Here is a 144,179-nt window from a genome sequence, read left to right on the forward strand (position 1 = left end):
AAACTCAAGACGTTACACAGAACATCACTGGTCAAAGCATGGACGAAATGCGGTATCGAAAACATGGCTTCACCAACACAGTGCAATTTCAAACAGCGAAATCAATTAGAGGGGGGTTGTACGCCCTAATCTGGTCTTGGAAGTGGCGAATTGCTTTATTCTATCGCTCTTTAACGTCTTATCAGCTGTCCAACACAGGTAAGTTTGGTACACCCTTATAGATCACTTTCAGTTATTAATATCACGTCTATTGCACTTACCTCAAAATATCGAATTATTATTTAGAATTAAATTTCTGCAGACTTACGCATTTCGTAATCATCGAAGTGTCACTTTTCCTTATTTGAGTGGTATTACGATTAATGTGCATTAAATAAATTGAGAAGAATAAATTCCGACAGGAAGATGCACTTACAAGTAATTCCAAGTACACGTAAGTTGTTAATCACTGCTTACTCTCGTTACTGAGAGAATAACAAAAAGATCAAAGATAATGTTTAAGTTCTGGCTGATTGGGAGTGTAAACAGAGTCAAAGTCGAACATATAGAGTAAGGACACTTCACCTCTTTTCTGTTGCCCACCGCGATTGCAGAGCGCAAGAACCGAAAAAGTGCTACTAAACAGCAGCAGACCTGACCTTTTACAGAAAGGCGTCGTATATTTGCTCAAAAACGTAAATTTTCTTCGCTTCACTTCCAGTCAAATGAGTGAATATGGAACGAAGGAAACCAGTATGGAATACAATATCTACATTATTTTATGTTGCGGACAGGCTAACACAACTGTAGCTGGAGAAAAATCCACACGGATGTGATAATGAAAGAAAAACAACATAAAACTATTTCCCAACACAGAAGAAACCAATTCCACAATTGTTGCCGCATCTGAGCCAGGCAAGAATCATCAACACATCCGCTTTTTCAAATAAAGTAATTACATTTACAAAGATATTTATGCATTAAAAAGTCGATGAAATGTAAGACTGTGGAAAACATTAGGTTCCATAAACAGTTGTTACGTATCAAGGAAAGTGTTTGGTATATTACGAACAGATAATAAAAATATTATTCTCATGCATGATGTGTGTTTGTATGGTCTTGTTCCCAGTGGAATAAGCTACAATTACACACTTATTCGAAAGTATTTCTGTATAATTATTGTGTAGCTTATGTCACTGAATCAAGGAGATTCGGTCGTTTTTACATGTACCTCATGATCATGATAATTTAATAATTATTTAGCTAATTAAACAGAAAAATGATTAAAAACCAACTATAATTTTACCTCTTCTTTGTTTCCTCGTCGGGCGCTAGAGTTACACAATCTTTCAGATGGCAACAACTTTCTCAGCAGTGAGTGTCGTGACTGTATATGTTAGACTGTGTTAGAGTGAAGCGTAAACTCATTATTTTCTCTTAACTAAACTTGTGGATTCAAATACGTGCCCATACCATCAGAATTTGCAACGCTGTCTATGAACCCAATTCAAATTACAAGCATGGCATAAGCTGACACTAGTAGCACGCCTAAGCAAAACAAACCATCGCTCCGCACATGTATGTCATTCGCCACGGCAGTACATCACAGCTCAAACCCGACGGGCGATATCGAAGTCTCAAGCTGAGCCAATTACTATGCTGTCGCATTGCCTGCATCCTATCATATCTACGCCAGATCATTGTACTAGTCAAGCTAAAGCGGAAATTCTGTAGCTTAGCACCGCAATGACTTTGATGACTGCTGCATGTCGACGGAAGGTTCTGTCCTGAAACAACCCCTATCCTTTGCAGTTCACGCAAATTTACTTTCAGACCGCTGTAGACAGATATCTCCCTTGTTTTTGATTGTTTGAAGATAAAGGGAAGCATGTGATGAGAACGATGTGTCCCGGTGAAATTAACAGGGCGGGCCGTACTATTTTGCCTTTCCCGTACTTATCGCTTCGATCTATATGTTGACGAATGGCTCTGTACGAATAATTTTGTTTCTGTTTTCAACTTACAACGCTTAACTCCGAATTTTTGAGCCTTTTTTCCATCATTTTGCTGTTTCTCCAACTATTTCTAGTGTTATCAACTACTAACAAAGAAGCAACGCCAGAAGATAATAACGATAAGGAGAATAACCTCCAGTGAACTAATGGACAGAGTAATCTCAGGATGTTGACAGCGAACGTGAATAAATGTAACATACTGTACATACATAGAAGAAGATATTACTACTGTACGCTTACACTCGAAACAGTGTGCTCTGTAGCGACGTTAAGTTGAATGACCACATAAAACAAACAGTGGGAGAAGGAAATGCCAGGTTCAGATTCATAGGAAGAATCTTAAGAAAATGTAATTCATCCACAAAGGAAGTAACTTATAAGCCGCTTGTTCGTCCGATTCTTGAGTACTGTTCATCTGTCTGGAGTCCCTAGATAGTAGGACCGATACAAGAGATAGACAAGATCCAAGATATTACCAGCGCTGGTTAAACCTTGACGAAACACACCGCTCTTCGTTGTATCTTGCTGCTTTGCTATTTTATTATAGACCATCGCATCATCTGCGAACAGCCTTAAAGAGAATCCAACGCTCTCTTATAGATCATTTATGTATACTGTAAACAGTAACGGTCCTATCACCCTTCCTTTGGGTACTCCTCGAATTACCTTACATCTGTCGATTTTGTTCCGTTAAGAGTGATATGTTGAGCTCTATCTGCTCCGATACTCGCTAAACTCTTATTTTTCCACCAAATGGCAGTGCGGGACGGTCTCAAATGCCTTCCTGAAGTCAAGGAACACGGCATTAACCTGAGCCACATTGTCTACGGCACTGTGGATCTCATGGGGGAACAAAGCGAGATAAGTTCTGCAGCAGCTCTGTTTCTGGAATCCAAGTATAAAACATGTTCTATTATTCTACAACATATTGACGTCAACGGTATGGTTATAAGGTTGTGTGGATCTGTCCTAAGCCCTTTCTTAAAAACGGGAATGACCTGCACTTTCTTCCAGTCGCTAGGCATCTTTCGATGCTCAAGCAATCTACCATAATTTACGGCTAGAAGCGGAATAAGTTCTTTCATATGATCTTTGTAGACTCTTATAGGTATCTCATCTGGTACCGACCCCTTAAGGCTACTAAGCGATTGTAGTTGATTTTGTATTTCGCAATCGATTACCTTAATATATGTCATTTCTAAGTTCCTACTACGATTGAAAGGAGGGATCGTTTTACTACCTTCCGCGGTGAAAAACTTCGAAAGACAAAATTCAGTATTTCTTCCTTTCCTCTGTTATCTTCCGTTTCGGTACCAGTATCGTCATTGAGTGAATGAATACATGATTCTAAGTGCGACCAAAACCTCTTAGTATTTTTATTCAGATGGTTTGACAAGGTTTTACTTTTAAAGTCACTGAACGCTTCTCTAATTGCTCTCCTTAAGCTCGTTTTTGCTTCATTCAGCTTTTGTTTTTCGGCTAGGTTTTTCCATCCCTTGAATATGAGATGAATCTCTCTTTGTTTGCGCAGCAGTTTTCTAACACGGCTATTAAATCATGGCGGGTCCGTCTCATCCCTTAGGACCTTACTCGAAGCATACTGTCTAGGGCATATTGCAGGATGCCTTTGAACTTTTTCCATTTGTTCTCCACATCTCCGTATTTATCATCGAATATTTTACCCTGACTGTTCAGGTTCTCTGAAATTTGTATTCTGTCTTTCTTGCTAAGCAAGAATATCTTCCTACCATCCGCCGAAATGAGCAGAGGATGCTCTCACCCAAAGGACCGTTTTGATATAGGGTTCATCGAACCTAAAGAAGCCCCATGTGCAGGCAGCACGTACTCTGCTGCCCTAGTAGCCCATTCCTGCGTGTGGTACACCCCTAAACTATTAAGGGGAAGCCTACAATTCTGCACCCAATAGCGGTGGTCGAGATCACGAACATCCCTGGATACGATGCTACAGATAGACAGCGTAGCCTGCAGCCTCTGTGGGACGCTAGATGCCACCTCCAAAACAGCCATCCGGCGAAAGCCATCCGACATGTGCCACTACATGCAGCCGGTTGCACCCAGTGCGCTCGAAAGCTGCCGGCAGGACCTCCTTTAGATCTCCGTCGTGGCTCACTAGCAAACATATCGAGTTCAAACTGACGTTCTTTCCCACCTTGCTTGCTATTTACCTGAGGGGCTCTCAAAAATGGTTCAAATGGCTCTGAGCACTATGGGACTCAACATCGCAGGTCATAAGTCCCCTACAACTTAGAACTACTTAAACCTAACTAACCTAAGGACATCACACACACATGCCCGAGGCAGGATTCGAACCTGCGACCGTAGTGAGGGGCTCTATCACCCGCCAAACACTGGAGCTCCAAATCACAAGCAGAGCTACCCAATGCATTGGTCGCTGGCCCAACATGAGAAGTACCCCGTGATGGCTCAGAGTTGTCATCAACACTGGGCAGCACCTCGTACCCATTGCTGAGGCATTGAGAGGCAGCCAAGCGACCTACTCTCTCCTTCGCCTTCCGTCCAGCTAACGAAAAACCGTCTGCCAACCGCCCTCGAATGAGGACGGACTGGTCAGATGTTGCGCAGCGGAAGATGCAGCGACATCCAGGTCAGCAGGAGGGTCGGACGGCACCAAAGGTCTCGCAGGTCTCGTCACCAGCGCTCCGATGTCGCCGCAACTTTGAGCGTCAGCCAGAAGCACGACGACGGTGGTCAACGCAGCTTGCAGCTGTTTACGGACAGGAGCCAATTTTCCTTGTGTCCGCTCACAACAGTCACATTAACTAACCATACCGCATTGTGTAAAAAATAGATATAAGAACTCAAATGGGTCTGCTGAGTGTGGAATATACACTCCTGGAAATGGAAAAAAGAACACATTGACACCGGTGTGTCAGTCCCACCATACTTGCTCCGGACACTGCGAGAGGGCTGTACAAGCAATGATCACACGCACGGCACAGCGGACACACCAGGAACCGCGGTGTTGGCCGTCGAATGGCGCTAGCTGCGCAGCATTTGTGCACCGCCGCCGTCAGTGTCAGCCAGTTTGCCGTGGCATACGGAGCTCCATCGCAGTCTTTTAACACTGGTAGCATGCCGCGACAGCGTGGACGTGAACCGTATGTGCAGTTGACGGACTTTGAGCGAGGGCGTATAGTGGGCATGCGGGAGGCCAGGTGGACGTACCGCCGAATTGCTCAACACGTGGGGCGTGAGGTCTCCACAGTACATCGATGTTGTCGCCAGTGGTCGGCGGAAGGTGCACGTGCCCGTCGACCTGGGACCGGACCGCAGCGACGCACGGATGCACGCCAAGACCGTAGGATCCTACGCAGTGCCGTAGGGGACCGCACCGCCACTTCCCAGCAAATTAGGGACACTGTTGCTCCTGGGGTATCGGCGAGGACCATTCGCAACCGTCTCCATGAAGCTGGGCTACGGTCCCGCACACCGTTAGGCCGTCTTCCGCTCACGCCCCAACATCGTGCAGCCCGCCTCCAGTGGCGTGAATGGAGGGACGACTGGAGACGTATCGTCTTCAGCGATGAGAGTCGCTTCTGCCTTGGTGCCAATGATGGTCGTATGCGTGTTTGGCGCCGTGCAGGTGAGCGCCACAATCAGGACTGCATACGACCGGGGCACACAGGGCCAAGACCCGGCATCATGGTGTGGGGAGCGATCTCCTACACTGGCCGTACACCACTGGTGATCGTCAAGGGGACACTGAATAGTGCACGGTACATCCAAACCGTCATCGAACCCATCGTTCTACCATTCCTAGACCGGCAAGGGAACTTGCTGTTCCAACAGGACAATGCACGTCCGCATGTATCCCGTGCCACCCAACGTGCTCTAGAAGGTGTAAGTCAACTACCCTGGCCAGCAAGATCTCCGGATCTGTCCCCCATTGAGCATGTTTGGGACTGGATGAAGCGTCGTCTCACGCGGTCTGCACGTCCAGCACGAACGCTGGTCCAACTGAGGCGCCAGGTGGAAATGGCATGGCAAGCCGTTCCACAGGGCTACATCCAGCATCTCTACGATCGTCTCCATGGGAGAATAGCAGCCTGCATTGCTGCGAAAGGTGGATATACACTGTACTGGTGCCGACATTGTGCATGCTCTGTTGCCTGTGTCTATGTGCCTGTGGTTCTGTCAGTGTGATCATGTGATGTATCTGACCCTAGGAATGTGTCAATAAAGTTTCCCCTTCCTGGGACAATGAATTCACGGTGTTCTTATTTCAATTTCCAGGAGTGTATGTAAATAATGAAGAGGAGAATAAAGATCACTAAAAACTGCTCTGAAGATTTCTCGCTGCACCCTGAGACGGCAGCCACTTGAACAGAAAAAAATTTCTCTACTGAAGTGGACGTATCTACAGCTACCTGTTACTAGAAACTCTGCTTACCGATAAAGCTACTGCACGAAATACGTATGCTAACTAGAATGCAATGATCGAAACTGTTTGCCCTGTACCAGCACGAGATTTGAACTTAGTGGCGTGGCGTGGAGCTGGTGGCGGGGGGAAACGTACAGTAGTATGTCAGCTTACACAGGAATATGCACCAAGATTTACGCAAAAACAGAAACTTAAGTTAATTTGGAAACCACTAGTCCAAACAGTAAAATACACAGGTATAGATAACTGCATTACAGAAGTACGTGAAAAAAGAATAAATAAACTAAACTAAATTACTGTGTATCAGGCAAATGCTGCTGCTGCCATCGCTACTGGCGTCTCGCCGCGCAAGTACTTCCAAACGGTTCCAGTTGCTTCTCGCTTCGCACACCCATTTTTGTCGAATCGCAGTGTGTTATATGTGTATCATATTTCTCTGTTTTCTGTTCCCGTAAATACATCTGCATCAAGTGACTGATCCTAGAAGCACTTCAGCTGATAGGTCCCATATAGCATTTCATTCCTTAAATTACATTTCCCATTTATGTAATTCTATGTACGAGATTTCAGTGTCTTGTCTTCACTCTGTCTGCCACTGGTACTGCAAAGAGCGGGGTCCCATTCTCGACTGCTGTCGTTAGTTACATGTTATATGCCTACAAACTGTATATCATCGATATAGACGCTTAGTAGTTTTGTAATTAACCGTGGTGAGATAGGATAGAATTTATCGGAAGATTAAAGTGAGGTAAAAGTAATAGAGAGCGTGCTGAAAAGCAGTGCTTGAGGATTTCTCATGGCAATATTCTTATACATTTTTAAATAAAACGTTATTAATATTTTACATATTTGTTCTTCATGTCTATACATTTATTTCTCAAATAGTCACCCTCATGACGAACACATTTCTCCCAAAGAGAGATCAGTTTTTTGATACCGTCACGGTAGCATGTTTTGTCTGTTCACCGAGTCACGTCACCTCTGCTTGCACCGCTTCGTCACTACACAAGTTGGGGATGTCGAAGGTTTTCTTTAAGTTATGGGAACAGATGAAAATCGGATGGGGCCAAGTGGGGACTGTATGCAGGATGATCGATGACAGGGAATCCAAGGCGTCAAACTGATGCAGAAGTCGCAGCGGTTGCGTTTGGTATGGCATTGCCATGCTGAAAGACAGGTTGCTCATGTTTCAACGAATTCGAAGTTCGATTACAGCCGGCTATTTCTCAGCACAGACGTAGTCCCTTCACACAGCGCCATTTAACTCGCTACAATATGGAGACCTCTAGTGGCAGAGGGTTGCAAATATGTATAAATGAAGAATAAAGACATAGAATGTTAATAACATTTGTTTTATTTAAAAAGCTCTAAGAGTTTTCACACTAACAATTCGGAGGCACCGTGTCCTTGTATTTAGAAGCCTGTACTTCATTTCTCGTTCACCAACTATTCGCATTCACTCATGCGGTTATTTACGTATATGGTGTCGTTTTAACCGTGTTATTCAACCAAGCAATTGAGAGAATTAGTAGTGAAGGATACTGCTGAGGTGTTTTATACTCTCGGACTGTTGTAATTGTTTTGTGACGAACTGAATCTGTAAAATTAGCACGGTGTCGTGTGTTTAATTATGTATCATTGAAATTAGTTAACTAACCAATACCGGGAATATTCTAAGTTAATATAATTATACTTATATATGTGACTTTTAACACTTGATTATTCACTCTATTTTTTATATTTTATACTACAGTTGAAGTATGGAAGATAATTTTGAACATCGCCAGGTAACATTCGTGCCACTGGCGTTCTGAGCCCACGTCTTCTGACCATTTGTCTGTTCTTTGGGTAACGCGGGAAATTCAAAGAAACTTGAACGAACCATGTGCCGCTACATCTATACTCCGTAAGCCACTTTATCGTGTGTAGCGGATGGCACTTTGTTCCATTCTCGAATAGTGCAAAGGGAAGAACGCCTTTCGGCAAACCTAATTACTCTAAATTTTTCGGATTTTTGTGACACTTCTACCTGAGAAAATATATGGCGCACGACTATTCTTCGAAGGTACGCTCTCAGAATTTCAACAAAAAACCTCTCTGTGATACACAACGACTCTTTTATAATGTCTGCCACCTCAGTTTGCTAAGTATTTCAGTTGAATCTCGCGCTTTCCAACAAAACGCGTTGCTCTTCACTGCATCTTCTTTCTCTTTTCTAGCCAGTGGTAGTGATCGAATATTGTTGGGCGGCCGCTGTAGTCGAGCGGTTCTAGGCGCTTCAGTCCGGAACCACGCGGCTGATACGGTCGCAGGTTCGAATCCTGCTTCGGGCATGGATGTCTGTGATGTCCTTAGGTTAGTTAGGTTTAAGAAGTTCTAATTCTAGGGGACTGTTGACCTCAGATGTCAAGTCCCAAAGTGCTTAGAGCCATTTCGAATATCGATGAGCGACACACAGGAAATGATCATTATAGTGTTTTGAAAGCCACTTCTTTCACTGACCTAACGTTATCTTCACGTTGCTCCAATAGACAGCTTGTCATCTGCTCGCTATTCTGAGGTATTTTCCATTTCTTCCGGTATCCAGTGATTTATCGCCTGTGGTGCAATAGAAAAGTAATGGATATCTGGAATTACGCATTACATTTCAGTGTGATCAGAGTCAGTTACACCAATCTTCAATCCTTTGCATGTCTTCCTCATTAATTAAAGTTTCCTGGTGTTGCAGCCTTTCCGTAGAAAACCAGCATCGTCTGCAAACAGCCTCGTAGAACTTTCGTCGTTATCGACTGCACCATTTATATACAGGGTGTAACAGGTGTAAGTCAAGATAATTTTATATGTGATACCTTAATATGTCCACACATTAACTTGTGAGTTGTTTTTTCTCTGCATCACACACTCTTTCCACTAAGACGTAACAAACTTTACAACCTGATGTCTTCTGCTTGCAGTAACTGCACCACCAAACGGACATCGACAGCCGTAACTCGTTTCGCGTCCATGCGTCCACACTTCAACACCTGACCTGCTTCCCAGGGGGAAATAGACATTAATGGCTCGCTCTTGCCATCTGTATTTGGCGGTACTAACCAGCCTCGAAACAAACAACTTGTAATATCAACGAGGAGCGTTCAGTAAGCAATGAAACACATTTTTTACAGCCGGTTTCCCTTGAAAATATGCAGAATTTATTGTGGTACATTGTGGAATATTACCACTTCCGCCCCTATAGTTTAGTGTACTTCCTAAAGGTTGCAGAGGTATAAGTAGCCATTAAAACAGTGGGCATAACGTAGGTATATTTCAAGCAGTAAACTGTCAGTGGGTTTCTTTCATTGGAATGTCAGGGCATTGCTTACAGATGTCTATGGAGACCTGTCAGTGAACAAAAGCGTGGTGAGTCGTTGGGCGTGTCGGTTGTCATCATCGCAACGATGTCACACAAGCCTGTCCGATCTCCCACTAGGCGGCTAGAAGCACACAGCCGTGACTCTTGCATTGCTGGCATGGGTGGATACTCTCATTCGAGGAGATTGACAGAGCACAATCAAACACCTCGCTACACAACTGGACGCCTCTGTTGGTAGTGCTGAAACTCTGATCCACCAGTTGGGATACTCGAAGGTGTGGCGCCACCAATTGCTTCGCTGCCAAACAGAAAGCCATAAAGATCAATGAAGACCATCTCTGCAGAACTGCTTGACCGTTGTGAGACTAACACAGGCGAATCTCCTTCCATTCGATACGGAAACAAACCAGGACTCCATTGGGGGGAAGAGGGGGGGGGCGATACATCACCTCTCCTCCGAAGAAAAAGTTCAAAGCAGCACCCGCAGTGGGTAAAGTCATGGCAAAGGTCTTCTGGCACTCTGAAGCGGTTATTCTGTTTGATGTCCTCCCTCATTTTGCAACGTTCAACTCTGAACTATATTGTGCTACCATCAGAAAAACTGGAGAAACAACTTCAGGATGTTCATCGCTACAAAACTGCAAACGATATTCTCCTTCTCCGTAACAATACAAAGACTCAAAATGGAAGCGCAACCAAGAGGAATTCACAACACCTTCATTGTTTCTTCTCATCCACCCTCCATCGCAGATCTTGTAACTTCCAAATTCCATCTGTTTGGCTCAATGTAGGATGCACTCTGGCACTCTGCGTGAAGCAGTATGTGGATGATGGGGGGAGGGGGGGGGGGGGGTTACTGATGCAGGAAGACGTTGGTTGTAGTACCATTTGTGTATATAGTCTCTTCCAATGAGTTGGCACGAGGCCACCATACTGAAAGAAATTATGTTGAACACTATGATTTTTGTAGCCAAAAGAGGGAAGAATAATATGGTGTATTGAGATCAAAAATAGAAAGACTGTTTTCAGACAGAAAGTATTGCATTACTTATTAAATGTCCCTTCTATAGTTATTATATAATTCACACATGTTTTTGGGATGATGTGATATGGTAATTTATAATACTGGGAGCTAAGATAGCTTGATTTGAAATAGTTTACTTCAAGACCAGTTTTTGACAGTACCCACCCGTCATCCTCCGAGCCTCAGATCCCCCAGAAACATAATTGCAAATCGTGTCATCGATATGCCGCGAAATTTCTCCAAATATAATAATAAAGCTATATACCGGTTTGCTCAATGTATTTTACAAACAAATGCGGAATTGTTATCGTAATTGAGCGTGTTCTCTGAACGTCAACTGAATCATGTATAATCATATTTCTGGGAGATATGAGAATCTCAGGATGACAGCTACTTATTGTCAAGTCTGGTGATGAAATAAACTATTTCACATCGAGAGATCTTGGCTTTTAGTATTATAAACTATAATCACTAGTCTGTAAATGATGTATGTACTGATGTAATGCCTTTCAGCACACCATTCACAGTCACCAATAGAATACCTGAATACTGTAAACAGTAAGCCGGCCGCGGTGGCCGTGCGGTTCTAGGCGCTACAGTCCGGAACCGCGGGACTGCTACGGTCGCAGGTTCGAATCCTGCCTCGGGCATGGATGTGTGTGATGTCCTTAGGTTAGTTAGGTTTAAGTAGTTCTAAGTTCTAGGGTACTGATGACCTAAGATGTTAAGCCCCATAGTACTCAGAGCCATTTGAACCATTTTTTGTAAACAGTAACGGCCCTATAGAGCTCCCTTGGACCTTAAGCTATACATTTGGAGCTATATCTGCTAGCACGTGCTGCAACCAGTCTTCAGGTCCGCTACTCGACAAGCTCTACATTATTCACTAAAGTACAGTGCTGGGCTGTACCGAAGGCGAGGTACATGGCGTTCACCTGGGCACCGCGTTCTTCGGCGCTCTGGATCTCACGGACTATCATAGCGAGATGAATGTCGCTGCATCTGTGTTTGCGGAATCCATATTGATATAGGCGTATAGTTATGTCTGTTTTCTTTAAAACCAGATTGACCTGCCCATTTTTCGGTCGAATAGTACCTTTCATTGCTCCAGCGACCTGCGAAAGGCTGCAGTTAGAAGAGGAACTATCGTCTGTACCTAACTCGTCGACTGAATGTGTTCCCGTGTGTGATTTCTGTTCTAGAAGTATTAAAAATTTGCATGCAGTAAAGATACCCTTGGTTCCTTCCGATATGTAAGTTTTCACCGCTCTGCGCGGTTGTAAGAAATTGGTCCAATGGGGAAACTTATATTGAAACAGAGCGATTATATAAAGCTAGAAAAGCTTTTACTTGTTAGTAAGTTGGTAACACTAGAAATGGTAGGAGAAACAGAAAAATGATGCAAAAAAGACTAAAAAATTCGGAGTTAAGCGTTGTACGTTGAATACAGAAACAAAATTATTCGTACAGAGCCTTTCGGCAACATGTAGATCTAAACGATAAGTACGGGAATGGCAAAACTGTACGGCCCGCCCTGTGAATTTCACCGGGACACATCGTTCTCATCACATGCTTCCATTTATCTTCAAACAATCAAAAGCAAGGGAGATATCTGTCTACAGCGGTCTGAAAGGAAAAAGTGCGTGAACTGTAAAGAATAGGGGTTGTTTCAGGACAGAACTTTCCGTCGACACGCAGCAGTCATCAAAGTCATTGCGGTGCTGAGCTACAGAATTTTCGCTTTAGTTTGACTAGTACAATAATTTGCCGTAGAAATGATAGGATGCAGGCAATGCGACAGCATAGTAATTGGCTCAGATTGAGACTTCGATATCGCCCGTCGGGTTTGAGCTGTGATGTACTGCCGTGGCGAATGACATACATGTGCGGAGCGATGGTTTGTTTTGCTTAGGCGTGCTACTAGTGTCAGCTTATGCCATGCTTGTAATTTGAATTGGGTTCATAGACAGCGCTGCAAATTCTGATGGTATGGGCACGTATTTGAATCTACAAGTTTAGTTAAGAGAAAATAATGAGTTTACGCTTCACTCTAACACAGTCTAACATATACAGTCACGACACTCACTGCTGAGAAAATTGTTACCATCTGAAAGTTTGTGCAACTCTAGCGCCCCAAGAGGAAACAAAGAAGCGTTAAAATTATAGTTCGCTTCTAATCATTTTTCTGGTTAATTAGCTAAATAATTATTAAATTATTATGATCATGAGATACGTGTAAAAACGACCAAATCTCCGTGATTCAGTGACATAAGCTACAACATAAATAAAAAGAAATACTTTCGAATATGTGTATAATTGTAGCTTACTCCACTGGAAACAAGAACATACAAACACACATCTCATGCACGAGAATAATTTTTTTTGTCTGTTCGTAATATGCTGACACTTTCCTTGACACGTAACAACTTTTTATGAAATCTAATTTTTAGCACAGTCTTACACTTCATCGACTTTTTAACATATAAATATCTTTTTAAATGTAATTATTTTAGTTTGAAAAGCGGTTGTGTTGATGATTCTTGCCTGGCTCAGATGCAGCAACAATTGTGGAATTGGTTTCTTCTGTGTTGGGAAATAGTTTTACTGTTATTTTTTCTTTTATTATCACATCCGTGTGGGTATTTTTCTCCAGCTACAGTTGCGATAGCTTGTCCGCTACATAAAATAATGTAGGTATAGCATTCCACACTGGTATCCTTCGTTCCATATTCACTGATTTGACTGGAAGTGGAGCGAAGAAAACTTACCTTTTTGAGCAAATATACGACGCCTTTCTGCAAAAGGTCAGGTCTGCTGCTGTTTACTAGCACTTTTTCGGTTCTTAAGGAACACCACATTCTCAAGTAAATATCTTTAGGTTAGGAGAAAGTCGTAAATAAACAGTTGTGTGACATAGCGATTCATTTCTACTAGGGTTGATAAGAAACCTAAAAAATGGTGAATATACTGCTTTCTTCTTATCGCTGCAATTTATTGCGGTGCAGACACTTCTGTTTGTAAAAACCATTCTACAGACCAATATAAACAGTTAAGATTAATCTTCGCTTTTACAAAATCTCGGCTCCTGGTCGCTTTGCGGGCTGCAATGGCGGTGGGCAACAGAAAAGAGGTGGAGTGTCGCGGCTGTATATGCTCGACTGTGACTCTGCTTACACACCCAATCAGCCAGAGCTTAAACATTATCTTTGATGTTATTATTATTATTTTATTAACGATAGTAAGCAATGATGAACAACATATGTTCATTGCAATTACTTGTAAATGCATCTTCCTGTCGGAATTTATTCTTCTCAATTTATTTAATGAACATTAATCGTAATACCACTTTGATACTTCGATGATTACGAAATGCGTACGTCTGATGAAATTTAATTCTAAATAATAATTGGCTATTTTAAGGTAAGTGTAAAACACGCGATATTTATAACTGAAAGTGATCTATAAGGGTGTACCAGACTTACCTGTGTTGGACAGCTGATAAGACGGTAAAGAGCGATAGAATAAAGTAATTCGTCATTTCCAAGTTATAGTATAATAAAATAATGGAATAGATGATAATAAAATGCGTGGCTTTTTAAAATGTATTGAATTAATGAGATTAATTTTTCGGCGTGAATGACAAGCACAATAAGCTGAGCTATGCCTGGAAATAAGTCCGTATTAGTTCATATTATTTTGCAGGGCGGAGTAGTTTCTTTCTCCGCTGTAGATTTGTGCTTACCATTCTTTATAATACTACGTTTGGTCGCCGCGTTCACCTTTGAAGTCTTGACCGTGTTCCTATTAAGCTTATCGGATCTTCGTAATTTTCCAAAGTACACAGGTGGGCATCAGTTATTGTAATTATTGTACTATTTGAAATAACAACTCACACGACCTTTCTGTTAATAAAACAATACTGTATTTTTCTAAACGGTGCACATATGAAATACACACTCCTAACTTATTCATAGCGACCCCAAAATGGCGGTCTACAATTACTCGCTAAAAAATTGACGTGCTTCTCACTCTTTCACTAGCTGAGCGCGAATCCCTCCTTCCTCCTACCGGTACCAGAAAAAATCCTCTGTTTTTAACAACTGAAAGTCAAAAAATTCATGACGGTAGGCATAGGCTCTATGATGGGCTACCGCTTCATCTTGTCTCTTTGCCTTTAAGGAAGACGAAAACATAAAGGAAATGCAAAAGGTTTATCACAAAGTCCAGATTAGGGCGTACAACTCACCTCTAATTAATTTTTCTGTTTGAAATTGCGCTGTGTTGGTGAATCCATGTTTTTAATACCGCGTTTTGTCCATTGCTTTGATCAGTGACGTTCTGTATGACGTCTTGAGTTTAGGACGCGAATGATGTGAGTGGTTTGGTCTTAGTGACTGGTGTAAACTGTATACGCTGTTTATTCCTAAGAAGAAGTCATGGATCAATGCCGACTGGTGGAATCAGACCATGCGCCAATCCCCAAATGTCTGGCTGTTTCTTTCCGTAATGTGGCACGTGTTCCGAAGGTAAGGCTAGGCGGAAAACGAAGGGCAGGGCCAAAATTGTTGGGAGAGAAACGGCTAGTGATGTTTTTTACCATGCTTCCCACAAATATTTAGTTGTTTTTTGAATTTGGCACGTTTGTCTATGGAGATGTTAGGTACGAACCTAGGAACACAGCTTAGATTGTTACGAGAGAAACAAGTAGTGATCTTATTTATAACCTTGATTCTTAAAGATTTTTTTTAATGTGACGTTGTGCAGACGTGACACATTCGAAATAGATAATTTTTGTAAGAGACGTGTTGTAGGCGGTTGATGGATCTTTGTGGTGTACGTTTAGGTTTGTGATTCGGTTTGTAGTGAAGGTGCAGTTGAATGAGAACGAATCTTTAGTAGTTATTGGTTCTCTAATTGTTTCTGGTTTTTGAACTGTTGCTTTTAGTTTACAATTTGGTATTCTAGAGTGAAAGTTGTGTATGTTGTGTGGAGTTTTGCCTTGGAGTTGTGTTTAAATAAATTGTTGTTTGAGTATGGTTGTGTTTGCGTGTGTGTGTGTTTTGGGGCCACTTTGATTATATATTATTGGAAGGTGACCATCAACGGCCGTCAAGTAATGTATAAAATCTTCGACTATGAGTTGCTTTTATTTTAAACCCATATATCTCGACTGGTTTCAGTCATCGACCATCTTCACGGATAAGGGTTACAGTGGTAAAACCCACAACGTAAGATTTGTCATTACTTAAATAATGATTACAACCTGTCAGGAATATCAAAATACGACACAGGACTTTCAGAAGCAAACATACTATTACCAAGTGTATACAGAGAAGTACTGGACTATGATTGGTAAGAAAGTTTTTATGACTTTTTTTGTTTAGTGTGAGATCGTAGTCTGTTTATGGAAAGGATATTTCTTTGAAGTGAGGTTCTTAGATTTGTGTTTGGTTAGTTTTATTTGAGGGGAGCGCGTATGGCGGGCGGGGGGGGGGGGGAGTTATTGAACCGATGTCTTCATTGGCGCTGTATAGATATAGAGAATTTCGTTATCCTTATTAGCTTTGTTGGTGGGGGATTGTCTGTATCACTGTTGTCGTTTCAGTTATGTATGTCAGGTGAAATTTCCAATACTGATCTTAATGAATTTCCTTCGGTGGTGTGGAGGGGGGGGGGGGGGTAGTATCACTGTATTCGTTTGAGCTACATAGGTCTAGAAATACATTGTATTCCAGTTGTATGTTTCTTATTCTTTATAGTTGAGTTTAAACTGGAAGAATTAGTGAGTGTTATTTTTCGATTATGTGACTCTTTTGGAGTGATGTTAATCTTATTGTAGTATGTTTAGTTTGCCTCGCCTAGAACTCCCTAATTACCATGGTTGTCTCGTTAGTTTCATTTCATTAAGTGACTGAAATATTTCGCATCTTTCTTATGTTCGTTTGCGACCATAATGGTCTATCTTGTGGTAGTAATCTTGAAGTACGCCAGAGGCCAGCTCTTAAACCTGAGGTTGTCATAATAAATAAAGTACGCTTTATATCCCCGATATAACGTCATAGGTCAACGTAGACGTGTGGAATCGGTACGTGCGGTAATCCCAAATGTTATCTTGTTACCGCGTTCCGTCAATTTCACCGTCATTTGGCCGTATGTATTCGTATCAATTTTTCGCTTTCTGTATTGGTATCACTTTCTGTTCTTTGTACTGGTGACTAGTTTTTCAGTTGAGTTATATTCGTCTACTGATGTTTCAGGAAAAGTTTAGAATTGGGCCAGTGCCGTACTTACGTGTTTCAAGCAGGAATGTTGCCAGTGCTTGCCGTGATGTACAACGAGAGCAGCAGAAGGCGTGTTAGCTGTCATGTTACACAGCCAATGAGAGACCAGCAGGCAGACAAAGTGTTTCGAAGTAATACTTTCGGAAGAAAGGGCGAAACATTACCGTAAAAGTGGATTATAGATTTATCTGCTCCTTATTTGAGTCGTAGCTCTTGAAACTGTGCTAGTATCTGCAAACCAAGGACAGCGTCACAACTCATGATATACAAGAAAATATAGTGAAATACAGGGTGATTCAAAAAGAATAACACAACTTTAAAAATGTGTATTTAATGAAAGAAACATAATATAACCTTCTGTTATACGTCATTACAAAAAGTATTTAAAAAGATTTTTTTTCACTCAAAAACAAGTTCAGAGATGTTCAATATGGCCCTCTCCAGACACTCGAGCAATATCAACCCGATACTCCAACTCGCTCCACACTCTCTGTAGCATATCAGGCGTAACAGTTTGGATAGCTGCTGTTATTTCTCGTTTCAAATCATTAATGATGGCTGGGAGAGGTGGCCGAAACACCATATCCTTAACATACCCCCATAAGAAAAAATTGCAGGGGGTAAGATCAGGGCTTCTTGGAGGCCAGTGATGAAGTGCTCTGTCACGGGCTGCCTGGCGGCCGATCCATAGCCTCGGGTAGTTGACGTTCAGGTAGTTACGGACAGATAAGTGCCAATGTGGTGGCGCTCCATCCTGCTGAAAAATGAATTGTTGTGCTTCTTGTTCGAGCTGAGGGAACAGCCAATTCTCTAACATCTCCAGATACTGTAGTCCAGTTACAGCAGCACCTTCGAAGAAAAAGGGACCAAAAACTTTATTGGCTGAAATGGCGATCAAATGTACAACTAAATGAAACTTTATAGCTCCATTAATTCGCCGACAGATAGTGCTTAGCTCTGCCTTTTGTCGTTGCAGAGTTTTAAATTCCTAAAGTTGTGGTATTCCTTTTGAATCACCCTGTATTTCTGTGCCTCCTATTGCTACGCGAACGATTTGTGTGAGAACACTCAGTAAGAGGATCAGTGTTTTTTAATTAAGTCATGGAAGGAACTGTGTAAATCAACGTTTTTCTTTCTTTTCTATTTTTCTTTTGGATCATGAAATGAAGTATTTTGATCAATATTGTTTAATTAGAATATGGGAAAAGGTACGTGGGTCAATTTTAATATATCGAACGTGCTACTCCCTTGTGATTAACATTGATCCACTTATCCACCGAGCTTGCGCAGGTCTATTGCATATTCATTTGCCCACCTCATTTGATATTTCCAATTTCCTGTGAGACGTGCACCAACTCATTACTTTCGGGGAAATGGAAAGAAAAAGTAAAAATGAGTCTCCTGCTAGAGGCCTTTCTTCTCTGACACTACTACAGTGCTCAAACCATAGGGGAAAGGGTACGTAATAAGAAGCGACTTCCGCGCTATAAGCGGTAATGGTCACGCACGCTCTGTGAATTGTGTATAGGTCTAACGGCCGAGCCATGCATTCGTAGCACAAATGCTTCGTTTACTTATTTGTAGTTGCATCAGTATGCTAACCAATTATTGTTTGCACGATGGAGTACAATGAAATGCAGCATCAGTTAGATTACAAAGAGTGCTTTAACTTATGTTTCCTTGTTGCAAATGCTATTTTATGACCAGTTGCTTAGTGTGGAAATGTACCTTCTATTTCGCACCCATATAGTTTTGCAGCAACGAGTATGGCGTCATTAACGAAAACAAACTAACCGAGTGCCGATAACAATGTATACTGACGACGCCAAATGTTGATTATGGTGTAGTTTCTGCATAGTTTAGGGTTATATTACATGTGGCGCACTGAGTTATTAAGTAACCGTCGGGATGACAGGTACTGACTTGTTATCCCTAGATGCAGAGATCTTTTAGTCACATTACTCTTTTGAGTGTTATTAGCCTGAATGAATTTGCTGATGAACTTACTTAGCAAATTTTGAACGGCAAGTTCTGTGGTTTCTAAATGTTGGTATTGTTGCAGCAATATTACAATAGCTCTTTAAAAAAAAATATTGCTCAAATGAATCTCTTATTCAATAAAGAAAAGATGTAGGAATTATTCCGATGTAACGTCCATCGAAGAAGAGGTGATAACAAACGGAGCTCGCATTGTGAAGAAAATCGTACGAGTCGAATTACGAGTGAAACATCCTTGCGGTTTCCTTAATCTACTTAAAGAAACCACCGAAACGATAGATGTTGATGGACGAATTATTGACTTTTACCTCTGTTAATCCAAATTCGAGGCCCCTGTGTTACCATAATGCCACCTCACTAGAACTAAAATAAATAACGAGACTATATTATCCCATTAAGCCGAAGTTTTATTGAATCTGCAACTTTGGTTTCAGGTGGTATTGGCCACGGTATCGTGGTCGAATATTTTAGCAGCCAGACGGCCTTCACGCGCCGGGTTGACGACGGCGCCCCCAACAGGCAGCGTAAGATTTGGTGGCTATGAAGAGCTGCATGGTGTGGAGTGTTGAGCCTCCGTGGGTAGACGGGGAGGACACTGGAGTGACCTGTCGACAAATTTAAATTTCATAATTAAAAACGTGATCCCATTACGGTGGATTGATATATCTAAGGAAAACTGCAAAATTATTGTAGGATCCGAGGCTAATATAGGGTCGATTTCTCTATCGATATTGTTGACACTGTAAAATAGACACGAAATGGAGTTACTAGTTTATAACTATTGGCACAAGTGTAGTAAAAGAGTGCAATAACAATATATTTTATAAAATGTTTTGTGTCCCAGATACGGGTATAGTGAAGGGATGTTTCTGTCTCCCCTAATCATCAACTCAAGGTTGCTAAGTATTATAAATAAGAATTTAAATGTGAGAACTACCAGAAATGACTGTTTGCCTCTATCCTGTTCCCTGAGTACAGTTCCTTCTGATCATTGTATCATGATGGCAGGTGGCAGTCACAGTTATGAGAATATTTCTACCTTTATACTGAACACTAGACTGAACTACGTTCTACGCAAAAAGCAACCAAGGCGACGGAGACTGTTGGTACATGCACTTATGCCAGAAACGTAGAGTTTCTTAAAACAAGTTCCCAAAATGTTGAATTGAAATTCTGATGGTGTCATGGATAATTACATGACAGAAAAGTAAACCTTGTTGCCGTATAATAGAACAGAACCAAAAGACAAGCATACGTTGATCAACGTGAAACTATACTGTAAACTTGATAACTCTTTCGTGGACGGGAGGAGATAAGAATGTGTTCTGAAACTCCCCCCATACTGTGAGGGTAGAAAAGTACATTGCTTGTTCATTCTTAAGATTACGTAGAACCTGGCAATAGTAGGGCGAAATAATAGGCTGTCGAAAAAGGCTGCCCATCCGCTCACAATTTAAAACCGTTATAGAAGAATAGTATTGCAAGCATCGTGATAACCACCCACAGCTCAGTACAACAGAATTTACGGTTCGACCATAGAATTTTGCATTTTTTAAGCTTGTCTCTGTACCTAAGCTGACAACATTTCAGTGATATTAAAAACGTACAATTGTAGAGTCGGAAAAATAACGCAAAGGCCGGTTACCATTCTGAAGGGAGTTGCGATGTGGCCATGAAACCAGAAATACACTTAGAAACTAAAATCTGCATATCAAAGTTACACTCACCGTAGCAGTGTGGCTTTCCTCTTCTCACTGCAGACGTCTCTGCAGTAGCTCCTCAAAAAACTCGTCCAGTGTAAACTGAAGCTCCTGTTGGAAAAGAACTTATTACTTTTCTGATATTCAACATGTGGAGTAATACTGAACATGTGCTAGATTCTAACATTTTGCTAGCTACATTTATTGATATTATTTATACAATGATCGTTTTTAATATTCAAGTATTATCACTACTCAGTCCTTGTCTGACCAACTAATAATACTAAACAAATACTAATGTCCCATGATATACAAGTTTTTTGTTTGCGCGATTCGTTATTGAAGTACTTTTGGGAGTTACGCCGAGTTGTCATTCCCTGACTAGGTGGAGTCCAGGGATCGAGTGCACGTAACGGCAAAGCTCGCTGCACTCCAGTCACGGTCATCGAAGCATTTTGCACAAATCCTAACAACTCGGCAAAACACCCGAAGCAGGGCACTAACTACTGTCACCTTCGTAAGAGAGTACTGATCTGAACATAAAACGAATAGTACACGTTGAAACCTAATGCCATTATTCCCTAAACTGAACTAATTTTCACTCACCGGAGCAGCACGGATTTCTTCCTCTTCCTGCAGCCGTTTCTGCAGCAGCTCGAGAAAGAACACGTCAAGTGTAAACTGACGCTCCTGTTGGAAAAGAATATATATTTGTTTTATCATAAAGAATACTTTTATAATTCAGATATAGCGATACTTCTTAATATGTACAGGTGTTACGAAGTGTAAAACTTATTAAGAATGTATGGGTCTGTAGATAGCGATAGTGAGTATACATTGTTTGGCTGTAATTGCTACCATTACGCTATGGGAGAACTGTTAAGCTGGAACGACAGAGGGCTACAGAGGAATTATTCAAGGTACAGCGTCGCCATTGACATTTTTATTCTCTGTTCTGGTGTGTTCTTTTTCTGGAAAGGAATTGAGTGGGACTGTGACAATTTTTACTGACAGTTCCCGTTTCTCTATTCTCTGACTCCTCCGAAAACAACATTAGGCTTCGAAGTCTGAAATTTAGGAATACATTTCCTCTGGTCATCAGGTATTAATCAAAGTTAGCGGGTAACTCGTAGAATAACCAGATGGTTTCCATTGTTGTCTTCAGTCAGTCACTTGTCTTGGATGCGGATTATGAGAAGCTCTGCCTTACAAGATATTTCAGCTTGATTCTCTACAATTTATTAGGGTCTTTTCCATTCTCAAGCACCTCCGTAACAGCATCATAGTCCAGGCATTCTTGATTAATGCCAGACAGAACTTCTCCGTTGGTCAGTGTTAATTTTAGTGGCCGTCAGTAGAGTTGTTTCAACCATTTAGTCGGCTTTCGGCTAGACTATAAACTTGGTCTTATCTAATGCCAGAAGTGGGGATATAACATGCTAGTAACATGAAGGCGAGAAGCAGGAGCCTGTGGGATGTGGCGAAAAGAGCAAGCATATCATGCAGCCAAGGAGGCCTGTGAGCAACCAACCCATCGAGACAACGTGCCATTATCCTGCAGGTGAGAAAAACATACGACTGTTGGAATAGGCGTGACTGCCCAATCACCAGACCAAGTCCTACCTTATATATATATCACTTTCACACACTGAAGTCACCCTGACTCCTATCTGAATATGCTACATTTCTAACTGATGTCTCATTTCTAACTAATGTCTTCATAGTCTGGTGAGAAGACAATTAAATATGTAATGGCTCATCATCATCATCATCATCATTTAAGACTGATTATGCCTTTCAGCGTTCAGTCTGGAGCATAGCCCCCCTTATACAGTTCCTCCATGACCCCTTATTCAGTGCTAACATTGGTGCCTCTTCTGATGTTAAACCTATTACTTCAAAATCATTCTTAACCGAATCCAGGTACCTGCTCCTCGGTCTGCCCCGACTCCTCCTACCCTCTACTGCTGAATCCATGAGTCTCTTGGGTAACCTTGCTTCTCCCATGCGTGTAACATGACCCCACCATCTAAGCCTGTTCGCCCTGACTGCTACATCTATAGAGTTCATTCCCAGTTTTCTTTGATTTCCTCATTGTGGACACCTTCCTGCCATTGTTCCCATCTACTAGTACCTGCAATCATCCTAGCTACTTTCATATCCGTAACCTCAACCTTGTTGATAAGGTAACCTGAATCCACCCAGCTTTCGCTCCCATACAACAAAGTTGGTCTGTAATGGCTGTGACGTAAAAATTCTTATACGCCATATTTTCTGTGCACGTTATCTTTTTCTCAGAAGGCAGAAATGAATTTAAGAGGAGGCCAGACATTTATTTTACTTGAAGTCGATATACGGTAAATTTTAAAAATTTTGTGTATCTCTGGAGACGAGGCCGAAGGCTTTGGTTTTTTGCTGAGTGACCAGCAAATTCCATTTCCCTCCAGTGATGAAGAAATCCATCCATTCGCCAGTGACGTTCATCTGTGGCTGTATTTTAGATATGGTCACGAAAACTGACAATGATCACTCGATATCTGCAGCCAGTGAAGCCTATCTGTTGACTGTGACGTGGAGGTCGGTCAGTACCGTTGGGCCTTCAGAGGCTCGTTATGACGTAATAAGTTTCTTAGTTGGTACTTTAGTTCATTCTACTAAACTAGTTAAACTCAATACCTTTTATTATCAGGTATCGAAATGGTATTAAAAATAATTTTTGTAATTATGTTGTGTGTGTGTGTGTGTGTGTGTGTGTGTGTGTGTGTGTGTGTCTAGTCGCACTTGCTTGCGTGTGTGTGCGCGTGTAAGTAAGGTTTTTAGACATTTTTTACATTTTAATTCTTTGTTGAATTTTTACTGTTTTAGCACATTGAACCTCACTCTTCCCATAAACGTACTGCTTTCTTGCACGGAAACTAACACACAATCGTCATAGTCAATTGTCTAATAGAGATTCCTGTCTTATGTGTATTATTCATAATGAATTATCACATGGGATGTTTATAGCGAACCGCAGAATCATTTACAGTGAATCGTGACAGTCTGTAATAACTATTGACCACCCTATCGACAATGAAGTAGCTCTAAAATTTTAGTGCTTTGCTTTTTATGATATCAGTAATGCAACGTGACGTGGCTCACCTCAAAGCTACCTCGAGCTGCGACCAAGGTCTTGTCCAGCCGCAGACCTTCTTTCACCCCTCCCAAACACCGGGAGAAAAACGCCTTGATGCTTCGGAACATTGCTGCAACGATAACAGGTAGCACGTTAGATACCACCACACCGTGTCCACTAGTAAATCTTATTTTGATGTTTCACAAGTGTATCGCAAGGAAAAACTTTAGATCGTGATGTCATGTCTTTAAATTTAATTTCTGTAATAATAAGAGCTGTCAGTGTTACAAAGTATCTGTAACATCCAGATTGATTAAATATCACTGATTTACTTGAAAAATATTATCCATTTATGACTGGTGAGGAATTCATTATTTTAATTCCCTTTTACTAACTCCTAACTGATGAATTAAAATAACACTAGTTCTTCGATGACAGCCAAAGATGTGTTCATTACGAGGTACATTTATTCTGCAATGAATAACTTTGTTTCGATAGCAGTTATTTAAGGCTATCACTATTAGACAGACAGACAGTACTATTAACACGACAGTGCATCGCTACACTAGTTTGAAACATACACGAAGTATAGTTATTTAACTTCGCATTTGGACAGACATTAGGCCGCGATTTGGTTACTACCATCCATTCGTTCAATATGGCACTGTGAGGCAGGATCGGTAATTTAATTAGTGAGTACTTAAAGGAACATCTTGCTGGTAATATGAAGTTACCAGTAAATAATCTATGCAACAGTGTGGTGGTTTAAATCCCAAATCTCTCCGCAGTGTCTGAGGAGATTACGATTTTTACAGATGCCCGTTGACTGAGTCAGCGTATTCTCACCGGGCTGCGCCTTTCCTTCTTTTTGGCAGAGTCCTCAACAACCTAAGTTCAACACTAAACCTAGAATTACTCTTCAGCGTCATGTGAAGTATTCAACAACACGTATGACGTAACAATCACATTTGCGATTGAAATTTAACCAGCGACATTTGAATGAAGAAAACGCCAGTACACCTTATAAACTCCCAACAGAATTAACATTTAACGATGTTCAAAAGTATTAACTTAAATTCTTTGTGTAACAGAAAGAGAAAATACTTTTGATATGGTGCCATGTCAACTCATAATGACTGCACGCAGCTGGAACTTGTTTACGTATTGCCTTCTTCTTCACAGAAGGTAGAATATAACAGATTTGGTGACAGAGATAGGATAGCCGCTCTCGTTGTGAAATCAAAGAATAAGTTTAAAAAATGTTCAAAAGTGTGTGAAATCTTATGGGACTTAACTGCTTAGGTCATCAGTCCCTAAGCTTACACACTACTTAACCTAAATGATCCTAAGGACAAACACACACACCCATGCCCGAGTGAGGACTCGAACGTACGCCGGGACGAGCCGCACAGTCCATAACTGCAGCGCCCGCGACCGCTCGGCTAATGCCGCGCGGTTTAAGTTAAAGAATAGACGATTCCAGCAAATAAGATTGTGAAAACTTCAGCAAAGAGATCTGTCCCTATAAGTCACGCTCTCTCGTAACCTTTGTAGCTGCATGACTTATTGAAACAATGTACTGGAATGTCAATGGAACTGCTTTTTTTTCATTCTACATACCACGAAATCACATCACACTACGTCGTAACGTTTCAGTGTTCCAGTACTTCGTCGCTACACATCCAGTCATTTATAAGCTTATAAGATATTAAAACTGCATCTGATTCTATACGGTAAGTAAACAGAAGACACCTAAATCAGTAGTTCATACCTCTCCCGGATACATTGCACCTCGCTACTCAAGCTGGGCTTTCGCTTCGTTCAAAGCTTCTGGAAGTCCTCAACAACTTTAAAATGTTTCGTTATTTGAACTCTAAACACAAAGTGTAACAATACAATATACGAATCAAAACTGGAGCCCTTTTAATTCAATAACTCATAGGACGATTTTTTATCTTTATTTCAAGTGCTCGGGTGAATACGGAAGTAATTGCTCGTCAACGGTTTCTACGGTTTAGGTAACATAGCATCGGTGTTAGCATATTCTGTGAACAACATTAAAAGAGCAACGCCGGTCGTTGCAGAGCTCTACACTGTTTAGCAACGTCGATAGGAATGGGTAAATTTTAAATAAATCATTGTATGTAACACAAAATAATGGTATTTTGCGACTGCGAGGTATCCAGCAGTATTTAATGAAAAGACCTGAACAGCTAATCAACTCCCAATGGATTTAACTGCTAACTACATTCCAAGATATTAATTCAATTTCCTGAAGCAACAGGGGACGAAAACTCTTTTGTTACAGGGCCAGCTCGACTAAATGTTACTCTACACAGCTGCCATTACATTCAAAAGCGTCTTCTTCTTCACAGATGGAATAAAGTACCAGCGGCACGACTGTGCAATGATCACAGCCAACATGTATGTACAACTGAGACGCAAGGAGGATGGTGACACTTATCATTGTGAAACTAAGTGATTAATCTGTGAAGGTATGACAAACGTAAGTGAACTCAGTAAAATGGTTCGTCTCTACAAGTCAGGCACCTAACTTATGAAACTGTATGAAAAATTAAGACAAAGTGATCTTTCACATGTTACGCTGTACTAATTACGTGTTCCGAAATCAAAACACGGTTCGTAACACTTCAACTTGCCAGTGCTTCTTCACTAAATTCGCAGTCATTTAAATGCTTGTACGATATTCTAACTGCAGATGGCTTTGTATGGTAAGTAAATAGGTTACATTTAAGTGAATGGCTCATACCTCTTGCGGGTACAATGCACCTCGGTTCTGAAGCTGGGCGTTAGCTCGCTTCAAAGCTTCTAAGACTCCGCAAGAACTTTAACAAGTTTCCTTAGTTGTTCTTGAAACACAAACTTCGGCGCTACAACACTTGAATCAAAGCTGTAGCTTCTTTTACTGAATAACTCTCAGAACGAATTCGTATAAGCACTTCTAGTACTCGAGAGAATACGGAAGTAATTGCTAGGCAACGGTCCTCGACGGTTTGGGTGACATAGCATTGTTGTTAGCATACCCTGTGATATCATCATTAAATAGCAACCCCACTAATAACAATCCCAGCAAATACAGAGAACATTATTTTATAGAAACGTCGATGTCAATAGATAAACAAGCACTGCAGTGAAGTTTTTAGTAATTTGAATATATGTCAGACGAAATAACCATGCCTTGCTATTGAAAGATATACAGCAGTGTCTAAAGGATGAAAACTACCGAATAACTAATAAATTGGCAAAGAATTTACCAATTAAACATACTCCAAGCTCTCAATTCCATTTCTTTAACCAATGAGAGAGCTATACTCCTTTGTTACGGTGAAAGGTCAGCTCAGTATGACACAAAACAGTTGGCATCAGTTTCCAAAATGTGTTCGTTTTCACAGACGGAAGCAAACTCCAGCAGCGTGACCCTGTTATGACTACAGACACTATGTATGTGTAATCAACAAGCGAGAAAGACCTCTGACATCGTCGTAGTTGTGAATCTCAGCAACTGAAACGAATAGAGCATGCTACAATTCTATCCGTCTGCTCTGACCCACGACTCATATTTGGAGTGAAGTGGATAGTTTACACGAGATACTACGACAACCACACATAACATTTAATGAGAGCCAAATGACATTCTTCAAGACCAATACAATCAAAACCAAACATAAAACATTTTGTGTAGGTGGTGCTGTACAGCTTTAATCAATGTTAAGAACTGCCATAAGGAGCACACAGCTGTAACGGCATATTTTATAACAGACGATCGATTTCGCTCTAGAAACAGAAAATCATCGGGTCCAAAAACCATCTCTCCTATGCGTTTGTTTAATTTGAACATCAGCTAGCAGATGTACAAAGTTCCATCATTGATATTATCTATGTATGCGGAATATTTGGAAAAACGTTGTCGATGTTAAATGGACGTAATGTTATGAAATGTACAGCTAGTGTCAATGACGGAACAATGTACAACTGAAACTGATTCCATTTACTCAGACGGATAGCTGAGACGGTTTTTGGACACGTTGATGGTCTGGTTCTAGACTGAAATCGATCGTTTCTGTTAAAATATACCGTTGTGTATTGTATAACGCACTTCTTAACAAACAAAAAACCATGGGAACTATTTGAATCACTATATGAAATGAAAATATCGTAACTATCTCAGGAATGGGAGAGTTGTGGATGGGGACATACTAAAAGGTTACTAAACCAAGGAACATTTAAGAACTTCTCTAGAATAAAACGAACGAAATATATAGTAAACACAAAACTGGATTCGAATAATTCGCTTGACCAATACAGATGAAATGAATACAGTGGTACTAGACACGTCGACAAAACAGCATAACTGGAAAATAGCACACACACACACTCTTCCGGAATGACGAAAACGAAAACATAAAAAAAACAACCCCAATCGCAGCTTACGCTGTGCCTATATAGCTTTAACAGACAGCGATAACAGATACCCTACAAATGTCTCTAACATAAACAGAAAAAACTGCAAAAATGGCAGAAATGGAATCGAATTCTTCACTTGTCCTGTAGCACAAAGGAAGACAGTGATATCACACACAGCTCCACAAAACGACATAATCGAAAAATATCGCATAGGAACTTTTCCGTGATAAACCTAAAAATATAAATAAAATAGCACACAAAAGGTATCGTAGTATATAAAAACAAGAAACCCCCCCCAAACACACACACACACGAACCTCATTATGCAAGGTTGACGTACATGAATCTCTCCAGAACAAAGCGAACAAAAGAAAAGACATACACATGGACAGTTGTTATCACATTTCGTGTGAACTCTATTCCTAAAAAGAGGACAGAGATACAAAACAACACCCACATAACATCAACTTAATCGAAAAATTATACACACAAATTCCTTTAGAATAAACCGAAAGAAAAGAAGTACAAAAAATTGGAATCACACTACAAAAGGAAATAATCAGCTCAAAAATCGAAACAAATAATCCACCAATAAATGCTAAAACCCCGATCCGATTCAGCTAAGCAAATACTACGAACCACAAAAAAAAAAAACAATTATGCAGCGCGAGAGTGAGCGACTGGTAAAAACAAATTGAGCCTCTTAGGAACAGTGAATTTCATAAGGGCAGCGTCTCAAAGTCACATTCGAAAAACGGCCAAATATTTGTAAATAAAAAAATTATCAATGACATTACCACCAGCAATGCATTTTCGTTAGGGCTAACCTCATTTTCGACGAATTTCCCACTTAAAAAGACAGCTAAATAACTATAAGAATCAAATAATAATGATAATCACTAATCGTTTCACTCACAAAATTTATTTTATGCTCTGAAGGTCCTGCCCCCCCTTACCCTGGGAAATATGCAGAAAGAAACAGACAAATATTTGTCAGAAAACAGAATACTGGTTTCTCCACGGCAGTTTAATCTGTGGTCTCAGGTTCCACAGAAACCAAACCCTCGCATGTCACGACGTATTTGGAATAACAGCATAGTTTACAGACACACAGATTACACTGGTAAGTAACACAACCACAGGCTACCTCTTAATAACAGTCTGCTTGCATCCAATTCAACGTACAGTCATGACGTCACATAGGATGTCATGGGTCAAAGCAAACGGGTGGAAAAGGCCAATGCGCTTGACACGTTTGCCATTGAGGAACTAAGAAATTAGTTTGACACACAGATTACACTGGTAAGTAACACAACCACAGGCTACCTCTTAATAACAGTCTGCTTGCATCCAATTCAAAGTACAGTCATGACGTCACATAGGATGTCATGGGTCAAAGCAAACGGGTGGAAAAGGCCAATGCGCTTGACACGTTTGCCATTGAGGAACTAAGAAATTAGTTTGAGAACACATAATGAAAGCGCATGAACTACGACATATAGAATGTATAGAAACCTGTCTGAAGAAGCAAGCACTTAATATTTGAATCTCCATGAAAATTTTTAACAAAATGGGGTTAGTAACATCAGGTTCTGTAATCACATCACACTCTACCACATGCTTCGACATGCTAGTATCTCCCCACTAAGTACACAGACAATTAAAAGCTTCTACGATATTCTAACTACAGATGATTTCGAAAGGTAAATAAATAATTGACATATACGCGAATAGCTCATACCTCTTGCAGGTAAAATGCTCCTCGGTTCTGAAGCTGGGTGTTCGCTTCGCTCAAAGCTTCTAAAGCTCCCCAAGAACTTTAAAATGTTTCGATAGTTGTTCTCGAAACACAAAGTTCACTCTACAACACTTGAATCAAAGCTTAAGCTTCTTTCACTCAATAACTGAAACAGCGAATTCGGATAGGCACTTCTAGTACTCGAGAGAATACGGAATTAATTGCTAGGCAACGGTTCTCGACCGTTTAGGTGACATAGCATTGTTGTTAGCATACCCTATACCCAACATAGGGGCCACAAGCACAAAATTTTGTAGGAACGACGACAGAAATGGTTAAACAACCACTGAAATAAAATTTTTAATAAGTTAAATATATGTCGCCGTTTTTTCAGATTATAGCATCGCTTCGAAGCGACGTCGCACGCTCGTGTCCTCGATCCCGCAGTCACGTAATATGTTTAAGTGTTTTCACACGCTCAAAAATTAATTCTCACAGCGCAGCGAACAGTCATCATTTTTCTATGTCCGTTTGTGTAATACCACAAACACATTTTCTGGTGTATTAACTTCCTATATCTTTCGCTGAATCTCTCCTTCATGAAAATGGAAGATTTGTCACCGAGACTGATCACATGAGCAATAGGTACTTTTATTCCGCATACACTGACGGAAAAAAGCTGAAACAACTCAGTAGCGCCACTATGAGAATGCAAATCATGTTTGTTTTAAATACACACTGAAAATTTCGTGAGCGACAGTTACCTTTGAGATTGAACGAGGTTAGTTGATGTTAGTCAAGAGACATTTATCAGCTCTACAACCAGTAAGAATGAGACAGTGTAGTACGGGTACGGAAAGCTGGACGTTCCTTCTGCGATATTACGGTCTGGGGTGCGATTTCGTATGATAGCACGAACACTCTTGTGGTCATCCCATGACCATTTATAAAATAAATAAAATAAAATAAAATAAAATATTAATTTTTCTATCTGTATGATAGTGATTGGTTGTAATTAATATTTGCTTCTCTGGAACGTGGACGTTTAATTATTTGGTATCAGACGCTTGACAATGGCTTTTTCGTAAATGCAATGTTATTCGTAGTTGACCGTGAAATAAGACTCAAATAATCGGACTTCGTATTTAAATCGTTTCCAAAGACTGCTGCGGTAGGTGCGGACTCAAATCTAAATCTCAACATTAGAGTAATTTTGCCAGCCATGTCAATACGTCGTACAGAGGTGACTGTCTACTAAACATAAAAAGTTTACACAGTTAGTTAAATCAGATATATTCAACCAATAAGCCTACAGTTAAATAATTCTACTTACTTTCATAAATATAAATTCTTTACAGAATCGAGTGCCTAGTAAGATTGCAACTCGCAGTGTTCTTATATAACATCAAATATGGCGGTGTGCCAGTCAGTGAAATATACGTGCTTCACGCACCACTTATCCAAGACCTCTCCTTCTTAATGAAACATAAGAGTATCGTAATTGTGTTTTTTGTTTTATCAGCGACATAGCGCTGCAGTTCTGTGCCATAGGCTTTATTTATTTGTCAGAGATTAATTATTTAATTAAGATTTCGCGTTTCCGAGGAAACTCACGCACGGCATGCAAATGTGCCTTTATATTGCCCCCTGAATTGCGAGGCGAAAGGACACACCTGCAGGCGAGCAATTCACCTAAAGGCACAAGAAAATCTAAGTTATCTACAACTATTTACATGACATACATTATACAGCATATTATATACAAAATTTGAATCGCGTTTACAAAGGTACGATGCATGATGAATGTCATTAACAGTTTCTTTCACATAGGTTTCTGCGTAGTTGCAGACTTAGTAATGTACGTTAATGTCCGTGAACAGTGGTTCACTACGCATTTTTTTAAGATTTTTTTTTTTTTTTTTTTTTTTTTTTGCACTCGTTATTGTTCAAATTTTCACATAGTAACAGTTACATTATGCATCAATTAAAAAAAAACATAAGTAATCATACATATACACGTCACATATTTTCTTAGCATAAACATAATACAGTTACACATAAACATGTTTACATCATCATTATATAGCTATAAATTATTACATTGTGTCACATTTGATTACATGAATTGCAGATATTTACGTCCTCTTTAACGGTTTTGCTGGGATTTTATCGATGTTTTTTGTGATTTCATCTGAAATTAAGATAGGTTAGACACAACATTCATTACATCAGTAGGCAAGACCAGGCGTTTTCACTACTCAATAAATATTCAAAATAATAAGAGACGGAAAACTGTTCGATTCCTCGCGTTTTGTGCGTGTGTGTATAGTGTCTGTGTGGCCTTGGCTACTGGTAGATGCTTTTCTTGCTGAGAGATGTGCGTCTAATCTATTTCTCGAAGTAAAAGATCGCTTCACAGATGATGTCTGTCGGTTCGTCAGGTGTCATACCAAGTCAGTGGTACCTACAGTCACAAATGTTCCGTGAAAAATTAATATATCATTCACTGCTACGTAATCATAAATTTTACTTTAATATTCAGTCTTCTCGGTGGTGCCGCGGCGTTGAAAGAAAAGTTCTTCTGTCTTCAACTGCGTCACTGGAACCGCTGAAATGAAAACTTTCTATACTACTTATTATCTGTGTTGTAGCAAACAGAGTTTTGCGAGTTGCTTAGCAATGTTTTCATGGGTATGACTTTGACATTATTTTGCATGAAATGCTCTAAGACCTCGGTGTGCGTATAGCTCAATAATTTTGTTAGTTCTAGGATGTTGTAACAGATACGCACCACGATGCGGTATGTTAACAATTATATAAGGTCCTTCATATAGCAGACGCCACTTAGCATTGCGTCGTTTGAGTGCTACAGATTTATGATGAGTACGAAGTAGTACGAGCATTCCTACCTTGAAATTTTGTTTTCTTTTTATTATGTTTGTGTGATGTTTGTTTCGTATCTGTGCGTGATGTGCCAGTGTAGTCAATACTTCTTTTATTTTCTGTTCAGGTGTGATTTCCTTGTCTGACAACTTAGGTAATGGTTCTATCCATTGATCGTTCTGTTTGCAACTGAACATGATCTCGTTAGGTGTGTAATTTGTATTGTAAATATTTAAGTTATTGTGTACGTCTTCGAAAAGACTTAGGTAGGACACCCAATTAGTATGTTTTGATGAAATATAGGTCCTCATGAATCGGTTTGGTTCTCGGAAAAGTCTTTCAGTCGCGTTACATTGTGGACTAAACTTTGAAATAAATATACTTTTAATGTTATTGTCCTTCAAGAAATTTCTCCATTTGTACCCAGAGTAGTATGCTGCATTATCTGACAGAATTGCTTTAGGTTTTCCCACGTGCGTCAGGTAATCACTTGAGAATCTTCGTATTATAGCATTTGCAGTGGCGGATTTTAAAGCATAAAGTTTTACATGTTTAGAAAATATATCGTAAAAAGCTAAGATATATTTGACACCTCCAGAGCTTGCTGGATGCGGTCCACTGATGTCAGTACATAGGATTTCCAGGGGTTTACTCGGTAAAATAGAATGTAAATCTGTTCTTGTGGATAAATTCTGAGGTTTTGATTTTTGACATATGACACATGTTTTCAGTTCCCTGTAAATTTTTCTTCTCATATTGCTAAAATAACAGTATGTGCTGAGCTTTGCCAAACACTTTTTCGTCCCATAATGACCCCAAACTAAGTGTGTGTGCCAAATCAGATTACGTTCAGACTCTTTGGGAATGCATACACACCAGTTAGTAGCATTTGGATGTCGGCGATAAAATAACACATCATTGTGTAACTTGTAATACCTAGTCAAAGGATGATTGTGTTTTTCTACCAGGAATGTTATTATCTTATACCAGTGAGGATCAGATTTTTGTAATTTAGCCATGTTTCTGCACATATCAATATAATATTGGTGATACTGTTTGTCTTGCATTAAGAGAATCTTGTAGTCATTTATATTTTCTAAGTCACTGTTGGTTTCATTCATACCTTGTGGAAGTCTAGACAAAGCGTCGGCAATGGTGTTGTCCTTACCTTTTATGTACTTAATTTCAAAAGAGTAGTTCTGAAGTGTAACTGCCCATCGTGATAGTCTAGGATGTACAAGTTTACAAGTTAACAAAAATGTCAGGGCCTGGTGATCGGTATAAATTACTGTATGTTTTCCAAATAAATAATAATTGAATTTCTTGAATGCCCAGACTATGGAAAGTGTTTCTAACTCAGTAGTGGAGTATGTACGCTCACATTCAGTTAGAGTATGACTTGCAAACCCAGTAATTCTTATCTGTTCCTTTTCTTTATTCTTTACAACTTGAAATAAGCAACAGCCCAAGCCAGTACGTGAAGCGTCACAAGTCATACAAAAATCTAAATTGAAATCTTGATGGCTCAATATGTTTGCATTCACTAAAGCATGTTTAATTGTATTAAAGTCATTCTGGCACTGTTCCGACCAGATCCAAACTTGATTCTTTCTGAGTAGATTTAGCAGATGTTTACTGTTCAGAAGTGGTTGTGGTAAAAAACGTCTGAAAAATGAACAGAGCCCAAGGAATGATTTTAACTGCTTTTTAGTTCGAGGGCTAGGAAAGTTCCTGATAGCATCTAATTTACTGGGATCAGGACGTATGCCCTGTGAATTAATGATATGTCCTAAATATTTTATCTCACTGCAACCAAATTTTGATTTTCTAAGATTGGCTGTGACTCCAGCTTGTGCAAATTTTTCTAAAATTCTTTGAAGTGTGTCAACGTGTTCATTCCAAGACTGTGTAGCTATCAGTATATCATCTACATAGTGTGTGACTGTCTCAACTAAATCATCGCCAAGCACGGTATCCAGGGCTGTAATGAATACCCCAGAACTGACATTCAATCCGAAGGGTAGAACACAAAACTGATAGGTTCGCCCCCCGAACATAAATGCAGTATATTTCCGAGAATCAGGAGTGATACCTACTTGCCAAAATGAATTAGCGAGATCTATTGTGGAAAAATATTTTGCATCTAGAAATTTCTGTAATTGCTCTTCGAAATTTTCGGGTTTTGTGTGAACCGGTAAAATTATTTCATTAATTGCTCGTGCGTCTAACACTAGCCTAATGCTACCATTTGATTTTTTGACAACAAGTAGAGGACTACAGTAAGGTGAGGTGGATGGTTCAATGACCTTCCAGTCTAACATTTGTTTTAATTCTTGCCACACAGCAGGTCGTTGAGCTAACGGTACGTTATATGTCTTGTGGTAGAAGATCTTGTGAGGCTTAACTTCAGTCTTGTACACATACGTGTTGATAACACCTAATCGTTTGGTAAAAACTTGTAAATATTTGGATAACACTTCCTGTAGTTTTATACGTTCATGTACACTGAGAGCTGTAGCTTCATTTATCTTATGATCAAGCGATGTTTTCAAGTCCATTAGCTCTGTGTCAGATGAGTGTGTGTGCGTGTCTTGAATGTCATTGTCAAGTACTAACTGAACCTTGTACCCTGTACAGTTTTTGTCATGCTTTAGAGTTCTCCTGTCCAAATCGACAATAATTACACTGCCTTTATCATTTAAAATGCATTTACCTTTGGAGAAGTCTATAATGCAGTCCTTCTCGCTCATAATATCTATTCCTAATATGCAATTTGTCACAAGGTTTTGTACAACCAGGAATGGCCATTGTACGGTTCCATATCCTATTTTAATGTTTACAAAAACTTGCTTCGTAACCCTACATGACTTATTACCTAGAGCAGTAGTTATTTTACAGTTTTGGGCAGGAAACTCAGGCACTGGCTCCAATTCACACATCTTTTTATAGAAATTAAAAGACAAAACGCTCACAGCTGCACCTGTATCTAAGATAATAGTAGTTGGAATCCCACCTACTACACCAGTAGTAGATGCTAAAACAATTTCATTTGTGTTTGAACGACATTGTGTACTGTCTTGCAAAAGTTCGTCTGATATATTGTCATTGCGGTTGTATCTTATAAATAAAACAGGTAGTTTTTGTTTAGAATTATTAGGCATATCAATATTTTGTTGTTCAATTGTGGTGTCAAATAACTGATTAACATTGAAGTCGCCCCCCAAGAATTCTTCAGCCACGACCCAGGGCATAGAAGTGACTGTTTCTAGTTTGTTGGATTAGCATTTGTGTTAGGTACTGACACAGATTGAGGTTGTCTATCAGTTGTCATTTCTATTATATTCACATTCGGATATTGCCTGTTGTGATCTCCAAACTTTTACGGTTGTTGTTGCTGTTGCGCATTATAACTTACCTGTCGGTCGTAAGGTATGCTCCAATTTTGTCCTGGTGGCTGCTGTGGTAAAGCAGTGTTTGAATGAAAGTATTGATCGCTACGAGCCTTGATGCTGTCTTGGCTCGTAGTTATTATTATTTCTATTTCTGTTTGTGTTTTTGTTGTTACATTTGTATCCGTTCTTACCGTTGTTGTTATTACCGCGGTGCCTTTTGTATGGATTGCCGCATGGAGTGTTATTACTGTTGTAACTGTTGTTCGTATTGGAATACGCGTGTTGATTTTGATTTCCGTATTGAGACGGCATGTGAGTTTGCTGTTTTTGCTGTACCGCGTATCCGACTGTGGGCGCGCCAGAATTGAGTTGGCAAGCCTGCATGTTTTGCATATCACTAGTATAAACATTGTGGCTGCTGTTTTGCCGCGCGAAGCGCTGATCTTCTAGTAACATGTCGACCGAATCTAAAGCTGTTAAAAAATAATCTGGATCGTCATCCGGAATATGTAAGGGTTTTTCTTTAATGTTGAAAGGCAATTAGGCCTTCAACGCACGGAGTATATCACGTGTTGCGACTGGTTCGTCTAAAAAATGTCCCATGTTCAAGTATTTTTCAAAATATCTGCGTAAGTTACCATTTTTACTGTTAAAAGTTTCAGGTTCTAAAATTTGTCTCCTGAGTCGCTCCTGGACGGATTGCGACCAGAATTTGTTCAGAAAGGCACGCTCAAACTCACTGTACGTGGTACATACGTCAGCTTGACTGTGTGCCCAGACAGCTGCATCGCCTTGGATGTAACCGATAATATATTAAATCTTTTTCCGGTCACTCCAAGTGCGTGGAAATGCGTTACTAAAAGATTTAAGAAAAATCACCGGATGAATGGTTCGTTTTTCTGGGATAAAAGCCTGAAATTGCCTGTGTTTTATTAAGCTTTCTTCTTCCTTTGCGTTATGATATGGATTTCTTCCACTGTAATTACTGCAATGTTCAGATGGCGAGTAATTACGATAATGTTGCTGTGGTTTACCATGATAATAGCTTGTGTTTGTGGTTGCACGTCGTGGTATGTGTTGTAGTCGTGGTGTGTTTTGTTCTTGTGTGTTTGTCGTGTGCGGTATGTGTGCGTCATACTCGAATGTATATTGGTTTCTGAACTGTACATTTTGACTGATTTCTTCGTTACATTCAGACTGTGGTTGATCGGTGAATTGTCTCATGGGTGCAGTGACAGATTGTACTGCGTCACTAATCAGCTGTTTGTTATTAGTGATGTATTCCGCTACGGAGTCGTGCACAATTGTTGGTAAATTTTCACGTATGCATCTATCAAAATGTTTGTCTTTGTTCTCTACCCAATCATGAAATTCTTTATTAATATTTTGAAAAAGGTTTTTTAATTGTGTCTGTAAAAGTGCTACGTCATTTGTAGTCTTTTCTTGTATCGTATTAAGCTTGGAAAATTTCGTACTGAGCTCAGTCATCTGTTTGGTCAGTGTGGCGTCTATAAGTTCTACACGTTTACATAAAGTGTCATTACCTGTCTTGATTGCTATGAGATCAGATTTAATTTCGTCATTTTGTGTCTTTAACTGTGTCTTTAAGGTTGCCATGTTTTCCGCGTTCTGTTTCATTAGCATTTGTAACATGTTGGCAATGTTTACTGTTTGCAAGGTCTCTGCCCCCGCCGCGTCATTAGACGTGACGTCATGTATTAACATGGGCTCTGACTGAGACTTTGAAATTTTTGTGGTGGACGGCCTATTGTCAAAATTTCCGTTAACACTTGCGTCAATATTTAATGAATCGTCACTACCGGTTGCTGTCGTAAAGTCATTTTCTAACACTTGTCTCTCGTCCGAGTCGGATTGCGTCTGAATAGTATGTCTTTGCTGTTCCATCTTCGCGTATTGTTTTCTAGTTATGACCATGCCACACGTGATATATGTTTCAAGAAAATAATGTTTGACACTGGTTTTAAAATAAAATGCAGTTGAGCATGAATCGCTCGTAGCAACAATGGCTGTTTGTTAATTTAGAAATGTAAACTGAATATGGGATTATTGTTAATGGCTGCTGTCCGTGTTACAACGTATCGTACAGAAGTCGGCCATATTGTACACTCGTGTATTGGTATTGTTGCAGAAGTTATTGTTTAAGGAAAAGTACTGAGAATGAAATTTATCACTGAAAACTGCTACGCGCGAAAGAAATACTACAGAATCTACTGAAGAGCTAATACACTGAATTATGCATCTGGTCAAGCCTGCCAATGCAAGGATGCTGCGTCTTACCTTATTTTGCTGGAAGCTTCATTGCGTCTTCCCGCAAAATTTTATAATTGGCAAATATCTTCAGATTTTTGTTATTTCTCATATAGTCAAGTCCAGGTCCAGAAAGTTGATTTTTCACATGAAACAAAGAGAACAATGTAACAAATGACAAAATAACAAGTCCGACACGCAGTCGCCAATATAAAATAAATAAAATAAAATAAAATATTAATTTTTCTATCTGTATGATAGTGATTGGTTGTAATTAATATTTGCTTATCTGGAACGTGGACGTTTAATTATTTGGTATCAGATGCTTGACAATGGCTTTTTCGTAAATGCAATGTTATTCGTAGTTGACCGTGAAATAAGACTCAAATAATCGGACTTCGTATTTAAATCGTTTCCAAAGACTGCTGCGGTAGGTGCGGACTCAAATCTAAATCTCAATATTGGAGTAATTTTACCAGCCATGTCAATACGTCGTACAGAGGTGACTGTCTACTAAACATAAAAAGTTTACACAGTTAGTTAAATCAGATATATTCAACCAATAAGCCTACAGTTAAATAATTCTACTTACTTTCATAAATATAAATTCTTTACAGAATCGAGTGCCTAGTAAGATTGCAACTCGCAGTGTTCTTATATAACATCAAATATGGCGGTGTGCCAGTCAATGAAATATACGTGCTTCACGCACCACTTATCCAAGACCTCTCCTTCTTAATGAAACATAAGAGTATCGTAATTGTGTTTTTTGTTTTATCAGCGACATAGCGCTGCAGTTCTGTGCCATAGGCTTTATTTATTTGTCAGAGATTAATTATTTAATTAAGATTTCGCGTTTCCGAGGAAACTCACGCACGGCATGAGTGCCACTATGAGAATGCAAATCATGTTTGTTTTAAATACACACTTAAAATTTCGTGAGCGACAGTTACCTTTGAGATTGAACGAGGCTAGTTGATGTTAGTCAAGAGACATTTATCAGCTCTACAACCAGTAAGAATGGGACAGTGTAGTACGGGTACGGAAAGCTGGATGTTCCTTCTGCGATATTACGGTCTGGGGTGCGATTTCGTATGATAGCACGAACACTCTTATGGTCATCCCATGACCATTGACTGCAATATTGTATGCCAGTCATGAACAGCATTCCGGCCTGTCTTATCCAACACGATAACGCTCTGCTGCATACCACTGTTGTAACCCAAAGTGCTCTACAAAATGTCGACATGTTGCTTTGGCCGGCTCGATCACCAGATCTGTCTCCAGTCGAGCAGTATGGAAACCATCGGGCGACAATTCCAGCCTCATTCCACAATCAGGATTAACCGTCTGTGTATTGGCCGACCAATAGCGACCAATACCAATAGCAGTAGCAACCGCCAGAAACTGAGAGATGCAACAAATGCACTTTTAGGAAAGATTAGTCATTTCAAATGGTGGGTCGCGTTGTGACAGTTTTCCGCTCTTTGTAGTAACTCATTTGACCACTGTCACAGCAGTTACAAATGCTTAACAGGGATATGTGAACTAGTGAGGGCATCACGCAAATATCTACTTCGACTGCTGCGGCAAATGTTATGCAAATGTTAAATGTAGACAATATGTACATAGATGTGTAGAGCTCTCCAACTGCAATGAGACGCCTGGCAAATATAACGAAGTAATCCTGAAAAGCCAACGAAAAGAAAAGGAATGTGTTTTCATCTGAAACACTGTGCGGAAATTACTAACTCCAAAGCAAATTCAGTTAAGTAAGGAAAGGTGGAAATAACTTAATGTAAGGCCCCTTTCTAAAGAACATCTAAAATGTGAATAGTCGATCATAGTCGCATTCACCCAACCTCAGCAGAATTACTGCTTCACCACGTAACGACGAATTTTCAACCTTTCAGTCTAAGAAATTATTAAAAATAGTAGTTCCCTACACAGTTGATACAAATCGTAACTATAACTGGATAAAAACAGAAAAGCCTACGTGCCTACCACAGTGGTATATAGCAAAATGTTACGGCTTTTCAAGCCCAAATTCTCTTGCTCCCTCACCATTGCGACCCTAAGCTTATCGTCCTATCTCCAGCTTATCCTTCCAAACCAGACGTTCTACTATCAATTTCCTGCAGTGAAGTGCTTCAATATCATCATAAAATACCTTCAATATTTCATTTTGAAAAACTCACAAGAGTTTTTACCTTTATTAATGTGCGACGGTCTGTTTCAATAACTAATAAAAGTGTAAATATTATGATTTCCAATTTGCTCGGCGGTACTGTGGATAAGTGTCAGATTACAAATCACGACTGTCCAAGTACGAATCCGGGATTAGTCCAAAGACTTTTTTTTTCACGTAACTGTTCTTTCACGTTCGACAACGATTTGTCGAAATACGACTCGGATTCCCTGTTAAACTACAGGGCCGCTCGCAACAGACTGGATAAATGAGTTGAGAAATTGCAGAAAGCAACGGGACCATGGTTAGAAAATTGCTGGGGAGTTCGAATCACTATTCAGGTTGATCACAGCTTTATCGTCATATGTGTACCTGGCATAGATTTCCTTTGTATCCTTGGGTAACATTATTAAATACTTTTGAGTGATAAACGAAATATATACTCCCAACAACCAACTCTTGCCCCTCAGAGCAAATGAATAAAATTACACTAAATAACTATACTTATTTTCTGAAAATACAGATAAAATTATATAACTGGGTTTTGCATTAGATAATACCCCAAAAATATATGAAAACTTAAGTGCATGTCCTGAGGCTTATACAGTACTAACCCACTTTTCCACTTGTTAAATTGTTAATAATATAACAGACAGATTATCGTTAACAAATAATAAAAATAAATTCATTATTGGCGTAAAATAGACAATTATTTTCACCAATACATTTATAATGAGGAGGAAAGATAAAGAGAAAAGTGACAAGTGAAAGATGTCAGTAAAACTACGAATATTAATTTGACGAAGATGGTCGTGTTTCACTCTGTTCTGTTACATTTTAACTGGTATCATTTTTATGATTTTACATGTTAAAGCCAGATAACATATTTCGTATTAAATCTTTTCCAAATAGAAATAAATTTCATTTAATCAAGAAAGTAAATAAAAAATACTGTTGTGCTTCTATAGTTACCGCACAACACATGCATATATTACTGAGAGGGGACTTTTTATCCATAAAGGACAGAGCAGTCACTGTAAGACTCAAAGTTTATTATCATGAAGCATCAACATATGTTTCACTGAGATAAGCAAGAGAACATTTAATGAAAGAACGAAGGATTGTTTTCTTGAAATCTATCATTGAGTCAGGTGAGTGGGCACAGTAAATGTATAATCACGAGAATAAGCCGTGGATACTGCAAGAATGGGATGTGATTAAAAGCAAGAAACCGGAAAAATAAGAATGAAGATTAGATTAGATTACATTAGATTTACTTTCATTCCAATTGATCTGTAGTAAGGAGGTCCTCCAGGATGTATAACATGTCAGAAAAACAACAATACATGACAAATGTTTACAAGTAAAACAAATAAGCTAATGTACCATTCCACAGGTCCCAGGTGGAATGATCATCATTTTTAATGAAAACAATATAAAGAGTCATTTTACAAATACTAGTGCACTGAATTTAAAATAGAAAAGTTTTTTTATATATTTATAATGTAATAAAAGTGTAATACAACTACTATAATACTTATTTATTTACAATGAACACATTACTGAACTGCACTTATATATATATATATATATGTATATATATATATATATATATATATATATATATATATATATATATACAAATCAGTTGGTTCTACTGAGAAATTCATCAGTGGAGTAGAAGGAGTTGGCCACCAATAAATTGTTTAGGCTTCTCTTAAACTGAATTTCATTGGTTGTTAAGCTTTTTATGCCTGCTGGAAAGTTATTGAAAATGTGTGTTCCAGAATAATGCACACCTTTTTGTACAAGACTAAGTGGCTTTAAATCCTTGTGAAGATTATTCTTATTTCTAGTAATGATTCCATGAATTGAGAAGATTGGTTTGAAAAAGTGATATATTTTTAATGACAAATTTCATTAAGGAATAAATATATTGGGAAGCAGTAGTTAGTATCCCTAGTTCCCTAAACAGGCTTCTGCAGGATGTTCTTGAGTTCACTCCACATATAACTCTTACTGCACGTTTTTGTGCCTGGAAAACTTTAGCTTGGCTTGATGAATTACCCCAAAAAATAATCCCATATGACATTATGGAATGAAAGTAAGCATAGTATGCCAGCTTTTTCATTTTTATGTCCCCTATGTCTGACACAATTCGCATTGCAAATAGAGATTTGTTAAGTCCTACAGCAGTTCTGTGGTGTGCTCCTCCCAGTTGAATTTATTATCAAGCTGTAATCCCAAGAATTTAACACTGTCCACTTCTTCTATCTGCTTGTCATCGTATGTTAGGTATATACTCGTGGGACACCCCTTACAAGTTCTGAACTGGATGTAGTGTGTTTTTTCAAAGTTCAGTGACAAAGAATTGGCTAGGAGCCAGTGATTAATGTCCACAAACATTTTATTAGCTGATCTTTCTAAGACTACTTTTGATTTGCTACTTATCACAAAGTTTATATGATCGGCAAACAAAACGAACTTGGCATCTGATGATGTTACTGATGAAAGGTCATTGATATACACAAGAAAAAGTAAGAGCCCCAAAATGGAACATTGTGGGATCCCACATATAATTAGTTCCCAGCTGGATGATGTCTGATAGCTTGATACATGTCTCTTTGCTAATAACACCCTTTGTTTCCTGCCAGAGATACAAGATTTGAACCATTTTGCAGCATTTCCTGTTACACTATAATATTCTAATTTATTTAAAAGGATATTGTGATTTACACAGTCAAATGCCTTGGACAGATCACAAAATATACCAGTTGCCTGCAATTTTTTGTCTAATGAATTAAGCACATTTTCACTGTAAGTGTAGATAGCCTTATCAATATCAGAACCCTTTAGAAATCCGAACTGTGACTTTGACAGTATGTTATTTGAGATACAATTTTGAGAATGCTGGCAACAGTGAAACTGGACGGAAATTTGATGCTAATTTCTTTATCTCCCTTCTTAAACAGTGGCTTAACTTGAGCATATTTCAACCATTCAGGAAATACTACACTGATAAATGACTGGTTACACAGATAGCTTAATATTTTACTTAGTTCAGAATCACATTCTTTAATCAACTTTGTTGATATTTCATCATACCCACTAGTTGTTTTTGATTTTAAAGATTTTATGATGGACATTATTTCTGCTGGTGTAGTGAGGGTCAAATTCATATATGGAAGTTACTTGAAATGTCTGGTCTGAGGTATTCCATAGCAGCATCTACCGAACCTGACAACCCCATATTTTTTTCAGTAACAGTTATAAAATGTTTCTTAAAAATTTCTGCAACACTACACACATCTGTCACCAATATATCATTTACTCTTAACGCTATAACGCTATTTGTTTCTCTTCATGTCTGGTTCTACCGGTCTCCTCCTTCACTACTTCCAATATTGTCTTTATTTTGTTATCTAATATGGCTATCTTTTCCTTGTAATATATTTGCTTTGATGTCCTTATTACAGTCTTTAATATTTTGCAGTATTTCGTATATTGTGCTACAGCATCAACATCAGAACTGTTTCGGATTGACAGATACAGTTTTCTTTTTGTTTTACAAGATACCCCTATTCCTTGAATAATCCATGGCTTCTTTGTAGACTTTGCTCTAACCTTGGTAAGTTTTGGGAGGGAAACAGTGTTTCAATAAGGTAAGCACTTTATTAGCAAAAGTGTTATATTTTTCATTCATGCCATGAGCACTGTAAACATCAGTCCAGTGAATGTCTCTGAGGAGCGTCCTAAAATAATCCATTTTTGGCTTATTGATTACCCTCTTGAGCTCAGATTTAACAGATTTTATATCCTGTTCAGCATTAACATTTAACAGAAGGAACTGCATGTCATGGTCTGAGAGGCCATTGACTATTGGTTTTGTAATATAATTTTGTTCATTGGACTTTTCTATAAAGATATCAATGGCTGTTTGTGAGCAATTGGCTACCCTAGTGCGGAACTTTACAGTGGGAATTAAGTTGAATGATAGTGTTACTAACTCAAATAAGTTCTTATTGGGAGAGTTTTTAAGAAAACGTACATTGAAATCACCAGCAACCATTATTTCTTTGTTTTTGGTTGTTAAATGGGCCAGTACAGCTTCAAGGTGGTTTATGAACAGATTAAAGTTACCTACAGGAGCTCGATATGCACTTAATATTATTAAGGATTTTTTGTGAAATACTACTTCTGTTGCACATGCTTCCATATGCTGTTCTAGGTAAAATTTATGAATGTCTATGATCTTAAATCTATGACAGTTCCTTTTGAATGTCGCAACTCCTCCTTTCTCCATTTCTGATCTACAAAAGTGAGATGTTAACCTAAACCCTGTAACACTTAAAAGTTCTATACCAGTGGTCACATGACGTTCAGAGAGGCAGATTATGTCAGCTGGGTTTGAAGACTCTAATTCATCTATCCAGATAGTTAATTCATTAATCTTATTTCTCAGTCCTCGAATATTTTGATGCAATAAAGATAGCTGACATTGTCAAATGAATTAAGCACATTTTCACTGTAAGTGTAGATAGCCTTATCAATATCAGAACTCTTTAGAAATCCGAACTGTGACTTTGACAGTATGTTATTTGAGATACAATTTTGAGAATGCTGGCAACAGTGAAACTGGACGGAAATTTGATGCTAATTTCTTTATCTCCCTTCTTAAACAGTGGCTTAACTTGAGCATATTTCAACCATTCAGGAAATACTCCACTGATAAATGACTGGTTACACAGATAGCTTAATATTTTACTTAGTTCAGAATCACATTCTTTAATCAACTTTGTTGATGTTTCATCATACCCACTAGTTGTTTTTGATTTTAAAGATTTTATGATGGACATTATTTCTGCTGGAGTAGTGAGGGTCAAATTCATATATGGAAGTTACTTGAAATGTCTGGTCTGAGGTATTCCATAGCAGCATCTACCGAACCTGACAACCCCATATTTTTTTCAGTAACAGTTATAAAATGTTTCTTAAAAATTTCTGCAACACTACACACATCTGTCACCAATATATCATATCTGCTGACTGTTGAATATTCTTAACCAATAGTTGTTTATGCTGATTTAATAAGCAAGAACATCAGCAGAATCATTAAAGTGCGTGACACAAGCAACTTTATGGCTGAGAATGTTAAAATTGTGCAGTTAGGCCCTCATGGAAGTTAACTATAATCAGCTTGGTGATTCTATTGAAAGCTCATTCTTACCACTCTCATACAGCATGAATTCAGTAGGCAGCAGTGGTAACAGTTGAGTATGGCTTGACCTCTGCAGTCGGAACTACAATGGAAACATCCATATGGGTGCAAGTGTTATCTGGCAGAAAGTACTTTCCTCTCAGTCGCCTGTCCACAAGTATTTATTCTTGATTCTGCTAGCAATAAGTGCGATCTATTTTAAACAAGTATTTATTCATCATTCCGCTAGCAATAAGTGTGATCTATTTTAACCCCATGTAACGTGCCTGTTTGTACAAGTGTAGGAAAATCGCTGCCAATTTGCAGCGGACGCTGCGAGTTCCGTTCAGTAATGGTTTTGTACTTAAGTTAAACAAACTCGTACTCCTGCAGATTTTATTATCATTAATCAATAATTCCTAGGTGTGGGGAGGAAGACACAAAACTTCTCCCAGTCCATGACAGGATTCTGAAGCTGACGAATTGATAGACTTACACGTAGGTACACACAACAAAGAACGTGCTCTCCAGTCAGAAAATTGGTTATAATTTTTTTAAACCAACATTCCTGCTTAGCACGTCTGCTGAGACAAACGATTGTACTAATGGTCTACCTTATCTGAAATCTGGAGCTGGCTTAGGTTTCAATCTTTCCTGAAAAGAATCCTCCCAGTGCCTCTAACAAGACTGACTTTTACGCAGATAGTCCCCCCCCCCTCCCCCCTCAGTCGCCCGTCGAGGGGAGTTGGGACCGCCGGCCGGAGTGGCCAAGTGGTTATAGGCGCTACAGTCTGGAACCGCGCGACCGCTATGACCGCAGGTTCGAATACTGTCTCGGCATGGATGTGTGTGCTGTCCTTAGGTTAGTTACATTTAAGTAGTTCTAAGTTCTAGGGGACTGATGACCTTAGATGTTAACTCCTATAGTGCTCAGAGCCATTTTTGAGTTGGGACCAAGCGAATTCTGCATTCTGTAACTGCTTTCAAGGGTAGTTTTTAGCACTGAACAAATTTATTACTCTCCTTGATCCTTCAAATAATCTCCCTACAAAATGCTCGCCATTACTGCAGAAAATGATGCCTTAACTGTTATGAAAGGAATGTAAGAGAAGAGTTAAATTAGCTGTGCAGTCACTGGCAATACTAAATATCATCTGCAGTTATTAGGCAGCATTAAGGGATCGACTACATTGACCATGAGGATGTGCATATGACATTAAACGCTTCGTAAGAGTTTAGGGATAAACTGCTTTGTAACATCACCTTCTCATTGTGAATAAAATGAATCCTGATGAAATTGTGCTGATGATTTTGATGTTCGGTTTGGGGGGCGCTCAGCTGTGCGGTCATCAGCGTCCTTACAAAGTACCAATTTTTACACAGTCCAATTCCTACACGATCCAAGCAAGCTTCTGTCACGAATGATGATGGTGACGATGGAATGATGAGGACAACACAAACACCCAGTCCTTAGGCAGAGAAAATCCCCAGTCCGGCCGGGAATCGATTCTGGGACCCGTAATCCAGAGGCAGCAATGCTTACCACCGCACCACGAGCAGCGGACAAATTGTGCTGAGCTTCACCTGCAGCACAAGTTCGTCAAGGACAATTTAACTGGGATGTGGGTATCATTTTGGCTTTTCGTTTGACGTACTCATCTTCTGATGAATATCATACCTTGGATTATAAGGGTGAAGTTCAATCCAAAGTAAACTACAAGAAAATACACAAGTGCACTTGTCCACAAGCCTCCTCACATTCGTTTTTATGTACTGGCGTACAGGTAAATTTATTTCGGGATACATATAATAATAAGAAGAACACCAGATGCACAATATTACACAGAATCTGAACATTCTGAGAATACTCATGAATGAAGGCAGTGCATTGATGGCCTCACATACATGGGTGGCTTGTTGTCACAATCCACAGATACTCAAATCCATCTACAATTAATTACTCCATTTACCGTCATCATATAGCAATAGCAAATCAATCACGCAGTTATAACCACAGCCATAGGTTGAACGACCTCCGAAGCATAACCTCGTGGTCTGACAGATGGTTGACACGAGGCTGTCGTAAATAGGTCGAGCAAGCCATAAGCATCTGCGGTGCAATGGGGTCTCAAGTCGAGTGGAGTGAGCTGCCACTCGTGGCAAAGAACTAGTCACTAAGGGGTGAGCTGCTACCTCAAGCAGCAGCAGGTGTTAGCCGACAGATACGTGGCTCTCTCCAGGCAGCTGTGGTGAGAACGGCGGTGTTTACTGGACAAAAGTCGCTCTGCGGGGTGCAGCCTCCAAGGTATGTCAGTCTGTCAAGGTCGCATCACTTTACTGGTCTCGAGTGTGCGTGCACACACAAACTCACCCACACATAGAACCACACAGACACAGTTCTCTGTTCAGAAAATCTACCTCATGTTTGCGTGCGGGTAGTGTGCCTCATATTACTTGTAAAACCCTGAAGCAGCAGTACTTGAGAACTTTGACAAATAAAATTTATGTAAAACCATTACATACAATTATCTTGTTTAATGCGACTACCAAATACAGCCCTTCTGCCTCATATTCAAAAATTAAGTGTCCATTACTCTACAAACGTGACTGAAATTAAGGGCCTTTAAAATTGAAACATCTAGCCTTAGCCTTCTGGACCTCATAAAAATTAAAGAAAACATTTAACGATCAAAATATAATACTGGCTTTATATTAATTAAACTATTATAACTCTTACCGATGAGTTCACTGGAAGAAAGATGAAAAATTAGGGGAGCTTTCTGAGGTATCCACGCATGCTAAAGGAATTTCGTGCACGTATTTTGTGCATTCAAGATATGTAAATTACTGGCGCCATACAGCTATGTACTGAGGTGGTAATTTGCGTTTACATACTACCTGTTTGTCATGATGGGTCTTCCTCTTTCTATCTCTCCCTCTCCTTCTCTCACTCTCTCTCGCTCACTCTCTCGCTCTCTCTCTCTCTCTCTCTGTCTCTCTCTCTCTCTTCTGATACTTTCTTTCGTTTATTGCCTTTGAGTAAAAGTAGTCTTTTGAATCGGCACCTCGTACCAGTTTTCTGAAACACACAAGGGTACATGAGCAGAACGTTGATACTATAAAACTGCATAAGGCTTTATCATGATATTCATTACAACTGCAAAATACACTCCTGGAAATGTAAAAAAGAACACATTGACACCGGTGTGTCAGACCCACCATACTTGCTCCGGACACTGCGAGAGGGCTGTACAAGCAATGATCACACGCACGGCACAGCGGACACACCAGGAACCGCGGTGTTGGCCGTCGAATGGCGCTAGCTGCGCAGCATTTGTGCACCGCCGCCGTCAGTGTCAGCCAGTTTGCCGTGGCATACGGAGCTCCATCGCAGTCTTTTAACACTGGTAGCATGCCGCGACAGCGTGGACGTGAACCGTATGTGCAGTTGACGGACTTTGAGCGAGGGCGTATAGTGGGCATGCGGGAGGCCAGGTGGACGTACCGCCGAATTGCTCAACACGTGGGGCGTGAGGTCTCCACAGTACATCGATGTTGTCGCCAGTGGTCGGCGGAAGGTGCACGTGCCCGTCGACCTGGGACCGGACCGCAGCGACGCACGGATGCACGCCAAGACCGTAGGATCCTACGCAGTGCCGTAGGGGACCGCACCGCCACTTCCCAGCAAATTAGGGACACTGTTGCTCCTGGGGTATCGGCGAGGACCATTCGCAACCGTCTCCATGAAGCTGGGCTACGGTCCCGCACACCGTTAGGCCGTCTTCCGCTCACGCCCCAACATCGTGCAGCCCGCCTCCAGTGGTGTCGCGACAGGCGTGAATGGAGGGACGAATGGAGACGTGTCGTCTTCAGCGATGAGAGTCGCTTCTGCCTTGGTGCCAATGATGGTCGTATGCGTGTTTGGCGCCGTGCAGGTGAGCGCCACAATCAGGACTGCATACGACCGAGGCACACAGGGCCAACACCCGGCATCATGGTGTGGGGAGTGATCTCCTACACTGGCCGTACACCATTGGTGATCGTCGATGGGACACTGAATAGTGCACGGTACATCCAAACCGTCATCGAACCCATCGTTCTACCATTCCTAGACCGGCAAGGGAACTTGCTGTTCCAACAGGACAATGCACGTCCGCATGTATCCCGTGCCACCCAACGTGCTCTAGAAGGTGTAAGTCAACTACCCTGGCCAGCAAGATCTCCGGATCTGTCCCCCATTGAGCATGTTTGGGACTGGATGAAGCGTCGTCTCACGCGGTCTGCACGTCCAGCACGAACGCTGGTCCAACTGAGGCGCCAGGTGGAAATGACATGGCAAGCCGTTCCACAGGACTACATCCAGCACGATCGTCTCCATGGGAGAATAGCAGCCTGCATTGCTGCGAAAGGTGGATATACACTGTACTAGTGCCGACATTGTGCATGCTCTGTTGCCTGTGTCTATGTGCCTGTGGTTCTGTCAGTGTGATCATGTGATGTATCTGACCCCAGTAATGTGTCAATAAAGTTTCCCCTTCCTGGGACAATGAATTCACGGTGTTCTTATTTCAATTTCCAGGAGTGTATTTCCTTTTTGTAGTTACTGTACCTGTATTTTTGAGCTCAAGTTACCTCCATTTTTCACATTATAGTGTTCCTCGCCAAACCATTGCATCCATAGTATTGCTGTAAAGCTGTTTTAACATCACAAAGGTGGGCTTCCATCGGATGACCAATGCATCCCATGTGAACAGTAGACACAAAATAGTGAAACCAGTTTTGTGTCTTCAGGTTCTTGATCTCACGTACCTTTACCTGAGGTGGCAAGTTATTACACAGCAGCTTGGTGCCTCAAACTACCGGTGTATTTTACACTAACAATCCACATTGGTTCAGCACTCAGTGCATCTCACTACTGGCATCGAATATTAACTACAACATGCAGATCATCATTGCAAGACAAACTCGTCCTACGTCTCAACCAATACACTCATTGTCTTTCAATTCTGCCTCAAAAGTTGAAAATCACGCACAAGTACTCCACATACATTGGTCTCCTCCTTCTTCCTTCTGCACCAGCCAAGAGTTACGAAAGTGGTTAACATCCATTAAACGAATGTCTTGAGGTGTTAGACGTGTAGTTGACCATTCGATCTGCGACTCCTGAGGGTCGCACTCTCATAACGTTATTATGAAAAATTTTCCTCACTCTGCATGCACTACAGTGCACGTAAAGAATTTTTATCTTACAAATTAGCATCAGGTCCGACATTTTAATGTATTATGCTTTAGTATCGGCTATTTGCAACACATTTATCAGAGTGTATCCATATATACCACTGAATGTACAGTCGCGCTCAAAACTATCCGAACGACCTGAATTGCATTTCGCCTCATTCGCATGCACCTCGCATAACGCAGCTTTCTAACAGATCCTCTAATCGCTCCTCGGTACAGTCATTTGGCTATTGAAAATGGTTCCAACAAGTCACTACTAGGAAACACTGCTCTGTATCGCAATAACTCAAGATGTAAAGTAATACCATGATATTACAAATATCAGGGAACACCTTATCACATATAAGACTGTCCTTAACGCTTGTAAGCTTTCATTTATTACAATAAATGACATACCTGAAATGTTACCACTCTCATTATACTTCAGATAGGTAATGCACCTACCAAGTTATTCATATCCATGATCTCCTCTTCAAAGTGACATACTGTACATATTATTTAACACAAAACGACATTAAAAATTTAAGTTATTGACGAGCACCTAGTTCAGAATATGTATGAACTTCAAATGACACGACGAACCGTCTCGTTCTGCATATTAATTCATCCCAGGTCAAGCAGATTAAGCAAAGATTTCGTGACTAACGGAAAATAGCATTCATTCCTGAGTAGGCATACAGAGAGTGATATACCTCGATTTTAGACAGTATCAGTTATCAAATATCAACTTTAAATTACATAACGTAAACATTTTCAACTGGCTCGAATTTCTACCGAGGATCTATTATTCCTGTTAACGAACTACGAGAGATGTTAAACGTTGCTTCTTCACAAGTAACTTACTTGAAATGCCGTGAGGTAAAGCTTTGTGTTGGACAAGGGATTCGAACCCAGAACCTAATCGGATTGTTATCGAAGCACAATCAACTGTGACATATTGGATTTTCTCGGCAGTATTTAACTGAAATGACGAGACGAAACATTAGTTTTTTCCTTCCGAGGACTAAAACCCGGCACCTATCGCTTTCATATTCTCGAGAAAACGATCGTTAAATATTGGTTTCTTACATCACCAGCCACATGTGAGCATGTTTGAACTAGAAATAATATGACAAAGAGTTCAGTGCTGACTGGGAATCGAACCCCACTCATATCGTTGTTGACTACACATAAAGATACATCAGCTACCGAATTTTTCTCCACCAGCAGCTCGGAATAACGTCCTTGAACTTACAGTGATCTCGCAATTAGTTCTGTGTCTCACTGGGAGTAAAAAACGTCAGATATCGTTAGTGTTGACAACGAATGAAAATACGTTAAAAATCAAAATTATTATCCACCAGCAGATAGGTATTCTCACGCTAGAGCTTGATAATACATAATGAAAACTTTAGTGCTGGGCCAGGATTCGAACCCATTCACGTGCAATATGTGGAGATGTTGAGTAATCTGTAGTTTTGAACAAACAACAAATTGTAGCTGTATTGTCACGAAGGGATCAAATTCCGCGTTAAGGGCGGTCTGAGTTGCATTCCCAGTCCAGAACCAATTTTATCGACATACAGAAGCCCAAATAAAAGATGGAATAAGTGTCCTGTGACCCTACATAGCAACTGTTTCGTCACTAGAAATAAATAACTAGTATAAGAAAGGTTACTGGTGATAGAGCTTCTACATATCTCCACTCCTGACTTTATATTGGTTCAACCTAATGTCTACTTGGTAGAGAAGGAATATCATGTTAATGTGAATTTCACACCAGAATGCCATTATACCTTCTTCACTTGGCGTAGCCAGAAGAGAACAGATTCTCTCTCCCCATCACAAGCCATCAGCAGAAGACGGAATCGAACTCACACCATAAGTATATGAACCTATCATCAATCCAACAGACCACCAAATCCTCTTATCTGTGACTCATTTTTTCTATCGTAACGACGTTGCGCCACACTGGATGAGAATTCTGACACACATGCTCCCTGTGGTGGTTTGCAGCATATTCAGTACATTCAATTACTTGATTGCCCAATCACCACGAACTAGCTGCCTCGGCTGCTCAGTGCATAGTGGTTTGCAGCATGTTCAGTACATTCATTTACTTGGTTGACCGAATCGCCATGAACTAGCTGCCTCGGCTGCCCAGTGCATACATTCGACTCTGCTTTTGTTATCACCGATATAAAATCACTTAACTGCCACCTACACAGAACTATCAACAGTTTAGGAATGCAGAAATTTAAATAGGAAGTGTTCCTTTCCACTTGAGCTACTCTACTGCGCTATCTGTTTGTTGAAAACATCGTGCAAAGCAAAAGAAAAGCTGTAACTGTCTGTCCCTCAGAAGTCTCGATCCAGCCATATGCATTATCTCACAGCACTGTGGAATGCGGAAGTTCTGGAGAACTTGTTGTTGACTTCTGGAGCTGCCGTAGCTATGTGTGAGCTAGTCGCATGTGGAAAAAGGGCTAACTTCTGCGAAATTTTGTTCATTGAGACGCCAACTATGGTCACTTCCCAGCTCGCTGTAGGAACACATCGGTTCGTCTTCTTCCTGCTGGCACTGTAAATGAGATTTGGCAACAAGGCGACGTATGTTTGGCAACTCTGTGATCGACGAGCTACTTCCTGGTGTGCACAGAATTAAGCCACAAAGTTCACTTGATTATTACTGTCCTTTCCATTGAATAATCTGAGTTATTATCACTTGAGGTGTAAAAAAAGAATGTAAATTTACGGTTGACAGCCCAGGTGGAAATAGCAACTAATATCAACCTTTAATTAGCAGTTTACGAGGTCTAGCCACTATTGGCCTCGTGAGAGGAAGCGAAGTCGCATACCTCTTTGGTATCTCCGTGGTAACGTGCTGACCTGTAAAAAGAGTTTGTTCTGAGAATGGTAACCTGTAAAAAGCGTCTGTTCTGATTTGCGGTTCCAGTCTCGCTGACTGCAACGTCTTTATCCCTTCTGTGAAAGAGCTACAAGCAGTTTGATCAAATGAATGATTCCTACTGCTAGGCTAACCCTGAATAGCCTGCACAGGACTCTTATAAGCTTTCCTCCTGCCTGTTGCAGGAGAGCTGGAAAAATTCCATCAGGGCCAGCTGACTTGAACCGTTGGAATGTTCCCACCGCCCACTGGATTTTGTTGAAGTTCACATACTCCATGGCCGATTTCCAGTTCTATCTTCGAGTCCCTGAGAACTGATTTCTCTCTGGAGTCACATACTGGTCTGTGTTGTCCAGCAGAGCATATTAAGGAAAGTGAGTTTTTAGGAGCAATTCCAGCGTCTGATGTGCTGTCTTTGTATATTCCCTATTCTCCTTCCTCAACGTACCTCCTTGATTGGTTGGTACCCTAGTGAGAATCTTGTGAAGTCTGGCTTGTGCAGCCGTGCCTTCCACTTCCTCACAGAATGTCTTCCAGGATGCCTCCTTTGCTTGTCTTATTGCAAGATTGTAATTGTCAAGGGCCCCACGATATTTAGCCCTCTGTCCTTTGCGTCTCGCAATATTAAACAGTCTCCATACCTGTTTTCTTTGCGTTTCCAGTTTGTTATTCCACCAAGGAACACACCTATTTGTGCACTTCCTGGTGATTGTGCAGCTGTCCTGATATGAGGTCACTATGGCAAAGGTAACAACCTCTGCTACTTCTTCAAATTCTACTGGATTCCTTATCGAGGTTTTAATTTCCAATAAGCCGAAGTCATGGTCCCTCTTATATGTCTCCCAGTCTGTTTTCCTGGGATTCCTATAGGCCATGGTCCGTCTGATTCCCATTTCAACCCTGAATTTGATGTACATGTGGTCCGATTAGGATGGTTCCAACATTACATGACATTGTGTGACATAGCTACCCATCATCATGGAACCAAAGGTTACATCAATTACTTCTGCTGTTCCTGAATGCGGGTTCATTGCCCCTATTCAGAACCTCTAAGTTGTTAGCTAAAAGAAATTCAAGAAGCTATTCAACTCTACTGTTGGTGTCCTCGCTGCCCCACACTAGATTGTGGGCATTGGCGTCACATCCCACTGGCTATCACCTTGCCGATGGCAAGTCTCTACCAGTATCCTCACCTCCAAGGGAGGAGGAGAGCTGTCTTCGTAAGGAAGGTATGCTGAGGCCAAAATAATTTCCCTCGTGATTCCTTCCTCACATTGCTGCATTTTAATGTTCACTTTGTCCCTAGAGCAGAAATCCATCACTGGCAAGAAAGAAATGCCATTTCTTACATACATGCACGTTCTGGAGTTTCTCACATTCCTAGCATAGATCAGCTCACCTCCAGTGCCACCGAGGCCTGATACACCCCCTTTGTATAAATACGGTTCTCGTATCAGGGCCACGTCCACTTCCTGTCTCCCCAGGCAGTGGCTCAGTGCAGCAGAGACCCCTTTACTGTGCTGCAGATTAATCTGCAGCTCCTCCAGGCTCCGACTTCCTTCCACCTTTGAGGTCTTTGAGAACCCTCACAGTGACCTGTGAGAACCCTAAAAACAGTTTCAGGTCCTGCTCCCGCTTCGCCTTCTAGCACTTCTCACCAACCTCCACCACCAGGGTTCGTCCTTCGGGAGAAAACGTCTGGTTAATCACTCTCCAGTCTTCTGTCGAGACCTTTGGGTCCTGGGCCCCTATTTTTCCGAATAGAGTCTTGGAAGAGACTTCCTTAAGGATCTTAGGTACCCATAATGATATCTTTGCGGTATTAAGAAGCTCCACTGCCGTCTTGACCAGCAGTTTCGCATCCTCCCATGGGGATATCATGGGTACCTTGTCCTTGAGCCATTCTACTGCGTGCACCCCCTCACAGCAAAAATGACTGCCTGATTCTGTAATCATTTGAGAAAAACAACGTGACCTTCCAGGGGGAGACATTTCGTCCTCCTTTTCCTTCTGTGAAATTTGTCAGTAAGCTTTCTGCCTTCCAAGCAACGAAATGCGGCAGAGTACGGCAGGTAAACGATTCACAAACCTCAATTTAGTGCCGTTAAGACGATTCCTTTATGCATTGTCGTAGCTAAACGAATTTAGTTTCTTCTTAAATCGTCTTATGCAGCAATGTTCACAGATATCTGAAATAGCAAAAGCTCTTTATCCAGGTACAAAGGTTGTAAAACAAACTTCCCACAGTTTGTGTCAGGTTGATCTTTTCGTTTGATAGCACTGCGTAAGTATTTTGTCTAAGAGGTATCACAAGTAGCGTTCCTGTAGCTGTGGGAATCATTGGTTGAAAACGAGTTTAACACCAATGGATACAGTACTGCTAAATATTCAAAATGATTATCAACCTACGTCTAAGTTCATCCACAAACTGAGGCGTATTTATAATATTGAAGCTAGACTGTGTATCATTGTCTTCCTTGAATGGGCATTGGAAGGCGTTTACACACACGTATACGATACTATGAATACTTCGAACGCTACCGTTAACGTTGCTCTCATGAACTAATTTTGTTCTTTTAATTCTTCTGGTCTTCAGTGTGCAGTATGTGTTGTAAATACAGTCTTAGACAAAAAATTGACCGCCTAGTCGTTCATGTAAGGTGGACAATACAGTCGTGATCCCCTCAGCATTCTATGTCCAGCAGTATGCTCGATCTGGCAACTTGTAGACTGTGATACTTCCCAGAGGAAGTCTTGACTGCAGTCTGAGTACATCACTCTTGACTACGACCTTAGTCTTGAGGTAAAACGCGAGACTAGCTAATACAAAGTCTGGCAACCCAAAGCACACGTCGACAAAACTTTTATCGCCCCTTTCCTCTCGGTGCTGAAGCTATGAGTGTAATTCAAGCTAATCTACAATATATTTCGCTTTCTGTCACATTGGTAATAACAGTTTCATTCAACAACATTTTAGCGAGAGATTTCTTGGCCGACCATCTACCTTTGTACACAGCATGCGTCTGAGTTATCTGGGACCCGTTTGCTGCCTACCGCCAGAGGCTGAAACACTGTGCTGCCTCGCCTTCTGCCAACAACGTCTGCTCCACTCCTCACTCTCGACGGTGTAAAATGCTTCAATGTTGTTGAGTGGCGACCCATAAAATCTGTCTACGATTTGTGTTTCACACTCTATAGCAACGGAGGCACAATACCGTTTTTATTTGATGAGTATTTTATTACACTAGTATGCAATACATCAATGTGGCACAGAATTAATTTCAGTGTTTCTGATCCAGTGCGCTGTAATTAAAGCGTCACATCCTGTTCTTTTTCCTTTCGCAGGAAATTCTTCAAATAATTTATTTTTGTCTGGAATTCATATGTGTTAGTCAAGGTACAGAGAGTAAATGCAGTGTAATGTGTTTGGTTTCTGTCTTTGATTTCCTATGGTAAATGGGTGTGAAACATTGTGTCAATTCCTTTCAGAACCTGCTCTGGAGCTACTCAGGCAAATTGCTTGTTTTTAGGTCCATGCATTAATTAATGGAGAAGTGAACACCGTTCAAAAGTCATATTTAAAATATTCAGTTGGATTTAATACTCTCAAAAATTTTTAATTCTCAAAAATTTTAGAAAAAGTAATGTACAATTGGCTTTATAACCATCTTATCTCAAATAACATACTGCCAAAGTTACAGTTCGGATTTCTAAAGGATTCTGATATTGAGAAGGCTATCTACACTTACAGTGAAAATGTGATTAATTCATTAGACAAAAAATTGCAGGCAACTGGTATATTTTGTGATCTGTCAAAGGCATTTGTGTAAATCACAATATCCTTTTAAATAAATTAGAATATTATAGTATAAGAGGAAATGCTGCAACATGGTTCAAATCTTATATCTCTGGCAGGAAACAAAGGGTGTTATTAGCAAAGAGACATGTATCAAGCTATCAGACATCATCCAACTTGGAACTGATTACATGTGGGGTCCCACAAGGTTCCATTTTGGGGCCCTTACTTTTTCTTGCGTATATCAATGACCTTTCATCAGTAACATTATCAGGTGCCAAGTTCGTTTTGTTTGCCGATGATACAAACTTTGCAATAAATAGCAAATCAAAAGTAGTCTTAGAAAGATCAGCTAATAAAATGTTTGTGGACATTAATCACTGGTTCCTAGCCAATTCTTTGTCACTAAACTTTGAAAAAACACACTACATCCAGTTCAGAACTTGTAAGGGGTGTCCCACGAGTATATACCTAACATACGATGACAAGCAGATAGAAGAAGTGGACAGTGTTAAATTCTTGGGATTACAGCTTGATAATAAATTCAACTGGGAGGAGCACACCACAGAACTGCTGAAGTGACTTAACAAATCTCTATTTGCAATGCGAATTGTGTCAGACATAGGGGATATAAAAATGAAAAAGCTGACATACTATGCTTACTTTCATTCCATAATGTCATATGGAATTATTTTTTGGGGTAATTCATCAAGCCAAGCTAAGGTTTTCCAGGCACAAAAACGTGCAGTAAGAGATATATGTGGTGTGAACTCAAGAACATCCTGCAGAAGCCTGTTTAGGGAACTAGGGATACTAACTACTGCTTCCCAATATATTTATTCCTTAATGAAATTTGTCATTAAAGATATATCACTTTTTCAAACCAAACTTCTCAATTCATGGAATCATTACTAGAAATAAGAATAATCTTCACAAGGATTTAAGGTCACTTAGTCTTGTACAAAAAGGTGTGCATTATTCAGGAACACACATTTTCAATAACTTTCCAGCAGCCATAAAAAGCTTAACAACCAATTAAATTCAGTTTAAGAGAAGCCTAAAGGATTTATTGGTGGCCAACTCCTTCTACTCCATTGATGAATTTCTCAGTAGAACCAACTGATTTGTATATATGCACAATTTTAGAGCAGTAATATGTTCATTGTAAATATATATATATATATATATATATATATATATATATATATATATATATATATATATATATGTGTGTGTGTGTGTGTGTGTGTGTGTGTGTGTTTGTGTGTGTGTAAGTACAATCTAACTTCTGCACCAGTTCAGTGCAGTAATGTGTTCATTGCAAAGCCAAGATCTATGACCATTAACACAACTTACTGAGTAGAGCTACCAAGGGGAGTTGATTTGTAAAGGTTTTCTTCCGATTTCGTTACAGATTTTTTTTTTCTTGGAATTTGCAGCTAGATAAAATAAATCAGAAAAAAATGCTAGCACATGCTGGCCCCTACCACGGTTAGAACTGACGACTCATTGACCTGTTGCGACATGAGACACGGGCAGTACCACAGGGCTACAGACACACTGCTGCCAGGGCGCCACTCTCATCACGGTATTGGTCACTCAGCCTCATAACGCATCGTGAAAGATAATAAAAGTTGTCACTTACGTGAAGAATAGCTTTTCTTCAGCCAAAAATTTGAATTTTCTGTCTCAGTGTCTTAGTTTACATGAGGATTATATAGCACAAGTCATTCAAATGTAAAGGTAATATCGAGTGAATTTGGCGAGTCAATTCAGTACCATAGACGAAAGTGATTGACCTGTCACAGTGTTGCCAAATGTTTGTAACGATGTTGTCAATTCTCAGCTATGCTAGGAACAACTCTGTAGCAGTATGCGAGGAGAATCCCATGCTTATGTCGTAGGAGGATACGGAGAGGAGGTGTGGGATTTGGTTAATATGCATCATTTTCTCTTACCAGTTGTGTCAAACATTCAGGTGTATAATCTTCCATCACAATTACAGTTTCCCACAAGATATATATGAATGAAACACTTACCTGCTTACTTTGTGACAAAAGATTATTTCAGTGTAATAAAAAATCTTTGGAAGTCAACTTTGCCCACCTGTCACGAAAAGTAAGATAACAAACACTTTGCACGAGAACGTAAAAAAATGTTGGTGCGAATGGAAGCTATAAGAAACACAGTTAACTAATTACTCTGTGCCATGTAATAATCAGTTCATTTGAAAAGTCTGAAGAGAAGAAACCAAAAATTATGCCCATTAAGAGAGAAACTAAAGTGCAGATGCGGGCACTGTACAGATCTGTGATTTTTCATCTTCAGTTCTATACAAATAACATATACTAACCAACGTATTCATTCCTTTCATAATGTTTCCCTCTTGTTTAGTCTTCTAATGATGAATCTGGATCCACATCCATGAGTCTGATTGTTCCTTTGTATCCTTCCATCTACTATCTTTGGGTGTTATTACTCACTGTTCAAAAAGCAAAGCACTATGCATGCTCACTAGAACGAGGTCGCGAGAAGGCTAACGAATTATAACCAATATACGCTGAGACGACAATTTGTCTGTCGGAAAGGTGTTAAGTCGACGGATATAGTTGGGTATTATTGCCTGAATGACCATCCCGTAGTCGTCTTCTGTTCCTGAGATTTTCATATTACCCTTAACACCTGACGCCGAGATAAATGTGTATATTCTCCGTGACGAAACATCCCACATTCCATTCATCCTCATCCATTTGTTACGTGCATCGGTAGCAATTAGTGATAGGAAAGCTGTTGTGAGGTGATGAATAACAATAACAATGGTAGTAATAACAAATCAGTAGTCAAGGATGTTTCCTGCATTACAGACAAGTGTTAGCGATTAACAAAATATCCAAGAAAGGCTTACCATTTTGTTACTGGATTCTGTTCTGGTTGTCTGCAGAGAGAAAATAAAGAATCCTGTAGCCATACCTACCGCTAGTACAACGAGATATTATCTATCAACTATCCTTGCTTTACATCACGAGACGCACATGGCGTCACCGAACCGATATTTGAAATATATTTCTGTCTTCTCTCTCTGTCTCTATCTCTCTCTTTATTTTTTGAGGAAAGCATCGACAAGGGCGAGTAATGAGCAAGTAGTCATATAATCTCTTTACAGTTATTTTCATCAGGAAACATAGTGATAAAGTACACATTTTAAGTGTATTATTGCGTAATTCAAATTATTGGTAGACTATTCGTGAGCTTGCTCGCATTCAGTGGGGTGAAACCTATCACAGAAGCAAGCAAAACACAAATATTTCTTGCACCATGCGCAACACACAAACAAAACCTCGCTACACTGACTTGTTGTCCGATATACTGTTCGGAAAACATATCTGATTCATCTTGCTAAATACAGCTCTATCAGATATCAGTTTGGAGGCGTACCAAGTGTGTGAAAGTATATCTTGAAATACATAGAAAGGCATATAGAGGTATTCGTCTGCAACATAGCCATGACCAAGATTGTAAATGGGGTCGAGAGCATCGTCGTCTACCACCTTGACGACTCGAACGGTGACAGTGCTCGGCCGGTTACTTATGTTTACTGGTATCAAAGCTACAGGATGAAAACCCAAAAATGTTAATAACCCGAAGATCATTAACTTTCGAACCCATAGTAAAGTAAAGCAGCTATCAGTTGGAAGACTGGTTTGAACGCCACAGTGCTTTAATAGGAATGGTCCTGTTGGAGGTGGTATGCAGTTGCTTCCCTCCGACGTTTGAGTTGACTTACCTAGCCAGTTAATAGGGGAACCTACAGTTTAACGTGTCTCACGGAGCACAGTGCAACTCGGATAGGTTAGTATGAATACCTTTCTGTTTATTGCAAAGGAAAATAATTGATTTTCTGAAAGATTGTCTGTCACACACAGCTTGAATCAGGTTACGTCGACCAAATCATATGGAAGAACTGACAGCGACGTAATAGGAAGGCAGTAAAACACCTTGGCTTTTGGTTTGGCAGTATTCGACAGCCATTTCTAGGAGCAAGTAAATGGAGAAAGGCTGTGCGTTTTTGTTACCAAGTAACGTCTCCATCAATTACTTTAGTTTTAATGTAATCTACGAATAATTTGTGATGTTTAATATTAACAAAAAAGTACGTCCGTAGACAGGGAATGAACCAGTTCTTGGGCAACTACTTCCAGAATGACCAAAAGGCATTAAATGATCTTCAGGCACATCTGTTCCAGCAGTTGTATGAAGAAAATGATAGTAATAGTGACAGTAATAATCGTATTATCCGGTAACTTCACACTTCACAGTGGGTTTTCTCAAACTAAGATATTTGCTGAATTAGTGAAAATTTCAAAATTTCAGCACACTAGTAGGGCTGGGAAATATAGCCACAATGATCTGGTGGAACAAACTATCACAGGTGCAATGCATCAGTTCAGGCATTCATTTTTAAGAGGCACAAACAGATTTACTTTACCTCTGGTAACCTCAAGAGAAAGACGATATAATCCAGAATCCGCATTATACATCATGTTCCTACATTACCAACTGGGCAGAGCCGGTTTACTTTGGGAAATGACATAAGTGGAAGTCATGGTAAACAGAAATACTGTCGCCAGTAAACTTACTTACATTAGAAAATTCTAGATTATTTGAGTGTACTCATAGCCATTTAAACGAACAGGGCTCTTATTTTACTTGTACTTGATTGAGATAGAGACTTTGAAAAATTTGATGCTGGACTGCGATTCCAGTTCGTATCTCCTCCTTCAAGTACTATGTGAATCTCTCGGAACAGTATAGTTCAATCATTTCGTTCCTTTTCCCAAGACTGCAATCTTCTCTAGGTCTCCTCCAAAGGTAAGTATGTGGGTCCGAATCCTGATCCAGAACAAAAATATTCATAATTCCATTTCAAGCCCTATCACGTGCACACTGGCCTGCTGGTGAAAATTACCGTGAGTCTGTTCATAAGTTGCCAACAATCGCAATAGGTGTCATTATTTCTGGCGAAACACACACACATCTTACTGTTGGTGAGTAAGCAATTGATACTGAAGCTATATTCGTGGATGATAAAGAAGGACGGTAGGTGCGCAGTTCGATTGTCGCTCAGGCACAAAAGTTTGTATCCTTATTTTAGATTCAACCACCTAGCAGCTGGTTTGAAAAACCGATAAGTAAAATATGAGTTTACTTAGTTAATAATCCGATTACGTGTTGGGTTCGTATTTGCGTCACAGAACTTCACATCATGTGCTTCATCTTTAAATGCATGCACACTTTGTTACTTCTGGATGGAAGTATTTCAGACATATTTCGTCGTTATTTAACAGGGACGAAAGGGTCTTGATAGGAGTCCTGGTTTATTACAAAAACTATCGCCTTTTATTTTCAAGTTTAGATCTTGTTACTCAAATAAGCGAAAACTTCGGTAACTCATGACTCTTCATGGCTAGTCAGCAATATGATTAGATTGGATTAGATTAATACTTGTTCCATAGATCATGAATACGACATTTCGTAATGATGTGGAACATGTCATTTTAATGAAAGATTTATTTACATACCATGATTCAATTTCTTTACAACAAATTTTTACCCTCTCTCTCTCATTCTTTTTTATATTTATCTCCCTCCCCTCCCCTTCTCTCGCTCTCTCTCTCTCTCTCTCTCTCTCTCTCTTCTCACACACACATACACACACACACACACATTCTTTTTTTTTTTTATTTGTTTGTTGTGCTCGACTATCGGGCAGGCACAAAAACGTCCGTGAATGAGTTTCATAGTTTTGAGTACACTTACGAAAGAAATATAAAAGCAGCTATGAGAGTAACCGATTTATGATGCTTAGTTTGCAGTCATTCTGAGTATTATTGGTAACTACGCTCCAGTCCCTAAACCTGGTTACAGAAATGCGAATCAGACGCATTACGTATTCCAGGCCGTGGCAGCCACGTCTTTGAGACGCCAGCTATGGTCACTTCCCAGCTCGCTGTAGGAACACATCGGTTCGTCTTCTTCCCGCTGGTACTGTAACTGAGATTTGGCAACAAGACAAGGTATGTTTGGCAACTCTGTGATCGACGAGTTACTTCCTAGTGTGGGCGGAATTAAGCCTCAAAGTTCACTTGATTTTTCCTGTCATTTCCATCGAATAATCTGAGTTATTATCGCTTGAGGTGTAACAAAAGATTGTACATTTACGGTTGACAGCCCAGGGAAGTCGTTGCACGTGGAAATAGCAACTAATCTCAACCTTTAAATAGCGGTTTACGAGTTCTAGCCACTATTGGCATACCTCTTCGGTAGCTCCGTGGTAACGTGCTGACCTGTAAAAAGAGTTTGTTCTGGTTTGGGTTTCCCGTCTCGCTGACTGCAACGTTCTTATCCCTTCTGTGAAAGGGCTACAAGCAGTCTGATCAAACATCGATAAGTAAATCGCAAGAAAATACTTTCGCCCCATAGTGCAATAGTGAAAAACTTACAATGATGCACAACAGGTAACGCCTCTTTCCGCTACTGACAAGCAAATTTTGGGTTTCTAGGAATACATAACTTTATTTATGAAATGCCCCATTTGCATACCTCTTGAGCATGACACAACACACCAATTAAACACAGACCCAATCGAAATCTACGTGAGTAGTATTTTACTAATTCGTGCCGATACAGGCACGCTTGTGTACAGATACTCAGTTTTATTAAACAGACTTTCGTCGTAAGGTTATCGTGAGTAGTTTTATTCCATTTCTTATAATACGGTGCAAAATGTTCGTAATGTTTCTTTTAGTGTTGTTAAAACAATAGTAAACACGAGAGAGGAATTAATCATCAACGATATATGGGAATTCTCTGATGTTATGTGTAACAGTTTGACAATGCACATGCAGTTTATTGATTACATGCACGTAGAAAAGATGTTCTGAGTTTAAGCTGTCAAACAAGGTTTGAATAACAATAAAATGCCCTTACCACACAACAGCTAATGTAGAAAATACTTTTCTGACTATTTTGGCACGATGCGCTCTCCCCATACATAATACAAAAGTTTCGAGATGCATCTGCTGCGTGGTCGTCTATTAAACCTGAAATGAACAAAATGTCGCAGAAGTTAGCCCTTTTTCCACATGCGACTATTGTGGGTTGAGAAGTGAAGGGAATTATGTCCAAAGTTCCTTTAGATTGATAACTTCAGCAGACAACAGAATTGCGTCTTAGAAAATGTTGCCATGAATGGACTCGAACTCGCAACGTTTATACTATGGTGCACGACGCTTACCGCTACCCTAATAGATCAGACGTACCTACAGCCGCTCCAGAAGTTAGCAACAAGTTCTCCAGAATTTCCGAATTCGACAGTGCTGTAAGATAATGCATATGGCTGCATCTAGACTTCTGAGAGACAGACAGTTACAGCTTTTCTTTTGCTTTGCACGACGTTTTCAACAAAGATAGCGCAATAGAGTAGCTCAAGTGGAAAGGAATACTTCCTATTTAAATTTCTGTATCCTATCCTACACGGTTGGCAGTTCTGTGTAGGTGGCATTTAAGTGATTTTATTTCGGTGATTACAAAACAGAGTCGAATGCATGCACTGGGTAGCCGAGGAAGCTAGTTCATGGCGCCTCGGTCAACCAAGTAAATGAATGTACTGAACATGCTGAAACCGCTACAGGGAGCATGTGTGTCATAATTCTGACCCAGTGTGGCGCAGTGGCGTTGAGATAGAAAAATGAGTCACACAGAAGAGGTTCTGGTCTGCTGGATTGATGATAGATTCCTATATTTATGGTGTGGGTTCGATTCCGAATTCTGCCGATGATTTTTGATAGGGAGAGACAGATTCTATTCTCTTCCGCCTACGCCAAATGAAGAAGGTATAATGGCATCGCGGTCTGAAATTCACATTAAACATGATATTCCTTCTCTACCAAGTAGACGTTAGGTTGAACCAAAATAAAGTCAGGAGTGGCGGCATGTAGAAACTCTATCACCAGTAATCTTTCTTATACTACTTATTTATCTGTAGTGACGAAACAGTTGCTATGAAGTGTCACAGGACACTTATTCAATCTTTTATTTGAGCTTCTGTGTGTCGACAAATTTGGTTGCATAGTGGAAATGCAACTCAGACCGCCCTTAACGCGAAATTTGATCCCTTCGTGACAATACAGCTCCACTACAATTTGTTGTTTGTTCAAAACTGGAGATTCCTCAACATCTCCACATATTGCACGTGAATGGATTCGAATTCTGGCCTGGCACTAAAGTTTTCATTATGTATTATCAAGCTCTAGCATGAGAACACCTATCTGCTGGTGGATGGCAATTTTGATTTTTAATGTATTTTCATTCGTTGTCAACACTAACGATATCTGACGTTTTTGACTCCCAGTGAGACAGAACTATTTGCGAGATCACTTAAAGTTCAAGGATGATATTCCGAGCTGCTGGTGGAGAAAAATTCGGTAGCTAATGGCTCTTTGTCTGTAGTCAACAACGAGTGGGGTTCGGTTCCCAGTCAGCACTGAACTCTTCGTCATATTATTTCTAGTTCAAACATGCTCACTATGTCACTGCTGGTGTAACAAATCATATTTAACGTTCGTTTTCTCTAGAATATAACAACGATAGGTGTCGGGTTGGAGTCTGGGAAGTAAAAAATTAATGTTTCGTCTAGTCATTTCAGTTAAAACATCCAGCTACTGCCTAGAAAATCCGATATGTCACAGTTGATTGTGCTACGATAACAATCCGATTAGGTTCTGGGTTCGAATCCCTGTCCAACACAAAGCTTTACCCCACGTCATTTCAAGTAAGTTGCTTGTGAAGAAGCAATATTTAACATCTCTCATAGTTCGTTAACAGGGACAATAGATGCTGGGTAGGAATTCCCGTCCATTAAAAATGTTTACATTGTCTAATTTAAAGTTGATATTTGTTAAAAATACTGTGTAAAATCGAGGCATATCACTCTCTGTATGCCTAATCAAGAATGACTGTTAGTTTCTGTCAGTCACGAAATCTTTGCTTAATCTGCATGACTTGGGTTTCAATCCATATGCAGAATGAGACGGTTCGTCGTGTCATTTGAATTTCATACATATTCTGAACTAGCTGCTCGTCAATAACTTAAATTTTTAATGTCGTTTTGTGTTAAATAATAGGTACAGTATGTCACTTTCAAGAGGAGATCATGGATATGACTAACTTGGTAGGTGCATTACCTATCTGAAGTATAATGAGAGTGGTAACATTTCAGGTATGTCATTTATTGTAATAAATGTGAGCTTACAAGCATTAAGGACAGTCTTATATAAAGGTGTTCCCTTATATTTGTAGTATCGTGGTATTACTTTCCATCTTGAGTTATTGCGATACAGAGCAGTGTTTCCTAGTGGTGACTTGCTGGAACCATTTTCAATAGTCAAACGACAGTACCGAGAAGCAATTAGAGGACCTGCTAGACAGCTGAGTTATTCGGGTTGCATGCTACTCTGGCGAAATGTAATTCAGGTCGTTCTGATACTTTTGAGAAAGACTGCACATATTTACTTCATTTGTGAGGGTTTCTCTGCTTTTGCATGTCATTTTCTTACCTTGTTTCTTTCCATTTTTTGTGTGGATTATGGTAGTGTATTGATTAAACACATGTGTTGCAGTGTTCACTATTACATTAAAGATAGTAGCCCAGAGCGTTTGGTGATGTACTTTACTGGGGGAAACTGTTGATTTTGACGGGTATGTGGGTACTCACTATGTTATCATATGCCACCCTCATTTCTTGATTACGAAAATTTGCAAACAAACGGTAACAAGGAAATTAAATCCAAGCAACATTCCCATTCTGCCACAGAATATCGAAAAATACAAATTGTTAACTGCTTAGAGCATTTCAGTAATCCATCAGGAAAAGAGACACGATTGTTTTATGTTTGATTATAATGATAAAATCGACAAATCTTACCTCAGGTATCTAGATGTTAATAGCCTATACAGTTGGGCGATGTTGCAGCATCTTCCAGTATTAAATCCATTAAGTGCGGAGATGCAACATATATTTTCGATTTACCAATTCGTTAAATTTGTTGATATGCTCCCTTGAAGAGTAAGCAACATCATACCTGAAATCTGTTGAATTCAAAATGACGCATTTTCCTAATGATTGAGAGGTCAATCTAATTAATCAGAAGGGTATTCCGCCACTTGAGCACATGAGCAATAAATCGATTCCGGTGGAACTCAAAAGGTTCAAAAGTTTATTAATGTGCAAAACGATAATGGACCCTGAGTACTAAAGAGTCTGCAGTATAAGGAAGGTACTGAAGTGCAAAACACTACCAGACTACTTCAATTTATATTTAAAAATTGACACTCTACTGCTTGTCAACATCTTCGAGAAGTTTCACAGACTTTGCTGTAAAACATATGGATTAGATCCTGAACATTATATTACCTCACCTGGATTGCCATGAGATGCCTTGCTTGAAATAAGTAGAGCAGAACTCCAACTTATATTATATATCGAATAACCCCTGTTTGTTGAACAGGGGGAGAATTGTTCATTAATCTAGCAGAAATGTAGGTGCCAACAACAGATTCATTGATGATTACAATTATAAAATCGATGGACCTTACACCATACATTTAGATATTAGTCTATGCAGCTGGTTAATGTTGCAGCAACTTCTGCTATCTGTTTCTGAATGCATTCTTCAAGAGAGTGTCAAAAGATTTGTGGTTGATATAACCATACTACTCGAACATAGGGAGTGTACTGGAAATTTATTGTGAATATCATGAAGGTATTCATGATTTACTTTCATATATGCCCCTACGCTCAGAAAAAATGGTGCCACCATATGCCGCTAAGCAACCAAAGGAACACTTTTCAACTTTGAATTACATGAAAACTACGCCATTCGTTACAGAAATGTTTGAAACTAAATTTGCAAAACCAGATGATTTTAAAAAAGATTCATTGAATCTTATCGTTTAGGCATGCTAACTGGATTAAGACATAAACTGATGTTGAGGCACACAACTGCAGAAGTGCAACAAATGAGTTCAAGATAACTTTTCCAAATTGATGAATAATCGTGTCTGGAAAAACCCTGAAAAGTGTGTTGCAGATGTGCGATAAGACTAGCAAAATCTTGGGAAGACAGCTTTTGTGGCTGCTGCATTAACTGCCAAAAAATGTTTCAAAGGAGAGTCATTTTTAATGAAAATTCAGTTTCGATTGAACTGAGAAGTCTTTGACAAATCAACTACAGTTTGAATGGCTATTGCCAGCCGGATTAGCCGAGCGGTTCTAGGCGCTGCAGTCTGGAACCGCTACGGGCGCAGGTTGGAATCCTGCCTCGTGCATGGATGTGTGTGGTATCCTTAGGATAGTTAGGTTTAAGTAGTTCTAAGTTCTAGGGGACTGATGACCTCAGACATTAAGTCCCTAATGCTCAGAGCCATTTGAACCATTTTTTTGAATGGCTATTACAAATATTTCCAAGATGGTTCCTTACAACTTCCACTATTGATTTGTATTTCAAAAACTTCTACCAATTCATGTAAAACTGTGGTATATAGGCACAAATAGCCTGATACACCACATTAAAACTGAACATTTTTGTGGATGTTAGGCATGATGCACATACAAATACAACAGTCCACTGGTCAATGGAAAGGTGGATGGGACAATGAAAGAAAACTAAATTGAGAACTTATTGCAAAACTTGTTGGCCTATGAGCAAAAATATATGCACTTGAGACTGAGTCTGGGTGCAAAATGTGCAGAGCAAAAGGCATAAAATAATCTCTTGTAAATGAATTAGCCATAGACGATTATAGGCAGTGCAACATGGGTATGTAAGTAAAAACAGCTGTGCAGTTTTTCTTTAAAATATTAAACATAAACTATGTTGGTGTGGTCAGAGTGACAAACATTTTATTCTTCCAGATAAACTAAATACACTGGAGTAGGGACACCATCACATCAGAAATTGATTGACTGTAAAGAACATAACATGTATGGTGAACTGTAGATTGTAATTGCAACTGGGACTGATGACCTCAGATGTTAAGTCCCGTAGTGCTCAGAGCCAGCCATTTGTAACTGCAACTCATAACTGAAATTGTTGTGTGTAACTTGAAGTTACTACCATATTTTGTAACTAAAGTGAGTACACATACTCTTTTCTGGCTGACAAGATAAAACTCCAGGAAAATATACTCTCACTATCTTGAGTTCACCTGATTCTATGTATGATGTGTGCTTTTTTATAAATCGAAAATTTGTGTAATAAGAATCAAGAAATGTTCATCATAATTGATCAGATAGTAAAAATCTAAAAATATTGTACAATATGAATTCTGATTATTACTTGTCATACTAAGAGTATATGCAACAGGCTGCATTGAATAGTGTACATAAATGTAGTCATCAAATGTTTATACCAACTTTCCTTTCGGAAATAAACTTTTTACATATAGAAAACTTCCTTGTATTGTGAAAAATACAAGTACTTTAAAAGTGTGAGGAATATAAATAATATTAAATTTACAAAGATAGTACATTTTTATTCTGAATATTCCTTGTCATAAGAAAATGAGCATATCATCAAGTGTGTACCTAACTTCCTTTGGAAAAATCTTGTTTTAATAATAAATTTTATAGCTGGAGTATTTTGTTGTTTTTGTTCATTTATCTCCCATTCTGTTTGTCAGGGCCAGCTTAAGGCACAAGAAACACAAGCCACCCCCTGGTATGCCAAGCTGTGAGGGGTGCCAGAGGCATCACAACTAAATCATTTCTATAAAGGATGCATCACAATTGGGCGGGGTTCCTTGGGCCATCAAGTAGAGAGGGATACCAGGGGCGCCAAAGTATGAGATTCATATACAGTGTGTATCACAATCAGTAGCTAAAACTGAAACAAGTTAAAACTTTTGAGGGAGATGGAGGTAAAGAGGGTCACAAAATGACAAGTCGCCAGTGTCTAAAAATATTCTCAGACCAGCCATATCCTCTGTAATGTAGCACCAAGACAGAGACCCAGTATTTGACTTAACAGAAAGGTATGAAATACAGTGATTTTGAGGTACTACAGTATTGTGGAACAAATATTAAAGGTGTATGACAACTCAGTGAGATGAAATTTACTACCAAGACAGCAAAGTATTTGTTGAACATATTAAGTATGAATCTACTGCCATGAATAATTGACAGTATAGTACAGTATTTCATGTAAATGTGTGTGTGTGTGTGTGTGTGTGTGTGTGTGTGTGTGTGTGTGTGTGTGTGTGTGTGTGTGTGTGTGTGTGTAGAAAGGAGAGGGGTACAAAGCATGCAAGTGGGCTAGTTCTGCCACTCTGGATTTTTTTACATTTATTTTGAATATCCCACCATGTATTTTTCTAATTTTCCACCAGTGTTATCTCCATTTTTTTAAATGTCCTTCCAACAAACGTTTGTTTCCCTCCATCTGCTGCCCTAGGTATTTGAATTTGCTGTCAGATTGAAACGTCAACTAGAAGTGGAAACATGAACTATGTGCCAGAATGCCCATAGTCCTACTACTGATGGTTATTTCAATCGAGCAATGAAACCTTGTTCAGTTGTAACATTTTTAATTGCTTTGAACATTACTGACAGTATTAAGTATTTCAGTCATCTTTGTTTGTTGTGAGAGATATAAAGCTCCTGGATCTTCCTTTGTCATGCGTTGACAGTAAATCACGAAGAATAATCATGGTTTAATGGAGGGGTCTATACAGTTGCTGTGTCGTCTTAATCGTGGCACCAGATAAATAAGAGGAAAAAGAGGAGGGAGGTTAGGATGTAGAGTGCGTAAATGCGGCGAGTCCTTGCGGACCGGTCACCGTAAGCAGAAATGCGGCCGCAGCGGCCGCATTCCGCTCACCTCGCCTGCCGTCGTCTCTGGGACTGCCGCCGGTCCCACTCCAATTCCACGCTAACACGTGTTACTGGCCTCGCCCGGCCGCGGCAGTCCGCAAACACTGTTCCAAGGAGACACTGCTGCATCTCTCTCTCTCTCTCTCTCTCTCTCTCGCTCGCTCTCTCGCTCGCTATCTGTACTTGTCAACTTGAATGAAATATACAATGCAGCTCGTTTATTTTCTTTTGTGAACTGCTTCCGTGTTTAACAATATGTCTAAGATAAAAGTGGCTTCTTGTCAATAATAAGCATGGCATCTTGACATGTCCGGTATTCTGCCAGATATCAGCGTTGTTCTTGGACGATATTTCGACAACGGAATTCGTTGTCTTCCTCAAGTGCCACGACATCAGCAGGTAGCACTTGATATAAATAACGGGTCATGTTGCCGAAATGTCGTGCAAGAACGACATCTCAAAAGTCAGCAGGTCGCCAGGAAAGAATGAAGAATTATAATAATAAGCATATTCAGTCATTGAAAGACTTTGCTCTGTTTATAGTCAGAAGTTAGTTTTAAAAATAACAACAATTTAAAAATTACACCATACACGGTTAGGTTACTCATCAGCAGCTCTGGGGTTTTCAGACGACAGCTCTGCGTAACTGCCAAGACATAGAGGAAACAGTCATATGTCAGTGGATAGAGATCTCAGCAAGGTTTTCAATCACATTTTCAGGTGCTCTATGTGAGTACTGTTTGTGAGGCGACAAGCATCATTATGGCAGTCGAACACTTGCCATACACGTCACATTAGCTGAAGGTCCATACATGTGGCCACATAAATTGTGGTTCCTCGCAGTTATTGTGTGAAGGCATGGACACACTATCTTTGACACAATCTCGTGAGAAAAAAAACACATGCAGTGATGTAAAGTGACTGTGTGGGTCTATAAAGAAAAGGAGAGTCATTATGAGAATTACTCCAGCACAACCCTGAGGCAGTTCGTAATTGTGGTAATCACAAATATCTGAAAGAAAATGTAATGGGACAAAATCCCTCTACTCACTTTCTTAAAATCAGTGAGACGCCACTATGAAGACGACACAACAATTCTCTCGCCCTGTGCGTCATTAACCACTGATTACTATTAGTGCCTTACTGTAGCTTTACATCAAAGAGAGAAATTTACGAGGTTTGCTCCACTGTAAACAGGAGTGAAATACACTCCTGGAAATGGAAAAAAGAACACATTGACACCGGTGTGTCAGACCCACCATACTTGCTCCGGACACTGCGAGAGGGCTGTACAAGCAATGATCACACGCACGGCACAGCGGACACACCAGGAACCGCGGTGTTGGCCGTCGAATGGCGCTAGCTGCGCAGCATTTGTGCACCGCCGCCGTTACTGTCAGCCAGTTTGCCGTGGCATACGGAGCTCCATCGCAGTCTTTAACACTGGTAGCATGCCGCGACAGCGTGGACGTGAACCGTATGTGCAGTTGACGGACTTTGAGCGAGGGCGTATAGTGGGCATGCGGGAGGCCGGGTGGACGTACCGCCGAATTGCTCAACACGTGGGGCGTGAGGTCTCCACAGTACATCGATGTTGTCGCCAGTGGTCGGCGGAAGGTGCACGTGCCCGTCGACCTGGACCGGACCGCAGCGACGCACGGATGCACGCCAAGACCGTAGGATCCTACGCAGTGCCGTAGGGGACCGCACCGCCACTTCCCAGCAAATTAGGGACACTGTTGCTCCTGGGGTATCGGCGAGGACCATTCGCAACCGTCTCCATGAAGCTGGGCTACGGTCCCGCACACCGTTAGGCCGTCTTCCGCTCACGCCCCAACATCGTGCAGCCCGCCTCCAGTGGTGTCGCGACAGGCGTGAATGGAGGGACGAATGGAGACGTGTCGTCTTCAGCGATGAGAGTCGCTTCTGCCTTGGTGCCAATGATGGTCGTATGCGTGTTTGGCGCCGTGCAGGTGAGCGCCACAATCAGGACTGCATACGACCGAGGCACACAGGGCCAACACCCGGCATCATGGTGTGGGGAGCGATCTCCTACACTGGCCGTACACCACTGGTGATCGTCGAGGGGACACTGAATAGTGCACGGTACATCCAAACCGTCATCGAACCCATCATTCTACCATTCCTAGACCGGCAAGGGAACTTGCTGTTCCAACAGGACAATGCACGTCCGCATGTATCCCGTGCCACCCAACGTGCTCTAGAAGGTGTAAGTCCACTACCCTGGCCAGCAAGATCTCCGGATCTGTCCCCCATTGAGCATGTTTGGGACTGGATGAAGCGTCGTCTCACGCGGTCTGCACGTCCAGCACGAACGCTGGTCCAACTGAGGCGCCAGGTGGAAATGGCATGGCAAGCCGTTCCACAGGACTACATCCAGCATCTCTACGATCGTCTCCATGGGAGAATAGCAGCCTGCATTGCTGCGAAAGGTGGATATACACTGTACTAGTGCCGACATTGTGCATGCTCTGTTGCCTGTGTCTATGTGCCTGTGGTTCTGTCAGTGTGATCATGTGATGTATCTGACCCCAGGAATGTGTCAATAAAGTTTCCCCTTCCTGGGACAATGAATTCACGGTGTTCTTATTTCAATTTCCAGGAGTGTATATGTTGGTATCAATAACGTCGAAAAACAGCAGAAATCCCTAAAACTGAACAGATCCCAAGGGCCCGATGGAATACCTATCATATTCTGAACCAAATTAGTGACTGACTTAGCTCCTTGTTTAATCACAATATAACTTCGATCCCTCGAATGAAGAACCATGCTAAGTGGTAGGAAGAAAGCACAGATGACACCTGTCTACAAGGAGGATAGCTGAAGTGATCCAAGAAATACTTGACATCGATCTGCTATAGGATCTTAGAACATATTCTGAACTCAAATGTAATGAAGTTCCTCCAATGAAATGACTGCCTCCAGGTCAACCAATATAGATTTCGAAAACACCGATTTGCGATCCCAACTTGCACTTTTGTCACAACACATCTTGAAAGCCACGGATGAACTTAGTCAGGAAGATGCTGTGTTTCTTGACTTCCGAAAAGCAGTTGGCTGAATAACACACCCACGCTTATTTTCTAAAGTACGAATGTACAGGTATCAAATGAAATTCTTGACTGTGCTGATGATTTCTTGATAGGGAAGGCTCAGCACGCTGTCTTGAACAGTATAAACAGAAGTACAGAAGATACAGAAGTAACTTCTGCTTTGCCCCAGAGAAGTGTGTTGGCACTCTTGCCTTTCCTGTTGAGTATTAATGGACATGCATTTAGAATTAACAGTAATCATAGACTTATCGCAGGGGATGAGGATACTTCTAATGAAGTACTGCTGGAAAGATCTGCACATATATTGAGTCAGGCGCTGATAAGATTGCATAGTGATCGAAAGATTGGCAGCTCGCTTTAAATGTCGAGAAATATGATTTTCTCCACTTCAGAAAACGAAAAATCTGCAGTATCCTGTGATTATAATACCAGTGGGTCACTGCCGAAATCGGTCAACTCATTCAGGTAGCTGGATGTAGAAGTTTGTAAAGATATGAAACGAATCATTCACGTAAGTTTAGTTGTACGTAAAGCAGGTGGCAGTGTGGGGCTCATTAGTAGGCTACTATGGAAATGCAATCATCTACAAAGGAGACTGCATACCAAACATTAGTGTGTAACATCCTAGAATATTGTTATAGTATGTGGTCCGGTACCAGACAGGACTAAGAGGAGATACTGAACGAATTTAAAGAAGGACAAGAGGAATTGTCAGATTGGCCTTGAGAGAGTCTCACAGAGATTCGGAAATAACTGGACTGGCTGAATTCTTGAAGAGAGAGCCACACCATGCTGTGAAGCCCTATTTAGAATGTTCCAGAACAAACTGTAATTGATGAGTCTATTTACATACTACCAAGCCCAACGTATCGCTCTCATAGGGGTCGTGAAAACATCGGAAGAATCACAGAGCCATTTTTTCCGCATTTCATCTCAATGGAAAAGGAAAAAAGCCATAATAACTGGTACACTGGTAAGTACCTTCCGCCTGCCACTTCGCATTACAGATGTAGATGTAGGTGTAGATGTCCTCAACTACTCGAACAAACAGAGCAAAAAAAACCATATACGGGTTCAATGACTTCTTTGTTAATACATATGTACAATTTTGATCTAGGAGCTTTGATTATACATTGTAGTAGTCTTACTGTAATAGATTTTGAATTTTCAATCATTCTTTCCAACTGCAATACAAACAAACAGTTTAATCTCATCTGCAAGACGAAGGTGCTTCCGATAGGTTGCACTGAGATATACTCTTCTTCGTTTAGAGATATAACAATTTCCCATAAAGCCGCTGAGAATAGTTTTGATGACATATACTGGAGCTCATTACAATAGCAAGACCATGATGGCCGCATGCAACAAACTTGAGACTGGCATGGAGTGTGCGACATGCTTGAGTAGGTAAGTCGTTAACATTTCAGCGCTACCACATAACGTATGTAAGAGTAACGCCATCTGCAGCCTCTATATAACAGGAGAGATTAAACAGCGCCTTTAGCATTCGGTTAATAAGCTCGGGATCACTGCTGTAGCTTGAAAATGAAGCAGAGAGACGCACTGAAAATGGTGCGCCTAGAAACCACACTGTACACAAGTGTGTCACCAGGTCGTCTTTGTAAACGAGTTCCAGTTCTCCGTAGAGCAACGCGACTGAAATATCCATGTGTGGGGACTCCAGGATGAATCTAGGTTCATAGATTGCATTCACCATCGTCATTCCAGCCCGGCACCTGGCGTGATGGGAGGTGATGACATTGGGTACAGAAGATCGCCTGTGGTTTCAATAGCGTACAATTTGAGCAGCAGCCGTTATATTTCTGACATGTTAAGGCCGGTGGGTGTGCCCAATCTTCTAGGTCTCCGTGACGCTGTCCTTGAACGCGCTGACGCAAGACTATCCATTGCACGTGCTGTGCTGACCTTCCTCCATGCAGTGGGAGTTCGACTGCCGCCCTGTCCATCGGTCTCTCCGGATGTCTCCCTCAGTGAAAACATCTCGTCTTGGGTAGTTGAGAGTCTAGCACGTTATGGCTCACCAGCTTCGACGGCTGGTGGGCCTGGCACAGAGCTGAAGCCGCGTTGAATGGTATACCCCTATCTGCCATCCAAGAACAGTTCGACCCGGCGCCCGTCTGTGCTAGAGCCGTTGTTGCTGCCGGGGACCACTTTTCTGAGTACTGAATTTCGCACTCTGTAAATACCCTCAACTCTCCCACAAATTTTATCATATATTCTTTCTACTATACATTTATGCACAATACGTGAATATGCCGATAAAAATGTGTGTCAGTAGTACAGCCCCCATTAGTGACAAATTCAGAATTGATTTAAAGGCTGGAAAAGGATATTCTACGCCGCTGGCTATCAAAATAGAAACACAAGTAAGGACAGCACCTTGCTGGTATTGCAGTTATGGTGGTTAGCAGTGTAAAATGTCCTTTCTCAACTCTTTCATCAATTCTGAATTTCCCACTAATGGATGCTATACTACTGATGCAGGGCTAAAAGTGAATCTGGACAAAACAGAGTTCATGCAATTAGGAAGAAGACAAGAGCAGGTAGAATTTCTTGAGACAGATGGCAAGAGAGAGGGTAGACCAGTTCAAATACTTGGGATCTTGGTTTACTACGGACAACAACATAAAAATGGACAACAAGGAAAGAATAGCAGTGGGAACGAAATGCATGCATTCCCTCAGAGGGATGTTTGGCTCTAAAACGATCCAGTGAACACTAAGATGAAAATCTACAACACAGTGATATGCCCATCAGTAATGTACGGTTCAGAAACATGGAGCATAACTAAGCGAGAAAGGGGAAAACTATTAATACTTGAAAGAAGAGTAATCAGGAAGATATGGGGACCAGTTTTAGATAACGGAGAATGGAGGAGGAGGAAAAATTAGGAAATCTACCTTCTGATGCGACAACCAACTATCCTACAGAAGATAGAGAGCAAAAGAATACAATGGGTGGGCCATGTAGCCCGTATGCCAGATGGAAGACAGGCGAAGATGGCACTAGCGGGGAAACCAAACACCAAACGCCCCATTGGACGACCAAGGCAGAGTTGGTGGACGACATGGAAAAGGACCTAGCAGCCATGGGAATTGAAGGCACCTGGAGGAACCGGGCACAAAACAGGAAGGAATGGAGGCAGTTCGTGGAAGCAGCGCGTGGTCTGCAGGGCCTGTGATCGCTGAATATCTATCTAACTACTGATGCACATTTTCCCTGGTCTATTTACATAAGTTTCTGTGCTGTCAGTATAGAATTTGTTGAAATTAAGTCATAAGCTTTCTCAAAATCTTATGAAGCTGAGATCTAATGGAAATTCACACTTGTGGCTTCACTCTATTCATATCTTGCAAAACTGAGTCTTTCTCCTTCATCGACAAATTGTTTCTTTACTAGGTCAAGACCCACTGTTTTTTTCTGTGCAATTAGCAACGATTTTAGTAAATATCTTGTACATCTTGCCATGGAGTGTGACACGTCTATAGTATTCTTATGTCCTGTCCATCTGCTTTCTTGTGGAGCAGAGCAAGAACAACCTTGTTCCAGTTTTGGCAAACTATTTTCATCGATATACGTTCTGTAAGCAAGCTTCTAATTCTCTTTTTATGTAATTTTTCTTCTATTTCTGCAGGAGTTCCGCCGTTTTCATATTCCTTTTCTTCATACTTCAAACGTCTATATACAACATGTTTGTTGTTACTTTCGGAATGTTTCCATTTTCATAATAATCAACTGACCATGTCTCTAAATCAGCTCTTCAACAATACTAAAATTTAAAGAATCCTTTCGACTGAATTTACAATTTCCTTTCGATCTTAACTGATTACATAAGATATCTGCCTACCATAATTTTGCTACTTTATTTCGTGGTACCCTGACTGTTTACAACTACTTCACTTATATCGTTTTCATTCTAATGTATGACATCCTCTCTAAAACAATTCAAAATAGTTTTGTTAACCTTCGCATTTTATGTCGTCTTTTTTAGGTTTCCAGCAACTAAACATCACTAGGTAATACCAAGCATAAATTTTAAATTAAAATTTGTTGAGCTTACTTATTCTGGAACTGTACCAGAATCCTTCCATGTTTGACCTAATCTAATTACTCTCATATAATGTACAACAAGGCCTACGAAACGTAGCAGTTATTGACAAATTTTTTCTAGTTATATAAAGTCTGTGAGATCATGATTAGTGCCTTTAGTTAATCGTCTCACAAATCGTAACGCTCTACTGCTGAGTTCCAATTGGTCCACTTACTTTTGATAAATTAAAAATAGTTCCGATCCTCCGGAACCTAACCAAGGTTTTCAGAGGTTTTGCTTTGTTATTATGCAGATGGCATAATAAGAAATCCCCTCACATATATTCGCGAACAGCCCCGAACTCAGCTGCTATGAACTGTATGGAGATAGCGTAATTATGAAGCAGGTCGCCCTGCTCTCACGAATAGGTAATGAAAGACGAAAAAGATACACCTCTGTACTTGGGTTCAGCGCAAAACGCTGACAGTTGATGAGACAGGTACAATTACTCACATACTGAGTAAATCGTCGACTTTACACTTTTAGGCATACAGACAGCTGCAAACACAGAAACATATTTCTGAGTGGAATAGTGTTATCCTAGTAGTAAATTAAAAATAGTTACAAGTCTCCTGTTCCACTCAAGCTTATCAGAAGGCATCTCTTGCTTGTACGATATGTGCCAGAACTGTAAATATCCTGCCAAATGTTCCCAATTGGAAACCCCTTATCCCAATGCAAGTTGGCCTACATCTGGCTGAAGAGGTCGTACTCTAAAATGTGGTACGAGATCTCAAACAGCTAATCGTCTCTGTTAGAGCAAGGAATGGAAATCGTACAGTGTACAGATGTCCAAAGAGTTGTCCTGAACACCGTATTGCCCTATTAGGCCTGATGTATTGAAGTGTGCTGTGCCCGCACCTTTCTCAATCTTTGAAATTAGTTAAATGGCCAGTTATTTTGAAATCTGAAGTTGAAAATGGATTCTGAATCAGGTTGCTACTTGGTGAGTGGTGCATCTCACCCTAACGATAGAGGTTCTCCCTTTATCCTATCTTTTACTTCGCTACCAAGCAACGTGTGTCTGTAGTACCCTGGATGACCTTCGTCGACGACCATGGTGGAAACGTGGGAAGAGATCCTATCCTTACAAAGTTTTGGCGATGTACAACGGTGTTTCCCCTGACGTCATGGCGTGAGAAAACGTCAAGTATGACTTCAGGTGGCGGCTGATAGTGACTGAGGGGACTCTGACGGCACGAACCACTTGTCGAACATCCCGCGACCTCGTGTGTTGCCTCTTGTGCGTCAGTACATCAGGAAAATGCTCGTCCACCCGAGGCACGTGTTTCTATGAACTGTCTGCATGATGTTGGGGTACTATGGCCAGCAAGTTCTGTAGACCTGTATGTGAGGGACAAGCTAGGACATCAGCTTCGTACCATTACCAGCATCCATTTCATCAAGGACCAGTTACAACCCGTATGGGCCAGCTTGCCTCAAGGCAGAATACAAAGGCGTTATAGCACCCTTCCCTAGCGAACCATCAGGTATATCAAGGCCAGAAGCGATGCAGCGTCGTACTGCTAAGTGGGCTCACACTGCCAAGTTGTTTGTAGATTTCGCTGGATTTTGTGATCACTGAAATAACGTCGCATATCCTCCCAACCACTGAAGTTCCGTGTCTTTTCCTCCTCGCATTTTTTGTCTCAGTTTATATACTACTGGCCATTAAAATTGCTACACCACGAAGATGACGTGCTACAGACTCGAAATTTAACCGACAGGTAGAAGATGCTGTGATATGCAAATGATTAGCTTTTCAGAGCATTCACACAAGGTTGGCGCCGGTGGCGAAACCTACAACATGCGAACATGAGGAAAGTTTCCAACCGAAAACAGCAGTTTACCGGCGTTGCCTGGTGAAACGTTGTTGTGATGTATGGTGTAAGGGGGAGAAATGCGTACCATCACGTTGCCGACTTCGATAAAGGCCGGATTGCAACCTATCGCGATTGCAGTTTAACGCATCGCGACATTGCTGTTCGCAATGGTCGAGATCGAATGACTGTTAGCAGAATATGGAATCGGTGGGTTCAGGAGGGTAATACGGAACGCCGTGCTGGATCCCAACGGCATCGTATCACTAGCAGTCAGGCATCTTATCTGCATGGCTGTAATGGATTGTGCAGCCACGTCTCGATCCCTGAGTCAACAGATTGGGATGTTTGCAAGACAACAACCATCTGCACGAACAGTTCGACGACGTTTGCAGCAGCATGGACTATCAGCTCGGAGACCATGGCTGCGGTTACCCTTGACGCTGCATCACAGACAGGAGCGCCTGCGATGGTGTACTCGACGACGAACGTGGGTGCACGAATGGCAAAACGTCATTTTCTCGGATGAATCCAGGTTTTGTTTACAGCATCATGATGGTCGCATCCGTGTTTGGCGACATCGCGGTGAACGCACATTGGAAGCGTGTATTCGTCATCGCCATACTGGCGTATCACCCGGCGAGATGGTATGGGGTTACACTGGTTACACGTCTCGGTCACCTCTTGTTCGCATTGACGGTTCTTTGAACGGTGGACGTTCCATGTGAGATGTGTTACGACCCGTGGCTCTACCCTTCATTCGATCCCTGCGAAACCCAACATTTCAGCAGGATAATGCACGACCGCATGTTGCAGGTCCTGCAGGACATTTCTGGACACACAAAATGTTCGGCTGCTGCCCTGGCCAGCACGTTCTCCAGATCTCTCACCAATTGAAAACATCTGGTCAACGGTGGCCGGGCAACTTGCTCGTCACAATACGCCAGTCAGTAGTCTTGATGAACTGTGGTATCGTGTTGAAGCTGAATGGGCAGCTGTACACTCCATCCAAGCTCTGTTTGACTCAATGCCCAGGCGTATCAAGTCCGTTATTACGGCCAGAGGTGGTTGTTCTGGGTACTGATTTCTCAGGATCTATGCACCCAAATTGCGTGAAGATGTAATCGCATGTCAGTTCTAGTATATTTGTCCAGTGAATACCCGTTTATTATGTGCATTTCTTCTTGGTGTAGCAATTTTAATGGCCAGTAGTGTAGACAGATAGAGAGTGTGAAAGGTGAAGGAGTGGAGTGTAACCGTCTGTAGTAGCCCCTGCCACTTTGATGATTTGATGATGGTGGTGATTCTTCAGGAAATAGATATTTCAGGACACTCGATATATTTGGTCACCCTGTGAACTCAAAACTATTCACGTCTCACGGGAGAGAGGGAAGGGGAGATCTGAGGCATTATACTCCTGTAGTTTGCATCCCAGTTATGATGAATTAAGATGAGTGTGAGAGCTATAGAGGTATGCGTAAGTTCACGACTGTTCATTGTGGCATTTTGTGCAGTTTGGCAATGACGGAGAGGTGTGCAGTCTTGTTGAACGTACAAATACACACTGCTGCTCTCTAAGTGAATGTGTCCTAACAAATGACAAGCAGGCTGGTCCATATGTCATCTCCCGTTAAGGTGTGATCACAGACGTACAATAGCAACACTTAATCCCCTGTGGATATTCTTCATACAAGATTAGCTAACGGCGCCCCTCTCTGCTATTCGAGAGGAATAGTCAGTGTACCGCCAGCGGGTGCCATCCTCTCTTTCCCCTCATCGTCATGCTGCTACACAAACGTAACACCGCAGTAATCACGCACTTATTACACTCCCCTACACTCTACAAATAAGCACGCGACCCAATACTCACATATTCTCAAGGAAAGGGGCCAACCTGCATGGAGGCAGAACACACTTTCGGACAGGCAGCAGAAACCATCCCTTCAGATTTCCCAGCTAACTATGACGTACGACATTTACATTAACGTTAGTAAACACAAAAGTGTACGGAAAGTTTACGGCACTCTTCAACAGTCATTCTTTATTAATGATAAGCTGTAATTTTCACTCTCCAAAAACTTGATAATTACAGAATCACTGACTCACCAATTTACGTTTACGAGTCATGTCAAGAAACAGTGGAGACAGTAGTACTGAAATGCCGCCTCCACAACCGTCGCAATGAAGACTAGAAGCCGCGCGGGGTAGCCGCGTGGTCTGGGGGGGACCTTGCCACGATTCGTGCGGCTCCCCCAGTCGGAGGTTCGAGTACTCCCTCGGGCTTGGGTGTGTGTTTTCCTTAGCATAAGTAAGTTAGTTTAACTTAGACCGAGAAGTGTGTAAACCTATGGACTGATGACCTCAACAGTTTGGTCCCATAGGAACTTACCACAAATAACCAATTTCCAAAAGCCTAGATGGAACTTTCGGGTTAGTCAGACTGTGCAGTAAATGCTGGTCATTCTAAACAAAAACATTTTATTATATTTCTTATGGTGCAACAACTATTTTCTCATGCTCTTAGCAAATAACATCGCTTGCAGCCGCTTGGTTGGCTCCTTCTTTCATCTGCTACACGTCTGCTTGAGATGTTACATTTGTCCTACAGAAGGGCTCCGTAAGAAACCTGGGGAAGTGTCTGCAGCTGCTGGCCACGTATTTGTCATGCGAGCTGTTTCGTTTCCTTATACTGACTTTCTCTGTGCGTGGCTGATGTGTCACAACTAAAATGAAAACATAAACAGTTATGGTACACCACTGACGCCTCGGCGTTAACTAGAATCGAACACTGCTGCGGTCGCAGGTTCGAATCCTGCCTCGGGCATGGATGTGTGTGATGTCCTTAGGTTAGTTAGGTTTAGGTAGTTCTAAGTTCTAGGGGACTGATGACCATAGATGTTAAGTCCCATAGTGCTCAGAGCCATTTGAACCACTTTAGAATCGAATATAGAGGCAGTATCATTGTACAGCAACAGTGATGATGGTTAAAAAATAGAAATATTTAGTCTTGTGCCTGTAAAAGTTTTATTCTTTTTGTTGATTCCAGTAACTTTGTCTTTTATCACTGGCTTCACGACTCAGGATTTCTGGATATTCGACATGCAGGTTGGTCATTATTAGAACTGAATCGTTTATATGTATCATCCTTGAGAGGTAGTCACAGATACATTTCACGAGACTATCACAGCTACGGAGATTCGATAGACAAATTCCACGAAATTGCAGAACTACCTCAGTTTAATTAGACTGAAAAAATTAAGAGGTGGTACGTATTCTCATATTCACATTCCTGGACACAGATAGGCAGTAGCTGAATTGAACTCCTGCCATTATAATGAAATAATGTCCGCCCCTGGTAGCTGAGTGGTCAGCGCCACAGAATGTCATACCTGGCGGCCCGGGTTCGATTCCCGGCGGGATCGGAGATTATCTCCGCTCAAGGACAGGGTGTTGTGTTGTCCTTATCATCATCATTTCATCACAATCGACACGCAAGTCGCCGAAGAGGCGTCAACTCGAAATAATTGCACCAGGCGACCGGTCTGCCGACGGGAGGCCCTAGCCAAACGGCATTTCCATTTAATGAAATAATTACACGTAGGCCATATGTACTACAGATATTTTGGCGATATCGGGAGGAAAGTAGATACGACCTACAACGGGAGATGTCCACTTGCTATTAAAAGTCGCAGTGCAGACAGTAAAAAATTTAAAAAAAATTGACGGGGCGAAAAAGAATGTGTAACAGTAGATCCCAGACGCTTTCAGAGTCGAAGTTTATTCCTTTCTTTCAATAGACATATCGCTTTTCCGCTACGAAGAACAAACGCTCTCAAAGATAAGACTGCCTGCAAACTTTTGAGAGCGGCACTGTCAGACTGCCAAAGTCCGACAGCGGACTGCAGTTATGGACTTCGTGGAGTTTTGTTTATCGTTTTCCCGGTGACAAACAGTTCTGGAGTTTTCCAGTTCCAGACGATCACGCATAAGAGCTTTGTAGAAGCGCTCTTCGGAGATGCAAGAGAATTTCACTCTCAGTTCAGCCGCTCTAAATGTAAAGAAACTATGTTGCTACTCACCAGACAATAACTCTCGCGTCCTTAGGAACAAATGTGATTCTACAAAAAATTGTGTCATAGTGAAATTGAAGAAAGGCCTACAATTTTTAAATCTTCACACATAATCAAGTTGAAATTGCGGAAACCATCGAAGCGGTGCATACACGCAGAAGATATATGCGACTGGGCAGAAACTACTTCCATTTGTAAAACATTGATCGTTTCTGATAACAATAAGGAAACAATATAAAGTCTCAAAGTGAGTACGTGTCTATGAGGTGAGTGCTATTATCATTTTGTTGACGCAATAAGTTAATTGATTCTCATTTGTCATCCTGTTTCTGACCATGTCGTTACATTTGCACACCTATCTTTTAAGCTCTTACTGCAGTGTACTTCTCCACGGCTGCTCTGCGCTGTTATTCTTACCTTTTTATATAGAACATTATTGTAGTGGTCCGTGGGGGAGTCGAAACCACGACCTTCGCATAATTAGCACGACGCTCTATTGACCTACTGTAGTAACGGCCCTCGGCAGACGCTTCGTTTCTACGCTACGGTAGAATTACGTTGCATATTACCATAGAGCATTTCTGTGGTAGCAGTCCAAAGGAGGAACAGCCTTTCTTATCTCTTTGTTCCAGTCCTGAAACTAATTTCACCGTGCGCCTGTTTGTCTCGACTATATTCCGCTAACGTTTGGATACTAGAGAGGAGAACGAGAAAAGTAGTTCGAATAATGGGCAAAATTGGACGCGGTATGCCTGGAAAGAATTCCATTCCCGTAACGGTAATAGAAACCGGACGTCCTGGGTAGAAATCAGGTTTCCTAGTCACGAGGCCACAGCAGTTATGCCCACTTATCTCAAGGTTTAGAAGCCGTCTATGCACATTAAGTGCCACATCTGGAATCTGCACCATTCTCTGCTTGCGAACATCTTTACACATACTGAATGCCAAGTCACAGAGCTCAACAATTCTCAGACAGTCGCTTTGGCATCAAGTGCCATTAGGGGAGGTGTTGAAACCTTGTGGACGAATAAGCTCTTTCCCTAGAAATAGCTAAGCCTGAATTCAGCTACCATCGAGAGCAAATTAAATGTATGGGATGAGGATTGTGAGACATACGCTCTGCCTACCTTGCTTCCTTCATTACCATCTGTTTCTTCGTCGTTACGCCGTCAATGGTTCTCTGGAGATGTCGCATGACACCTTTAAAATTCTATCGATGAGAACTTGACTCAATTATACACTACTGGCCATTAAAATTGCTACACCAAGAAGAAATGCAGATGATAAACAGGTATTCATTGGACAAATATATTATACTACAACTGACATGCGATTACATTTTCACGCAATTTGGGTGCATTGATCCTGAGAAATCAGTACCCAGAACAACCACCTCTGGCCGTAATAACGGCCTTGATAAGCCTGGATATTGAGTCAAACAGAGCTTGGATGGCGTGTACATGTACAGCTGCCCATGCAGCTTCAACACGATACCACAGTTCATCAAGAGTAGTGACTGGAGTATTGTGACGAGCCAGTTGCTCGGCCACCATTGACCAGACGTTTTCAATTGGTGAGAGATCTGGAGAATGTGCTGGCGATGGCAGCAGTCGAACATTTTCTGTATCCAGAAAGGCCCGTACAGGACTTGCAACATGCGGTCGTGCACTATCCTGCTGAAATGTAGGGTTTCGCTGGGATCGAATGAAGGGTAGAACCACGGGTCGTAACACACCTGAAATGTAACGTCCACTGTTCAAAGTGCCGTCAGTGCGAACAAGAGGTGCTATGGGGTGCCATTGGTTACACGTCTCGGTTACCTCTTGTTCGCATTGACGGTACTTTGAACAGTGAACGTTACATTTCAGATGTGTTACGACCTGTGACTCTACCCTTCATTCGATCCCTGTGAAACCCTACATTTCAGCAGGATAATGTACGACCTCATACTGCAGGTCCTGTACGGGCCTTTCAGGATAGAGAAAAGTTCGACTGCTGTCCTGGCCAGCACATTCTCCAGATCTTTCACCAACAGAAAACGTCTGCTCAATGGTGGCCGAGCAACTGGCGCGTCACAATACGCCAGTCAGTACTCTTGATGAACTGTGGTATTGTGTTGAAGCTGCATGGGCAGCTTACCTGTACACGCCATCCAAGCTCTGTTTGACTCAATGCCCAGGCGTATCAAGGCCGTTATTACGGCCAGAGGTGGTTGTTCTGGGTACTGATTTCTCAGGATCTATACACCCAAATTGCGTGAAAATATAATGACATGTCAGTTCTAGTATAATATATTTGTCCAATGAATGCCCGTTTATCATCTTCATTCTTCTTGGTGTAGCAATTTTAATGGCCAGTAGTGTATAAATTTAGAAACGGCGGCTAATGAAATTCTTACTGACATTAATAAGTGGTTCATAGAGAATTCACTGTCATTAAACTTTGAAAAGACCCACTATATGTAGTTCAGAATTTCAAGAGATTTCCTTCTGGTGTGTGTATAAAATATGATGACATGGAAATAGGAGAAGTTGAGAGTGTAAAATTCTTGGGATTACAACTTGATAATAAATTCAGTTGGGAGCAACATACTAACGAACTGCTAAAGCGCCTAAACAAGTTTGTGTTTGCAATGCGAATGATGTCAGACATAGGAGATATAAATATAAAAAACTGGCATATTTTGCTTATTTTCACTCCATTATGTCATATGGTATCATATTTTGGGGTAACTCCACAAACAGAAAAAGAACTTTTAGAGTTCAGAAGCGCATAATAAGACTAATGAGTAGTGTACATCCAAGAACATCAGTTCGAAACCTATTCAAAGAATTGGGCATATTAACCACAGCTTCTCAGTATATTTATTCCTTAATGAAGTTTGTTGTAAATAATACATCTCTTTTTTCCAACTAACTGCTTAGTACACAGTATCAATGCTAGGAATAATAACAATATGCATAAAGATTTAAAATCACTTACTCTTGCCCAGAAAGGAGTCCAGTATTCAGCAACGCATATTTTCAATAAGTTACCAGCAACCATTAAGAGTTTAGTTTCAGACAAGGCACAATTTAAACATAATTTAAAAGAATTTTTGGTGGTCAACTCCTTCTATTCCATCCATGAGTTTCTCAACAGGTGCAGTAGACCATTTTAATGAAAATTTATTATATTTAATTTTTGACAATACTTGGTTGTAACAGCCAAGTAACTACCTACTGTGTGAATGATGGATGTATGGAAAGCAGATTTAAGTCTTAAGTCTGTAAATTGTGGAAGTTTAATTTTAAATCTTGTGCATAATCCGACTGTTCTTAACTGAGGATCACTGAAATGAATAATTTACTTTAATTTTTGACAATACTTGGTTGTAATAGCCAAGAAACTAGCAAACGCCTGAATGATGGATTTCATGAAAGCAGATGTAAGTATTAAACCTGTAAATATTAGAAGTTTAAATTTAATTCATGTACATAATTTTACTGTTTATTGACTGAGGATCATTAAAATTAATGAAACTCAGGTTTTTCTAATTACCGTTTTGTAATGTGTTTATCTGACATGTTCCACACCCTCTTTTATGGGTTTATGGAATGAATAATTAATCTAATCTAATCTAATATAATAGCGCGCCAGCGTCAAAGCGAGATTTCTTGTGAGTGTGGCACGTTTGCTGCTTCTCACAGAGAATCACGCTATCCATGCTTGTAGGTCGTGGAGCTCAAACGCGTAATCCGCAGGGCAGCATTATCGCGAGAACTGCTAAACGATGTATCGGCTGGGAATCGAACCTAGGCCGCCCTGGTGGCAGGCGACCATTTCAGCAACGAACCACCTAAGCTCGGCTGCAGCAGCGCTTTTCATCCTTCCGGAGCAGCCATCTGCAGGGAGTGTGGAACCGGCGTCCAGCACCGCCGGATAGTCTCGAAAAAAGTGCCACAGACGCGGAGTCCTGCACCGCTCTGCATACTCTCTTCGCCATCCCCGGATACCCTTACGGCGCCGGCGACGACCCACGCCGAAAGACTCAGACGCTTCCCGAGTACGTTTGGAAGCGCTCGCCTACCTCGCAGTGAACCTGCAGCTACCGCTGCCGGCGGGCAGAAAGTCGAGATAGCGCTGCGTGAACATCTGTGCTTTGGCGGTGTACTTATCAGCATACTCAGTTGCCTCGCAAGCAGCCTATTCGGGTTCGATTCCCAGCCATCACAACATGTCACAACTTTTCCATATGAATATCTCTGCTACATTAACGTTCTTCACCTCCTTATCTCTTGCACACCAGCCTGTAGTGCATTCCTCTGTCTCACCTTTAGACTTTGTTCCGCTGACGCTTGTATTGGGTTGTCTCGTAAATATGTTCTCTTTTCGTTACAGTGCAATCACAAAGAACGCCTTGTAATATGCTTCCCCGTAGCACAGTTACAACAGATTGGTTACCGGCCTGTCTGCTTACACACTCAACACAAAGTCGTGCAGAATACACAGTAACTAACTGAGGCAGATCAGTATTGTAAACAAACTATTTATCTCCTGAAGTATACAACATTAACGTCGAAAATATATTGCCATTTCTCTGGAAGGTTATAAATGCCATTCTTCCACAATGTGGTGGTTTTCAGGTTGATGAAACCTTCGAGGCTCAGTCTTCAGTCCTCCAAGGAGGTGTGGCTTTTGACGTTCAGGAAATTCCACAGGGAACGGAATATATTAAAGTCGGAAGGCGGAATGTCTGGCGAATACGGTTATGGTAACACATCCCACTCAGCACAGCTTTTTCCGGGTCACCACAGAGATATGTGGTCTGGTGTTGTCGTGTTGAAAGACGACATCGTGTCCCAAAGCCAGTCGTTTCTCATCAGTGGCTGCCTTGAGACGATCCAACTGCGAACAGTATGTCTCAGAAGTGACAGTCTCATAGTTCGTAACACAGGATCCCTTTGCAGTCCCACCAGATGCATAGCAGATCCTTTCTCGGATGAAGCCCTGGTTTAGGAACCAATAGTGGTGGCTACCCTTTCTTGCACCACGATTTACTCCTCCGGGCGTTGTTGTACACGATCCACTTCTCTTATCCAGTTACCAGCCGTTCCCGAAAAGGAGCATTCTGACTGTGTATTAATAAGAAGTCACACTTGGACATGGGCTGAATAAAATTCGCTACACTCAGTTCATTTATGTAAGCTAGCTTCTTCAAGTTCCTGGCTACAGTAGTACGAGCGGCATGGAATTCCAATGCCAATGCCCATCTTCTCATTCGTGAACCGTTGACTATCAAGCAATTAAGCCATTCCACGTCCGTAACCGATTTCTGTCCAGATCGAGGTTAGTTTGTTATGGCGAAATTCCCAGTTTGAAATCGAGTAAAGCACTTTTGACATGCTCGAGTGGCCACTGGATCGTCCCCGTGTACAGCACAAATCTTCTGCCAGCATTATGAGGCGGTTTTCCACTTGCGATACTAAAACAGCATGAGATGTCTGAATCTTTCTTCTTGCTATCCATAGCTTGTAAACACACGTTCACGCCGTTGCAGCCAACGCCAGGCACAAACACACAGTATCATATGCAATGACGTGTCAGATTGTCGACCTCTACACCGTAGGGGCGGTTAGGCAACCGTCTTACACTGGTGGGCACGGCGGGTGCAAGGTTTGCAGGAGCTATAGACATAGCGCGCCTGCAAAACGAACGAGCTAACGAGACAACTCCAATAGTTCGACCTATGTCAAAGGCCAAGCACCAGAAACGACTGAGAGAGGTAAGGAGTGGCGAACCGACACACACACGACGCACTCCAACATTTCACTACGCTCCCACTGTGAGCCTTAACGTACCAAGAGGGAAACGTGGCTGTCTTCACTTAGCCGCTGCAGCTATGTAAGGCGGGTGACCTTGAACGAGCTTTGCCTGGCTGCCGCTAGGGCTCGGCGATCGCGCTTTAGTTCTAGCAAAGCGCGATCCGCTGTGAAAAATACTTCCGCTGCGGCCAACGCCCATCCGGCTGAATGGCTGCCGCGCATTCTTATCATGCAGTGGCGTCAGCCGCTGTGTCACATCCGGCATGGAGGGGCCCAGACTCTGCACTGAGGCTGCTGCACGCTCATTTGACTCGAGGCAACCACACAGTACAGACAGCCATGCTTCACTGTACCCGAAGATACAGAAGCACGTTTATGCTATTGTACATTTCTCTCCTTGTTGGGTTATCTTAGCTTGGGTTATATTTATTTCAATTTTGATTTTTAATACACAACTTCACATTGATCTTGCCAAGGGCGGAGAAGCGATTCTTCTTAGTGTTGTAGCTCCCTGGGACATTCTGGGATGCTCTCTGGGTACTCTGGGCACTCTGGGAATCTCTGGGTCTACTCCATTAATCTCTTCTTATAGAACCACGAAGCAGTCTGGAAAATTAATGACAAAAAATACTAAAATTAATACTGACAAGAGTACCCTGAGTTCCCATATGTTTTATTTATATAAAGGTCCTCCTGCCTCCATTCAGAGCCCTTCCATTCCGCCCGCCATAAATGTCTTCTATGGCCTGGCATCTATTCGCTATTATTGCGCTCTGTTTTTCCTGAAAGGGTGCTAACATCTTCAATCATCATCATCATCATCATTTAAGACTGATTATGCCTTTCAGCGTTCAGTCTGGAGCATAGCCCCCCTTATAAAATTCCTCCATGATCCCCTATTCAGTGCTAACATTGGTGCCTCTTCTGATGTTAAACCTATTACTTTAAAATCATTCTTAACCGAATCCAGGTACCTTCTCCTTGGTCTGCCCCGGCTCCTCCTACCCTCTACTGCTGAACCCATGAGTCTCTTGGGTAACCTTGCTTCTCCCATGCGTGTAACATGACCCCACCATCTAAGCCTGTTCGCCCTGACTGCTACATCTATAGAGTTCATTCCCAGTTTTTCTTTGATTTCCTCATTGTGGACACCCTCCTGCCATTGTTCCCATCTACTAGTACCTGCAATCATCCTAGCTACTTTCATATCCGTAACCTCAACCTTATTGATAAGGTAACCTGAATCCACCCAGCTTTCGCTCCCATACAACAAAGTTGGTCGAAAGATTGAACGGTGCACAGATAACTTAGTCTTGGTACTGACTTCCTTCTTGCAGAAGAGAGTAGATCGTAGCTGAGCACTCACTGCATTAGCCTTGCTACACCTCGCTTCCAGTTCTTTCACTATGTTGCCATCCTGTGAGAATATGCATCCTAAGTACTTGAAACCGTCCACCTGTTCTAACTTAGTTCCTCCTATTTGGCACTCAATCCGTTTATATTTCTTTCCCACTGACATTACTTTCGTTTTGGAGATGCTAATCTTCATACCATAGTCCTTACATTTCTGATCTAGCTCTGAAATATTACTCTGCAAACTTTCAATCGAATCTGCCATCACAACTAAGTCATCCGCATATGCAAGACTGCTTATTTTGTGTTCACATATCTTAATCTCACCCAGCCAGTCTATTGTTTTCAACATATGATCCATAAATAATATGAACAACAGTGGAGACAGGTTGCAGCCTTGTCTTACCCCTGAAACTACTCTGAACCATGAACTCAGTTTACCGTCAACTTTAACTGCTGCCTGACTATCCATGTAAAGACCTTTAATTGCTTGCAAAAGTTTGCCTCCTATTCCATACTCTCGTAGAACAGACAATAACTTCCTCCTAGGAACCGGGTCATATGCCTTTTCTAGATCTATAAAGCATAGATACAATTCCCTGTTCAACTCATAACACTTCTCCATTATTTGTCGTAAGCTAAAGATCTGGTCCTGACAACCTCTAAGAGGCCTAAACCCACACTGATTTTCATCCAATTGCTCCTCAACTAATACTCGCACTTTCCTTTCAACAATACCTGAGAAGATTTTACCCGCAACGCTGATCAAAGAGATACCTCTGTAGTTGTTACAATCTTTTCTGTTTCCATGTTTAAAGATTGGTGTGATTACTGCTTTTGTCCAGTCTGATGGAACCTGTCCCGACTCCCAGGTCATTTCAATTATCCTGTGTAGCCATTTAAGACCTGACATTCCACTGTACTTGATGAGTTCTGACTTAATTTCATCCACCCCAGCTGCTTTATTGCACTGCAATCTATTGACCATTTTCTCCACTTCCTCAAACGTGATCCTATTTCCATCATCATTCCTATCCCATTCTTCAATGTCAAACAAAAAATTCTCGCAGGAATAAAAATAATCATTGCTTTGCAAGCACCATCCAAAGGAAATTAAAAGTTCATAGTACATCTTTGTGACAAGCAAAATGTGGCTTAATGAGGTTGCAGCTTTGCTGTTTCAAGTAAATTGTCGCAGGTATCGACGCATTTGCAATCAGTGAACAGAACAGTTGTCCCAAACAAACTAAGTGTCTTAATAAAATTAGTAGATGTAAAGAAAAGTTCCTCTTCATTCGTGAGCATGAAGTTAATATCCCTGTCACTAACCTAAATTCACCGAACAGCGTTGACCACCTTATACTAAGTGGCCTTCACATGTGGTCAGTGGTAACGATTGGATATGTTCAGCCACTCTTCCTTGAATTGACGTTGCGAGGTCTGGACTTCGTGATTGCTCCTCGTAGGACTGCCGGTAATAGTCTCATAGCGCCTCACTGCCGTTTCTGTGCGTATCTCTATACATTCCTTGAGCATGTAGCTCTTTTGCACGAAGAAATGTCGTACGAATTCTAATAGGGTCATCAACGGATCGATTGCAGCTACCTATGAAGCCAATTGGTTCTTCCTGAAAAGTGCGGCTGAGGGACTGTTTGGATGCATTTCACACAAAGCCATTGTTCTGTCCACCAAGAGAACAGCGCATTTGGTCAACAGGTCGGTGAGTTCTAAATTTCGCCTTTCCTGTGATAGTATCCGTGCAGCGCGAGACGATTTAATGATCTCCAACCTCCAAAACCATCCAATAAACACCTTGCGCTAGGGTCCCGCTTAACTTCCTCGACACGTTCAAAATTTGTCTTGGAAACCACCCCTCTGACAGGACATTGATCAGCGTTGCCAGGGCTCTGAGTTCAGAAGCAAACGCCAAATGCAGGCTGCCGTTTTCTACAAGTTTGCTTGAGAAGAGACACCTCATATTTTTTATTGATCATTGATTTGGAACCACGGTCGTTCACTGTGGCGGCTAGAGATTCGCAAGGGGATCATAACCGTCTTAGGCCGATCGATGTAGGACACTGACGCTTGACTGTACTACTACGATATGGAATATATCGCTTCAATGTCCTCCCTGTTGCTAACAAATAAGCCGAGGTCATCTGCTTACGCAGTACATACCTCCAGGGCGGTACCAACCCTTACGCCCCGGCACAGGGAACTCAGTTTGCGCAGCAGAGGATCGGAAGAAGCACCATGTAAATTGGACAGCCCTGCTTTATTCAACGTTGGACCTTCACAAATTGCGACACCATTATCCAAATACTTTTGCTGAAACAAATTGGTAAATATCTGTGCTCTTCTAACAATATCGTAACCTGGGCACTAAGATGCTCTCCGTTTTCTCCTTGTAGTTCGTCCTGCCGCTATTCTTCGAGAGGGTGATCTTCCCCTCCATCTGCTGAACATGCGGTGGTTGTGAAAGACGTGCCGTAATACCTTGGACTATATCACTCTAATGGGGTTGTGACGTAGTTCTATCGACCACCGAGCTTTCCCGTAGCAGTTAGACAGGGCCGCCGCTCTTTGTTGGGACAGTCACCCCAAAGGTCGTCCACCGAATGACACATGCTGCATGTCTGTGGTTGTCCACTATATAATATGTACTCCCTACGTCTTCCGATGAACACGTACGACGGAATGTGTCTGCGTAAGTCGATTCGAATACACTGAACACCGCTGTCTACTTGGCATTAGTATGCAATGGACCATTTTTTATTTGTTAGATTAAGTGCATGTCCATCCTAACAATGAGCATTAGCTATTTCGTGGTTTGGATATTCGAAAGATACGTTAAAATCTCTTAACAGTTCGAATGCCTTAACCTGTGTATTGCTCAGTGACGTTACTGATGCTGCAATCAATCTGTGACGGAGCAAGCTGGGATCTTGTTACCTCCTGTCTTGTTTTGCCATCTGCCTCCTTAAAATTGGTTTTTTTCCATTTCCGACTAATTACCATTAACATACGTGAGTATAATCTCCATTTCATAAAAGAGAAAGGTTGACCCTCAATCTTAAAGAATATAGCACCAGATCTAATTTTGTGCTCAGTTTTGTGTATGTAATTGATTTCCTAATGTAGTTTGACTATTCCTAGTTAATATCTTTAATTATAGGATGAAATCGGTAATTGTTTCGTAACTTAAATTCCGTTGTTGACTTATAAACAAATATAAATTCTATAATAATTATAAACATTTGGAGGAACAATGAACAGTATTCTTAAAGGATCTATTTGGCTATGTTCGAAAACATGTTAGCAAAGCCAGCCCTTAATTAATTCCAAAGTAATTACCAGTTTTGTCAAAAGCATTGTTTGCTTAACTATATCTCTTAATTTCATCATTTAAATAAATAATTCGGCTTAACCCACGTGGTGGAAGAAACTGTTATTAAGAACAAATTTTTCGATGTATGCAGTTAATTTAATGAGTTATATTTTAACTGTAATTTCTGTAACTTTAACATCGAACTATGTACAGTTTCAGTACCTATCATTGTGATGATATATAAAGGCCCGATTTTTATGCTTGAGGCAGTCAGTCCACGACCGAGTTTCAGAAGATACTGGTATTGGTTACATCAACAACAATGCATCAACTTAATTGTGAAATAAGTGTAACACAAATAGGCCGTGACTTGAAACAATGACAGTGTCTGTTCAGTACGTACCATATTATTCGACAAGAGTTGTGAACTGTGTGGTTAGGTTTTTACTGCTCATAGATGTTCAACGGTAAACTATTGTAGCAGTCGCTGACGTATGCCTGCAAACTGTTAACGAGGCTTATCGAAAGTTAAATAACAGTGTACTGGTCATATTAGCTGTGTATATTGGAGACTTGTGCACAGTAAAAGTAAAGAACTCTGTAACACAACTGTGCAGCTGTCGGCTACATCATTTACAGCAGTCAGTGTTGAACTTCCACCCCCCATTTTTCAGCCAGTATAGTAATGCAGTACGTCGACACCGAGGACAATCAACGAGGAAATAATGCAGGCAAACGTCACAAATATGCTTGAATTTCCAGATTCCGTTATTTTCTTATACTAGCCTTTCACGAATACTGTGGTTTGCTAACTTGAGAAGACACGAATACAACGACGAATCTAGCAGCGTGCCTATTAATTCGTCTTTTGGCAGACTCAGAGTATCACGTACCCGTGTGTGGATTTTGAATCATTCAACCCACCGCGTGTTTGCATAAAAAGTGTGTTGTACCGTAAAACTTCAATATGTGTTTGCAGCCACTTCAGTCATCTAACTTCTGAAGAGTCACCAAATACTAACAAACGCAGCTGATGGTAGCGAAGTTGCCTCCATGAAGCCACAGCACAGCGGGCAGCGCCGACGTAAACATTGTCGTGCGGCCAGACTGCCAGACCTCGTAGCGCGGCCATGTAAGCAGGTGACTTTAGCCGGCCGGAGTGGCCGAGCGGTTCTAGGCGCTACAGTCTGGAACCGCGAGACCGCTACGGTCGCAGGTTCGAATCCTGCCTCGGGCATGGATGTGTGTGATGTCCTTAGGTTAGTCAGGTTTAAGTAGTTCTAAGTTCTAGGGGACTGATGACCTCAGTGGCTAAGTCCCATAGTGCTCAGAGCCATTTGGACCAGGCGACTTTTTTTCTCCATTAAATCAGAAGGGTGATCACCCGCTCGGTTTGGTTCACCACACCCATCCGCCTTGTAACATACCCAACCTAGGTCTACTCGTATTCGGGAGGACGACGGTTCAATCCCGCGTTCGGCCGTCCTGATTTAGGTTTTCCGTGATTTCCCTACATCGCTCCAGGCAAATGCCAGGATGGTTCCTTTGAAAGGGCACGGCCAACTTCCTTCCCCATCCTTCCCTAATCAGATGAGACCGATGACCACGCTGTCAGGTCTCCTTCCCCAAACAACCCAACCCAACCCCCTAGGTCTACTGGTCTCTTAGCCATCGTGTGTAGTCGCAAGTTTGGTAGCTTCTGGCGGCCCCCGATGTTGCCCTTCCATGTACTTGTGGAGGCGGGCCAGTTTTGTTTGGATCTTGTCTTCTTTGCTGAGTGTCATTACGTCGTTTTGTCGAAACTGAATACATTTTGACTACGATTTGGTTACGATTAAATTACACAAGATAAAATACTGGATAATGAAATTCAAGTTAGATAATTATACATTAGAAGGTATAATGATAGGAAAGGCAGAGAGCGAGAGAGATGGATACAGAGAGAGACTGCAGCTCTGAATCGCTACGATTTTTGTGTTAACGATCATACCATTGATACGGAGCTACCTAGTCTAGATTACTGCTACCTCGGTAAAATCCGATGTTTGAGTGTCTGCATTGTAATGGGGTTTAAGAAGTAATTAAACTCTACAACATACGTCTATAAGTACACTACTGACCATTAAAATTGCTACACCACGAAGATGACGTGTTACAGACGCGAAATTTAACCGACAGGAAGAAGATCTACTACATCTACATCCATACTCCGCAAGCCACCTGACGGTGTGTGGCGGAGGGTAAGATGCTGTGATATGCAAATGATTAGCTTTTCAGAGCATTCACACAAGACTGGCGCCGGTGGCGACACCTACAACGTGCTGACATGAGGAAAGTTTCCAAGCGATTTCTCATACACAAACAGCAGTTGACCGGCGTTGCCTGGTGAAACGTTGCTGTGATGCCTCGTGTAAGGAGGAGAAATGCGTACCATCACGCTTCCGACTTCGATAAAGGCCGGATTGTAGCCTATCGCGATTGCAGTTTATCGCATCGCGACATTGCTGTTCGCATTGGCCGAGATCGAATGACTGTTAGCAGAATATGGAATCGGTGGGTTCAGGAGGGTAATACGGAGCGCCGTGCTGGATCCCAATGGCCTCGTATCACTAGCAGTCGAGATGACAGGCATCTTATCCGCATGGCTGTAACGGATTGTGCAGCCACGTCTCGATCCCTGGGTCAACAGATGGGGACGTTCGCAAGACAACAACCATCTGTACGAACAGTTCGAAGACGTTTGCAGCAGCATGGACTATCAGCTCGGAGACCATGGCTGCGGTTACCCTTGACGCTGCATCACAGACAGGAGCGCCTGCGATGGTGTACTCAACGGCGAACCTGGGTGCACGAATGGCAAAACGTCATTTTTTCGGATGAATCTAGGTTTTGTTTACAGCATCATGATGGTCGTATCCGTGTTTCGCGACATCGCGGTGAACGCACATTGGAAGCGTGTATTCGTCATCGCCATACTGGCGTATCACCCGGCGTGATGATATGGGGTGACATTGGTTACACGTCTCGGTCACCTCTTGTTCGTATTGACGGCACTTTGAACAGTGGACGTTACATTTCAGATGTGTTACGACCCGTGGCTCTACCCTTCATTCGATCCCTGCGAGACCTTACATTTCAGCAGGATAATGCACGACCGCGTATTGTAGGTCCTGTACGGGCCTTTCTGGATACAGAAAATGTTCGACTGATGCCCTGGTCAGCACGTTCTCCAGATCTCTCACCAATTGAAAACGTTTGGTCAATGGTGGCTGAGTAACTGGCTCTTCACAATACGCCAGTCACTACTCTTGAAGAACTGTGGTATAGTATTGAAGCTGCTTGGGAAGCTGTAGCTGTACACGACATCCAAGCTCTGTCTGACTCAATGTCCAGGCGTATCAAGGCCGTTATTACGGCAAGAGGTGGTTGTTCTGGGTACTGATGTCCAGGATCTATGCACCCAAATTGCATGAAAATGCAATCACATATCAGTTCTAGTATAATATATTTGTCCAATGAATACCCGTTTATCTGCTGCATTTCTTCTTGGTGTAGCAATTTTAATGGCCATTAGTGTAGATATGCTCTACTACAGTGTGCAGTGTCCTTGCGGCATTTTAACTCGAGAATATTTTTGAGTATTATTTCTTCTTTTGTGTGACTGAATACATTGGGGTTACTGGTAACAATATTGTTACAAATATAGTTTGTAAATAAATACTAATGTGCGAAATAAAATGTATGTGACACAATATTATAAATTTGACCAGGTATAAAATATATGAGAGGAAATTTCAACAATGTATAAGAATATATGACAGGAAATACATAGAAAGGGAGAAATGTAAACTACTTTGAGGCTTAGTTTATAGATATAAAAAATGGTTAACATTGTCCTCCAAAGGTTCGTTCTCCTTTGTGTTATGTGGCTGCTGTTGTAAAGTGTAGTATGGCCGTGTCTTTTTGTATATGTTGTAGACTGTCTGTAAAACATCATCTGCGGCTCTGTTAAACGCCTCCCACTTGTCTTTGTCCTTGATCGCTAAAGTTAGGACTTTGTATGACTGTAGCTTCGCTGGTGTAGCTGTTTAATTTTTGTGATAACAGAAAACTGTGTTCTCGGGAGCTATGTTCCTCACATGTACAAGTGGCATTTTGGCAAAATGTGACGCTCTGTTAAGTGAATCAGGTGAGAGTCGTGTCCTGTCACGTATCCCATAACCCGCATGGGTTTAATATGCCTCATATTCAGTGTTCCCTGATGTCTGGGGAAAAAATTGGAGAATACGACAGCTTCATCACTTCCCTCTCACTCCTTTTGTCACATATACAACTACCATTTGATGAGTTGGCACTTCTCTGTGATGAACATTCCCCAAATGTCACTGAACAACGGACTATTTCTATCCACATACCTACCAATCTCTATTATATTGCTTTGTGTTTAATGTTATCCACTCATGTATTTTTTAATAAAACTTGTGTTACATTTCTTAGAAATTTAAGTCTTCCACTTTCATGATTCACCACCAGTTCCTTTTTTTTAAATTACTGATTCCAATATAATGTCAATTCACAAGGATATGGCAATGTTCTGAACTTCTTAGCGAGAGTGTTATCGTAGAACTGAATTTACACTAGTTAGTCATCAATCTACTGGAAGTATTATGAGTAATGATGTCTATTGGTTTCCCATTCTGACTTCTGACACCTCAACTGCTCAAAAGCATATGCAAGAGGTGATAGCTAGTCTGTTTGCTGGCCATGAACTCTTAATGGAGGGTTTCTGGAGTGTGGCTTTTAGTGCTCCACAAAATTTAAATTAAAAGTTTGGGAAACAGAGCAAAATTTGTTGGGACTCAGATGAAAGGCTTCCAATTAAGATTAGCAATTTAACTAGCCAATGTATCGTTAAACAGAAATCAGAAATTCTGTATCATACAGGATGACATGAGTTGGTGTTTATGATGGTGTCTGTACATGTTGGTTTGCAGTTAATACTAAATATGTGTTTATGATCTTTCCTAACAGTGTTAATAGTCAATACTATTACTTTGCACCATTTCTAAAGTGAACTGTATCTTTTGATGCCCGTTATTAAAGGAATCAGTAAACTGTGGTAATTCTCTCTCACTACATTCAAACAGTAAGAGCCATTCATCAGCGTATCTTTTGTAGCAAACAGTGTTTTGTTGCAGAGTGCTGCATTTCTGGAAAAATTTGCTTTCTAAATCATTGATGAAAATGTTAGCTAGTGTTCCAGCAGAGCTATTACCCATAGCAAGGCCTTCTTTCTCATGACATATTTTTCTGCTGAATTCAGAGTGGTTGTGGTAATGGAAGTTCAAGAAGTTCAATTAATTCTATAATTCCTGTGAACAGAGGTTTCTTGTTTTTATGAAATTTTGATTAATTGTTTGCTGGCATTCAGGTATTGGAGTATTCATGTCTAAATTAGTTATGTCATGATGGCATTATCTATCTATATTCTGAAGTTGATTTGGTAATTCAGTTTTTTATGTTAAATGTAATGTTAAAGGAAAACACTTTTTTTAATTTTCTATTTAATTCATGACTGTATGATATGTTGTTCACTATAGGATGTATTCCTTTGTTTTTCTCTGGACCTGATATATGGCAAGGTACATTACATAATTTTTGCTGCCTTTTTCTCTCTCTTGGTAAACAGAAAACGTATTTGATCTATCTTCTGTTTAAAAGAGTAGGTATGGAATTTCTTGATGAGATACCATTTTTCAAAAAGAAACCTATCATTATATCTATAAATTCTTTATTGCACATAGTCATTACAGAGCTGCCCTTATCTGCCTTAGTGACAACTTCTTGATTGTCATCTAGTTTTTTATTTAATGTATGAAGTATCTTATTACTTGTGGGTGGAGGTTTTTCCAAGCATATGTGTTGTTTCCAGGGCTCTCGGATGTCCAGCTGGATGCGATCGTTGAAGTCTCACAATATTTCCGCCATCATCAGGTGGTTCTGATGGAATGGTCTGTCTGCTGTGATTTCTACGATCGCATCCAGCTGGACACCTGAGAGCCCTGGAAACTATCTTATTACAGTCATTGTGAGAGAACTATCTTTTGGAATTTTTGGTAAGTTGTTTTTTAGTATTTAAGCTGTATTAACAGTCTGATATTTATTGAGTTTAGTGAGTCCAATAGCTATTTTAGTTTCATCTATAATTTCTCTAAGTTCGATTTATGTTGAGTTTGAAAATTATAATCCCTTTTGTAGTAAAGTCAATTTATCTTTCGTGAAAGTGATGTTGGCGAGATTAACAACTCTTTAATAAAATGGATAATTTATAATGGAATGATTATTTTTCAACACCATAAATTCTTGAAGTACACTCATGATTTTACTATCCTTCCTAGCTCGAAATGGCATGACATGATTATTAACATGATTTTCTAAGACACATTTCAATCTATCATACAAGTCTTGGGATAACATTGTCTTCAAGTTTGATTCAGTTTTCACTGTTCATCGTTAACAAGTCCTTATTTTTATAAGCATCACGAATTTGGAGTTTTATCCACAATTTTTGGTTTACACTGTTTGTTCTAATTTTTATATGTTGCCTATTTGTATTCTTGCATATTTCAGAGTCACTTTCAGGTCTAAAACGTTGTTGTTAAAATCTATCTGAAGCTTTCTGTTTCTTTCTGTATTACCTTACATAGTTGTGTAAGGGCTCCAGTCGCCTGAGTTGGAAGATTTATCATGTTTGTTGACATTTTCATCGTTTGAGACAAGAGATCTGTCGTTATTTTTATATTAAGAGTTGATAATCCTTGCAGCCAAGATCGTAAATAAAGTATTAGTTTGATTACTAGTGTCAGCTATACACATGTCATCTTCAGGTCTAAGATAGAAAATTGCACATAAGGATGTAGTAAGGTATCACAGCTTATATGGATCAAAATTACAGATCCAAAGAAGAAAACTGCGCACAAAATTATAGCAAGGTTCAAAAGCATATATAAAAAGTAATTACACAGTACATACCATAAAACACTCTTGACTGGCATGATTGTCACAATGGCTCAACACATCATTAACATCTTTTCAAAAAATGACCATATACAGACAAAATGATAGGTAAAACAGGTTTACATCATAAATAACCAACCCAGTAACAGGTTTACATCATACATAACCAACCCAGTAGAAACTAAGGTTATAAAACGAAAAATATGTATTATGATAAGGAAGAGGCACAGAAAATGAGAAAACTTATTTACACAAGTCAAAACTATCCACTAGAATGAATATATATGTAAAAGGTATCGTCTTGTCCAAACCTTAAATCATGTTATAATCAGCTAGAGTCCTCTTTCTTCAGTTATAAGATGAACTTTACTGATGCTAATAATTTAGTTACAAATAAACTTATGTTCTGTATTGGTTTTGGATTTTATTAGAATATCAGAATTTCATGTACATTACAAAGTCAACTGCTAGCGCCATTTAGTGATAACTGTGCCCAACAGCTTATCGAACTAAGCGACCGTGAGTCCTCTCTTCAGTAGAGTAATGGCTACATGTGTTGGCCTGACATGTATACACGATTTCAAATACTTTGTTTCTTGGTCGTTGTAATGGTCATCAACTGCGAAACTCTTCTCAGATACAACGTTGTAATATAATACCTATGATGATCTCTGCTATGAGATAATACGAATACTGATTGAACTGTGTCAGTTACTGGGTTTTAACAGCATAACGCCTTGTGTAAGACAATATATTATACACATACATTCATTCTAGTATATATTTTCTCATATTCACTTCCTTTTCCTTATCTTAATTTACATTTTTCAGTTTTATGACCTTTGTTCTATTTGATTGGTTATGAACGATCTAAAGCTAATTTTCCTTTACATTCTGTATGCATGTTGTTATTTTCGAAAAAAAAGATTTTAACGATGTGTTGAGCCTTTACAGCATTTACGCTAATCAAGAAATTTTTTTGATATGCATCCGATATATACATTTTATTATATAATTTTGAATCTTGGTATAATTTTACGTGTAGTTTCGTGTTTAGGATGGGTAGTTTTGACCCGTATAAGCTGTTGTACTGTGCTACATTTTAATGTGAAATTTTATATCTTAGATCTGAATATGGCTTGCATGTCGCTTAAACTACTGATCAAATTAAATATTTATTTACGATCTTGTCTTCTAGGAGTTTCGATCCTTAATATAAGAATTGTTGAATTAGTTGTTTCTGTGTTGAGAAACCGTTTTATTGCTTTTGATTTTATTATCACGTCTTCAGCTCCAATTGTGGTACTTCAGTTGGTTGTTTGGTACGTTAAATAATGTTAGTGCTGGATTCCTTGCAAGTTTCCCACGTTTCACATTCACTGATTTGACTGAAAGCGTGATGAGAAAAACTTCACGTTGTGAGTAGATATGCGACGTTTTTCTGCAAGAGGTCAGGTGTTCTGATGTTTGTTTGCCGTTTTATGTTCATAAAAGAAAACGACGTTCTTCATTAATTGCCAGGTTGTAGGTTACAGAAAAATCGTAAATAAACTCCGCTGTAATGTACCGTTTTATGCGTGTCAGTCTCCTCAGAAAGCTAAAGAAAGACAAATGTGGTGTAATTTTTTAGTTATTACCGAGTTTGATTGCACTTCATACGCTCCCTACCGAAGAAAGTATCTTGCAAATCAGTGTAAACGATAATATTTACACTCATCCTATGTCGCATTCAGAAGTGTAGCTTTCTGTCCGCTTGGAGTGCTACTGTAGCAGTGCATAACAAGAACGAGTAAGAGTGTCGGTGCTGTGATTTCACAGTCAGTTGGCCTTTGATCTTTCCGACTGACGTAACTGCTAGATTGAGCCTGCGGCGTCTGTGCGCTGTCGTCAGGAACTGCAGCAGCTGCTGCCGGTTTTCCACTATTTCCGCTGTTTCCCTGGGCATCTATTTATGCGGAGGTGGGGATAGACAACCCTAACGTACTCGTCCCAGATACTTCCCAGCGTAACATAGTCAGTGCCAACACCGGACCATGCTTTCTAATCTACAGCTGCTTCGTGATTTATACGAGGGTGAGTCAAATGAAAACCTTAAATTTGTAATAACAAATCGAAATTTCGCGCCGTTATCCTGTAAGTTGATAAGCGTGCTACAAACAGCGTGCAGAATGGCCTGTAGTTGGCAGCATAGTACAGATGCACACACACCGTCGCAGTATCAATATAAAGATGGCCGCCCCACTCGCGACTTGCACCAGAGAAGAACAGCGTTCTGTTATTCGGTTTTTGCGTAGTGAAGGTGTGAAACCTATTGAAATTCATCGACGAATGAAGTTTCAGTACGGTGATGCATGTTTGTCACAGCAGAAAGTCTACGAATGGAGTAGGAAGTTCGCAAGTGGTGTGACTTCAGTGGAAGATGCTCCTCGTCCAGGTCAGGCACAACGAGTTGTGACTTCACAGAACATTGCCGTAGTTGAAGCCATAGTGAAGGAAAACCGCCGAGTGACACTGAATGACATTGCAGCATGTTCTCAGATTAGTCATGGATCAGCACACTACATTGTGCATGATGTGCTCCAGTTTCACAAAGTGTCTGCAAGACGGGTGCCACGGCAGCTGACTCCTAAAATGAAAGAACGACGTGTTGATGCTTGTGAAGAACTTAGTTCAAAAAATGGTTCAAATGGCTCTGAGCACTATGGGACTTAACATCTATGGTCATCAGTCCCCTAGAACTTAGAACTACTTAAACCTAACTAACCTAAGGACAGCACACAACACCCAGTCATCACGAGGCAGAGAAAATCCCTGACCCCGCCGGGAATCGAAGCCGGAAACCCGGGCGTGGGAAGCGAGAACGCTACCGCACGACCACGAGCTGCGGACTGTGAAGAACTTCTTGGGCGCTTTGAACGAGGAGGTGATGGCTTCCTTGCAAGAATTGTTACTGAGGACGAAACCTGGGTTCACTTCCACCAACCGGAAACGAAGAGAGAGAGCGAGGAAAGGCCTCGTTCCTCATCACCAAAACCAAAGAAGTTTCGAACAGAACCATCGGCAGGAAATGTTATGACGACTCTCGTTTGGGACGAAAAAGGCGTCATTTTGGAGCATTACATGCCTAGAGGGACCACTGTCACCAGTGCATCGTACACAGATCTCTTTAAAAAATCATCTGCGGCCTGCAATAAAATCAAAGCGACGTGGATTGCTGTCAGCAGTTGTCCTTTTGCAATATGACAATGCAAGGCCCCACACTGCCCGTACAACAGTTGCAACAATCACAGACCTGCATTTTGAGTGTCTTCCTCATCCACCATACTCACCAGACCTTGCCCCAAGTGTTTTCCGTATGTTTGGACCACTCAAAGGCACAATGGAAGGAAAGGAGTTCCGTTCTGATGAACAAGTACGCCACGCGGTGCATGAGTGGTTGCTCGTACAGCTTTTGTACATGAATGCAGTCCCTAAACAGTACAAAACTGACCCATCGACAATGTTTTCCCGCAGGATAATCGTACAAACATAATGTCGTTTGACCATCGCACGGGCTCCCTTATGGAGGACATAACAATAGGCACTCCTGGCGTAGAAAAATAAACGGTAAGAGTTCTGATGGAATGCTAGATGTGTTTTACAAAGAGAACTCTACGACAATTTCCCCTTATTAAATTTCCATTTATCGTGAACGTATCACCTAGCGCAAATTCCCAAGCGATTGGAAAGAAGCACATATGGCGCCACCAAACAGGTATAAGAAACAATAAAAGAACGGACCCGCAAAATTACAGATGACTACCCTTTGCTGCAGAATCATTCAACATATTCTCAGTAAGCTTCTGTCCATGAATCAGCATGGTTCGCTCTTGCGAAACTCATCTTGCCCTTTCCTCACATGATACTCTGCGAACTACGCATGAAGGGAAACAGGCAGATATCTGTAGAGTTCCGAAAATCATTTGACACGGTGCCCCATTGCAGACAGTTAACGAAGGAGCGAGGATATAGAATGGGTTTCTAGTTATGGGATTCACTCAAAGACTTGTTAAATAACAGAGCCCAATACGTTGTCGTCTACGGCGAGTATTCATCAGAGACAATGGCATCTTGAGGAGTGCCCCAGGGAAATGTGACAAGACCGTTGTTGTTCTCTCTCTATATATAAATGATGTGACGGACAGGGTGGGGAGCAATCTGCAGTTGTATGCTGATGATGCTGTGGTGTACGGTAAGACACACAGTCACGTCGATTATACACCTAGTAACGCAACAAGGCAGTATGAAATGGAATGAGCATGTAAGGATTGTAGTAGAGAAGGCATATAGTCGAATTTGGTTTATTGGGAGACTTTTAGGAAAGTCCAGTACATCTTTAAGGGACGCCGCGTTTTGGACACCAGTATGACCCATTCTTGAGTACTGCTCGTGTGTTTGGGATCTGTACCAGGTCGGAATAAAGGAAAACATCAAAGCAGTTCAGAGGCGGGCTGCTAAAGTTGTTACCGGTAGGTTCGAACAGCACACAAGTTTTATGGAGACGGTTAGGGAACTCATATGGGAATCACTGGATGGAAAGCGACGCGTTCGAGGTACACTACTGAGAAAATTTGGGGAACCGACATCTGAAGCTGACTGGAGAACGATTCTACTGCCGCCAACGTACACTCCGCATAAGGACCACGAGCTTAAGATGATGCGACTCGTAGGAAGAAATATAGGCAGTCGTTTTATCCTCGCTCTATCTGCGACTAGAACAGAAAAGGAAATGGCAGGTAGTGGTACAGAGTACCCTCCGCCACACACAGTACAGTGGATCCGAAATATGTGAGTAGATGTAGTCACCTCATGTGGCGGTTAAAGAAATCGCTGTCGGTTCGGCGCTCGTCTGCAGGCGGTACACCGACTTCCCGCTTGGCAGCAGTGCCGCTGCGCCTGATTTGTGCTGCGCCCTGCGGCCAAGACCAGAACTACGACGTACGGTGCTTGTTGGCGTCAGCTGTTCAGCCTCCCATGACTAGATGTCAGTATCACTTTGCTTCATTGCTACGGCCACCATCTGCCAGTAGAGCGACTACCATACTCTCGCGAGAGCATGACAGTTTTCACAATCTACCAACTTCATTAACATTTAAACTTCCTGGCAGATTTAAACTGTGTGCCGGACCGAGACTCAAACTCGGGGCCTTTGTCTTTCGTCGACAAGTGGTCGCAGACCTTCTGTGAGGTTTGGAAGGTAGGAGAGGAGGTACTGGCCGAATTAAGGCTATGTGGACGGATCGTGAGTCGTGCTTGGGTAGCTCAGATGGCGCAGTTCCGTTTCAGGCGCGCTTGCGAGTGGACGTTGTTTACTGCTGTGCTGTTCCGTGTTTACATCGCTGTACTTGTGCTTCGCCGAGTGCTGTCCGTCCGTTAATCTCCGTGTTCGTTCATATTCCTTGTGATCTGATCGCTCCTTCTGGTCATGCTGCTGCTAATTGAAATTTCGGTTGTTTAACCAAAATTTCGTCGCTGGGTTAACCATAGCTACAAACCTCAGGAAGAATACTCTGGTAGTTGCTTTTGACAAACAATCCCATCCTGTTCAGCTGACATCCCTGGAAATAGGTGACTGGATTACACAGGTAACTGATCTCAATTCTGAAACCATCCATATCTGGCAACTGGATCGGGAGAAATACTCTGTTTTTGTCAAGTTACTGCGACTGTTGCTAAAGTGTTATGGAAGTGGGACTATGAAGTAGATTTTGTGCATAGATATGATTATAAAAGTAAGGTTTCCATCTTTAGAGCTGACATTGATTACAAAACCGTTAGTGTCTTGAATCTTCCCATTGAAATTGAAAATGATAATATTAAGAAAGCTCTTTCAAACCACAGGCACTTTAAATTAATTGCAAATGAAAGATGGTAGTCTCATTTGAAACTGCAATGTTTCAATGGGGTCCGCTGTGTAGAGACGGACGTTAAGACAAATATTCCATCTCACATAACTGTTTGTGGCTATAAGGCACAAATTGTTTATACAGGCCAGGAAGCTACATGACATGTGTAACAAAACCGGCCACTTCAGACAGGGATGTCCGCAGCGAACTGTTGTTCTTAGAAGTAATTTGATACAGCATCAAAAACTTACCTTAAATGATCTGTTACCAAAGAATAGCTCAGATCAACTGGTTGAGGATGTTAAAGCAGCGGACCAAGCTGATGTTCCCCTTCACGATAACAGTCAATTTCCCCTGTTAACAACAAAGGGAAACCCTGTTACCACTTCTCATGAAACTGAAATGAGACCGAAAAACGACCTCTGGAGACAACTGATAGTTGTTCAGAGGACGATCTGTCCTGTACAACTCCCTCAGTTTGCAAGCTAAAACAGTACAATGAGGAAGCAGAGGAACTGGAAGACAGAATGCGAGTGGAAACTGATGAACAGAAAGATAGTAAACATACTGTACCAGAAAATGAAGGTGGTGTAGTCAGTATCAACTTGAAAGAAACAACAGGTGAAGTAACTGATTGCAAAGATCAGCAGATATCTGTTAGTAAAAAAATTCAGGGAGAGGTTGCAAAACTGCGGTCTCTATTCATTTCCCTCAATAAGGAAGTTATATTAATAAAGAACATGGAAGTGGTGGCCAAAATGAAATCATGCTCGACGCCACAGGGCAGGCACCAGCAACAAAAATTGAGAAAGTGTCTGATGCTGCTCCAGATGAGCCATAAAGTAAAATTTAAAAAAATGTGAATGTAGCTCGTAACCAAGGGACGGGAAAATCCGGAAAGCGTGACCCAAGGCCAAAGAATGTTCGGTATGAAACGTTCCTACACGAATCACTAGAGGAAAAATCAGAAAGTTTACAAGGAAATCAGTCTGCTAGCAGTACAAGAGTAAAACTTCAGAAGTAGAAAAAGCCAGACAGTAACTAATAAACCGATTCAAGTGTTATTCCATGATCAGCCTTCTGAGAAAATTCTTAATAGTTTAACTGAACCCTGAAGCACAGGAAACTAAATTAGTTCATGAAAACAACCACATAGTGCAATGAAGCACTCTTATTCTGTTACCACAATAAACATAAATAAAATTACGTCCAGTTTGAATTTATCGGCACTTAAGAAATTTTGTTGCTAGAAGTTCTAATGTCGGATTTAGTAATTCCCAGTTACGTCAGTACATAAATGGGTCTAACGAAACAAGGGTTGGAATAGTTGTTTTGGTGAGGGAAGGGATTCCAGTAAGTGAGGTGGAACGACTGAAATCCGGAAGAGGAATAGGACTAAATGTCTGTGATGTGACTATCATCAACTTGTATGCCTCTTCAGGAAGTTATCACCAAGCTGACAGGGCACGTTTCTTCAAAGATGAACTGATGTACTTGTTAAGGAAATATCCTAGACAGTTATTACTTGGGGGTGACTTTAATTGTGTTTCAAATCAGAAAGATCAGTTACCTAATTTTAATTTCTCATGTGAACTAAATCAACTAGTTACTGGTTCAGAATTAAAGGATGTATGGGAAATCAAATACCCCTCCATCATTGAGTTCACTTATGTCACGGCAACATCTCGTAGCGGGATTGATAGATTATATATTTCTAAAAATCTTGAAACTTCTGTAACAAAAGTGGAACCCCCTATGTACTTTTCAGACCATTAAAGTGTTTTAGCTTGAACAAATCTAACAAGGCAGCCAGTTCGCCTATACAAAAAAATAAAAAAAATGTCATGTGACTAGGGCCTCCCATTGGGTAGACTATTCACTGGGTGCAAATCTTTCGCTTTGACGCCACTTCGGCGACTTGCGCTTCGATAGGGATGAAATAATGATGATTAGGACAACACAACACCCAGTCCCTGAGTGGAGAAAATCTCCGACCCACCCGGGAATCAAACCCGGGCCCTTTCGATTGACATTCTGTCGCACTGACCATTCAGCTACTGGGGGCGGACAGCCTATACAACAATCAGTGGAATTTGAACATTTCCTTGTTGGTAAATTATGATTTAGAAGACCTGATTAAAGAAGCATGGGCAATATGCCTGTGTGCTCGTAGTATATATGCCACTGCCATCGACTGGTAGGTTAAAATGGGGAAGCCAAAGTTGAGGAAGGTTGTTATTCAATACAGTGCCCAGAGCGCAGGAGAAATGAAATGCACTATAGAATATTACTATTCCTTTTTGAGAGTTCAATATGACCAAGTCTCAGCAGGTTCCTCACTTCGGATAGCAGATATCAAAAAAGTAAAAGCCAAGTTACTTAATATCAAGAGAAATCAAATGGAAGGGTTGAAAATAAAATCTAAGGCAAATTCGGTGTCAGAAGAAGTAACTCAAAAAAGGTACGGTTCTCAGAACCCAGCAGGATACCATGAACGAGTTTTATCGCTATTATTGCGAGCTAAATTCTGTAAATCAAAGTAGTGATGCATTCTTGGAAGAATTCCTTGACATCCTAGCTCCACAGCTGACAGAAGATGACAACGAAAATTTTCTCGAGGTAGTGAAGAGGATGTGTATGAGACTCTGTGTGCCTCACCACCAAAAAAATCCCCAGGACCAGATGGTCTGTCAGCAGAGTTTTACATCTGTTACTGGCCAATAGTGGGTGCGAAAATCACAGACATTCTAGATGAGGTTATCCAAGATACATTCTTTCCAGCTGAGATTAAGGAGAGTAAAATTGTTCTTGTGCCAAAATATAATGGAAACAAATATTTAAATAATTTTAGTCCAATTTCACTGCTGAATTCCAATTCTAAATTAATAGCTAGAATAGTAAACAAGAGAATTTCGTGCCTTACAGATAAAATTATTAGTAAACATCAGAACTGCATGCAAGGCAGAACCATTTTTCGAAATCTAACAGAATTAAGGGGTATCATTGCAATAACTTTTGTAACAAACATAAAGTGTGCTTTATTTTCTTTAGATTTTTATAAAGTCTTCGATGTAGTAAATCACGAACATCTTCTACAGACGTTGAAGAAAATAGGTTTCAATTATAGGGTCATACAGTTGCTAAAGAACATAGCAAATGGAATAAATGCAAAAATAACTGTGAATTGTCAACAATTCAGGCTGATAGAAATAAAACGAGGTGTTCCTCAAGGAAGTCCTCTGTCCATGTCGCCATTTCACTGGAACCTGTCCTCTGACATGTCCATGCTAGATTAAATGGCTTGACATCATCAGAAAATAAAACAGTTATCAGAGCCTATGCTTACGATATAGGTGTCATTATAACGAATAATGAAGAGGTAGCCACACTAGCAACAGTGATTGATACATAGTGTAGAGCATCACAGAGTTCAAGGTACACATGCTGTGTGAAAACCACAAAATTAGAAGGTAGGTATTCGAATCAAAAGAAAAAGTTCGGTTATAAGTTAAAAACTACATTTGAAAGAATGGTCATTGGTTAGTATAAAAAAATTGGACTGTATTGACAGTGATGTACTGTAATTACCTTAAGGATACTGCCGCCGTTGGATAAGCAGCTGAGCAGCAAGTCGTATACTCCTAGCTCACTCATTTGTTACATAGTTTAATTCTTAATTTCTTTACGTGTTTTTGGTACTTGCATTGTTTAATTCATAAATTTCGGGCGTATTATAGTATTTGAGAGTTGTAGCATCGCGTTTTAGTACCTGAATAGTGTAAATTCGCGTAGTCGTTTGTCTACTGTTTTTGTTTTGAACGGCCAGTGTCGGTTGGTCACAGTCAGTGTGCTCCCTGCCGCCGTTGGATAAGCAGCTGAGCAGCAAGTCGTATACTCCTAGCTCACTCGTTTGTTACATAGTTTAATTCTTAATTTCTTTGCGTGTTTTTGGTACTTGCATTGTTTAATTCATAAATTTCGGGCGTATTATAGTATTTGAGGGTTGTAGCATCGCGTTTTAGTACCTGAATAGTGTAAATTCGCGTAGTCGTTTGTCTACTGTTTTTGTTTTTGAACGGCCAGTGTCGGTTGGTCAGTCAGTGTGCTCCCTGCCGCCGTTGGATAAGCAGCTGAGCAGCAGGTCGTATACTCCTAGCTCACTCGTTTGTTACATAGTTTAATTCTTAATTTCTTTGCGTGTTTTTGGTACTTGCATTGTTTAATTCATAAATTTCGGGCGTATTATAGTATTTGAGAGTGTAGCATCGCGTTTTAGTACCTGAATAGTGTAATTTCGCTTAGTCTCCTTCCGCCGCCGAGCAGTGTCAGCAGTGCGCAAGTAGCAGCATTACTGCATTTACTAGGCAATCTTGTATTTTAATAACCGTGTAAATTTTGTCGATTTGTTTGCGCTCTCTGTAGATTAGTTCAGACGTTCTTTGCAAAACAGTTTTTAGCATAGATAGGGACTGCAACTGCTGTGTTCGGATGCAGGCTGAGTTGGCATCCCTTCGCTCCCAGCTTCAGGCAGTGTTGGCTTCGGTCACACAGCTTGAGGCTGTTGCCAATGGGCATCACTGTGGGGGTCCGGATGGGGGTTTGTCGGGGACGGCCAGCTCGTCCCACGCATCCCCTGATCGGACTACGACTGTGGTTGCCCGGGATACTGCCCGCATTGAGGCTGATCCCTCACCTGTGGTAGAGTGGGAGGTCGTTTCAAGGTGTGGCAGGGGGCGAAAGACATTCCAGAGGGCTGAACGGAAAGCCTCTCCAGTTTGTCTGACACACCGGTTTCAGGCTCTGTCTCAGGCTGATACTGATCTTCGGCCTGACATGGCTGCTTGTCCTGTTCCAGAGGTTGCCCCTCAGTCTGCAAGATCCGGGCAGTTGCAGAGGGTGGGCTTACTGGTAGTTGGGAGCTCCAACGTCAGGCGCGTAATGGGGCCCCTTAGGGAAATGGCAGCAAGAGAGGGGAAGAAAACCAATGTGCACTCCGTGTGCATACCGGGGGGAGTCATTCCAGATGTGGAAAGGGTCCTTCCGGATGCCATGAAGGGTACAGGGTGCACCCATCTGCAGGTGGTCGCTCATGTCGGCACCAATGATGTGTATCGCTATAGATCGGAGGAAATCCTCTCTGGCTTCCGGCGGCTATCTGATTTGGTGAAGACTGCCAGTCTCGCTAGCGGGATGAAAGCAGAGCTCACCATCTGCAGCATCGTCGACAGGACTGACTGCGGACCTTTGGTACAGAGCCGAGTGGAGGGTCTGAATCAGAGGCTGAGACGGTTCTGCGACCGTGTGGGCTGCAGATTCCTCGACTTGCGCCATAGGGTGGTGGGGTTTAGGGTTCCGCTGGATAGGTCAGGAGTCCACTACACGCAACAAGCGGCTACACGGGTAGCAGGGGTTGTGTGGCGTGGGCTGGGCGGTTTTTTAGGTTAGATGGCCTTGGGCAAGTACAGAAAGGGCAACAGCCTCAACGGCTGCGGGGCAAAGTCAGGACATGCGGGGACCAAGCAGCAATTGGTATTGTAATTGTCAACTGTCGAAGCTGCGTTGGTAAAGTACCGGAACTTCAAGCGCTGATAGAAAGCACCGAAGCTGAAATCGTTATAGGTACAGAAAGCTGGCTTAAGCCAGAGATAAATTCTGCCGAAATTTTTACAAAGGTACAGACGGTGTTTAGAAAGGATAGACTGCATGCAACCGGTGGTGGAGTGTTCGTCGCTGTTAGTAGTAGTTTATCCTGTAGTGAAGTAGAAGTGGATAGTTCCTGTGAATTATTATGGGTGGAGGTTACACTAAACAACCGAACTAGGTTAATAATTGGCTCCTTTTACCGACCTCCCGACTCAGCAGCATTAGTGGCAGAACAACTGAGAGAAAATTTGGAATACATTTCACATAAATTTTCTCTTAGGTGAAGATTTCAATTTGCCAGATATAGACGGACACTCAGATGTTTAGGACGGGTAGTAGGGACAGAGCATCGAGTGACATTATACTGAGTGCACTATCCGAAAATTACCTCAAGCAATTAAACAGAGAACCGACTCGTGGAGATAACATCTTGGACCTACTGATAACAAACAGACCCGAACTTTTCGACTGTGTATGTACAGAACAGGGAATCAGTGATCATAAGGCCGTTGCAGCATTCCTGAATATGGAAGTTAATAGGAATATAAAAAAAGGGAGGAAGGTTTATCTGTTTAGCAAGAGTAATAGAAGGCAGATTTCAGACTACCTAACAGATCAAAACCAAAATTTCTGTTCCGACACTGACAATGTTGAATGTTTATGGAAAAAGTTCAAGGCAATCGTAAAATGCGTTTTAGACAGGTACGTGCCGAGAAAAACTGTGAGGGACGGGAAAAACCCACCGTGGTACAACAACAAAGTTAGGAAACTACTGCGAAAGCAAAGAGAGCTCCACTCCAAGTTTAAACGCAGCCAAAACCTCTCAGACAAACAGAAGCTAAACGATGTCAAAGTTAGCGTAAGGAGGGCTATGCGTGAAGCGTTCATTGAATTCGAAAGTAAATTTCTATGTACCGACTTGACAGAAAATCCTAGGAAGTTCTGGTCTTACGTTAAATCAGTAAGTGGCTCGAAACAGCATATCCAGACACTACGGGATGATGATGGCATTGAAACAGAGGATGACACGCGTAAAGCTGAAATACTAAACACCTTTTTCCAAAGCTGTTTCACAGAGGAAGACCGCACTGCAGTTCCTTCTCTAAATCCTCGCACAAACGAAAAAATGGCTGACATCGAAATAAGTGTCCAAGGAATAGAAAAGCAACTGGAATCACTCAATAGAGGAAAGTCCACTGGACCTGACGGGATACCAATTCGATTCTACACAGAGTACGCGAAAGAACTTGCCCCCCTTCTAACAGCCGTGTACCGCAAGTCTCTAGAGGAACGGAGGGTTCCAAATGATTGGAAAAGAGCACAGATAGTCCCAGTCTTCAAGAAGGGTCGTCGAGCAGATGCGCAAAACTATAGACCTATATCTCTGACGTCGATCTCTTGTAGAATTTTAGAACATGTTTTTTGCTCGCGTATCATGTCATTTCTGGAAACCCAGAATCTACTATGTAGGAATCAACATGGATTCCGGAAACAGCGATCGTGTGAGACCCAACTCGCTTTATTTGTTCATGAGACCCAGAAAATATTAGATACAGGCTCCCAGGTAGATGCTATTTTCCTTGACTTCTGGAAGGCGTTCGATACAGTTCCGCACTGTCGCCTGATAAACAAAGTAAGAGCCTACGGAATATCAGAGCAGCTATGTGGCTGGATTGAAGAGTTTTTAGCAAACAGAACACAGCATGTTGTTATCAATGGAGAGACGTCTACAGACGTTAAAGTAACCTCTGGCGTGCCACAGGGGCGTGTTATGGGACCATTGCTTTTCACAATATATATAAATGACCTAGTAGATAGTGTCGGAAGTTCCATGCGGCTTTTTGCGGATGATGCTGTAGTATACAGAGAAGCTGCAGCATTAGAAAATTGTAGCGAAATGCAGGAAGATCTGCAGCGGATAGGCACTTGGTGCAGGGAGTGGCAACTGACCCTTAACATAGACAAATGTAATGTATTGCGAATACATAGAAAGAAGGATCCTTTATTGTATGATTATATGATAGCGGAACAAACACTGGTAGCAGTTACTTCTGTAAAATATCTGGGAGTATGCGTGCAGAACGATTTGAAGTGGAATGATCATATAAAATTAATTGTTGGTAAGGCGGGTACCAGGTTGAGATTCATTGGGAGAGTGCTTAGAAAATGTAGTCCATCAACAAAGGAGGTGGCTTACAAAACACTCGTTCGACCTATACTTGAGTATTGCTCATCAGTGTGGGATCTGTACCAGATCGGTCTGACGGAGGAGATAGAGAAGATCCAAAGAAGAGCGGCGCGTTTCGTCACAGGGTTATTTGGTAACCGTGATAGCGTTACGGAGATGTTTAATAAACTCAAGTGGCAGACTCTGCAAGAGAGGCGCTCTGCATCGCAGTGTAGCTTGCTGGCCAGGTTTCGAGAGGGTGCGTTTCTGGATGAGGTATCGAATATATTGCTTCCCCCTACTTATACCTCCCAAGGAGATCACGAATGTAAAATTAGAGAGATTAGAGCGCGCACGGAGGCTTTCCGCCAGTCGTTCTTCCCGCGAACCATACGCGACTGGAACAGGAAAGGGAGGTAATGACAGTGGCACGTAAAGTGCCCTCCGCCACACACCGTTGGGTGGCTTGCGGAGTATCAATGTAGATGTAGATGTAGATGAATTAAATTTTTACTGTAAATTTTTGGTGTGTGCTTTTTCTACTTCAGAAAGTAGTTTTTGACATTTTATAAGCTAATGTACAGAACTTATGTGACAGTCAGATTGTGTCTGATAGTGTGAAAACATAAAACATTAAAGCTGCATTATTGGTTTATAGTATAAATATGAAAATTGACAGTTTTTATGGAAATGTCCTTATCGATTTGTTAAAACCATAAGATTGTATATATTTAATATTCAATGGCTGGCAAATTTACCTGTTAATTTTTGCACTGTGATGTGTAAGTCAGGCCCGCATCTCGTGGTCGTGCGGTAGCGTTCTCGTTTCCCACGCCCAGGTTCCCGGGTTCGATTCCCGGCTGGGTCAGGGATTTTCTCTGCCTTGTGATGGCTGGGTGTTGTGTGCTGTCCTTAGGTTAGTTAGGTTTAAGTAGTTCTAAGTTCTAGGGGACTGATGACCATAGATATTAAGTCCCATAGTGCTCAGAGCCATTTGTGTAAGTCAGATTTCCAGTGAAAGATCTATTATATAGGTCTCATCACTTCAGATGATTAACATTCCATTAATGTCCAGACAGTGTAGTTGGAAGGCTAGTAAACTTTATAACATCTCTTTTCCGCCATTCTCAGGTATTTAAGAGATTGTCTACTATGATTATTAAATTGTTTTTATGTGCAATTGGCATAAATCTTTCATATTCTGTATAATTTTTGGTGACTTCCATACAATTGTGTGAAATGCTCATAGCTAGTCTGACTGAGCTGAGAAGGTTAAAGATCGGTTTCTTCCCTTAATCTGTCTCTCATGGAGACAATTTCCTTGTGTACATTAATATATTACAAATTATCTCAAAAATTTGCTGATATCATTCATAAAGTGCTATTTATACTTGTGTAAAGATTGGAGAATGTGTTAATACTAATTGCAGTTATTTATTTATTCATGTTTGAAGAAGCTGTAATGTCTTTAAGAAACTTTTCTTGATGTTTGAATTAATTCTTTCTGGTAATTTATTCAGTAACACAGTTTTCTGTTGTATTTCCTTAGTATCACCATAATTGTAATGATCAAACTGTTTTCGTTTAAATCATTTCGTGTATAACATGTGTGCATGGTTAATACATGTACTTGGTGTATATTTGGAATATGTAACATTGTTCCTTCAATAAATTTTTTTAATAAAAGATGGTGGGAACTTGTCCACAAAAGGCTAAGATCCTGAGATCACGTCTCGCTCCGGCACACAGTTTTAATCTGCCAAGTAGTTTCATATCAGTGCACACTCCACTGCAGAGTGAAAATCTCATTCTTTATTAACATTGTTGGTTATAGATGACCACAGTGAGGGCCATTTGTATGTGAGTTTTTCCCTGATTAAAATATATCACCACATCTGAATACCTCCCTTGGACTAAAACCTTTTCCATATAATTGTTTTCAGTTGCATGGTATATTTGATAATTTATGTATGTCATGTGCCCTGTGTAAAAAATGTACATTTGGGATATAGTGAAAGTCCACATGTTGTTCTGTAATCTTTATTCTTTTGATTTTAAATCTTTTGCTACGTGAAAACCACATCAGTTAACAGCACACCATGTGGTGAAACACTCACGTTTGTATCTGACAGTACACAGTAGCAAAATATTTCTCAGTTCTAACACTGTCACATCTTCCAACAGTAAGAGTTCACTTATACAGGATGATTCTTTCCACTGTGCACAAACTCGAGGGATTTATCAGTGATATGACATGGAACAAAAAAAGGCCTAATGAACTTATGTCCTAAAATGCGTGGTTTCCATGCTAGAGTCCATTTATTCAATCAAACATTGTTACAGAGACTGCAATCTAATACATGCAGTTCCACACAGCCACAGTCAGCATGTGTGTATGCACTGTAGCATGTTCAGTCTCTCATGTTCACAGCAGCCAGGCTGCATGGTAGCATGAATACACTGTTCCATTGTCTTCACATCTGGAACTGGTGCTGCATACATGATACTTTTGAGATGGCCCCCTAATCATAAATTGCATGGACAGATCCAGTGAACGAGCAGGCCATGCAACTGGACCTCCTTGTCTGATCCATCAACCAGGGAAGACTTGATCTAAAAGTGTCCGAACATTAACGACAAAGTGGGCTGGAGCACCATCATGTAGCAGCCACATAACCCTTCGTATCATTAGTGCCACTTCTTCCAGGCACTTCTTCCAGATGGGGAGGCAAAATCACCTGCAAGAAACGCCGATAGTTTCAGCCTGTTAGGCGACCTGGAAGGAAGACTGGTCCCAAAATACAGTCGCCAATTATCCCGGCCCATACATCCTGACAGCACTGATGCTGATGGCTCACTGTCACCATACCATGGGGGCTATGCATACTATCCCACAGGTGACCGTTATGAAAGTTGAAGATACCACTCCACATAAAGGTAGCGTGGAGACACAAATCCTGGAATCATGGTTTCCTGGTGAAAAAACAAAGGACAAAACTGATCCTGATGTGGAAACTCTGTCATTAGTAAGCCCTACACACGCTGTAAATGATAAGGGCTGTAACAATTGTTATGGAGAATGCTCCACACAGACGTCTGGCTTACCCTGTACTGGTGGGCTAACTGCCTTGTACTGACACGATGGTGGCTTCCCACAGTGTTAATCACTTTTCCTCCAAGCCTGGTGTTTGAACTTTTTGGATACATCTTTTATTATTTCCTGCTTCATGAAATGACCTTGTCTCAGACAAATGGCGAAACACTGTTGAAAATATTGAATGCTGTGGTTTTTGTCAGTGGGGATAGGTCTCCTGATACACCCTTGCCTTTCGATAAGTAAACATCACGTTGGTAAGCTTTCCGTTCAAATATGGAACCACTGAGCACAATGCTGTATCACAACCACTACAAGGTGAGTCAGCAAGAGAAGTAAATCAGACACGTCACAAATTACTATGCCAGGAGAGGACGCTAGGGCATGATGTATGAGGAACAGTACCACCTTCTAGGAGGAAACCACGCATGCTGCAACTGTAGCTGTATGGTATACCGTGTATTACATCACAGTCTCCGTAACATTGTATGATTGGATAAATGGCCTCTAGCATGGAAACCACGCATTTCTGGAGGTACGTTCATCAGACTTTTTATATTCCGTATAGTCTCATCGATCAATCCCTAGAGTTTGTACATGATGCAAAAAATCACTCTGTATATTCAACTATAGTGGTACCAGCTACGTTTTGGATGAACTTACATAGTTTGTGTACCAGGACAAACTACACTACATAACAGGGTGAAATCAACAGTTCTACGAAATGCTAGTTTCCATGGAGACTAGAATAAACGACAGGCTCACAACATGTAAGCGCATTAGCAAGCAGGGCCTCTAACGTCACAGTGAATCCAACCAGCGGCCAGAAGCCCGCATTTGTCATAAAGTACTGTGTTTTAATTGCATTTTCGAGCGAAAACAGGGTGGTTAACGACAGTGTGAATTTTTATCAGTAATTAGCGATTGAGTACAGAGCTACGCCGTAATCATCAATGAATTGAGTGATTTTCAAAGAACGTTTTTAAGTGATAAATAAGTTTGTTACGCGATCGCCAGTTTTACTGACCACAAAAGACAGGTACCGGTAACTATATTAGGGATTGCCTAAAAACAATTAGACTTAACGAAAATGATTCAATGCTTGTAAACGTGCAGATTCATTTTCAGTTGAAAATGCTCTGTCTGCTCAATACGTTTTACTGATTCGAATTATGGAAGGGATTTGAAAACTGAACTGTTGATATTCCTTCGAAACACAAGTTGGAGACTAATAAGGAATTGCTACTATACAAAATGGTAACCACAAAAAGAAACACTGCAGTGAATACAATATGTACTTACACCAACAGTTTAAATTAAACAGAAATAAAAGACATAAGGCAAAAGAATGCAGATTTACAGGGTTGCTTCTCTTGATGTAGCGCTGAGCTACTAAAATTAAAATCTGTTCAAAACATGATTCAGGGCTCTTTCTGTAAACAATAAGTGGTTATGAAAGGACTGTGTACTTAATGTTCCCTATCTCATAAAGCGTTATGTTTTGCTAGGAATTTGCTATAAAATATTTCATGAGGACGCTCACTTTCATCAGAATGAAAGTCAACAACAAGGCAAAAAAATGCAAAGGTAGTTAGCGAACTGAGAGTGACCAAAGACAAAACAGAAAAAAGTTTGTAGCACAGCTTTCCAGAATACAAAAGGAAAACCAGTTAATACAGTTAAAGAGTTTAAAATGACATCATAAGGGATTTCTCGGTACTACAGGTCAATGTGATCTAAGCCTGTGTGAGTTGTGAGTGTCTTCTCCTAATAAAAAAAGGCAGTGCCATCTGAGAAAGTGAAAGAGGCTGATGTCATTTGGAGGCTTTGCAGTAGCATTAACCTATTGTAGAAAAAGTAAAGCTTGATAATAATAACTGTATTTGCACTAAGACATCGGAATCTCGATTACGTTCATACCCACATAAGAGTTAATTACGTGTGCCAATAAGCTCCAATGCATTGCGGCGTGGCGAGAAGGTTCACTGTGACGTCACAGCTCACAGCAACACTGCATGTGGCCCCTAACGCGTATTCTAGTATCCGTGATGGTTCCTGTAATTTATCAAGTAACGGGGCTGGATTGAGAACATTTTCCTGAACAAGCTACTTCCATATTGAACCCCTCTTCTCTCCCCCCCCCTCCCCACTTCCACCTCTTAACGCGTCTGACTCCCCCCTCCTCCCCCTTCCTGACCCTCGTACAGACTTTCTTGCTCCAGTTTTCGTTGCTCACTGAGGGCCGATAAACAAACGAAACGCTCTGGTGCCACGGTTCCCTTCCCAGTTTGGTGGCGCAGGCGGCGGCGCGTGTCGCTTGAGCATTTATTTAACCGGCCCTGCTTTTTAATCTCTGTCAGTACAGCTTTCAGTGCTTTAAAGCGTTAATAACTTGAAAAAAGGGGCACCATGTGGCGACATACTTAACAAGTGTCACTGTGATACTAATTAACTTTGTGTACGGACAACGAGGCTGAGTGAAATTAAAGTCTACCTTTGTTGAGGACCAGCAAGTTCTGTGGCAATAGCGAGTATCATCTTGTATGTATTCCGAGTGCGGGGCATGCTGCACAGTGCTCACACGCCATTTACTGGTACACCAGTTTCATTAGCAGCACGATTACACTGTTTTTACATCTGAACAACATGGAAGTCTGTGCACAATAAAACAAAGACAGAGAGAAAAACACTTCCTCAAGGAAAAAAGATGTTTTGATCTCAAGAATTTAACAACGATAATAAGTCAGTAGTCAACTGCACAAGAATAACCTTTAGTTGGTTTATATTAGCGGTTTCGACAGTTTAACCTGTCATCTACAGAACTGAAATAGACTCAAATTGTTGGTAAGGCAACGTCAAAGTTAGAATCGGACGGTAATGTTCTACAAAGGATTGGCAAAAAATACGTATGTAAATCAAGTATGTGAAAACAAATGTGCAAGGATCGAACAACAGAAATAAAATAGGTTTGTTAAAAGAAATGTAAAGTGGTTAAGCTTAAGATCCACAGCATGCCTTAGCTACAGAATCAGTTAAACAGAGTGACATCACTAAAAATATATACGTGCAACGAGAAGCAAACAATTGAATATCAGATCTCACATTGTATATAGTATGCGGGATGAAATTCAACCAACAAACTGATGACATGAGGAGCATTGAACAAGCTCGTATACAAAGTGCTAGTGTACAGATAAACTGTAATAAATTCTGCAAAAGTTGAAGCACAAGTATGTACTAAACCTTATAAAACCATGTGAAATAATTAGCAAAAGAAAATGAACCAAGAGCCAAGAAAAAAAATATAACATCATTCCTACACAAAGGAAGACAAAAATGTTCAGATTTAATCATCAGTTTATGGAGGCGATGCGAGCTACTGGAACAGCGGCAATACGTGGACCTGTTCAGTATACTGGAGGTGAGACGGGCGTTAGCAGTAAACATGAGTTCTGTGAAGTGAGTTACAGTCGGACTTCGGTAGCAGGCAGCGGGCGCCACCGAGTCGAAGATGCGCGGTGGTCACTAGCAAGTGTCCTGTGGGATGTGTCTTACAAAATGTTACGAAAATGTGACCTCAGTGTGGCGTTTTCCATCAATAATCCCTCACGAAGTTGCTTTTTATGCATAACGGAGGATCTACAACCAACAGATATCTCAAATCAGGAACACATAAAATTCAATGCAATGTGTGCCCGAGCTTTCATATAGGCAAACTGAGACGGCTTTAAGACTTGAACTTTTGCAGAACATCTTAAAACTGAAACACACATTTCGCCCTTTGTTCTACTTTCTGACGATATTTTCTTGGTGTAAACACGAACTACTATTTATTTTTAATGTGTAACTGTCACGCGCTAACTTTTTTAAAATGCTTACCAAGATTTATTAGTTTCCACACGCTAAGTAGCACTTCGCACGTGTCCACCCCCAGGTGTCTAAGACCGACTGCGGCTCACTTCACAGAACTCGCGTGTCCTGCTGCTAACACGTGTCCAGCGGTCGGCCTTGTCTCCAGGGTACTGAACAGGTCCACGTATCGCCGCTGTTCCAGTGGCTCATGTCGCCACCATAAACTAATGACAAAATCTTAAGAGTTTACCTTCCTTTTGCTCATCTCCCTTTTCATAGCATTGGCGTTATTTTTGTATGTTTGTTTGCGTAACACTTGGTCCATGATTTATTGCCTTTTGCTAATCATTTCATCTGGTTTTATAAGTTTTAATGTATATTTGCCCTTCAACTGCTGCAGAATTTATTACGGTTTATCAGTACACTAGCACTTCCACTTTGTACATAAGCGTGTTCAATGCACTTCATGTCATCAGTATGTTGGTGACTTTCGTTACACATACTGTGTAGGATGTGAGATTTGATAGTTAATTATTTGCTATATTTTTAGCGATGTACTCTGTTTTACTGATTGTGTAGCAAAGGTATATTGTGGCTCTTGAGCTTAGCTATTTTACATTTCATTTACGAAATCTATTTTCCTTCTCATGTTCATTCTTTGTTCATTTGTTTTTAACGTAGTTGCTTTATACATGTATGTTTTGCCTATTCTTTGTAGGACACTACCGTACCATTCTTATTTTGACGTTGGCTTACCAACGATTTGAGCCTATTTCACTGCTGTAGATGTCAGGTTAAACTGACAGGACTGGTAAAGTGTACCAAATAAAGGTTCCTCTTGTGCATATTACGACTGACTTTTTATATTTAGTGAAACATGCTCCAGCTGCTGAACAACAGCTATGAACAAAATCATAATCTCAAGAATTGAAGTGTCTGATACATTCCGCGTCTGCGATGGGAGACGTGCACCACACAGCCGCCCCACATAGTGCGGAACAGTGGGAGAGGAGGCGTCGCTGCTCCAACTGTACTCTGATTAAAATCACTTCTGTTTGACAGACTGCAGTGGTGGAGGCCTCGTTTGTCAAGACGATGCACCTACCTACAAAACAGGCAACACAGCGAGCTCTTGATGCTAAAGAAAGAGCTACGATTGTGTGGTGGCTGATACCAAACGGCGCCCATACCACAATTTGTAAGAGGGGCCAAATGGGAGTATTAACTATTTTTAATATTTTGGAAGACAAATGGCGACTTGTAAGTATGCATAACAAAGTTACATTTCCAATCTTGTTAAAAACCTGCATAACATCCACTTTCAAATTATTTTCTTGCTGACTACATTATATTTTTTCCTTATCCTGAGAGCTGGGAGAGGGTGTGCGAATGTGCGTCCCTTGTCCCTGGGTACAGGCACCCTTCCTCTAGCCCCTTCCATCCGACTTGCTGAAACGTCAGTCACAAAGCGATATTTTAATTGGAGTGTAGTCGGCAATAGTGGGACAGTGGGAGAGCTAGACAGGCCCAACGAGAGGGGATAGGGGCAGGAGGGGGGGGGGGGGCAAAATCCCCAGCGCCGAAGCCTCATTGGGGGCCCAAGTCTCTCGTGGGTTCAGATATCCCAGGGTGGTAAGTTAGCAAATATCAAATTGCTGTTGTAAAATAAATTCTGCATCATACAAAAAATAAGAGAACATTGCTCCGCACCAGCATAACTATCTAGCTCTTCCTTTACACTTCAGTTCGTTCAGTTTTATGAGCCATACCGGCCACTTGCATTCACTTATACTTCGTGTTTAATCCTGAATGCATAACATTTACTTTAGACATAGTGCACAAAAACCACCTCCTGGTGTAGTCAAGAATACGCTTTCTTTCATTGTTGTTGGAAATCCTACCAAAACATTTCTCTTCTAAATGTGAGCGGTGATAGCTGTGAAACATCATTATACTTTGGTAGGTTTGCCATCACAATCAAAGATAAGGCACTTCTGGTTCCACCATAAGGTGGTTTTACAAGCAGAATGAGTATACAGAAAACATTTTGCATCCAACAGTGAACTCTACATAAAATATTGCTATTTCTATATAGCTGTCCTGGAAGAATGATAAAAGTGAAGAAATGAAATGACATGAAGGACGTGCATTAACTATGCTGATGCTCGGAAGTATAAAGCGGAAATATAGAGGTAATGTTCATCTTTTGTTCAATTGTAGAATAGCCAACTTATATCCATATTGTTACATGCCTTGATGCTGACGTTATTTCTTGGCCAAACAGGCTTTGCCTTTAGGGCTTCAGCTCAGAAAACTGGAGATCTAAATAATCGAAATTTCCTTGGCATATTAGGACTCTTGAGTCGCTATGATCCAGATTTTGCAAAATACATTAGCAAGTTCAGAATCCGACAAGGAGCTGCAATGCGTTTACAAGTGCATTATCGATCAAGTGTCATTCAATATGAATTTATTTCTAGTTGTGTCCATCGTGTCAAGGGTGACGTCTTGGGACTGAGAGAAAATCAGAAGCATTATTCAATTATTGTTGGTGCAACTTCTAATTTAAATCATATCGAACAAACAACATTCATCATCCATTTTATTTACTTCAAGAAGGAAGTTGATAAATATTAAATAAATGAATGGATTTTGAAATTCGTAGATTTTAGTAAGAAAACAAAGAATTACTATCGCATATTTAATTTGATCAACTCTTGTGAAACACTCACTTGCTATCAGTAAACACCGTGAACAAGGTTATGGTAATGGAAGAAATATTAGAGGATATTATAAAGGAGCTCAGACACATTTTCTTCAGTGATGTGCTCTTGAACAATTTGTTTATGTGCTTTTCGTAGCTTACTGTGGAGTACATGGAGATGAGAGTTGTCATAAGTAGATACATTTTTCGCAGTGATTCAACTTCTCTACAACATGTTCAGTAGCAGTCCACAATGACGGGCAAGTCTGAAACATTGTCTTGGAAGTTCTTCATATTCTGTGTCTGACATCTGTTGGTGTGCTCGAGTTGATGCTGAAAAACCAATTGCAAGTCATCTGAATAAGATAACCATTGCTGTTTAAACTCTATGAGTTAGTTTTTTCAGGTGACATACTTCCTGTGGTATGGGGTGTTCTTGATTATCTGAGCTCATTCGAGTGTTTAATTATGGTATCAATTTGGCTAATGTTGTTGGTACTAATTAACAACAGAAATAAATTAATATAATCTCGAAATACTACCATTGATGTTGAGATGAGATACTTTGAGAACTTACTACATGTCTTAAAATATCTTCACGAAAATTGGCCGCCTTTCTCCCTAATCTAAAGTTGTTGCCACTGAAATTAATATTCACTGATTAGCCAAAACATTATAACCACGTGCTTAATAGCTTGTTTGTACGTCTTTGGAACGAAATACGAGGCTAAGTCAATCATTATCCTCAATTTAGTTATATTTTTGTTTATTTTGGTAGCACTGTCGTTTTACGTTGATGACACATGCTTTGTTTAATTTTTGTTATATCTTTGCAATTTTCAAGTTTCTAGGTTGGTAGCGAAGGGGACAACTTCTTACAGAGGATCATTACTGGTGACGAAACATGGATCCATCTTTACGAGCCAGAGAGTAAACGGCAGAGTATAGAATGGAAACATCCTAATTCGGTGTGCAAGAAAAAGTTAAAGACCCAACCGTCCGCAGGAAAACAGATGCTTACGGTTTTTTGGAACGCACAAGGTCCAGTACTGGAGCATTATGGGGAAAAGGGCACAACAATAAAGGGTGTACGTTACAGTGAGATGCTTACTGCCAGTCTAAAGCCTGCAATTCGAAGCAATGTTGTGTTGTGTTGTTGCACTACAATGCCCGTCCGCATACTGCTGCTCACGCTGCTGAAACGCTCCAGAAACTCAAATTTGAAGTACTGGGTCATCCTCCATATAGTCCCGAACTTGCCTCTTCTGACTATCACTTGTTTGGTCCACTCAAACAGGCATTAAGGGGCCGTCGATTTGCCTCGGACGAAGCAGTGAAAGAAGCGGTGCATTCCTGGCTCGCAGCTCAACCGAGAACCTTCTTTTATGAGGGCATCAGGAAGCTTGTACAACGATGGACCAAGCGCGTTGAAATGCAAGGAGACTATGTCGAAAAATTATGTTATTGTAACTTTCCTATTTGATCGCAATAAAATTTTATAACTACTTTACGGATAATAATTGACTTATCCTCGTTCATCACTGTTTCTGCGTATCAGAGATCCGATAGCTTGTCGGTAGGTTTGTGGAGGTATGTAGCACTAGATGTCTACGTAGACGTCATGTAATTCGCGTAAATAATGAGCTGCTGATTTGCTTACACGATCATGGCGCCCCATAGCAACCCAGATGGGTTCCACAGGATTCACACCAGGCAACGAGACATCAACGTTAAGTTCACTACAACGATCCTCAAAACACTGTAACACGCTTTTGGATCCAAGACACGGACAATTATATTGCTGAAAGATGACATCGCCGTTGGGGAACGCATCAGGCTTCAAGGGATGCAGCTGGCTCGAAGCCGTCAGCGTGTCTTCGATTACTACCGCAGGTATCATGCAAGTGCAGGAAAACGTCACCCATAGCATAATACTGCTCTCACCAGCCTCCATGCGTGACGCGCTGCACGTTTAGAGACGCCGTTCACCTCGATGACATTTGTGGAGACGACCATCGGTTTAGTGTACCAAAAATATGATTCTCCCGAAGAGCCGAAACGTATCCATTGATCGACTGTCAAATCCTGATGGTCCCGTGCACACAGCAATCGTAACTGACGGTGTCATTGGGTCAACATGTGAACACATAAACGTGGTCTGCTGCGGGGCTCTGTGTTCAACAATGTACGATTAACGGTGTATTCTGAAACACTTGTGCCTGCACCAGCACCGTGCACTTTCGACAGAGATGCCACAGATCACCATCTGTCCTACTGTACAGGGCAGACAAGCCTCCGAAACCCACGTTCTGTGAAGAGTCGTGTACGTCCAACCGTTTAGCGCCTAGTAGTAGTTTCACTGTCCTATCTCTATCCATAGATGCTCACGACAGTAGCACGTGAACATTCGACCAGCTTCGCCGTTTTCGAGGTACTCGTTCACAGGCTCTGCGTAATAATTATCTGTCATTTGTCAGAGTCGTTTATCTCAATGGATTTCCCCATTTGCAGCCCATATCTTCGCTAGGGTGATCAACCGTCGGTGTCTGCTCCGCTTACACACTTCTGTTACCGCGCCACGTGTCCGCAACGCCACCAAGCGGCATCTAACATCGCGGTGGACAGTGGTAATAATGTTTTCGCTGATCAGTGTAGAGCCTAAATTTCCGGAGGTGCGCACTGAGAAGAGGAAATCATTTCATGATGAAACCAAGAATGAAGTAAATGATTTGAACACAGAAGTTTTTTGTCATCATTTTCAATCTAGTATCTAAGTGGAAAACCCAAAATGGGACAGTGAAGATTTTAGATGAAACATTTAGGTTTTATAGAAACACTCAAAAATCAGGTCGCTGAGGCGCATGCGCGTTATTTATCAGTGAATACCATTATGATGGCGCAAGAGTTTAGAAGAAGAAATTAAATATTTGAAATCTATTCATACTTCAGAATTCGGATGCATTAATTCGGAACTATTGGACTATTGAATAAGAAACACAAGCTTAAAATTTTGAGTGTGTTTCTGAATGTGCATCTTTTAGACTGTTCCAGCGATTATAGCTGACACAAGAAGATTATTCAGCACTCTGACCCGTGTTAAAACTTGTCTTAGATTAGCTATGCATCAACAACGTCTCACTGATTTGGGAACCTGGGCAACTGAATATAGTTTGGCAAGGTAATTAGATTTTGATGCTGTAATCTAAACATTTCCTGAACAAAAGGCTCGCAAAGCGTCACTGATGGTGTCACATGCATGTGGGTTATAATACACTACCCGCTGCATGACTCATGGCAGTTTACGTGCGAGGACGTGACGTCTGCTCACCAGGGGTAGAGCAGGGCAGAACACTCCATAATGTAGTGTTACAAGCACCATACATTTCGTCAATGTACAAAGCAGTATAACTCCTAGCCTTTTGTTTTAAAGTGAAGCGAAAGAAAATTAACCAGTTTAAATAAATAAAATTAAATGGAACTTAAATACATTTTACAGTAATTAATTATCGAGTAGCATCTGCAGCTGAACTTGTAAATTTGCCAGCTTTATCATTTTTCTCCCTTGCCATGTATGTCATGGCTGAGCTGTTGTCCAGTTCTCTAGCTGTAGTGGTTTGGACTCCTGATCACTGTGTAATATCCACACCCACATTTTATTCAAAATAATATTCATGACAGCATTGTACGTGGAATGTGACTGGACTTTGATCCTATTTTGGTAATACTAATAAAAAGGACTTCATTAATAAAATAATAAATAATTATTGTCAATGACATAATTTAATATTTTGTGAAAAATTATATCTCAGACAAAACCCATGTAAAAATATAATGAAGCTCTCAGTCTTTTGTTATCTATGATTTTGTAGAAAAATGCTTCTTCTTGTTCGAACTGTAGTACTCACAGGATGTGATTGATATCTTGTTGTAACACAGAGGTCTGTAAAAAGCTGTATTATGTTCTTAACCGATATTTGAACGTAGTGTTTACATGTTACTGAGACGAATTCTCTTTCTTTGGAGTTTTAGTTCATTGTAATTCTCGTCCTGTGTAAATGTTAAGTTTTCTGCTCAGCTACCAAAGAGCAGAGCAATTAGCATTATTGATCTACAGCGCAGTTTATTGGTAAATGGTGAATATTAATGTATCCTGTAACATTGAGAAATATTTTCAATGTTAATGGATATAGTGAATGTGAGAAAAGATTTAATATATATTATTTATTATAAGTAAAACACAGCCTAAAGAGGAATCGATAAGTGACTGTCTTCATGTAGCAGCCATCTTAATGAAATATTGCAGTGGCAGTTTTAAATTGATGTTCTGAACAGAAATAAATGTTGTTGGTTATAATTCCGATAACATTTGTGTCTTGGTGGCCGAGGATCCATTCTGAGGTAATAAATTCCAGTTAGACTGTGAATACACCGAACTTCTATGAATACAAACAGCATGTTATATATAAATTCTTATCTGCTGATGTATGATGCCCAGTAATTTCTTAACAACTTTTATGAAATATTTTGGCAGCAAAATACATTAGTGTTGTGTACATGTAGTATTGTGTGACGAAAGTATTCATTTAGTTTAAAGAAAAGTGTTGCCACCTCCAATAACAGTAGTGTTAAATCTGATAAATGATCTGCAACTAGCAAAGAGTCTTTTAAACAACACCACTGAAATTGCTAGGAATCATTAATCTTGTTGGGTTCAAGTTATTTATCATACATTTAGCTTGTTTGCTGGTTATAAATGATTACTTTTTTGCGTGAACTTAGTGACATTTACACTGCTTGACAGACATCATTGCTATACATTTCCAGGTAGAGATTTCTTTAACAAAATTACTTTCATTAGCTGGGCAAAGCACTGATTAAATAAAACCTCATGTTACATTAATAATAAGTAACTAATTTTATTGTAATCTTGCTCAACTTGTACGACACAATGGACACACAATTGCACCACATGTCACAAATGTCTTCAACACTACATTTCAAACCAATTTATTATCATTCTTTCAGTCTGTGACTCCATGGAAACATTATTTAACTTTTACACACTTTTTCATCTGATTCGTGTCTTAGTTTGACCTAGTGGTAAACTAGAAAGAAGGTATAGGTCTACTTTTGTTTTATTACATTCCAGATTTGATTGTAATAGAGCATTATACAAGGTGTATTGTAATAGTTTCATGAAATAACAGTGGGCACGAAAGTAACCATTTTTCTTGATAAAACAGTGTCCAGAAATGAGTAGTTTTGAATTTGGACTATGATGAAAGAAATTATGTATTGTAATAAAAGTGCTGATAGGTCTTCATTGCAAAATGAGTGTGAAATTTAGAGCATGATATTGGCAAGGGCACATCACACAGTTGTACTACTAACTGTTTTCTGTCTGTTGAGTTATTATAGTTAGATACAGTGCAAACTGGAAATATATTTATGAATGTTGTCTAAACTTGTAACTGCCGCAATGTACTCTAATTCTGACAGAAAAGTACATGTAAATCAGAAATATGAAGTAGAAAACGTGGTCGCAAAAAATCACATACTGGCAGCAGAAAATTTAACTATCATTGTGAGTTCTGTAATTATAAAACCCATCTATGTTCACTTCCATAGAAAAACAGTATTATGAAAGTGTGTATGGAAATCAGAAGTGTGAATGTAGAAAACATAGCTGAAAAAAATCACATATTGGAGGCAGCAAATTCAACTGTCAGTGTCAATTTCGTAATTAGGAATCCTGTTTTTGCTCATTTCCATAGAAAACCAATGTTACGTATTTTGATACCCGAAACTAAGTAAATAAATTATGCAGAAGATACCCTGTGACCAATAATAACAAATTAACTTTAGTAGTTCATCGTTTCCATGGTAAGAATAACAACTGAAGCAAAAGCAAACAAACTCTGATATATGAGCGTTTATAAACGCTGTATTATTGATAAGTAATGTTTACATTCTTGTTCTCTGCTTTATTAGAAAATTAAAAGCAGTTACTCTTATATGTCTGTATAGAAACCTTCCTCTCTGCATCAGAACTCTTCGCGCTATTTCTTCAGGGGCATCCCACTTTCTAAATACAATCCAATGAAGTGTCACAGTCCATATAATATTATCGAATGTTCACACGTTCTGTAATCAGGATGACCCTGCATCCAAAATGAAACCAAAGTTAGTACTGTTAATAGTGGCTCTATGATACTAGTATATATACTGCTGTACACTCTGATTCACCCTATTGCACCATGAACAACTGTTAAGTCTACCGAATTCTGCTGGCAGTACCTTGTGCAATATATAGTACCAAAGTATAATTATCAGAAATTTGCTTCTGTCGGAGTGCAAAAAGGCGACTATCTTCTTCTTCAAAAGACTCTGACAGAAAATGGGGAACACCGGCCCAAGTCTCATTCTACCTACATCACCAAAAATTTTGTTATGCAAACACACTTGTGCTCCTTTGACACAGAACATTTTTAAATCCTCTTATCCAGTCTCTCTTTGTAGTGAGGCCTTCAGACAACAGCATCTCCCTCTCACTGCACTGTCTGAGTCTCTCTCCCACTTTCTCTTTTATCTCCCACTGATTTACAGTATGTTCCAGAGCCACTGTCTCCTCTTCATTGTCTGCTTTTGTCTTTCTTTGTCTCTGCTATTGTCTCCTCCATACTTCAGCTGGACAAAATTTCTGGGGAGGGGGGACGGTCCAAACTACACCCTCCCCTATACCTTAAGTTCGTCAAACTGGGAGTCTCCAAACCCCTCTCCCTCCCAAGCCTATGTACAGTGTCCTCTCATCTCTTTTTCATTTCCGCTATCTCTCTCCCTCTCTTATCCTCCACAGCTTCTACCTCCATGCACCTCTCTTTCTCTTTTAGTGCCATAGTCTCTCAGTGACAGTCAATATCTCCTCTGTCTTTGGCTGCCATTTGTGTTGTCTTCGTCTATCTCTCATTCTCTTTCTCTGACACTTTCTCTCCCCCACCATCACTGTTTCCTCTCTCTTTCTCTCCCACTGGCTCTGTCTCCTCTTTCTTCCACCATCGCTGTCCCTCTGCTATTCTCCCTCAGCCCAAAGAAGCGTGGAAGTGTTCATATGCCAAACTTTTTGGTGAGGAAGGCGGAATGATGATTGTGGCAGCTGGTTCCCCACTTTTCTGTCAAGAGTCTTTCCTAGAGCCACATATTCGCCTTTTTGCGCTCCGAAACGAGCATTTTTCCTTCGGTTCCATTCTTTTCCCTGCTACTGCAGCATATACAGCTTATATAAAACAAGCTTTCAGAGTTTATTTATGTACTTCGACACATTTATATACTTTGATGCGTATATAAAACAAATAAACACTATGATATAAGGTTAAAAAGCAATCGTTTGCTTTACATTTTTTCTTGATTCGTTGCTCAACGATAACCAGTGAGTTAACACCTATGTATGTAATTTTACCTATGGGTTTAAGCATGATTCAAGCTGGATTCAACACATATAGAAAAGAATAATTTTGACAATATTGGGAGAAAATGAATGATTATTTGGTAATGAATACACACACACACACACACACATATATATATATATATATATATATATATATATATATATATATATATATATATATATATATATATGTATATATATATATATATACATATATATCAAACAATAATTCATCTTCTTATAATATTGTCCAAATTATTGTTTTCTATATACACTCCTGGAAATGGAAAAAAGAACACATTGACACCGGTGTGTCAGACCCACCATACTTGCTCCGGACACTGCGAGAGGGCTGTACAAGCAATGATCACACGCACGGCACAGCGGACACACCGGGAACCGCGGTGTTGGCCGTCGAATGGCGCTAGCTGCGGAGCATTTGTGCACCACCGCCGTCAGTGTCAGCCAGTTTGCCGTGGCATACGGAGCTCTATCGCAGTCTTTAACACTAGTAGCATGCCGCGACAGCGTGGACGTGAACCGTATGTGCAGTTGACGGACTTTGAGCGAGGGCGTATAGTGGGCAAGCGGGAATCCGGGTGGACGTACCGCCGAATTGCTCAACACGTGGGGCGTGAGGTCTCCACAGTACATCGATGTTGTCGCCAGTGGTCGGCGGAAGGTGCACGTGCCCGTCGACCTGGGACCGGACCGCAGCGACGCACGGATGCACGCCATGACCGTAGGATCCTACGCAGTGCCGTAGGGGACCGCACCGCCACTTCCCAGCAAATTAGAGACACTGTTGCTCCTGAGGTATCGGCGAGGACCATTCGCAACCGTCTCCATGAAGCTGGGCTACGGTGCCGCACACCGTTAGGCCGTCTTCCGCTCACGCCCCAACATTGTGCAGCCCGCCTCCAGTGGTGTCGCGACAGGCGTGAATGGAGGGACGAATGGAGACGTGTCGTCTTCAGCGATGAGAGTCGCTTCTGCCTTGGTGCCAATGATGGTCGTATGCGTGTTTGGCGCCGTGCAGGTGAGCGCCACAATCAGGAATGCATATGACCGAGGCACACAGGGCCAACACCCGGCATCATGGTGTGGGGAGCGACCTCCTACACTGGCCGTACACCAGTGGTGATCGTCGAGGGGACACTGAATAGTGCACGGTACATCCAAACCGTCATCGAACCCATCGTTCTACCATTCCTAGACCGGCAAGGGAACTTGCTGTTCCAACAGGACAATGCACGTCCGCATGTATCCCGTGCCACCCAACGTGCTCTAGAAGGTGTAAGTCAACTACGCTGGCCAGCAAGATCTCCGGATCTGTCCCCCATTGAGCATGTTTGGGACTGGATGAAGCGTCGTCTCACGCGGTCTGCACGTCCAGCACGAACGCTGGTCCAACTGAGGCGCCAGGTGGAAATGGCATGGCAAGCCGTTCCACAGGACTACATCCAGCATCTCTACGATCGTCTCCATGGGAGAATAGCAGCCTGCATTGCTGCGAAAGGTGGATATACACTGTACTAGTGCCGACATTGTGCATGCTCTGTTGCCTGTGTCTATGTGCCTGTGGTTCTGTCAGTGTGATCATGTGATGTATCTGACCCCAGGAATGTGTCAATAAAGTTTCCCCTTCCTGGGACAATGAATTCACGGTGTTCTTATTTCAATTTCCAGGAGTGTATATGTATGCCACATGTGAGAATCTGTGAGGCTGCATGATGCATTAACCAAGCCCACCTTTGGGTGGTACCTACATCAACAAGGTAACCATTCAGTAAGCATTAATTTTGGATCTGAGATCCACAAACTCTACAATCTGTGAACCATTTGCCTCATATTTCATCAACTCAATAACCTTCTTGTTCTCAGGTGTTATGCTGGAAGGAATATCAGCTGCATATCCAAACCTATAGAATTCCTTGGGACTGTACCTAAATACTTTATATATATTGCAACCTTTGACCAAGTAGCTGAAACTGTCTGTATATTCATAAAAAACTTAGACTTAGTGAAGTTTTGCATGTGCAATCTCAGAGTGTAATCAGTACATGTGTAGTTTGGAGAGATTCAGAACACATACTGATACAGACAAGCTTTGTGAACTCCACTGGAACCTTAGTCATCTCCACAGAGACTAGTCTTTTATGGAAAACAGTAGCCCACATGAAATTTGGGCTGGGAACACAATCTCTTGCATCCCATCGATAAACTAATAAATTCCACTGTAGTTTCTAACATTATCCATGGTTTTGCCAAAAACAGAATTATTTGTTTATTTAAAAATCTTTTTTTCAAAATCATACATCACGAGAGACCTCTGCTAAGTATTAACATAAATGTATTCCATCAAACAGGGATGTTGCTTGAAGGAGATGCTGCTCCTAATAAGTGTGATCCCCAACCTGAGACACTGCCTGAGGTTTCAATAGTGTGGAATGTATCTCTGCATATTCCCCAGTGTTGTCATCAGCTTGGTGACAGAACGATTTTGCAAGTCTAGGCCCTCCAGATGTAGTGACTTGTCACTGTCTACATCATACAGAGAGGCAGGGTATTCCAGGTAAGTCTGCAGTACATATCCCCTACCAGCATCAGCAGCTACATTTCGTATCTAATTCCTCAGTCTAATTAGTTAATCTTTGAGCAACCATCAGATCCCTCCAAATGGCAGACACAGCTGCATGGTACGTCTGTAAGGACTGCTTACATCCATCTAAAGCTTGGAACCAAATCGTCAGATGATCTACACGCCTCCTCACTCAAACGCAGTTTATTTCCTTGGCATAACTGTGTACACACTGGTGAAGGCCCCGTGAATCCAAGCTTGAAAAAAAAAAAGCAAGATAACAACATCAGTCAACAGTTTGAGGCTTATATGTGTCTTTTTGAACATTCTCTCTCATGTTAACCACTGGTTTGGTGTAATAAAATCCAGAGTACAGTCCATCCAGAGTACACATGCTCAGACATACACTCCAGAATTTCTGGAAAATGTCTGTGAGCATGTACAATTTAGTATATTCCTCTAAATTAGGAATGTTGAACTCCTCTGAAACATTCACTGCATGGCTCTACTCTTCATCCGTTATGATAGTGACTATAAGTTTTCTGATGAATGTAGTTGTAACTGGAAATGCTGGAAATGTGGTATCACGCAGCCTCTCCATCAAATCCAGATATTCGCAAGGAAAGACACCTTCTTCTAACAAGCAGGAACTTTACAGTTCTAGTGAGATGCATATCTTCCCAACTTGTTATCTCAGTGAATTCCTGAAGAGATGCGTGCATAAATCTTCATGAATGTATGAAGTGGAGTGATAACATAGACGTAATTCATTTGGAGAATGAAATGTAGTTTTCTACATTGTCAGGTATGATTCTGACCTTATCATTCTCTGACCCAAATTACTATGCAAATGCTCAAAAAGGAAGTAAGAACCATACCTGTTCAAATTATGGAAGAAAACGGGTATATGTTGTGGTAGTTTGTATCTCATCTTGCATGCATTGTGAACTGCGCTGTGGAATATTCCCATAGGCAACAGTGGCCTCTACATGGAGTTAACATATCTCTGTCAATGGTAGTCCAAAAACATGCCAGTCAACTGCATGCTTGCATAAGGCACTATTCTCCTGTGATCTGATAATTGGAATGTTGTTGCCAAACAGATCATCGATATCTTATAAAAGCTGTTCGACCTCACCTATCTCACAGGATTATCCCCAACGTATTATTCAAATCTGTTGCAACTGGATCATATGAGTAAACAACTGAATAAAGCATCATACACAGAAAAAGCTACTCTGTGAAATTGCTACCGGAGGCTCAGGAATCACCTTCACAGCACGCCACAGGAAGTAGTAAGCAATCAAAGTCAGCATGTACAATGATGGGTCAGTATCTGTGGTGGAGAACGATCTTAAATTTTAAGAATGGAGGCTTTCAAAAAATAATGAAATGAAAGATGTGGGTGGCCCTCAACTACGTATCCTCAGACTCAGAGATGCAATATTAAAAGTTTTGGCTGGTTTCGTTGCCTAGGGGCTGGGATACGTATTTGCCTCATTACAAGCCAAATACTGCTGTGTCTACAGTGTACAATAAGAATACACACATGAATCGAATGGTCGAAGGCTTCTGTTACTCAGCAGTTGCGAATTATGAATGAAACATTTAAATTTATAAATGAAAGATTGCAATTAAATAAAACCTGTAGGTACTATCGCAACGACTTTAAATTAAGAGTACAATAGTACACTACTGGCATTAAAATTACTACACCAATAAGAAAGTAGTTGATAAATGAGTATTCATTGGACAACTATATTATACTAGAACTGACATGTCATTACATTTTCACCCAATTTGGGGGCATAGATGCTGAGAAATCAGTACCCAGAACATCGACCGCTGGCCGTAACGCCTGGGCATTGGGTCAATCAGAGCTTGGATGGTGTGTACAGGTAAGGCTGCCCATGCAGCTTCAACACGATACCACAGTTCATCAAGAATAGTGACTGGCGTATTGTAATGAGCCAGTTGCTCGGCCACCATTGACCAGACGTTTTCAGTTGCTGAGAGGCCTGGAGAATGTGGTGGCCAGGGCAGCAGTCGAACATTTTCTGTATCCAGAAAGGCCCATACAGAACCTGCAACATGTCGTCGTGCATTATCCTGCTGAAACGTAGGGTTTCACAGGGATCGAATAAAGGGTAGAGCACAGGTCGTAACACATCTGTAATGTAGCGTACACTGTACAAAGTGCCATCAATGCGAACAAGAGGTGACTGAGACGTGTAACCAATGGCACCCCACACCATCACGCTTCCAATGTGCATTCACCGCGATATCGCCAAAGACGGACGCGACCATCATGATGCTGTAAACAGAACCTGGATTCATCCGAAAGATGACGTTTTGCCATTCGTGCACCCAGGTTCGTCGTTGAGTACACCGTCGCAGGCGCTCCTGTCTGTGATGCAGCGTAAAGGGTAACCGCAGCCATGGTCTCCGAGCTGATAGTCCATGCAGCATCAAACGTAGTCGAACTGTTCGTGCAGATGGTTGTTGTCGTGCAATCGTCCCCATCTGTTGACTCAGGGATCGAGACGTGGCTGCACGATCCGTTACAGCCGTGTGGATAAGATGGCTGTCAACTCGACTGCTAGTGATACGAGGCCGTTGGGAGCCAGCACGGCGTTCCGTATTACCCTCCTGAACCCACCGATTCCATATTCTGCTAACAGTCATTGGATCTCGACCAACGCGAGCAGCAATGTCACGATACGATAAACCGCAATCGCGATGGGCTACAATCCGACCTTTATCGAAGCCGGAAACGTGATGGTACGCATTTCTCCTCCTTACACGAGGCATCACAACAATGTTTCACCAGGCAACGCCAGTCAACTGCTGTTTGTGTATGAGAAATCGGTTGGAAACTGCCGTCATGTCAGCACTTTGTAGGTGTCGCCACCGGCGCCAACGTTGTGTGAATGCTCTGAAAAGCTAATAATTTGCATACCACAGCATCTTCTTCCTGTCAGTTAAATTTCGCGTCTATAGCACGTCATTTTCGTGGCCAGATGGCCAGTAGTGTAGAAGTACTTTTGAGAATGTTGTATATTTCCGCAAAACACTTATTGGTGTCGATGGTCCAGCAATTAAATAAAATATAAGTTGAATAACAGGGAAACAATAGATCACTACTTGACGTAATTTGTTATGAACATCAACATAGCTCGCGAGATATTCACTTCCAAACGCGTATTACATCTTCACTGCAGAAGCCACGGAAATCTCACAAGTACACAAGTCGGCACACACAAGTCGGCACTACAGAATGTTTGTATCCCCTGCGACCATGCACAAACTGCTCCACTCCAAGTCTTTCCCGCGACTGTGCATCCGTCACGCTGTACTGTCCGTGTCCAGCACTCACTCCAGTGTCCTGTACCGTACTGTCCCACACTGCCATACTGCCCCGAACTACCCCCATGTCCTCTCTCGAAGCGATCCTCCTCCCTCATTTCCATACAGTCTCACTGTTAAAGAGTGCTGTGATTGGCTAGAGCGCTCCCTCCATGTCTACAAGCCAATGTACACCCACAAACATATTTAACCACATACGAAATACTGGATTTACATTTAAATACTTGAAATAAAAAAAATATTCCTATGGCTGGACCATAAGCATGCTCTAACACACATTATTAAATACATAAAAAATTGAATGAACATATTATCAAAGGAATAGCAACAAAAGTTAGGCCAGTAGTCGAATATCGCTGTGTTTTCTAAAACACAGTAAATATTTAACCAATTTCTTCATGAATAGTATATATCGGATATAAACAAAAACATGATGAATAAATATATTTATAAGCATGCTGCTACCGTTTTTTCGTGTAACTGTGGAGTACTTATGGCCTGACGCGATCAATAGTAATTGGCCACTTTGAACACCAACAGCTCATGTACTATTTAAGTTACATGCCTGTAATTCATACCAACTTAAGTTTACACTAATAGCTTTCTACGGGCATGTAGATCGACGAAATCTGATGAACCGTTTCGATTCTGGAAATTCGTTACTGGGTGTTACTTGTATTATTTACTGTCAGACACTAAACTTTAAACTAATAAAGATATTGAAAATCTGATAACACCATCAGAATCGTTGTGGAAATAATAGTGATGTACATGTTTCTTTTTGAGGTATCATGATTCATCTGGCTGCTATTATTTTCTATACGAACTGTGAAATGTCTGCCATGATGGTTTCACAAAGTTCGCCATCTTTGGCCCTCCCTGCGCACAGTGTCACCAAGGAATTCCCAGCCACGTACTCGATGGATCACATGGTCTGGCTGTTGTGCGGCATCACACGCCTGCTAACAAGCCTTGCCTTGCCGAGCGGCCCGAGTGGTGGCTGCCAACTGTGAACTTAGAATATTTTCTGGGTGCCACAACCCGCCCATTACCTCGCAAGAGCTTTTTATTGTTTTTGGTATTTTCACATGTACCAGTTCCTGGCTCAAGCAGTCAGTCTCTAAATACTCATGCATAGTGGTAGAGTCGGAGCATCTGAGGCAAAAATGCCTCTCCCTATGATTTTTCGACATGTAGATGGAAAGTAGGTGGGACATACTTTTGATACAGATGTAGAGATGCTTATCACTCTCAAAGATTATCAATAAATCCATATGTTTGGGACATTGACCAGCTACTTTGGAAAGGTAGATGAGTCTCACTACAATGCAATTGGCATCTTCTAGCCTGTTTTTTTTTCTTATCTTCATTGAGAACATAAATGTGAAATAAATAATTAGGGTTTTGCGCCTCAAATTTTGGTAGGTGGAAAGGAATGGGATGCCTTCGATCTTATTGTACCCAAAGGTGTTAGCTGTTTTGTATGTATTCATAGCCATTGCATCTTTGGGTAATTTCTATCACAAGCTAGAAGTGACCATGTAAAGCAATATTTATCATCTATTTTGAGAATCTGGACATTATACATGCTTTTTAGTGGCAATATTTGGCGGAACAGGAATGTATCTCGATTCCCTATTCATTGGGTCAACAGAATGTGAATACAAATAAAAGTGGATTACAGGGTTGAGTGCCTAACCAGACCCTCTTTCCAACATAGCAGAATAATGGCTCCACAAAATGCTCTTGGTAAAAGTTCCATATCACTTCCCATTTGTGATACCATATCATAATGCCATTCCCCAAATTTTAAAAATATTTCTCTTTATGACACTATCACCGTCTTTTGGAGAAGAGAGACAGGGTGGGGTGTGTGCATGAGTTCACAGTACAGAACTGTCTTGCGACTGATTGCGAGATACCATTGCATGTTGATGATTTCAGGGAGGTCCCTTTCCAACACTGCTCAACAAGAATGAACGAAAGTAGGTGGAATTTTATGCCCCACATTGTCAATGCAGGACAGCAGAACCCTATCCCAAAAACACCAGGACTAAGGTGAAGTTCAGTGCAGCTGTGCGATTTACCTGGTTTCGCTAACATGGCAGTCTGTTGGACTGCTGATGCTCAGTCAGGTTACGTTAGACAAGATTAGGCTAGATTAGGTTGGACTAGGCTACGCTAAGTTGGGTCATGTAGGGTCAGATTGGTGTTAAGTTAGGTTAGGTTAGATTAGTGTTAGGTCTAGTTGTAGGGCTGGGTCCAATTGGGTCAGGTCATGTTGGGTTGGGTCGGGTCAGGCCAGTCTGTCCCAGGACAACAGGGCAGCAGCACAGTGATGTCAGCACCAGCTCTGTGGTGGCTGGGCTCGCTGGGCACTCAGTCAGAGTGTCCTTGAGTAGCTGGCAAATGTTAGTAGTAAAAAGCAGTTTTACCTGCTAACTGTCTGTGGCATAAGCTTAAAGTTGTAAGTAGGCTGTATAGGATTTTTAACTGGTAACGCCACGTAGCGCTCTGTATGCAAATCACGGGCTGCGCTGTGTGCAGTCTGTGGCTGGTTTGCATTGATGTTTGCTATTGTAGTGTTGGGCAGATGGATGTTAACAGCGCGTAACGTTGCGCAGTTGGAAGTGAGCCGCCAGCAGTGGTGGATATGGGGAAGTGAGATGGCGGATTTTTGAGAGCGGATGATCTGGATGTGTGTCCATCAGAAACAGTACATTTGTAAGAATGGATGTCATGAACTGCTATATATATTATGACTTTTGAACACTATTAAGGTAAATACATTGTTTGTTCTCTATCAAAATCTTTCATTTGCTAACTATACCTATCAGCAGTTAGTGCCTTCAGTAGTTAGAATCTTTTATTTAGCTGGCAGTAGTGGCGCTCGCTGTATTGCGGTAGTTCGAGTAACGAAGATTTTTGTGAGGTAAGAGATTTGTGAAACGTATAGGTTAATTTAGTCATGGCCATTCTCTTGTATGGCTTATTGAAAGTCAGATTGCGTTGCGCTAAAAATATTGGCTGTCAGTTTAGTGTTGATCAGAATAGGTAAAGAGCGAAATGTCTGAGTGCGTTCAGTTCTGCTCAGCTGTTTGAAAATCAAATAATGTAAGAGGTTAATCAGCACAGTAATTCATTAATTTTTCTGAGGGGACATTTCGTATGTCGGCCCTTAGTCGAGGATACCTCACTGGAATCTTATGATTTTTTCTTGTACTTTGTGTAATTAGTGTAGCTTTTGTTTATTGCTAGCCCGTAATTGTAGAGAGAATCTCCTTTGTAGTTGCAGTCTTTCATTGTTGTACAGTAAAACAGTTGGGGCATGCATGTAGATTTGCACCAAGTATTTCGTAGCTGCGCTTGCAATTAACTATGTTAATGTGTTCCTCTCATTTTTGCTCTTCAAATTGTGCTTTTCTATGTCATTGTGTGAAATATTGTGACAATAATGGCGTGTGAAAAACGTAACACTAGGCTCCAAAGTAAACTGAGAAATAATAGTGACGACGAGTGTAGCTTATCAGCACCACTGTGTAATGAATTAACAGACATTCGAAGTAGTAATTCGGTAATTGTGCATAGGGAAATGGAGCGGGCGGCAAATGATGGTGTAGACAGTAAAACAAATAGTGAAGAGGGAAGCATTATCGATCGATCGGTCGGCAACAGCTCGCCTCAGGAATCCGAAATGACAGAACACAATATTGCAAATACTGTAGACTCAGGTTTTGGGTCCTCACCGTTTTCTCAAATCAGTCAAGACACATTTTCTGCTTGTCAAAATGTGAATGTTGCGGGTGAAAATGCACTGCCAAAAAGCACAGAGAAACAGATTCCAGACACTAATACATTATTATTGCAATTAATGCAACAAATGGAACAAAATCAGAGACAAACACAGCAAAAGCTTCAAAAGCTAGACACAATGGAATAAAATCAGAGGCAAACACAGCAAAAGCTTCAAAAGTTAGACACAATGGAACAAAATCTTCAAAAGTTAGACACAATGGAACAACACCAGAGACAAACACAGCAACAGTTAGACGCAGCGAAACAAAATCTTCAAAAGTTAGACACCACACTTGAACAAACACGTGAAGATTTAACCACTGAGTTACATAAAATCGAATCGAAATGTCAAAAAGTCTGTAATGACGTAAAAACACAAATTTGTGAGCATTTCCAACCTATTTTTTCACGGCATGAAAATGCATAACAGAATCACGAAGCAGCCATAAAAGAACTGCAAACTATTGTTCATGAAAATCATGAGACCTTGCAAGCTAAAATTGACTCAGTTGCGTCTACCGATTCGGTTACACAACTTGCAAAAACTCAGGAAAACTTAAAGGACACAGTAGATAATCTGAGAATTGGTTCAGAAAGACACATGGAGGAAATTAGTTCATTATCAGAGAAAGTAGTTGAACTTTCGGATCAGCTAAATAATTTATCTACGAAGGTAGATGATAATCTGAATGACACAAAACTGGTAGTCTTTAATGACACAGAAGAGTGCGAACAAATTAGGAAATTCAAACAAAATCAGAATCAAATTAATATGCAACACCAAAGAGAAATCCGGGAAGTACAAGATCAGCTGACACAGGTAATACAAGAATTACGTATTTCAGAGGACACTCGCGCTCCAACACGGGAAGAGGGACATAGAAATACGGAACAGCCACAAAATAATAACATGGGGTACTTCGGAAATTATGAAAGAAATTGGCAAGGTACACCGAATTTTGAGGTGGAACCGCCGAAACGAAGTAACAATGGCCGATATGCGACTCGCCGACATGATGATTTTGACTATAAGCTGTTTATTACTACACGTAAATTCAAAACATTTAAGAATTCCGGCAACGACATTCATCCACAAGCGTGGCTTCATCAATTCTCTCATTGTTTTCCTCCTAACTGGTCATTAGAGCACAGATTACAGTTTATGTGTGGCTATTTAGAGAATGAACGAGCTGTAAGAATGCGATCAGTCATTCACGATTGCCACAGTGAAGGAGAATTTT

Source organism: Schistocerca piceifrons, chromosome 5 (genome assembly GCF_021461385.2).
Source record: "Schistocerca piceifrons isolate TAMUIC-IGC-003096 chromosome 5, iqSchPice1.1, whole genome shotgun sequence".
NCBI lineage: Eukaryota > Metazoa > Arthropoda > Insecta > Orthoptera > Acrididae > Schistocerca > Schistocerca piceifrons.